At 33.2% G+C, this 144,179-nt stretch overlaps 9 protein-coding genes and 1 long non-coding RNA gene across 16 annotated transcripts; 3 read left to right on the forward strand and 7 right to left on the reverse strand.

Moving 5' to 3' along the window:
• The first annotated feature begins 13,377 nt into the window (after window positions 1-13,377).
• Window positions 13,378-14,751, forward strand: LOC18096820 (NDR1/HIN1-like protein 13). Its single transcript, XM_006385382.3, has one exon. The coding sequence runs from the start codon at window positions 13,693-13,695 to the stop codon at window positions 14,491-14,493; it is 801 nt and encodes a 266-aa protein (XP_006385444.1). The 5' UTR covers window positions 13,378-13,692; the 3' UTR covers window positions 14,494-14,751.
• An 11,681-nt stretch (window positions 14,752-26,432) lies between these two features.
• LOC18096818 (chaperonin CPN60-like 2, mitochondrial) lies at window positions 26,433-46,066 on the forward strand. Its single transcript, XM_052451618.1, has 17 exons — window positions 26,433-26,556; window positions 26,908-27,039; window positions 27,397-27,535; window positions 40,107-40,282; window positions 40,718-40,813; window positions 40,898-41,002; window positions 41,298-41,384; window positions 41,496-41,585; window positions 42,339-42,419; window positions 42,494-42,562; window positions 42,632-42,709; window positions 43,294-43,389; window positions 43,470-43,569; window positions 43,637-43,740; window positions 43,825-43,930; window positions 44,265-44,343; window positions 44,420-46,066. Exons 1-17 carry the CDS (start codon window positions 26,479-26,481, stop codon window positions 44,520-44,522), a joined length of 1,719 nt encoding a protein of 572 aa, XP_052307578.1. The 5' UTR covers window positions 26,433-26,478; the 3' UTR covers window positions 44,523-46,066.
• Window positions 46,067-54,528: 8,462 nt separating this feature from the next.
• Window positions 54,529-56,087, reverse strand: LOC112326949 (LOB domain-containing protein 20). The gene has a single exon (XM_024597604.2). It carries the CDS (start codon window positions 55,695-55,697, stop codon window positions 54,597-54,599), a length of 1,101 nt encoding a protein of 366 aa, XP_024453372.1. The 5' UTR covers window positions 55,698-56,087; the 3' UTR covers window positions 54,529-54,596.
• A 4,777-nt stretch (window positions 56,088-60,864) lies between these two features.
• On the reverse strand, window positions 60,865-63,390 carry LOC18096815 (mediator of RNA polymerase II transcription subunit 9). The gene is made up of 6 exons (XM_024597053.2): window positions 63,015-63,390; window positions 62,859-62,921; window positions 62,628-62,708; window positions 62,225-62,283; window positions 62,061-62,142; window positions 60,865-61,079 (listed from the first exon to the last, which is right to left on the reverse strand). The coding sequence occupies exons 1-5, from the start codon at window positions 63,324-63,326 to the stop codon at window positions 62,085-62,087; spliced, it is 573 nt and encodes a 190-aa protein (XP_024452821.1). The 5' UTR covers window positions 63,327-63,390; the 3' UTR covers window positions 60,865-61,079; window positions 62,061-62,084.
• A 2,890-nt stretch (window positions 63,391-66,280) lies between these two features.
• LOC112323220 (uncharacterized) lies at window positions 66,281-68,994 on the forward strand. 2 transcript variants are annotated; one of them, XM_024597714.2, is made up of 2 exons: window positions 66,281-66,497; window positions 68,463-68,994. In XM_024597714.2, the coding sequence occupies exon 2, from the start codon at window positions 68,475-68,477 to the stop codon at window positions 68,679-68,681; it is 207 nt and encodes a 68-aa protein (XP_024453482.2). In that variant the 5' UTR covers window positions 66,281-66,497; window positions 68,463-68,474; the 3' UTR covers window positions 68,682-68,994. The 2 variants fall into 2 exon arrangements, with proteins under 2 accessions (XP_024453482.2, XP_024453481.2); XM_024597713.2 differs by having other exon boundaries at window positions 66,292-66,467.
• Window positions 68,995-69,043: 49 nt separating this feature from the next.
• LOC18096813 (beta-galactosidase 17) lies at window positions 69,044-83,220 on the reverse strand. Of its 3 annotated transcripts, none has more exons than XM_024597711.2 (19): window positions 82,926-83,218; window positions 82,717-82,821; window positions 82,421-82,616; window positions 82,246-82,334; window positions 81,636-81,716; window positions 76,070-76,164; window positions 74,993-75,063; window positions 74,170-74,260; window positions 73,980-74,097; window positions 73,785-73,880; window positions 73,663-73,711; window positions 72,366-72,553; window positions 72,182-72,253; window positions 71,835-71,984; window positions 71,293-71,343; window positions 70,415-70,583; window positions 70,054-70,199; window positions 69,873-69,938; window positions 69,044-69,483 (listed from the first exon to the last, which is right to left on the reverse strand). In XM_024597711.2, the coding sequence occupies exons 1-19, from the start codon at window positions 83,088-83,090 to the stop codon at window positions 69,379-69,381; spliced, it is 2,103 nt and encodes a 700-aa protein (XP_024453479.2). In that variant the 5' UTR covers window positions 83,091-83,218; the 3' UTR covers window positions 69,044-69,378. The 3 variants fall into 3 exon arrangements, with proteins under 3 accessions (XP_024453479.2, XP_006385437.3, XP_052307304.1); XM_006385375.3 differs by having other exon boundaries at window positions 82,905-83,218; XM_052451344.1 differs by lacking the exon at window positions 69,044-69,483 and having other exon boundaries at window positions 69,867-69,938; window positions 70,054-70,216; window positions 82,905-83,220.
• Window positions 83,221-90,453: 7,233 nt separating this feature from the next.
• On the reverse strand, window positions 90,454-93,617 carry LOC112326821 (protein indeterminate-domain 7). Of its 3 annotated transcripts, none has more exons than XM_024596669.2 (4): window positions 93,293-93,617; window positions 92,775-93,022; window positions 92,243-92,639; window positions 90,454-91,706 (listed from the first exon to the last, which is right to left on the reverse strand). In XM_024596669.2, the coding sequence occupies exons 2-4, from the start codon at window positions 92,986-92,988 to the stop codon at window positions 90,680-90,682; spliced, it is 1,638 nt and encodes a 545-aa protein (XP_024452437.1). In that variant the 5' UTR covers window positions 92,989-93,022; window positions 93,293-93,617; the 3' UTR covers window positions 90,454-90,679. The 3 variants fall into 3 exon arrangements, with proteins under 3 accessions (XP_024452437.1, XP_024452440.1, XP_024452438.1); XM_024596672.2 differs by having other exon boundaries at window positions 92,775-93,038; XM_024596670.2 differs by having other exon boundaries at window positions 92,775-93,019; window positions 93,293-93,616.
• A 12,032-nt stretch (window positions 93,618-105,649) lies between these two features.
• LOC18096810 (putative hydrolase C777.06c) lies at window positions 105,650-111,058 on the reverse strand. 2 transcript variants are annotated; one of them, XM_052451751.1, is made up of 13 exons: window positions 110,783-111,058; window positions 110,608-110,752; window positions 110,085-110,209; window positions 109,888-110,000; window positions 109,697-109,738; window positions 108,671-108,726; window positions 108,490-108,566; window positions 107,874-107,993; window positions 106,726-106,802; window positions 106,567-106,630; window positions 106,399-106,449; window positions 106,269-106,317; window positions 105,650-106,038 (listed from the first exon to the last, which is right to left on the reverse strand). In XM_052451751.1, the coding sequence occupies exons 1-13, from the start codon at window positions 110,912-110,914 to the stop codon at window positions 105,920-105,922; spliced, it is 1,170 nt and encodes a 389-aa protein (XP_052307711.1). In that variant the 5' UTR covers window positions 110,915-111,058; the 3' UTR covers window positions 105,650-105,919. The 2 variants fall into 2 exon arrangements, with proteins under 2 accessions (XP_052307711.1, XP_024452493.1); XM_024596725.2 differs by having other exon boundaries at window positions 110,608-111,058.
• A 1,478-nt stretch (window positions 111,059-112,536) lies between these two features.
• Window positions 112,537-114,624, reverse strand: LOC112326936 (uncharacterized). The gene is made up of 4 exons (XM_024597497.1): window positions 114,504-114,624; window positions 114,143-114,284; window positions 113,278-113,581; window positions 112,537-113,070 (listed from the first exon to the last, which is right to left on the reverse strand). The coding sequence occupies exons 1-4, from the start codon at window positions 114,622-114,624 to the stop codon at window positions 112,537-112,539; spliced, it is 1,101 nt and encodes a 366-aa protein (XP_024453265.1).
• Window positions 114,625-139,783: 25,159 nt separating this feature from the next.
• Window positions 139,784-142,921, reverse strand: LOC112326781 (uncharacterized). The gene is made up of 3 exons (XR_002980672.2): window positions 142,523-142,921; window positions 141,101-141,157; window positions 139,784-139,996 (listed from the first exon to the last, which is right to left on the reverse strand). It is a non-coding gene; the product is annotated as an uncharacterized LOC112326781 (long non-coding RNA).
• Window positions 142,922-144,179: the final 1,258 nt, after the last annotated feature.

A 144,179-nucleotide genomic window follows, 5' to 3' on the forward strand; every position in this document is an offset into this window, starting at 1 on the left:
CAATTTGCTTTTCAATTTAATGTTAAGGGGGTTAAAGCCTAAAATTAAAAGATTAGGGGTTTGAATGCAAAATTTCAAAACTTTAAGGACCAAATTAAAAATGGTCATTCACAGTCCAAAAACAACGCCACTTCAATCAGGTGTTGTTCTTCGTCTTCATCTTCAAACACTGAAAGCCCGCCTGCAAAGAAGGGAAGGAAATTGTGAAACACCAGCATCCTAGTCCTATCAAAACACAGAAAAGCAATCTTTATCTTCATGATGATCACAACCCGGTGAGATAAGGATTGAACATCGCATCCAAGTCTTAGCAGAAACTGACTCCCTCAGCCGTGCTTATTAGGAGGAGAGACGTAGGCTGAGGGAGAGGAAGATTGATCCCTATAAATACCAAACAATCAGCAGAGCAAAGAAAAAAAAAGGGAAGAAAAACAGAGAAAAAAAAAGTAGAAAACAGGGAAAGAAAGCAGAGAAAACGAAAAAGGAGGGAAGAAAAACATAGAAAAAAAGCAAAAAAACAAGGAGAGAAAGCATAGAAAACAAACAGAAGGAGTAAACAGAGAAGAGTAGAGAGAAAAAAGGAAAAAGCAGAGGGATGAAAAAAGAGAAAACAGAGGAGAGAACCCATAACAAAAAACACAAGAACAGAGGGAAGAGAGACTGAAAGGAGGAGGAAGAGGAGAGTATTCTCCGGCTGGTGTTAGGACCGTTACCTTCATCTTCATCTTCGTCTTCGCCAGGTAAAGTCTTCTTCTCCTGCTTTGTTTCAATATAACTCTTACAAAACAGTGCAAAGGTAATTAATTACCTTCGCACTGTGCAATGCACGCATGAGTTGATTCATGCGTGCCTGCTGCCCAGCCGAGTCACTAGCTTGGGCCAGTGACCAAGGTGGGCTGACTGGGTTCAGGCCAGCCCATACTGGTTGGGCTAGACCTAGCCTAAAAACAAAAAAAAAGAGTGGGTCGGGTCTGGGCTTTAGGCCCAGCCAGCCTAAATTGCATTTACCTAGGGTGTGTTGGGCAAAACACACCCTTATGCCTTGACCATAATTTTTATGTCTATTCTAGCTTGATATTTGGTCAAACAAGCCCCTTTTCGATATCAGAAAATTCTAAAAATATTTGAGGACCTTTGTTGATTTATTTATAGGCCCCTCTCACTTTGTTTTATTTTTTTCTTGCGTTTTGTATTTTTTCTACTACGTGCTCAATCCGCGAACTATTATTATTAAATGCAAATCTGTTGTGCAATGCTTTTATTATTTCCATCTAACAAGGGCAAATAGTAATAAAGGATAAAAAAAAGAAAATGACATAGAAAAATTCTTCTTCAAATTCAGTTTTTTTGCAAAATTATTCACTGACGCCAGAGTCAGGAATCAAGGTAGTCAAAAACGCTTTTTTGACACGACACGGAACATCCAATATAAACTCGAATCGTAAACTCAAATCGTAAAATCGTAAAATCACAAATAAAATATTTTAACTAAAATCGTAAAATCACAAGTAAAATATTTTAACTAAATTGCAAGATCTAGTCAAGTAGTAAATAATAATATAACACAATTAAAATAAAAGTGAAATAAACAATACAAATATCCAAACACCTTAAAATACATAATTCAAATAAAAATTCATACATGTCCATAGAATTTCATTAACTAAAAGTTAACAAACCTAAAACAAAAATTCAACTCAAATAAACAACAAATTTATTTCCCTCAAATCTCAACTAACTTTATAGCATTATTGGGATATCATATCATATTCCATTTCAACCAACAGATTGATGATAAAACAAATAAACATATACAACCTGAAAATAAGAAAATTCCAGCCTAGTTGCGAAAACTAAGGAAACAAACCACCACGTACTATATTTCAAATTTCCAAACAGTGCTAGGTGAAGTAGAAACCCAAAAGAGAAGTGCCAAGATACACAAATCCAAGAGAGTATATCAGACAACATTTAGATTCTACAATATAGATCCAAATTCAGAGAGTAAATTTTCTAAATAGGCCACTTCCTTCCCAAAATCAAATGCAATTTTCAATTATGTTAGTGCTAATTCCATCTCATTGAATTATATTCGTTGCAAAAGACTAAGATTTGGAGAACAAAGCAAACCAAAATTGCAATAAGAGGGAGGTAATCAAACATACCTTTTCAGCTGATCTGATGCGAGAAGGCTAAAAGAGTGACTACTGACTAGATCTCAACGGCGAGAGTAGATAACTCCCTATCATACTTTGAAGTTCATACTAAAGTAAATTGCGGGTGCTATGCTGGTAACCAAATTATATTTATGCTACATTTGTAATAGAAGATCAGGCTTGTACTTACAGGAGCTCTAAATGCTGGTTGATGTGCTGCAATTTCAAACATACAGCATCCTGAAACATCAGATAGATGTTATTGCCAGTGTGGAAGTAAATTTGATAAATTCAAAACCATGCTTCCAGATTTCTTACCAAGTGACCATATGTCTGATTTGTAGCCATAAGGTATATCTGCTAGGAGCTCAGGACACATGTAATTAGGAGTGCCAACTACCTAAGTGACATGCAAAGGCATAGAAAACAGAAAGATGAAAAGAAGCATTTTAAGACAAGTAGTTCAAACACCAGCTCTTAGGATTTTGGATCTAAACATACTGGGACCCTAAATGCTGCCCAAACACTATCTGAGTTACAGGTATTAAATACATTAAGAAGCTGAGAAAAAAAGTTGTAACAATTTGAAATCAGGGGTGTAATTTCAATTGACAAGTTAAAACAAAGTAAATTAGTAATTTACTGGAGATGCAATCAAATCCATACTGAAGAAGCAGGGTTTTCTGTGTTGAGTAGCTTTGTAAGTCCAAAGTCAGAGAAGATTTAAAATCCAGACTCGATGAAGAAGAAAATCATTTCGACTAGTATTTCTTTTGGCTTACATACCAAGGCGGATGTCATTTTCCTTTGTAAGGAATATGTTGGAACACTGGAATTCAACGAGTCAATCAGTGAGTTCATGTCATCAGCTGATCTGATGCAAGAAGGCTAAAAGTTAACAAACCTAAAACGATTTGGGGAAAGGGGAAAGGGCAAAGGGGAAAGCCGAAAATGGGAAGGGTGGAGACGTGGACTTGGAGTGTCAGGCGGGGGAGTCAGCAGTTTATTTCACGTGAAATCATGAAATCGGACCCGGTTTCATGTTTTTTACGAGTTGACCCGATTTTGACCGGGTTTGACCGATTTTACTGGTTTTAAAATTTTAAACCCGATTTTACACGTTTTACACCATTTGACTCGTAAAATCGTCCGATTTTACAAGTCAAAACTCGTTTTTAATAACCTTGTCAGGAATATCGCATTTTTTTGGGTTTGTGCAATATTTACCAATGTCAGAGATGGAAATATTCATATGAAATGTTCATTGACGCCAGAATCAGGAATATGAGAGGAAGAATAAAGAAAAAGGAGAACATATTCTTAGCAATTTTAGACAAAACCAGCAATGTAGTCTGCCTCAGGTAGGACGCTTAAGGGGTGATAACATCTTCCATTTCGTGTAACCAATCTCGTACCATTAGAATTTATGTTGACTAGTTAGGGTTCCTAGTGACCATAATACTAGGTGGTGACTCCTTGAACTAGATCGTTTTCCCAAGAACAAGATGTCAGAGATCTATTCTTTTTTCAATGAAATTAAATCTTTAATCGGTCGCCGCGATATCCGGGTGTGACATGCATTTCGAGAAAGTGTGAGGTCGTTAATTATCTACTAAGAAAGGAGAATGAGCTTTGCTCATCGAAGCGCTCCCTGTGGTTCACAAAAAGGAAAAAGAACTCATCATTTTATCGATGAAAAATAGATTAACGGAGCTTGTGGCATTGCTTTATCCTTTACTCTCTTCTTATTAGCGAGTTTAAAATTTCTTTTTTCATATTGAACCACTTGTAGAATCAAATTCTAATATATAAGGTCCTATATTAGCTACAAATCTTTGTTGCATTTATGCCAAAGATTTCATTTCTATGTGACGACGTCCCAAAAAATCCAAGTAACTTATAAACAAGGCTCTTATGTTAGATAATTAGTTAATTACTTGGTTCTAGTAATTTGATCAATTCTCTCTAGCCAAGTTAGTTTATAGGTAATGCCTGGTAAGCCAAGGTGGCTGGTAAGAGGTACCTGCAAAAGATCCCCTTTGATGAATACGGGGACTCTCAGATGCTTAAGTAAGTACCAATATAGAGAGAGAAAGTTCAATAATATTTTAGAGATATAAACCCTGAAAAATATATATACCAACAAATATTAAGAGTGAAAAGATTGTGAACCTAGAGCTTGAAGAATTCATAAGGTAATTATAATTCATGAGTCTTATTGTTTTTTATAGAAGAGGGGTTGGAATGTCATTTTTTCCTAATATCATTTAATAAGGGATAAATATGGTAGGCCCTTAAGAGATTTTTAAACACCTAGGGGTATAAGGAGGTAGGATACAAAAACTAGTTGAGCCCATGGAGGTTGAGCTCTTCCCCTAGGCTAGACCCAACGGGTCCTTCCTTTGGTTGAGCCCAAGAGAGGTGAGTCATTCCTTTGCCTAAGCCCAAGAAAGTTAGGTCCTTTTCTTGGATAAGCTCAAAGGAGTTAGGCTTGTCCTTTAGTCGAGCCCAATGAAGTTAGGCTTGTCCTTTGGATGGACCCAACTATATTAGGTCTAGTAAGTTTTCAAACCCATGTTGCATTGGGCTCAGCACATAGATGAACCCAAGTGCATTGGGTCCTTTCCTTGGCTGAGCCCAATGAAGGTAAGTCATTCCCTTGGCCAAGTCCAATGAGGAAGGGTCATTCCTTTGATAGTGCCCAAGAGAGATGGGTTGTTCCCTTGGCTAAAATGATGGGAGAAGGATCTTTCATTTGACGAAGCCCAAAGAAGTAGGGTCATCCCTTTGGCCTTGCCCAAGGGAGATAGGTTGTTCCTTTACCTGAGCCCAAGAGAGGATGGTCATTTCAATGGCCCGAACACAAGGGAGATGGTGTCATTCCCTTGGTAGAGCCTAAAGTATGAGGGTTATTTCCTTAGTTTTACCTAAAAGAGAAAGATCATTCTATTACACGTGCCAAAAAAAGATGGGTCATTTCATTGCCCAAGCCCAAGCCCAAGTAAGAAGGGTCATTTCTTTGACCGAGCTCAAGGGAGATGGGTCAATGGAGAAAGGTCATTCTATTAGCCGTGTCTAAGGGAGAACGATCATTCCCTTAGCTAAGCTAAAGGAATGAGGGTCATTCATTTAGTCGTGTCTAATGGAGAAGGGTTATTCCCTTGTCCGTGCCCAAAAAAGATGGGTTGTTCCCTTGGTTAAGCTTAAAAGAGAAAGATTATTCCCTTGGTTGAGCCTAATGAAGGAGGGTCGTCCATTTGACCATGTCCAAGGATGATGGGATGTTCTCTTGGCCGATCCTAAAGGAGAATGATCATTCCCTTAGATGATCCTAAAGGAGAAGGATCATTCCCTTGGCTGAGTTCAAAGAAGAATGACCATTCCTTTGGCCATGCCCAAGGGAGAAGAGTCATTCTCATGTAGAGCCCAATAGAGATGTTAGCCGAACCCAATGGAGATGTGTCATTCCCTTGATCGTGCCCAAAAAAGATGGGTTGTTTCCTTTACTAAGCCTAAGAGAGAAGGATCATTCCCTTAGCTTAGCCCAAGGGAGAAGGGTCATTACTTTGGTCATACCCAAATAAGATGACATCATTTCCTTAGCAAAGCCCAAGAGATGTGGGTTATTCTATTGGTCATGCCCAAGAAAGATGGGTTGTTCCCTTGGCCAAGTCTAAATAAGGAGGGGCATTCCCTTAGTCATGCTCAATGAAGAAGGGGCATTTCCTTTGTCATTCTCAGGAAAGAAGGGTCATTCCTTTGGCCATACCCAATGGAGAAGAATTATTCCCTTGGTCGTGCCCAAGAGATGAGCGTCATTCCTTTTATCGTGCTCATGGAAGATGGGTTGTTCCCTTTGTGGATCCTAAAAGATGAGGGTCATTCTCTTGGCTTAGCTTTAAGGAGGAGGGTCATTTTCTTGGCCATGTCCAAAGGAGAAGGGTCATTCCTTTGGTCGTGCCTAAGAGAGAAGGGTCATTCATTTGGTCGTGCCTAAGGTAGATTGGTTGTTCCAATGGCTGAGCCCAAGGGTGAAGGATCATTTCTTTGGTTGTGCTAAGGGAAGAGGGTTATTTCCTTGGTTGTACCCAATAGAGAAGGGTCATTCCCAAGAGAGATGGTGGCATTCCCTTAGCAGAGCCCAATGAAGGAGGTTCATTCTCTTGGTCGTGCCCAAAGGTGTATGATCATTCCCTTAACCGTGCCCAAGGAAGATGGGTTGTCCTTTTAGTCATGTCCAAAAGACATGGGTTGTTCCCTTGGCTGATCATAACGGAGAATGATTATTCCCTTGGCTAAGTCTAAGGGAGAAAGGTCATTCATTTAGCCATGCCCAAGGGAGAAGGGTCATTCCCTTGGCCGTGTTCAAGGGAGATTGGTTGTTCCCTTGGCTGGGCCTAAGGGAGAAGGACCATTCCTTTAGCTCAGCCTAAGGAAAGAGGGTTATTCTTGTGGTCCTGCCTAAAGGAGATGGCGTCATTCCCTTGGAAGAGCCCAAAAAAGATGGGTTATTTCATTGGTCATGTCCAAGGGAGATGGGTTATTCTCTTGGTAGAGTCCAAGGGAGGAAGGTCATTTTATTGGTTGAACCCGAGGGAAGAGGGTCATTCTCTTGGCCATGCCTAAGGGAGAAGGGTCTTTTCTTTGGCCGAGCCCAAGAAAAAAGGGTCATTCTCTTGATCGAGCCCAAGGAAGGAAGGTCATTCCCTTGGTTGTGTCCAAGGAAGAATGGTCATTTTCTTGATCGTGCCTAAGAAAGAAAGGTTATTCCCTTGATCGAGCTCAATAAAGAAGGGTCATTCCCTTAGTCACACTTAAAAAAAGAGGGTCATTCCCTTAACCGTGCTCAAGGGAGATAGGTTGTTCCCTTAACCATGCCCAAGTGAGGAGGGTTGTTCCCTTGGCCTCCAAGGGAGGAGGGTCATTCACTTGGTCATACCCAAGGGAGATGGCGTCATTCCCTTGGCAGAGCCTAAAAGAGAAGGGTTATTCTTTTTGCCGAGCCCAAAAGAGATGGGTTATTCTCTTAGTCATTCCCAAGGGAGAGTGAGATAGAAAAAATATTTAAAAAATAATGGAAATGCAACATAGAAGAAAGACACAAAACAATACAGGTTGCAATATTTACCCGTAGTGTTTTGCTTTGGTTTTTTTTAAAAAAACAAATTATTTGTCAATTTAGTCCTTTCCTATTAGGTTGACTTGTGATTAGGTTTAATGTTTTGTTTTTGTTGGCTTTATATAGGACTCTTACAATGTTAAAAATAATTTTCGACTTTGAGTTAATGCTCGATTTGGTAAAATAAAATTTAGTTTTATTGATTGAAACAAATTAAAAGTTTAGGGGTCCAATTTCAAATTAAAACAAATATTTAATTTTTTAAAAATTAATATATTTATCTCAACTTTTGACTTATTTTTTTATTGGAATCAATAAATTTGTTATCATTTATTATTAAATATAACTCTCGATTTATTTTGTTAAATGCAAATATAAAATCTTTAGTTTATAATTAAAAAAATAATGGTAAAAAAACCATTAACAACTTCTACACCTTTTTGTTGGATTAAAAAAAATAATAATTTCATCCCATAACGTAGCACACGGGAATCAAATTAGCAATAATAAAAAAATAGAACGTGATGCATGCATAAATGAAAGGTAAGACTTCCCTATTATTTACCAAAAAAAAAATATTTTTCTTTCATTGGTTAGGGAATCAATTTGCTGGTGTCTTGACTTCCATTTTGTCAATGATTGAAAGCAAAGACTGTAACGAACAATGCATAGTATTTAAATGCTAATTGTTCTCTTAAATTTCCGATGTCACTAAAGGTATTCCACCACCAACCTGGTGGCCTGAATAAATTTGCAAACTGAAAAGGCTTGGCCACATGATGATTGATCGGCATCCCGGGTAACGTGATGGGTCTTCATTTCTACACGTGCTTAAAACCCAATTGGGAGGGAGATGGGGTCCAAAGTAGGTCACATGGAGGCATCTGTGCGCTGTTATGACTTATGAGATGGTATACGTCCAGTTTTCTTTCAACGAGCCGGTCTTTAGTTTTTTAATATAGATCATTTTAATATTTTAATATATTTTTAAATAAAAATTATTTTAAAAAATAATTATTATTATATTTTTACCGGATTAAACTTATAGCAACTCGAGTTTCCTTTAACCTGGGTTTGGCCTTCATTTCACTCCAATTATTCATGCAATTTTCTCTCGGCCACAAGTGATATTAAAGAAGATTAGTAAATAAATCAAATTACCTATTATAATTAATCAAATTATTAAAGAAGAATAATACCTAATTATTAAACAATGTATGTTTCATTTCTAGAATTCATAGATTCAAACTTTAAAATTAAAATTAATTAAAATTTTCTAAATATACTCCATTAATGTATGTGGAATGTGTGCTTTAAAGATTGCTCGAGAAAAAGATCTAGTTTTTATTTTTGTGCAAGCTAATACGAAAACATATATTTGATCTTTAATGTTGAATTGAAAAAAAAATTAGAAAATTGGTTATTTTCTTTTAATACGTGATTGGAAAATTATCATTATCTTTTTCAAAATATTAGGAAATAAAATATGCTAGTTTGTTAATATGTACAAATAACAAACACATGGATATTTTTCAACTAGAATTTAATTTATATTGCTTCAGCCTTAATGAATTCAAATAAAATAAACAAATATATATATCAAGACAAGAACGAGGAATTCTCTAAAGCTAGCCACAAGTCGGTACTTGCAAAACTCAAGGAATATATTATATGCACTCATTATAAAAAAAATTTGGGACTCCATGCAAATCTTTCGGTATTTTATATTGATTCAATACGTATTATTTTATGTATAATATAACTTAAAATATAACAAATGTGAAATTACACTTCAATCCTTCCTCTCCACAAAAGGACAAGAATTATGGGCTATAAATACACCATGAATCCTTCAAGCCAAAAGTTCATAATCTCTTTATTCTTAACATTTTCAGCATATATATTTTCAGAGTCTATCTCTCTAAAATATCAATGCATTTTCTCTCTCTATAAAGTTATTGACTATACTATCAGAGAGTCCCCACGACCTTTAAATGATACTTTTTGCAGGTACCAGCTATCGGTTATCTGGGTTTACTAGGCACCACCTGCTACTACCACAGATATTGGTCACCTTGGCTTACAACAATCACCAATCACCTAGTTTACCAGACATTACTTGCTATCAGTTACCAATCATTTGAGCTTTTCATATTAAGTCACCAGATACCTTAATTATGGAGAATGGATCGGATTGCTTGAATAGAGAGATCAACCTTATTCTTAAACATCTTGCATTTTGGGACTCATCAATTGGCGCCGTCTATGGGAAACTGATAAAAAAGTCATCAGTTTCTAAAACTTGTTTTTGATATTTTCAGGTCATTATATGCCACACAACCAAGACACTCATGGGTCATGACGCAAAACAAATCTACTCATTACCATGAACACTTCTATCCTAGTTAGACCTTCAACAACTCACCAATCATATGCAACTCTTCACTCAAGTCGTGTTGGCAATCTAATGTCACAATCAGACCTTGACACCCTAACAAGTCTTAGCAATTATGGTAACACACTTGATCTCATCACCATCGTTACCGGTCGCTCCCAGTGTCTATAGCTCGTTGCACTACCTATAAGAGCTTGGGCATAATGATCTCCAAAAGAGTATTTTACCTCCATACTTGCTAAGTCCCTCAAGGGGTCGCTCGCGCCATTATGATGCCATTGCACATAACTGGTGCTCCAAACACGCTCCCTCAGCTACCGCGAGATGGACCTCAGTTACCAATCTCATTGTTTCACACTAAACTCTTCAGGCCCCTTAAAGCCTAACAAATCACCTCATGATGCATAATATTCAATGAGAATGTGAGTTTATTTTTTAAATAATAATAATGTATATTTGACATACATTTTCTAACTACAAATCTTTAGTGAGGGACTTTCAACCACTCTCATTGAAAGGGAATTGACTTGGTCTCCCTAAAGCAATACCCCTATAATCACTAGGGATTGATCTCAGATCCTTCACTATCTAGTGCAGTCTCAGACTAACACATTCTCTAGGTGATGCCAAAGGGTCTCTCACTAATTCGCCAAAGGTTGATCTCAGATCCTTCACTATACAGTACAATCTCAGACTGACACATTATTCAGGTGATATCTAAGGGCCTCTCACTGATTCGCCAAGGTTTGATCTGGGATCTTCCATTCTTCAGGTGATGACTAGAGGCCTCTCACCAATTCACCAGAAGTTATTTAGGATCTCTTATTCTTCAGGTGATGCCTAAGAGCTTTCACCAATTCGTAAGGGGTTGATCTGAAATCCTCCATTCTCTAGGTAATACTTAAAGGCCTCTCACTAATTCACTAGGGGTTGATCTGGGATCCTCTATTCTCTAGGTGATACCTAATAGCCTCTCACCAATTCATCGGGTTGATCTTGGATCTCCTACCTCTCCAATGCAGTCTCGGAATGACACCACTCTTTAGTACGGGCCTCCCAAGCCCACACGCCATTACTAGGGATGCTACCGACCTCCCAAGGGCTCCTAAGCCCCCACGTCATCCTAGGAAGGTCGCATACCTCCCATACTTCAGTGCGACCACTCGTTAAGGGATGAACTTAGTTTTCCTGGTGTAATAGAACCACCTTTCATGGATTCATCCCCTTTACCCTTTAAAATATTTTCTAAGTTTGGACGTTCACATAGGTTCGCTCCCCTCTGCCATTTAGAAATTTTTCTAAGTATGGGCATCACCATTGATCACCCTCATTAAGTTCCCCTCAGTCTTTTAGAATATTTTCTAAGTACAGACTCACCTTTCATGGGTTTTTACCAGGCACTTAGAAAATTTTCTAAATAAAAGTTTCTTCTTTATAAGTTTCTCCTGAGCTCTTAGAAAACTTTTCTAAGTATAAAGTCTTTTACATCTCACCTAACCTTTCTAAGAACCTTTCTAAGTATGGTTTCCTTCATGGTTCCCTTCTACATACTTAGAAATTTTTTCAAATATGGCACACACCCCTACACACGGGCTCTCCAGTTTATTACCTAGGGTTTCAACCTTTTTTCTCATATGAAGAAAATTTAACGAACTTATCATGGTAACTAAGCATTTTTACAAGTCTTTACGAATTAATACCAAAAAGACTTGGGGGGCTACTGATGATTCAAATAAAATGGACAAAAAAAAACCTAAATAGACCCAAAAAAATCTCATGGGCTTAGGCACACATCCCGAGCCCAACACCTCCATTGGCTCGAACACGTGGCCCAAGCCCAACATTTACCAAGAAATTTTTCAAGGACCCACACGGGTCCCTCAATACTTTATATTGATCCAATATATATTGTTTTGTGTATAATTCAACTCAAAATATCACAAAAGTTAAATTATACTTCAGCTCCTCCTCTTCATAAAATGATAAAATTCATAGGTTATAAATACACCATGAATCCTTCAAGCCAAAGGTTCACAATCTCTGCATTCTTAATATTTTTAGCATACATATTTTAAGAGTCTATTTCTATAAAATATCAATGCACTTTCTCTCTCTATAAAATTACTGACTTTACCATCAGAGAGTCCCCGCGTCCATCAAATATGAGTTTTTGCAAGTATCAGCTACCGACCTAGGCTTACTAGGCATTACCTGTTACTACCAAAGTTATCGGTTACCTAGGCTTACCAGGTATTACCTGTTATTACCATAGTTATCGATCACTTCGCTTATCAAACATCACATGCTATCAGTTAATAATCCTTTGAACTTTTCATATTAAATCACCTAATACTTTGATTATGAAAAATGAAGTAAATTAGTTAAATTAAAAAATCAATCAATTATCTAATATATTAATCTTATTGCTAATCATTTTGAATTTTGATATTCATCAGGCTAAAAGTAATTCTCTTTTCTTTCTTAAAAGCTTCAAATTATCATTTTAGAAAGCAATTATTATACCAATCAGAGTACAATACCTAACTAAATGATTAAAAAAAATGATTAAGTTTGTAGGTAGGACATGACACAGCTAGGTAATATATATATATATATATATATATATATATATATATATATATATATAATGTGCAAGCCAACCGATGAAAAAGATAAATCTTTGGTTTTCGATGATTAGGTAGTTATCTACTGAGTAATTAATCTGTTAATATTCGATCCCACTGATTTACACGCGCTCGTAGAAATGCAAAAGCGAAAACGCGTGCACGTTTGGATGCTTTTGGTTTATGGTATGGATAAGAGTTGTTGTCAATGCCGTCCTTTCCTAATTCTTGCAAACTGACCCAACCCTCCCTCTCCTCTCTCCCAAAACAAATACAAAATACCATCTCTTTCTTGATTTTTCCCCACACGCGTCTGTCAACACCAAACATTATATAGACCTGGTCCAAATCTTTGGGTTTTTTTTTAGGTATTTTTATTGATTTTTATAGATTTATTAAGGTGTTTAGAGTATTTTCTAAGTATTTTAAATTAAAAAATAAGTTGAAAATTGATTTCTAAAAAGAAATTTTTTTTTATTTTTTGGCCAAAATTTAAGTAATTTTAGATGATATTCTCGTTTATTTATTTTTTTTCAAAAAACATTAAAGCTTAAAACATATCAATTTTTTTAAAAAAATTAAGGGCTCGCGTGGGCCCTTTCTTTATGGGCCATGCGTCTAGCCTAGCATACTATGCTCAGTAATGCATAACTTGTTTTTTATTTTTTTATTTTTGATTTTTTTAATTAATATTTTTTTATATATCTTTTTTTAAAATAATTTTTAAATTTATATTTTAATTAATACTCCCTTCTCTATTATATTTTTTTAAATAACGATTATTTTTTAATTATATTGTGTGTATTTAAGTTTATAAGAGGTTAATATGATACATATATAACCTCTTTTTTTTCATTTTATATAGTTTAAATTTATTTTTAAAAATAAAATATTATTTTTAAATAATATTCTAATATGTGCAACCTTATATAGTATTATTTTTTATTTTATTTTATTCAATCAATTTTAAGTGTATCGGTTTCTATTATCATTTGATTTAATAAAAAATTAATATTAATAAACAAATTCATTAAACACAACCGGCTAAATAACCCGTGTTCTGAAATCTTGATTTACATTTATCTTTTAATTTTATTTTTAATTATCATTAATAATATTTTTTTCATTTATTTACATATAAAAAAAAATATCAAACACATGGTCAAATTGCTAGTTAAAGACCCAAGCAAAGCAAATACCTAAAAAATATCCGACCACAGGATCAAATTGCTAGTTAAATACGCAAAGCAAATACCTTGATTTTTCTCTACTCTTTCAAGGCCAAGACACCTCCCTCCCTCTTTTAATTAAGACTCCAAGAGACTTTGTTTTTCCTTCTCCTCCTCTCTTTCATTCCTCCCCCTCCCTTCACTTCCCATTCTGGATACATCTATCGCCATGACAGACAGGGTCTACCCTTCTACTAAACCAGCCACAAATGGCACAGCAGCTACCAACCCCTCCTTTCCAGCCACAAATGGCACAGCAGCCACCAACCCCTCCTTTCCAGCCACCAAAGCCCAACTCTATGGTGCCACCCGCCCCACCTACCGCCCCCAACCCAACCGCAAACGCAGCCGCAGTTGCTGCTGTGCCTGTGTTTTATGGACTACAGCGGTCATCTTCATTCTCATAGTCCTTGCTGTCATAGCTGGAGCCATCATCTACGTCCTCTACCGACCCCACCGCCCCTCCTTCGACGTCTCCGGCCTCAGTATCTCCTCTCTCAACCTTACCTCAGCTTCCCATCTCACCACCAACATCAACCTCAACATCACCGCTAGAAACCCTAATAAAAAACTTGTCTACACATATAACCCCATCACCATATCTGTGACTACAGAAAGAGATGATATCGTTGTAGGCAGTGGTTCGCTACCCTCATTTGTGCATGGTACCAAGAACACAACCTTTTTGAGAGCCGCCATCACAAGCAGTGGCGTGCAACTGGATGATGTATCTGCTGGTAAGTTAAAGGCTGATTTGAAGAGCAAGAATGGTGTGGCTTTGAAGTTAGAGCTGGAGACTAAAGTGAAGGTCAAGATGGGAGGGTTAAAGACTCCAAAGGCTAGGATTAGGGTCACTTGTCAAGGGATTAAAGCCACTGTTCCATCTGGGAAAAAAGCAACAACAGCATCTGTGTCAAATGCAAAGTGCAAGGTTGATTTGAGGATCAAGATCTGGAAGTGGACTTTCTAACAAGGAAAGTATTTCAGAGAAGATATTGCTCTGCGGTTCATCAACGTTTTCTGGGTTTTGTTTTTAATTTTTGGCTTTCTTCTTTTCTTTTTAATTTGACATTTACAGATATTTTCTTTTCTTCAACTGTTGGTGAGAATAATTAATCATATATGTTTGTAAATGGAAGGGATAAAGTTTGGTGATTGCCTGTATTAGGAGAAAGAAATTTTATTTAATTTGTTATTATACAGATTTGAAAGATTTTAATTTGTTTGATTCTTGATGTTCATCTTGTTAATTAGTGATTGAAAAATCTAATCTTTCAAGTGGGAAGGAGAGGACCATCATATTTATGATGTAAAGTCATGTTAGGCCGTGTTTTTAGCTAGCTTAGTGGAAGCACAAGAGAATGCAGCTGTCCCTCAAGTCAACGTCGACGGACACCTTGTAGAAATTAAAGCCAACTCTTCTCTTCTTTTCTCTTTTCAACACTTAAAATTAATATAAATTGAATTTACCATTTAATCGTACAATGACATTTATTTATTTATTCATTTATTTTTAATATGAATATTCAGGCCAATTTACATCCACTCAATTAATTCTATGAATTTTAAAATTAAAATTAATAATCATGTAAATTTTCAGTGATTCTGAAATTTGTAAAACTCAAACGAACTAGTAATTTTTAAAAATCAAATCTAAAATCTAATCAAATTAAAATATACCTCTTAAAATTTAAAATTTACAATGTTATTTATTGACTCCACATAATGGATGGCTCTCCCGAAGGTGAATAAATTTTAAAAAAATACCCCATTGATAAACTTATTTATACATCCAATTTATAATCATATTCCGATTACATTTTTATTTATATCATATTATGTTCCGAATTATTTTTTGTCAAAATTTGTATATTATGGTTTTTTTTTCTTTTGAACATATTATCTTTGATTTTCAGTACTATTCTCATTATAATTATTTTACTATGGTATTTACGATTTTTTTGTTTTTGTGGGTGGGTGCATAATAAGAAATTTTGATATTTTGTATTGGCAGTGCACCGACAAAATGCTGCACTCTGTATATTTGATGTCATCATGTTCGGAAGTTTTTGTTTTTAAACCTCGTTTTTTTAAGTATTTTTTATTTAAAAAATAATGTTATTTTTTATATGTTTTTTTTTAATTTTAATAAGTTGGTATTAAAAATAAAATGAATTTTAAAAAAATATTTTAATATGTTTTTAATTAAAAAACTTTTTGAAGATTGGGAAAATGCAAATTCATCTAACCAAACAAATAGCACTGATGGCCCATCTCTCCTTTTCTTTTTCTTTATTTATTTGGCAAGGACCATCCTGTCATTTTCTGACTTCGGATGCATGTAGCTTCCTAGCTTTGATTCCTTAATTAAAATGATTATTCTTTTTTTATTATTCATTAGATATTAAATCCAGAAATTCACTGGCTTTTCTTCTGCTTCCAACCTGTGGTGGGCCCTTTCCAATTGTGTGATTCACACACACACACACACACACACACATATATATATATATATATATATATATATATATATATATATATAATATCTCTAAAATCTTTTATGGAGTGGTTGTCATGTCACTTTTATTTGTGCACAAATAATTGATTCTTAAAGAAAATGAGGCAGTCTACGCAACATGTGAAATTACGGATGTGTCGTGAGTACATGTCACCCTCAAATCTATCATAAGAGAAAATAATGTTGAGGAGGCTTCAGATTTGGTCTTTTTTTTTTAACTTTATAAATTATATTTTTAAATATTATATTTAAAATATTATATTTTTCATCTTGTAATTTAACAGTGGGCAACACTTTACAACCTTGTAAGTTAGCGTTAGAAAAAAATCAACAAAAAAATATATGTTTATTTATAAAAATACTATTATATTTGTGATAAAAATTAAAAAAAAAAAACCCTAAAGTTAAAAATAACTAAAATACTTCTAGAACCGTTGAGTTATTGCTTTGAAAATTAGTTTTTGGCTCTTTTTGAAAAAAGTTGTTAGTAGTTTTCATTTAATTATAAAAATATCATAAATTATTATATTTAACAATAATTTCCAGCTACATTCCAGCATGCATTACCAAGTATGAAATCTAGCATCCTCATCGTCATCTTCCCCAACATATCCTTTCTTATTTTCAGTATAATTTCATCAAATAAACCTACCAAACCTAGCAAAATCCTATATTTTCTTTTCAATCAAAGCAACCTAACCAATTTTTACCATAACTTGTAAATGACATCTCAACAATTCATTTTTCATTTTCACCATAATTATGCAATCAGCACAATCACAATGCAAAATTATTATGAATATGACATCATCTGCATCAAGTGTTAATAACATACAAAGCTGGTACAACTTAGATGGACTAAAATTCAAGAATAAAAAATATATGAAATGTAAGAAGAGAGCTGCAGTCAGAATATCAAAAACATAAACAAATAAAAACAAGCTATTTTACAGATACGATGATAAGTCATGCGAAAATACATTCATTGACTGGTGCGAATCTATTAATGAAATTGAATTAATTACATGAAGGGAAGAAGGTGCTAATGATGTCTACTAAATACTAGATGAAGTAAAGAAATTGAAAGATAAATTATGTAGAGTTTGGATAAAAAATCACAATATAAAAGCTATCTTAGCAAGTGTAAAATTATTTGTAGTAGCTAATTTAGTTGTGCAATGTTAATATTTGAAACAACACAACTATATTATTTCTATTAAAAAAATGAAACATGGTGAATGTATTTTCTAGTATAGTCAAAATGCAAGCAAATTCATATCACTCATATCAAAAGAATGCTACTTAAATAGCATGTACACAACAACAAGCATTCACAAATAGCTTAAATCGTCATGGTACTTAATATAATAAACACAATAATCCACAATATGACATCAATTCATATAAATAATACTAATGTAGCATTCAAAAGTCATTAGTCTTCAACATCTTTAAACCTATATATTAAAAAAAAACAACAATAACATTGAATAGTAATTGTGATATTTTTTTCATTGAATCTATAAAACTACCATGTATATTTAGAAAAATCACTTGTATCTAGGTTGATTGCTTCCTCCTCTTCTTCTTAAAACTCTTGAGCTTCTATTTAAGCCTTTTTCAGGAACATTGAATCTTCTCCTAACAGTGCTATATCCTTTGAATCCCTTACCAAATCTACTAGATCCCCTTCCAATATAATTGGATCCTCTCATAGCACTGCCACCAGTAATTTACGCAATATTATCTTGTTGGCATGTCCTAGAACTATATATATATTGCACGTAAATGTTGCATCGAAGTGTGGAAGACCTCTTCCTAACTGTACCGGGTTGATCTTATCCTTCTTCCATTTGTCTATTCTTTCCTAGTCTACTCATGCTTTTTTTGAGTTTTAGAGGTAGAACAATTATATCTTCTTTTTTTATGATCAAAATCAGCTTCTGGTAATGAGTGCACCACCTCAAAGTATACTTTTCTAAATGTATCCACATTGTAATACTCGTTACCCAGATCTTCTAACTCAATTATTTTGTGATTAACCCAAGGGATAACATGTAAGCATGAAATATTAGTCATTGTCTATTTTTTACATGAACATTATTTTTTCCCAAATCAACACAATACCTTGTTTGACTCTCATAAACTCGGTATCCATCACAACTAGCTGCAATAATTCTTATGTTCCTTTCTTTTTCAACAAATTTATCCAACACTTTCCTAACATAAGATGTGGTTTTTGTTGCTTAATTTTTAGATTGAGCTGACATGAAACCTAGCCATGAGTTTCAATCTAATCTTTTTTAATAATAATAAAAAAAAGAATTGGCATGCTCCTATATTTACCAATCTAGTTGTTGAATGAATCGGCCAAGTTACTAGTCATATTATTAATATTAACTTCAAGGTCAAACATATACCTTGCCTAAGCCTTAGTAAGGATGTTCTTCAACCAATTGACAACTCTAGTATTCATATCCCCAATATCTCTCATATAAGTATTGTAATTAAGATACATGCAAGCTGTTAATGCATCCCAAAAATCTATTTTCAATACCAATCCATGAAAACCTTTCTTTTTGTAGTTGGCATAAATATGCCTTGAACAATGCATATGCATTGCCTCTAAGAATACCTCGCCAACAACTTAAGATAAACTCTGGAAATAAATTATGATTGTTAGATAATACAATTCCAAAATAAATACAAGATTAGAAAAAAGATTAAGTTCATAATAAAATTAAATTATGACAATTAAATTAACAATTTGCCTATCAAAAATTATATAGAATGATCTCTAACGTATTCAATATTTTATGGATCCATATAAAGCATATACAATCCAGCACTGTATTTCGTTGTTTTCACACTCAATAATAGCATAAACAATAAGAAATAATCCATTATTTTCATCCAAACCCACTACACTAAAAAATACCTCTATATAGACCCTTGAGATGACATCCATTAATTCTAATGAAATAACTACATTAAAAAATAAAATCTTCCTTCATTGCTTTCAAACAAAGATACAAGCATTAAAAATTTCATGGTGAATGACTTTATCATGAATTTCTGACTATCAAGAACAAATGGATCTTATATCCACCAATCACAACCATCACCAATACATATAGCACCAACCTTAACTTTCTGATTAATATATCTTTTAACATGATATTCATGTTTGACCTCATACTTGTGCAATAAATCTCTAAAGTGAGTTGTATTTTTAGAAGTTTAACATTCTTCAAACTTTATTGATCTATTAATTGCAAATTTAAACCTTTTACATCTAAAACTTTAGATCTACATTCGTCTTTTTCATTTTCATTTTCCTCTCATTTTCGATCTCATCCTCATTGTCCTTATCAATAGATTATTCTCTAACTTCAACTTCAACATCATCTTTGTCACTACTCATTTTCCGGTCATTATCATAATCAAAAGCACCATTCAATGTTTGACTAGTAAAAAAATCAGCTTATAGGTAATCAATCTACTCATCTTTAACTTTATTATAAAATTTAAAAACATCCTCATTATAAGGGATATAATCATCATCTACTTCATCATTAAAATCATCATCAGTATCCATTTTGACTCTAGCATCACCACAAACATTATTATCAACACTCGTTTCAAAATCCACATTAGGACCACTACCAGAATATCTAATATCACCACCACCAACTTAAGCATCCATCTTAAAACCCATTTCATCCCCATTAGGACTAATATAATCACAATAAACCAAACAAAGCTCAATTACTTTCCCCGTCATGTTTAGAGAAAAAATCACTTTTATTGAGTGACATGATCAAAGAGTTGATGTCTTATTTCAAGTGCAGGAGTGTCAAAGTAATAAAACAAAACCGGCAAGACCGGGGTCGAACCACAAGGAGGTGAACTATATAAATTATTATAATAATAACAACAACAACAACAACAATAATGATGATGATGATGGGTTAAAGAGGACTTTGAGATGTAAGATAAATGTGAAGATTAAACAATGATAAAAACAAATGTCAAGGTTAGAGGATCCACTAATAGTATTAGAAATAAGTAAAGTATAAACTCTTTATAAATTATCAACATGATCATATTAATCATCTTATTTACGTAACACCATACTTATAAATTTTATCAGGTATTCATGATGCTAACTTATATTGACAACAAATCAAATTCCTCTCATAACAATGATGTCAGCCGAAGACTATGAAGGATCAAGTATTTGATATACCAAGTGTTATACAACACAAATTTAGATTAACCATTTAACAAGCAAGGTATTAAGAATTAATAAGATAAAAATGATAAGACATGTTAATACCAAACTTTCTTGGATATAAACATTAAAGTCCATGTTGAGTTTATATTATACATATTCTAACACCATTAGTGAAACCTTTTCACCTTGACATAATTAACTTAGCTAGGCATTATGAAGAAGAAAAACATAAATAAATAATATAAGAACATAAACATGATATAAGTTAACTAAGTATAGTAAAAGAAATGAAAAGCATGAACAAGAGATTAATGAAAGCAAAACTTAAGCATTACAAAAATATAAAGAGAGAGAGCAAGAACATGATCTTGATCTGAAGAACCAAGATTTCTAAATGAATGGAAAATGCCTCCTTTTATAGGCTAAAATTCAGAACTATTCATTTGGTAATTGACTATTGAAATAATGACCAACTATTGATTTAGTGGACTTGGTGGACAGCAGCACTCAAACATTTTGGCTGGATGAAATGACATTGATGCAATTAGAATTTGGCAAAGTGTTCCGCATGACAGTTGTTGGCAATCATCTTATCTTTCCACCCATAAAATGTCAGAGCATTTGGATCACTAGAGCTCGAGATATGGCTAAAATACTAAGTAGTGCTTCTGGTGGACATAGTGAATAGCCCTCAAGCTCTTGTATGGATGAAATGTCATTGCTAACATCAGAAGTTGAGCAGGTTGTCCTCATAAAAGTTGTTGGAAATTGTCTTATCCTTCCACCCACCAAATATGACATCATGTTGCCTTCTAGAACTCCAGCTATGGGTAATATTCTGAGCAGTGTTTGGGCTGGATTGCAGAATAGATTCTGACTTCTCTTTTGTGGCCAAACTTTGAATTTGAAAACGACAGATTTGGGTCTTTCACTATTCATGAACATTGTAGGCCTATTTCTTAGCTTTCTATCCATATAAATCAAACTAAAATCCAAGATCTACAGCTCCAGATATGACCAAATAACTGAACAATGTTCCATTTTGAATTGAATCGGTATCTCCTTTCTAAGCTTAGCCTTTTCTTTGTCCTTTCACTTTCAATAGTTAATCACATCAATCAATCCTTTAAATTGTGAGATATGCCTGCATTTAAAATGAGCATTTACCATAAATTAAAGTTATCTTATATTATCAGACTTGTTATTATAAAACATGCTCTGGTTAAGGAGTTATTGATACTTCAAGTGCAAAATGATGATATAAAACCTTGATAAAAATACACTTTTAAGTACTAATCATTGAGCTCCTCTCAAGAAGACAAACTCACTAATACAAAGATCCTCTTTTTGTGGCTTTAATGTGGCCACCCAAAGCTTTTTCTCTCATTTGCTATTTCCAACGAGTTTCTTTCTTTTCTCTTAAACTCAAGGATTGAAAAATAAACAAAATGAACCTATGGATAAAAATGAAAATTCTAAAAACTTTGATATTGGTCATGAATTTTCTCTATGTTTTACAATGTGGTCCTCTCACTTTAAATTTTATCTTTTTACTATAATTTGAAATTTTATCTCATACAATTAGGCCACAAAAAAATCAAATAAAAAAAATTGTGTGAAATTAAAAAAAAAAGATGAAAAATAAAAAAATGGTGATACTTCACTATTCATATGAACAATGAAATGGTTGAGGAAAAACTCTGGTTCTTTTAGTGTATTTGTTATATAGTCATTTGATTCATTTTCGTCGCGAGTCGCAGAGTTTAACCAATTTTTTTAATGCAGAAAATAAATGTGCAAGTGTTGTCAATGCGTTTTTTAACATCAAGAAAAAAAAATTAATTGTGAATCAAAAAGTTTATGCATATATTTAATAAAATAAATCGAGAATCATATATACCGATAAATACTAAAAAGAATTGTTAATGCTATATTATGGGTAGGATCCTAAGAATGTGCCAATGTTGTGGATGTGTTTTATTGTATATGCTTTTTTTTTTCTAAATTGAGAAACATAAAAATGTTGTTTGCACATAATAAATAAATTTTAAAATATATGAATCGATAAACTGAGAAAGAGGTTTTAATGCCAATTAAATACTAAAATGAAAAGCTAATCTTTTCTATTAAAGCAAAAGACAGATAAGTATGCAAATATTTAACCTCAGCCTTTTCTTTTAATTTTTATGCTTTTTTTAAACTAGAACAAAAAATTATTATTTCTATAAATGGATCATGAAAATACAATTTATTTATTTAGAATATAAAAGGAAAGAAATTAAAAATAAATTACATTAATCTCTTTGAAACATTATAAAAATAAATAATAATTAAAAAAAAGGTGAACATCAATTTAAAAAATTAGAAAGTTATGGAATTAATTTAAATGTGAATAAAAAAATTAATGCAAAATAGAAAAATATATAAAAGTGTATTACTTAAAATAAAAAATAATAATCAAAATTACAAAAAAATACAAAAGAGGCTAAGTGCCATTGGCAAGCCAGGCCTACGAACATAGTTAGTTACCTAAGAGCTAGGCATGCCTGGTTTTTTTTTTTTATGGATTAGATGACACGTTGTTTGCTCTTTTTTTTTTATCTTTTTTTTTTATTAGACAATAGGTTATCTAATGTGGAAAATGACATGTCATCGCCTTCAATCTTTTTTGGTTACAATCGATAACCAAAAAGTTAGGGTTCGAGTTTTGGACCTCAAAAACCTATTTTTAAATCTATTTTCATGTGAAAACATCTAAAAACACTCTCAAAATATAAATAAAGTGTTTTTTCAACTCAAAACACTCCTAAATTGGTCTAAAAATACAAAATTAAACCATTTTTTTTGTTTCTCAACTGCAATCCTTTTTTTGGCAAATGAAGGGTTAAAAACACCTAAATGGAACTCCTCTTATCAAATAGAATTCATTGATTGCAAAATCAACTATTTTAGATGTTGTGTGACTAACCAAAAACTTTCTTTCTCATCTCTTGTTTTTCAGCGAGTCTCTCGCTCTCCTTTCAAATGTTGGGATCAAAATGTGATGAAAACAAAGTTTGGGAACAAACATTAATATGTACATATAAAGGGGCCGAAAATGTATTTAGCAAAATATTCTAGGCAAAAAATTGTTAAAAGAAAAAAAAATCATTGCATTGTTGTTCTTGAATGTAATTTTTTCCGAGCAATAAAAACAATTTTATTTTGCGAAATCGAGCATCAACATAACGAAATGTTATTCTGACATATTATTGATCATATAAAAATTAAATCAAAATAAATCATTAAGCATAATTTCCAGCTATTATAATGAAAAATAATCAAATTAAAACAAAATTGTTTGGTGATCAAATTAAACAAATTGTAAAAGAACAGAAAAAAAAACTCAAGTAATTTGTGTGTGGGTATGCAATGCTTTAACAATATTTTCTCCATACCATTTAGGTAATTTGAATATCTCTAATACTTAATCAATAAAGGAAAGGAGAGACGAGGAAAACCACTCTCCATGAGAATAAAGTAAAAGAGAAGAAAAAAAAGTATCGTGCCAACATTACAAGGAATAGAGGAATAGAAAGAGAAGCATGAGACCAAGGTTGTTAAAATCACGATTCAACTCGTAAAATCATATGTTTTTACGAGTTGATATAGGCTTTACGTGCTAAATCATGTATAAAACTCGGAATCAGGTAAAATCGGGTCAAAATCAGGTAAAATCGTTAAAATCGGGTGAAATCGCGTAAAATCACGATTTCACCACCGATTGAACGAGTTTACCCGCAGGGAATAAGAATGCAATGTTGCTGCCAGGTGTCGACCGCCTATTGGCTTTAACAGATCAAAAGCAAATTCACTGAATCAGTCTTCTCTTTTCTCTTCACATTCACCATTCACGTTCAGAAGAATCAAAACATAAAAAATCCCTAAATTGAAATCCCAAAATTCTAAATCCTCACTGAGGATTCCTAAGTGACCCAGTCTCTTAATCTCTTTCTCTCAGCCAACAATCAACCACCGTCCACCGGTACTCCACAACAGCCCTCGCCCCTCATCCTTTTGATTTTTCCATCATCGACGGCGTCCTTTTCACCAGCCACCGTGAGAACCAGAGTCCACCCAACAACAACGGCGTCTCTCCAGTCTCCACCAGGTAAGTTTCTCTGTTTATCTTGTTTCACCTCCTGCAAAAATTCATTGGTTCTCTCTTCTCTGTTGGTAACTACCAGCGGCTGGGGGTGCTTTTTTTTCCCTGTCTGTTTCTTACTCTAATGCTAATATTAGTTTGATTGGATTCGCAGGCTCCAAGTTTGACTGCAATATTGATCTTCTCAGTGCTCACTGCTCAGAACAGAGGTAAGATTCTTAGTTTCTTACCATGTCCGTTTCTTACCCTGTTTGTAATCTTTCGTGACTATTGTTTAGGACCTTTAGGTGCTTTAATCTTTACAGTTTAATGATGTTAAAGATTGAGATTTTGATTCAAAGTTTCTGTGACTGTCTATTATTGAGATTTTGCCTGTGAATTTTAGATTCAAATTTAACCGTGTGTGTGTGACTCTGTTTTTTCACATAAATCAGTTGTCTCTGTTTCTTGATCTGAACAAGTTGGAGTCAGGTTAGTAACCCATTAAAATTTTTAAGTGGGCTCTATGTGCTGATTTCGTTAGAAACCTGAGTTTCAGGATCTTTTGCTCACCACAAAATTTCCATAACCTCTAAGCATGCAGGTGCTTTTCCCTAGATGTTTTTCTATTTGAGTTGATCTTGATAAGATGATGAATTTTTGAAGGTCTGGTACTGTCAATAGATCTGACTAGGTTCTCCAGAGTGCCTGGGTTTAGTAGTTTTGGTTCAGTTACCAAGCAACTTGTATCTGCTTCCCATTTTTCTCTTGAACTGATTTATGTGGAATTTATTTTGTCTTATTAGTATGATGGAGCAATCTAATAAAGTCTTTCAGAGATTCATCTGAAATGAGCAGTATCTGGATTGATTTAGGCCTGGCTAGTTGTATTCAATGTAGATTTTTTGCATTTACTTGCAATGATCTCTACAAGGACTTTAATTTTCTGAAATTCCCTTGTGGTATGAGTCTAAAAAGGAGGTTTTTCATAGAAGTTTGGTTGTTGAAATAACCTACTAATCTTAGTCATGTTCTTGGGGACTTGATTCATGATGCTCTGCCTCTGCTTGTTTCAGTTTAGTCCTTATTAGTTGTTACCTCATCTGCAATGCCCGTGGTTGACTGGGGAATTGGGCTGTGATTATGTTGAAAATGCATGTTTCTTCTGTGTGCCTGTGCACCGGCACCCAGCATGCATTTATTATCATGTTTTGGGTGTTTCTGTTTCTTGCCTTTTCCTTCTGGTTTTTATTTCTATTTTTTTTTTGGAAGCTTAACGGTTACCTTATATGCATATGTTGTTGTGCTTTCTCACATAATAGGTTGTCAAGGATAAGCGGAGTGGCAAGACCAAGGGCTATGGATTTGTTAACTTTAAGTTTGTTAATTATTTGTTTTAAGTTTGTTAGTTATTAGCTAATGAAAAGTTATTTAAATTATGTATGAATTTTTATTTGAACCGTGTATTTTAAGGTGCTTGAAATATGTATGGATTTTTATTTGAAGCATGAATTTTTTTAATGTATTTTAAAATTCCTTACGATTTTATGATTTTACGATTTTACGATCCGAGTTTGTTTTGCATTTTCCGTGCCGCGTCAAAATCGCAATTTTAACAACCTTGCATGAGACACTCTTACTTACAGGAACATTGCGTAAAATTCCTTACGATTTTACGATTTTACGATCCGAGTTTGTTTTGCATTTTCCGTGCCGCGTCAAAATCGCAATTTTAACAACCTTGCATGAGACACTCTTACTTACAGGAACATTGCTTAAATCAATAGTTGGGGGGCTTAATTGAAAGTTTCATCATAGTTGAGGACCTATTTAAATTTACAATCAATAGTGAGGGTGGGAAATCGAGTTTACCTTTAAACCCTAGATACCCTACAAAATTTCAAAAGCTAAATCCCTCCAAAAGGCCACTTCCCCCCCCCCCCCCCCCCCCCCCCCCCCCCCCCCTGCGTGTGTAATCAACCGCCAACCATGTATAGGATTGCTTCAAGATTAGCTTCATCAATTGGGTATTGATTTCTTTCGTCACGTAACTTCTTGATATATAAAATATGTGTGAATGGAGCAGCTAATAATTCTCTACTGTGCTTCTTTTGTTTTTCTATCTTTTCACAGCTCCTCTGCTTCAAAGAAGCAGGTACTACCACCGGCCTCTCCCTCTTTCTTCAATGGCATATCGACTTTTTATTTATTAATAAGCAATAAATGATCGAGAAATTCGATTTATATGTGAAAAATGAACCTGGGTTAACTAAGCCCAGATAGATACTTGCATCTCTTTGAGTCAAATATTCTTCACTGTGAGCAAATGGAGGGTCATGGTTAGTTTGATTATTTCAAAACTGAGTCTTTTTGGGTCGGTCCATTCCTATGAAATACACTTTGATTTGAGTGGTTTGGCTGTTCTATGTGATTCTTGCTTGAGGTTGTTCATCCGGGCATTTACTCATCTTGACAAGCTTATTGGTTAATGCTGTCAATTGGGTAGTTATCCAGTAGGGTCACATACAGTAGAAGTTATGTGGCTAAGGATATCAATTTTGGAGTTGGGGCTCGTGCAGCTATGCTACAGGGTGTCAATGAGGTTGCAGAAGCCGTGAAAGTCACAATGGGACCAAAGGTATTGAAGTTACACCATCACTTTTTTTCTTATCTATTCTTTCTTCAAGTTCTGTGGATTAGTTTGAGGGTGAGAAACAATGAGCGCCATTACCATGTCTGGCCTGAACTGAATTTCTGTATTTATTTATTTTTGCAAAATAAGGTTTCCAGTGCTTGTTTTGAAATTTGAAAATTGGCTTTCTCTATTGTATCCATGGCTTTTATCATCATCATCATCATCATCAATTCAATTATTAAGAAACTACAATAAAACTGTATGAGGTTGAGCTCCTGCAATGATGATAAAAACACTCAACAAATATACTGGTCACCCTTCCATATAACTGATCTCAACTCCTTTCCTTGATCAATTCAGGGCCGCCATGTTATTATTGAAAAAAGCAAGGATGGAGTCACTGTTGCCAAAAGCATCAAGTTCAAGGAAAAGGCGAAGAGTGTTGGTGCAGACCTTGTGAAGCAGGTCGCAAATGCTACTAATACTGCCACGGGGGATGGTGATCTCTCAACTTCATGTCACAAAAGCACCATTATTATTGTGAATTTCTTAACATAATTTGAATTGAGATTAAAAGTTGGATAGATTTGTATTGTTTTTGTGCCTCAAAACTGCTTTATTCATTTTGAAAACCAAACAATCAAAAAAAGAAGTAATACTTGGTGTTCTGTCAGTACATAACCAAACAAGCAACATGATACATAACACTGGATACAAAACATTAGATCTCTATGTTAAGTTTCTACTTGAAGTAGAAACTTGTCATTGATCAATCTTCAGCTCTATCTACTAAGTTCCCATTTGGGGGTTGGGGGTGTTTGTTATGTATCATGTTGTAGGTACAACTTGTGCAACTGTCCTGACTCAGGCTATACTCGTCGAAGGCTGCAAGTCTGTATCTGCTGGTGTGAATGTGATGGATTTGCGTAGTGGCATCAATATTGCGGTTGGTGGTGTCCTTTCAGACTTGAAAAAGAGAGCATTGATGATAAGCACACCAGAAGAAATTACTCTGGTACACAGCATCTTACGGAAGCTGTTCTTGTCCTTATATTATGTTTGGGGGGAAGCTTTGATCTATTCCAGGATCTAATTGTAATGAATCTGATTTGCAATAAGGATTTAGCTAACATCTAGTAAAAAGAAAGGCATTATAGTTTTCTAACCGCTGAAAGTTACCTCTCTAGTTTGCTAGGGTAGCTTTCTGATCGTAGACTTGCCTTGGCACATTTTCATATTATAGTCCCAGATAAAGTCCCTTAATTGAAATTTGGATCATTTGGACCTCTTTTTGGTTGTTATTTACTTAATTAGAAATATTTTTCATATTTCTAGAACTATTTCTTGTGCTCATTGTTTGTATGCTTATAAGATCTTTGACTCTACTCTATGTACACTACTCTTGTTTTGTCTTTGCTTATCAGCCAGTGTATCCCACAAATCTGAATAGGTTGCCACTATCTCTGCAAATGGTGAACGTGAGATTGGAGAAATGATAGCAAGAGCAATGGGGAAAGCTGGAAAGCATGGAGTGATTACTGTCACTGTGAGTGCACTTCCTCTTTTTGACATGATATGATCACTGGATAAATTTTTTAGTGTAGGTTCTTATTGCTTTTGAATTTGGCAGGATGGGAATACTTTGGATAATGAGTTGGAAGTTGTTGAAGGAATGAAGCTAGCAAGAGGCTATATTTCTCCCTATTTTATTACTGATCAGAAGACCCAGAAATGAGTAAGTTCATATTAGTCTTTCAGCAAGTATCAAAAACCAATCAGCAGATTAGCATATTGATATTAATGCGGGACAATAAATAATAAGAATTAAAACAAAAAAAGAAAGAAGCTTTTAGAGAAGAAGCTAAGAAGTGAAAGCAAAGAAAGAGAAGAATGGGGATTGGAGATATGCAAAGTCTGCAAATTTTTCATTAATCATCAAAACTATCTAACATTTAGAAAAGTAGGATATAAATACTAAAACCCTAACTAGAACAAGCGTTTGGACTTATGGCTCACTAAATAAAATACCCAACAATAATTAAATCAAACCCAACAAATAAAACCAAATTAATAAATCTTAACTAAAAGTTCATATAAATTAAACCAAAAAACATAAGCTAAAGCCTAATTTCTCAATGGTTTGGGCTATCCTCCATCGTCTATGATCATACGTGTGCATAAACAATGTTTCCGGTTCGATTTCCCCATCAATTCTCCCGGGGTTGGAAGAACTCGACCCCGTTGAGTATAGGTCAAGGCAGCTCCGATAATGCTCTCAAAGATAAGGATCAAGTTGTTGTGATGTCTCTCTGATAATCCAAGTATAGTCTGAATCTGGTCTTCGAGCCCATATACTAGGATTTGCTGAAGTTCATCATCCCTGGTAAAAACAACTTGTGCATTCAAAGTAGCATTAATATGTTTCTTTTGTGCCAAAGATATGGATAATGAGGTATGGGTATCAAAAGGAGCATCAATGATAGGTTGTATTTTATAAATAATGAGGTCTTTCATGTTAAAAGTAGAGCTAATATCAAAGTTTAATGACAATTTAATGACATAATTATTTAATTCAATTATTTGCAACACTTTGAATGATCTAGCACTACTTACTTGTAATTTATGATCGGTTTCCAAAGGACACCGTTCAGGTCTAATCTGTATCATGAAATAATCTCCAACATTAAATGCATCATGATACTTAAGTAAATCAGCTTGAAATTTGTATTGTTCATTACTTGCTTGAATTTGTTTCATGATCTCAACATGTAAATTATGAACTCCACATAGTAACGACTCAGTTGACTTAGACATCCTATCCTGAGAAGATATGAGAAGGTGTTTTATAGGCTTCTTAGGTTTGTAACTATGAACATTAAATTATCGAGGGTGTGGAATGAGACAAACATTGTTTGAAACATATGTAGATATGGTATGGACACAATCAAGTAAAGTAGGATTATCTTTATTTTCCTTATCACGTGCATGAGGTAAGGGGTCACAAAGCTCAACATGTTGTTTTAAACTTATGATGTGCTTGACACCAAGCATGTGGGGTAAGGAATCAGGTAGTTTAAGAGGACTAATATCATGACTCTTCTAAGACTATACTTATCTCTATAGGTGATTCCACTGAAGAGTTCCTTAAAACTTTCTCTACCATTAAAGCAGACATATCAAACTCTTCCCTAATGTCATTCTCAAGCTCACGTGGACTTATTGTGTTAAGTCCCTTTTCTTGCACATCCTCGACATCTAGGTCACTAAAATCCTCAAGATTAGGCTCATACACTTCAACACTACAATATTCCTCTTTACCTATATTCTAATATTTTTGGATGACTAAAGGTTTAGAGGTACAATCTAAAGAGATATGACCAAAACCTAGACAATTAGTACACTTAACCATTGAACTCACCTTAGACACTTCATTAATAACTCGTTTGCCTTTATCTTTCTTATAAAGTTGGGAGTTACTAGGATTAGGTCTGTGGGGGTGGAGCACCTAACAAAGAATCACTACTTCTGAATTGGGACCTAATAAGGATACTATAAAAGTCCTGATGATTCTTTCACTGATTCTTTGTGACCAACTTTTAGTCTTTAACTAAGGTATAAGCTTGGTCAAGGGTAGATACACCTTGAAATACAACTTCCCTTCTAAGATCATCTTTCAAGCCTTTATAAAATCTACGTAAAGTCATGACTTCATTCTTTCTTATGGCACATCTCATCATGTAATCGTTAAACTGTGTATATACTCATTGATAGATTTATTCCCTTGTCTTAGATTGTTCCATTGGTCTAAGAGTTTATTCCTATAAGACTGGGGTAGGTACTTCTCCTGAAAGTTTTGTTTCATTTTGATCCAATCAGTTATATGAGGTCTACCTCTCATCTCCAAACAATCTTCAACTTCTCTTCAATATGTTTTGGCTTCACCAATAAGCTTCATCTCAACAAATCTAACTTTCCTATTATCAGACAGGTTATGCCACTCAAAGAATCGATCCATATCACGAATCCACATATCAAATATCCAAGGGTCATGACGACATCAAAAGTGGGGGCTTTTATTTTGTTAGGACTCAAGACTCGCTCATCAAAGTCATCGTGTTTAGAGTAATCTAAATGATAGTCATACTGGTGGCACTTAGAGTGAACTTGTCCATAATTATTATTCTTGTGATATTTATTGGTCTTTGAGTGTCTTATTCGAAAACTCTCTTAGGGCTCAATTCTTTTAAACGTGTTGATCACCTAAGTTTGCAGTTCCCTTTAAATGGTTATAAGAGTATCACTAAAGGTTGAGTCTACAGTAAGTGTAAACTTAAGTTTGAACACTAGATGATCATGACACAAATGCATGCAACACTAACTTATAAATGGAATTGAGATCATAAATGGTTCTTGCACGTAAAATCACAATACAAAAATAAAGCTAATTTTTTTTATCTTTTTTTTTAAATGTGGAGATTAATCAAGAACAAATTACACTAATAAAATTGTAAGCATGTAATGCTAGATTCTTAAGTGTAAATTATTAATCAAACATGATGTCACAAGCAAGAACTCATAATTATCAAATAGAATAAGATACTAGTTATCACTGATGAAAGAGGTTGATGAACAAAAATTAAAAATTAAAAATGCTAGGTGAGATTTTTTTTTATGATTTTTTCTTTTGGACATAAAAGTAATATTAATGATAACTTTAAATGAAAATTGCAAAACCAGAGAAGGTAAAATTCAATAAATCAAAAGCTAGACTGATTCATTAACTATATTTGATGGAGGGAGCTGGAACTTGCTGCCGCTGACGTGGAAGAATTGATGATGTGGTGGAGTCTGCTGACGTGTCAGTAAAAGATTGCGTGACATATGACATGGTAGGATAAGTTGATGACGCAGATGCTGCTTCAACGTGCTGACGTGGTGTTGACGTGGCAGGGTTAATTATTTTGCCAGCTTCTGTTTCCTTCTTCCCTACCTCCTGTGATCTGCTGCCGCTGTTGATGGCGATGGCGCAAGAAACGGGGCTTCGTGATTCTGTTTGGGCTTGGCGGTGCGAGGGAAGGGGCTGTGGGGTCGCTGCTGGACAGCGGCATGTTGATCTGTTGTCGCTGCTGAAGGCGATGGCACTGTGGATGGTGGCGTTGCGGCTGGTGCTGCTGCTGGAGGGTGCGAGTCAGTGGTGGTTGCGGCAGATGGTTTGTAACGCTGATTTGGGTTGCTAAAAACAAAGACCTGCTGTGGCTTCGGCGCTGCGGGTTGTTGAAGGCAGTAAATCGACGTGTACTTGTGTCTTGGTTGTGATAGTTGGTTGTGATCGACGTTGATGTAGAATTGTCGATCACTGGTTGGGACTGATGTGCAGGTCTTTTCGGTGGTGGGTCTGCCGCTGTGATTGGTTGAGGCGCCGCTGCTGAAATCGTTGTCGTTGATGATGAACAATTTTTTTTTTGTATTCAGAACAGTACGGTTTTTTTTAGATCAAACCGGATCTAGGTTAAACATAAACATATGGATAGTTTAATTGTAAGAAGAATTAAAAGCCATGCTCTGATACCAAATTTGATGCTGGACAATAAATAATATGAATTAAAGTAAGAAAAGAAAGAAGCTTTTAGAGAAAAAGCTGGGAAGTGAAAGCAAAGAAAGAGAAGAATGAGGATTGGAGATATGCAAAGTCTGCAAAATTTTCATTAATCATCAAAATTGTCTAACATTTAGAAAAGTAGGATATAAATACTAAAACCCTAACTAGAACAAGCGTTTGGACTTATGGCCCACTAAATAAAATACCCAACAATAATTAAATCAAACCAACAAATAAAACCAAATTAATAAACCTTAACTAAAAGTTCATATAAATTAAACCAAAAAACATAAGCTAAAGCCTAATTTCTCAATGATTTGGGCTATCCTCTATCGTCTATGATCATATGCGTGCGTAAACAATGTTTCCGGTTCGATGTCCCCATCAGATATCAAAGAAATTTCCAACATAAAGCTTTTTTCTGGAGGATACCTTATTTTATCAAGTAGTCGTCTCTCATTAATGGCTTCTTGGTGGGGACACCGAACCCGAAATATTGTTTACGCATGCGTATGATCATAGATGATGGAGGATAGCCCAAATCATTGAGAGATTGGGCTTTAACTTATGTTTTAGTTTAATTAATACGAATTTTTAGTTGAGATTTATTAATTAGGGTATATTTGTTGGGTTTGATTTAATTATTGTTGAGTATTTTATTTAGTGGGCCATAAGCCCAATCACTTGTTCTAGTTAGGGTTTTAGTATTTATATCTTACTTTTTTAAATGCTAAAGAGTATTTGATGATTAATTAAAATATTGCAGATTTTGCATATCTCAAATCCCCATTTTTCTCGTCCTTTGCTTTCTTCTTTCTCTATAGCTTATTTCTTTTTATGCTTCAAGTCTTTTGTTTGTTGTCTCTCATCAAATTTGGTATCAGAGCCAGGGTTTTTAATTGTTTTTACAATTAAACGATCTACATGTTTATGCTCAACCCTAATCCTACATCCGGTTTGATCCTAAAAAAAAAAAATCTCATTTAGCATTTTTATCTGTTAACTCTTGCTTATCAACTCTTTCTTCATTGATATTTAGCAACTAGTTGTTAAGCTTGCTGAAATTATTGAAAAGTTGTGATCATTATTTGATTAATCATTTACATTTAAAAGGTCTAGCATTGCATGCTTATTATTTTCCTAGCATAATCTGTTCTTGATTAATCTTCACATAAAAAATAAATGAGATTAGCTTTATTTTTGTATTGTGACTTCACTTGCAAGAATCATTTGTTATCTCAATTTCATTTCTAAGTGAGTGCTGCATGCTTTTGTGTCATGAGTTCTAACAAAATAGAAGCTCCCACTTTTAACAGTCGTCATGACCCTTGGATATTTGATATGTAGATTCGTGATATGGATCGATTCTTTGAGTGGCATAACTTGTCTGATAATAGAAAATTTAGATTTGCTAAGATGATGCTCATTGGTGAAGCCAAAATTTATTGGAGAGATGTTGATGATTATTTAGAGATGAGAGGTAAACCTCCTATAACTGATTGGATCAAAATGAAACAAAAACTTCAGGAGAAGTACCTACCCTAGTCTTATAGGAATAAACTCTTAGACCAATGGAACAATCTACGACAAGGGAATAAGTCCATCAATGAGTATATAATACAGTTTAACGATTACATGATGAGATATGCCATAAGAGAGAATGAAACCATGCCTTTTCGTAGATTTTGTAAAGGTTTGAATGATGATCTTAGAAGGGAAGTTGTATTTCAAGGTGTATCTACCCTTGACCAAACTTGTACCTTAGTTCAAGACTATTAGTTGGTCACGAAAAATCAGTGGATGAATTATCAGGACCCTTATAATATTCCTATTAGATCCCAATTCAGAAGTAGTGATTCTTTGTTAGGTGCTCCACCCCAAAGACCTAATCCTAGTAGTGCCCAACTTTATAAGAAAGACAAGGGCAAACGAGTTGTCAATGAAGTGTCTAAGGTGAGTTCAAGGGTTAAGTGTACTAATTGTTTAGGTTTTGGTCATATCTTATTAGATTGCACCTCTAAACCCTTAGTCATCCAAAAATATAAGGATATAAGTAAAGAGAAATATTGTAATGTTGAAGTGTATGAGCCTAATCTTAAGGATTTTAGTGATCTAGATAACAAGGATGTGCAAGAAGTGGACTTAACACAATGAGTTCACGTGAGCTTGAGAATGAGGTTAAGAAAGAGCCTAATATGTCTATTTTAATGTCAGAGAAAGTTTTAGGGAACTCTTCAATAGAATCATCTAAAAAGATAAGTACGGTCTTAGAAGAGTTTCATGATATTAGTTCTCCTAAACTACCTGATTTCTCACCCCACATGCTTGGTGTCCAACACATCATAGGTTTAGAGCAACATGTTGAGCTTTCTAGACCCCTCATCTCATGCACGTGATGAGGAAGATGAAGATAATCCTAAGTGAACGACGAGTTGTCTACTACTGCAGGCGATCCATTGCTTTCTTTTTTAAAAAAAAGGAAAAAAAAAAAAAGCATGTCATTCACTCATAAAAAAAAACCCATACCAAAGGCTAGAAGCGTGGGCTTAGGCCATATTTAAAGGGCTAGGCATGCTAGGCTACATAGGTCAGCATGTGTGGCTTGTTTTTTTATTTTGTTCTTTAATTTAAATTTATTTTTTAAAAAAATGATTAATTTAAAATATTATAAAGATATTAGTTTATTAAAAATTTTAAATTAACTAAGAATAAATTTTAAATATTATTTTATTAAATATCATTCAATTTTTATTTTGTTTCAAATAAAAGAATAACAAAAAAATTTAATATTAACAAGTTTTTTTTATGACTCATCATTATTTTTTAAATTTTTTCTTATTTATATTTTAATTATCATATAATTAAATAAAAATTATTTTAAAAAAATAATGTTTTGTAGATAAACTTGGATTGAATCAAGCTGATCAAAGATGTCTGATGAAATTATTACTTTGTATTCATTAAATTTTGAATTTAGGTCCTGTTTGTTTGCTGGAAAGTAGTTTCCTTTTGGAAAGTGAATTTCAGGAAAGTGAATTATTTTCTGATGTTTGGTAGTGTAATAGAAAATAAGTTGGAAAACACTTTCCAGTGTTTGGTTATATCATTGAAAATAAGCTGGAAAATAATTTATTAATGTTTTATTTTTCTCAAGTTTATTAAAATAATGAGCAACAAATCTTACAAATTAAAAAGTTGAATGAGAATGAAATTGAAAAAAAATATAATTTCATAAATTATTTCAAATAAAATAAGTAACAATCAAAAGAATGAGGATCAAATTTAATAGATAAAAAATTTCAATAAAAAAATGATAAGGGAAAAACAAATAATAATTATAGAAATGAGGACCAAAGTTAATATAAAAATTAAATTTTAAGAGATGAAATTGAAAAATAAATATTCAAAATAAAATATATATAGCAATCAAAAGTTTGAGGACCAAATTTGATATAATCAGCAAATAATATGATATTTCTAAATTTTTCACAACTTCCGGAAAATGTTTTCCGCATAAATTTTTCAGGAAAACACTTTTCTGGAAACCAAGCCAAATTTATCTATAACTGGAAAGTGTTTTTCGTTGACTAACTTTTCTAATGACATATAAACACAAAAAAATAATAATTAAAATAATAGAGATCAAATCTAAAAAAAAAGATGAAGAAATTAAAATAATAATAATTAACATGTCATAAATTATTTCAAATAAAATAAGTAACAATCAAAAGAATGAGGATCAAATTTAATAGATAAAAAATTTCAATAAAAAAATGATAAGGGAAAAACAAATAACAATTATAGAAATGAGGACCAAATTTAATATAAAAATTAAATTTTAAGAGATGAAATTGAAAAATAAATATTCAAAATAAAATATATATAGCAATCAAAAGTTTGAGGACCAAATTTGATATAATCAGCAAATAATATGATATTTCTAAATTTTTCACAACTTCCGGAAAATGTTTTCCGCCTAAATTTTTCAGGAAAACACTTTTCTGGAAACCAAGCCAAATTTATCTATAACTGGAAAGTGTTTTTCGTTGACTAACTTTTCTAATGACATATAAACACAAAAAAATTTAAAAAATAGTTTCTCAAAAACTATTTTTCAAAAACAATCGTAGCCTTATATTAAAAAATTTCTTGCAAAGAAAAGACGTGAGCAACTTATGTATATTTTTTTGAAATTTTTTTTGATTAATGGCCAAATACCAGTTTTGTTTTAGCTTAGACGAGATGACTTGCCCGCGTGTTGCCGCGGGCTTATAAAACAAATGCACTTGATAGTGTTATAATTGTGAACCAGCGCTAGATAAGTAATAGAAATTAAAGGTATGATGAAGCAAATATTTCATGACGGAAAAAAAAAGTTGTGTTGGTGATCAAAAACATAGAGACTGAACAAAATGATTTGTAGCAATCTACAATGTTTTGTGAGGAAAGATACAGTGCTTTCGCCACATGATTTAGCTTTTCAGTTAATAAAAAGCAAAAAAAAATACAAAACTAAATTCTCTACCAGCTTAATATAAAAAAAAAACCAACAAAGATAATTTTGGAAGGAAAAAAACCCATGAGAAAAAATATTGCAGCAATTGACAATGTTTTGTGAGGAAAACTATAGCGCTTTTTCCAATAAAATAAACTAAAAAACTATTTAGGGAAATATTGTAGCAATCCACAGTGTTTTGTGAGAAAAACTACAACCCTTTCCTCATATGATTTAGCTTTATTGTAATTATAATTTTTAACCAACTCAATATTAAAAAAAAATCATAAAAAAATCACATGGGAAAACACCGCAACAATTCACAGTGTTTTAAAGAAAAAAAATAACAAAGCTAAATTCTTAATCGGCTCAATATTAAAAAAAAAATCAACATAAATAATCTTAGAAAAAAAAATAACAAAACAAACACCAAAAAAAAGGGAAAAATCATGTTGGAAACACTGTAGCAATTCACAGTGTTTTGTGATGAAAGCTACAGTGTTTCCCCACATGATTTAGCCTTATTTGTAATGACTTATAATTGTAATTTACAAACAACTCAATATTAAAAAAATAAAATTGAAAAAGATAATTTGAAAAAAATTATAACAAAAAAAAAACTATGCGGAGAGACACTGTAGCAATCCACAATGTTTTATGAGCAAAGCTACAATGCTTTCCCCACATGATTAAGCTTTATTACAAAGTTAAATTTTAACCAACTCAATATTTAAAAAAATAAAATCGACGAAAATGATTTTGGAAAAAAATATTACAAAAAAAGAAAACACAAAAGAAACTGGAAAAAAACCATGTGAGGAAAAACTGTATCAATCCATAGTGTTTTTTTGAGGAAAAACTTGTATTTACTTGTAATTACAATTCTTAACCAACTTAATATTTAAAAAATAAAATTGACAAAGATAATTTTAGGGAAAAACATAACGAAAACAGAAAAAAACCACGTGGGAAAAAACATTGTAGCAACCAACAGTAATTTTCGAGGAAAGTTAAAGTGTTTTCCTCACATATTGTAACTGTAATTTTTAACCAGCTCAATATTAAAAAATAAAATAAAAAAGATAATTTTGGAGAAAATCATAAAAAAAACCATGCGGAGAAACACTGTAGCAATAAACAATGTTTTAAAGAAAAAAATTACAAAACTAAATTCTCAATCAGCTCCATATTAAAAAAAATCAAAAAATATAATTTTAAAAAATAAAGAAATAAAATAGAAAAACTATGTGGAAAAACATCGCAGCAATCCACAGTATTTTCAAGAAAAAAATTACAAAGCAAAAATTTTAACCAGGTCAATATTTAAAAAGTAAAATCAACAAAAATAATTTTGAAAAAAACAAAAGAAAAAATAAATGAAAAAAAAATTAGGAAAGTTGAAAAAAAAAGTAATTTTGAAAAAAAAATTTTAAAAAAAAAAAAAAAAAAAAATTAGCAAAAACAAAAAATAAAAGTAAAAATCACTATGAATTACTATCGTAATCCACAGTGATTTAGGTATGGAGAAACAATAATTCCTCCACACCTTTTAGATATTGTTTAACAAAGAGATCTTTTCCTTCTCATCTTTTCGAGTGAGAATTGGAAATTTTGAAAAATGTTCCAGGCAAGGAGCCCGTTTGACTATATTTATGGGCATTCATCTTAGTATTTAATACACAACTAGTTGAATTGACATTGTAAATTTCGATCAATTTTGCTCCCATTTTTTGGAGAATTCAGTCCCAAAGGTGTGTGGGCCTTGTTCAACACCATCTCATTGTTCATCCCATTTCTGTTCATCACATCCAAGCCCTTACCTTGTCCGCCTTCCTTTCTTAGCGTTCAGTCCCAAAGGGACTCATATTGCTGATGCTTTCTTCAACGTGTCAGCACTTCTATCAAATTTTACAGTCCCAAGCAGTACCGAATTTCCAGTGATCAAGGAGTTCTTTCTCACGATTGCGATAGGAAACGTTGAACGTCTACTCCAAACCGGCTGAAGAAACAAGTGAATGCCTTAGAAGTCTTCTTTTTCTCCCACAAAACTTCTTCCCGGATTTTGCAGATGCAGCTCCTCCCTTATGGACTGAAAATGGTTACAGCTGTCATGGTTACCTGAGATCAATTGTATATGGAAGGGGCCCACCAGGCATGTCAGCCTCCAAAGTCTTGTTCTTCTGGATTTGAATTCTCTCGACAAACTGATATTTATCTTCACACCGTCCCTCACTCAAAGTCTGCCAAAGCTGGAAACCCTTGACATAAGTAATTGCAGTGAATTGAAGCGTATTATCAGAGAAGAGGATGGTGAAAGGGAAATAATTCCAGAGTCTCCTGGCTTCCCATCCTCTTCTCTGATAATATGCTTCAATTCACCTACAGATTATCCATTCCTAATAAATAGCTTACGGGATTCCTAACATCACCCTTCCATATAACTGATCTCAACTCCTATCCTTGATGATCAATTCAGGGCCGCCATGTTATTATTGAAAAAAGCCGGGGGCTTCCAAAGGTGACCAAGGATGGAGTCACTGTTGCCAAAAGCATCAAGTTCAAGGAAAAGGCGAAGAGTGTTGGTGCAGACCTTGTGAAGCAGGTCGCAAATGCTACTAATACTGCCACGGGGGATGGTGATCTCTCAACTTCATGTCACAAAAGCACCATTATTATTGTGAATTTCTTAACATAATTTGAATTGAGATTAAAAGTTGGATAGATTTGTATTGTTTTTGTGCCTCAAAACTGCTTTATTCATTTTGAAAACCAAACAATCAAAAAAAGAAGTAATACTTGGTGTTCTGTCAGTACATAACCAAACAAGCAACATGATACATAACACTGGATACAAAACATTAGATCTCTATGTTAAGTTTCTACTTGAAGTAGAAACTTGTCATTGATCAATCTTCAGCTCTATCTACTAAGTTCCCATTTGGGGGTTGGGGGTGTTTGTTATGTATCATGTTGTAGGTACAACTTGTGCAACTGTCCTGACTCAGGCTATACTCGTCGAAGGCTGCAAGTCTGTATCTGCTGGTGTGAATGTGATGGATTTGCGTAGTGGCATCAATATTGCGGTTGGTGGTGTCCTTTCAGACTTGAAAAAGAGAGCATTGATGATAAGCACACCAGAAGAAATTACTCAGGTACACAGCATCTTACGGAAGCTGTTCTTGTCCTTATATTATGTTTGGGGGGAAGCTTTGATCTATTCCAGGATCTAATTGTAATGAATCTGATTTGCAATAAGGATTTAGCTAACATCTAGTAAAAAGAAAGGCATTATAGTTTTCTAACCGCTGAAAGTTACCTCTCTAGTTTGCTAGGGTAGCTTTCTGATCATAGACTCGCCTTGGCACATTTTCATATTATAGTCCCAGATAAAGTCCCTTAATTGAAATTTGGATCATTTGGACCTCTTTTTGGTTGTTATTTACTTAATTAGAAATATTTTTCATATTTCTAGAACTATTTCTTGTGCTCATTGTTTGTATGCTTATAAGATCTTTGACTCTACTCTATGTACACTACTCTTGTTTTGTCTTTGCTTATCAGCCAGTGTATCCCACAAATCTGAATAGGTTGCCACTATCTCTGCAAATGGTGAACGTGAGATTGGAGAAATGATAGCAAGAGCAATGGAGAAAGTTGGAAAGCATGGAGTGATTACTGTCACTGTGAGTGCACTTCCTCTTTTTGACATGATATGATCACTGGATAAATTTTTTAGTGTAGGTTCTTATTGCTTTTGAATTTGGCAGGATGGGAATACTTTGGATAATGAGTTGGAAGTTGTTGAAGGAATGAAGCTAGCTAGAGGCTATATTTCTCCCTATTTTATTACTGATAAGAAGACCCAGAAATGTGCAAGTTCAGATCAGTGTTTTACCAAGTATCAAAAACCAATCAGCAGATTAGCATATTGAAATCCAAGAAATTTCCACCATAAAGCTTTTTTCTGGAGATACCTTATTTTATCAAGTAGTCGTCTCTCATTGATGGCTTCTCTTTAATGTTTAATATTTTAAAGGGCGCTCTGCCTTTAGATATAAGTTATGAATGGCCTCCTTTTGTTTTTGATCTCTCACTCACCATTGTTTTGGGTTCACCAGTGCTCTTGTTTATATGTCTTGATTAAATCACGCTTTGCATTTTTTGCAGGAACTTGAAAATCCATTAATCCTCATTTATGACAAAAAGATTTCAGACATGAACTCACTTCTGAGAGTATTAGAGCTGGCAGTCAAAGTAATTTATGTTTTCTTTGAGGTTTCTAAATTTTTATTAGCTGCATTAAGTGAAAGTTAATTTCAGCTTGCCATTTTCTCATCTGTTGGTTTCTAAATATCCTCTCAACAGAAAAGCAGAGCACTTTTTATCGTAGCTGAGGATGTTGAGAGTGATTCCTTAGCCATGCTTATTCTCAATATGCATCGAGCTGGACTTAAGGTGATTAGTTAACTTTGTTTTGAAGTTTCTTATAAGGTAAATTGTGTTGGATGGCAAAAAAAATTTCACAAGTGTCCATTATACAGTATTGCTATTCTGATACAAAGCAATATACAAGAACATGCTTACACTACATGAGTTACTTATTTATAAACATACCAATACACACACATGCATGTCTTTTGTAAGTGTAATGTTGCTGATTGATTTGTGCAGCTGTCTGTTGCTTGCATGCATAAATAGAAAGCTAAATTATGCTTTTGGCTCTTCTTGACTTATAGATATATGTTGAAAGAGAGTTAAAATGTGTGGATTAGTTTTTCTGAATTATGAGAAGACATAACTTTCCTGTTGTTTGCTAAAACGAAAAGGGAAACTTGAGGCAATTTGAATCTTGCCAAATCAAAAGCAGTAGTATGACATCCTCAGGTGCTTCAATAAAATTAAGGAGTTAATAGTTCCCTACACAGACATCCTCAAATAGAAAGGAGTTTCAGGCTTAATTTTAGCTTTATTTTGACTCTAAAACACATGGTCTGATTTCAAATGGGGATTTTTGCCTTTTAAACAGCAACTGTCCTATATGCTATATTTGATATGTACATAAAATATGCTCTACATAAGGTATGCCTATTTTGATCTTGTACACGTAATACTCAGCTACTTTTGTGTAACAAGACGTCATATTCAATTATTCATTGCTCTTTTGGAATTTACATATACTGTCTCACTGATTGAAATTATTATTTGTAGGTCTGTGCCATTAAAGCTCCTGGTTTTGGGGAAAACAGACAAGCAAATTTGGATGATCTTGCTGTTTTAACTGGTGTAGAGGTAATATGATTTCCTTTGTCTCGTACTCTACTCTTAAATGAATATTGTGGCACGAATAACTTCTTTCTGTACAGGTTATCAGTGAAAATCGTGGTTTAACCCTTGATAAAGTCCAAATTGAAATGCTTGGTACTGCTAAGAAGGTTTGAATGAAACTGTATGTTGTGTTGTTTCGAGATTCTTCGAACCTAAGCTGACAGCATTCATGGCAGGTCACAGTGTCACTTGATGATACAATAGTTCTTCATGGTTGCGGAGAAAAGAAATTGATTGAAGAAAGATGTGAGCAGGTGCCCGATGGTTTAATGTTTCTGTTTCATCTCTTTTCGAGATTTCTTTATAGTTAAGTCTGCTATGAAAATAATTCATATACTATTTTTTATTCCGAGGGAATTTCTTTTGGAATTAAAACGATCCAGATGTGCATTGACAGGTTTTTGTATGAAATGATCTTAAAATTCCAGGATTTTGATTACAGTCATTGTTCCTTTAAATCTACGATGAATTTCCAAGAAAGTGGAGTTTATTGCCATTATATATCTGGTTGTTTAATATTGCAATTGGGAACTATGGATGGTGTAAGTCCATGCGTACTGTATCCTAAATTTGAATTTTACTTGAAAATTGTTTTCATATAGCTCTTTGCAGAATGTACAAATCCTGATTAAGTATTCTTGCACCAATTGGACCTAACTGTGAAGTACAATACTTGGTAGTGCATGTAGTTGCTTTTACCTGTTTGTGATTGGAGAAAAGGGTTTCATGTTTAAAGGAGATACCCATACAGAGACTTTATAAGGGTAATCAAGAGAATACTTTTCTCTACTTTTTGTACAATCTTTCTAATGCTACATATCTGCATAAATTTTCGTAGCTAAGGACAGCCATAGAGAAGAGTACTGCCTTGTTTGACCAGGAGAAAGCTCAGGAACGACTGTCAAAGCTATCTGGTGGTGTTGCTGTCTTCAAGGTCTGTTATTCATCATTCTAAGTTCCTAGATTAGCATGTTCATCTTAAGATGAACCCATCAATAAATTGTCTTCTTGCAGGTTGGTGGTGCCAGTGAGGCAGAAGTTGGAGAGAGGAAAGATAGGGTTACAGATGCATTGAATGCTAGTAGAGCAGCAGTGGAAGAGGGTATTGTGCCAGGTAAATGGAATTTCATCAGTTAAAGGTTAATAACTCTTCAAAATCTGAAGATGATTTGTTGCATTAGGTGGTGGTGTTGCTCTTTTGTATTCCACAAAAGCTCTGGAAAAACTTCAAGCTCAGAATGAAGATGAAAAAAGAGGCATTCAACTAATCCAGAACGCCCTCAAGGTTTGAGATTTGTTGGCCTGCAATTCTTATAAGGGTTTACTTACAGTCAAGAAATACCTAACAATTGAAAATGCACTGCTGTAGGCGCCGGCACATACAATAGTTTCAAACGCTGGATTTGATTCTGCTATGGTTCTTGGCAAATTGTTGGAGCAAGATGATTATAATTTGGGTTACGATGCTGCTAAAGGTTTGTTCTTATATAATTATAATTATAATCATAAGAAACACTAAAAGATTTGGGGGAAGTAACAATGAATGGATTTGAACAGTATTTTTTTTTTTTGAATTATATTTTTTTAGAAAATTAATAACTGATTTGAACACTAAATTTTTTTTTTGGTTAATGGCCATATACCAGTTTTGTTTTGGCTTAGATAAAGAGATTTTTTTTCCTCATCTTTTCGAGTGAGAATGGGAAATTTTGAAAAATGTGGAAATCCCCTTGTCTTTAGGATTCCGGTGCAATTTCCTTTTCCATGGTATAATCTGTTATAGTGATAATTTTGCTTGTGCCATCATAGGTGAATACGTCGAGATGGTGAAAGCTGGAATTATAGATTCCTTCAAAGTCATCAGGACAGCCATGGTAGATGCCGCCAGGTGAAGTTCTCCGTCATTTGGCAAAAGTTTGTGTGTTCCAGTTCCATAACTAAACTACTTGCCTTTTGAATTTCAGTGTTTCTTTGCTATTGACAACAACTGAGGCGACTGTTTTGGAGAATCCACAGGAGAAAAAACCACCCAGTCGAATGCCAAATATGGGTGATATGGGCTGTTAGATCGAGCCGTGAGCAGCGTGCTATTAGAACTGCCACAGTTTTGAGGGCTCGTTCATTCTTTGAAAGACATGGAAGAGTGAGTAAAAAATTATGAATAGTTAATGAAAATGTTGTTCCAGGCGAGCCCAGAACAAAAGTTTGACTATATTTATGGGCATTCATCTTAGTATTTAATACACAACTAGTTGAATTGACATTGTAAATTTCGATCAATTTTGCTCCCATTTTTTGGAGAATTCAGTCCCAAAGGTGTGTGGGACTTTGGATGAGATGGTGATGAACTTTGGAGAATTTTGCTCCCAAAGTTCATCACCATCTCATTGTTCATCCCATTTCTGTTGTTCATCACATCCAAGCTCTTACCTTGTCCGCCTTCCTTTCTTAGCGTTCAGTCCCAAAGGGACTCATATTGCTGATGCTTTCTTCAACGTGTCAGCACTTCTATCAAATTTTACAGTCCCCAGCAGTACCGAATTTCCAGTGATCAAGGAGTTCTTTCTCACGATTGCGATAGGAAACGTTGAACGTCTACTCCAAACCGGCTGAAGAAACAAGTGAATGCCATAGAAGTCTTCCTTTTTCTCCCACAAAACTTCTTCCCGGATTTTGCAGATGCAGCTCCTCCCTTATGGACTGAAAATGGTTACAGCTGTCATGTTTACCTGAGATCAATTGTATATGGAAGGGGCCCACCAGGCATGTCAGCCTCCAAAGTCTTGTTCTTCTGGATTTGAATTCTCTCGACAAACTGATATTTATCTTCACACCGTCCCTCACTCAAAGTCTGCCAAAGCTGGAAACCCTTGACATAAGTAATTGCAGTGAATTGAAGCATATTATCAGAGAAGAGGATGGTGAAAGGGAAATAATTCCAGAGTCTCCTGGCTTCCCATCCTCTTCTCTGATAATATGCTTCAAAGCTGGAATTATTTCCCTTTCACCATCCTCTTCTCTGATAATATGCTTCAATTCATCGCAATTACTTTGGCAGACTTTGAGTGGGACGGTGTGAAGATAAATGTCAGTTTGTCGAGAGAATTCAAATCCAGAAGAACAAGACTTTGGAGGCTGACATGCCTGGTGGGCCCCTTCCATAGACAAAACTTCTTCCCGGATCAAGTTGAACGTCTACAGGATCAATGTTGGAGGTTAACGACTCCGTCTGGAGGAATTGGGTGCCAGATGATGATTATCTAATTTTCGGGGATTCATCAGTTACCAACCTGGTAAACTTACAGTGGCCCGAGGAGGAGTGATGATCGTGGAAGAAATTGCACCTGACTCTGTCTACAGAACTTGCAAAGAAGTGAGTGTAGATAGTAGTGGCCGGAGATTGCATTTTCCATATGTAACTAGGCCAATTTACGTGAGGAAGAAAGCTTAGGCATCTTGTTAGCCTGCACTTTTGTGACATTTCCATTGACTCACAAGGCACTGATCTTAAAAGCGATCTCTCACTGTATATATATCTACTAAGTCCAGACATAACAAGGCTGATCCTAATTCTGATCAGGTTTGTGACATGGCTTCTCCATTTTTCCCAAGATTTTGTTGTTCCTTCTGATGATTCCAGATATGTGACTTTGTTAGAGATATTTAGATATACAGTTGCCATAGTTTAAATTCAAAAGGATTAGGTACTTATGGATAATGATAAATCAATATTATCAATCTAATTGTTCAAAAGTTTACTTTGTAATTTGTATTTATATACATGAATAGAAACAAGGAGTTCTACACTCTAGCCTTTTCTATTCAAACATGGTATCAAAGTAAACAGATATGGTAGTATCATCTCCTTCTGTTTCTACAACTTCTCAGTCTTCTCTTCTTTCTCATTCTACATCGTCCCCTGCCATGCCTAACTCTCGCCAATCTTTTTCCATCAAACTAACTTCATCCAATTATCTCACTTGAAATACCCAACTTACACCAATCTTGAACTGCTACAACCTTAACTATCATGTTGAAGGCACTAAGCCAGCTCCTTCTCCACAAGTTTTTATTGTTGAAACCAATCGAGTAGAACCTAATCTAGAGTTTCAAACCTTGTTTCAAAGGGATTAGATGTTGCTAAGTTGGATTTTTTCTTCTTTGAAAGAAGTTTTTTCCATATATCATTAAAGGAGTTGAACTTAGCTGACAAAATTATGACTCGGTTCTTAGAGGAAGCAAAGTTAATTGTTGATACTCTTGCCTTTGTAGGATTACCAATGTCCAACCAAGAATTCAATGCCAATATTTTTAGACTCTTACCACATGAGTACCATCCTATTATTGCAGCCATTTATACCCACAAGGATCATGTTGCATTTCATGAATTATCAGGTCAATTAATTGTTTATGAAGTTTTGCTGAAAAGTTCTATTCATTGACTTGTTCCTATTGCTAATGCTACTCAATCCACTACCACCAACTTCAAGAATCATACTAACAATAGCAACCGACAAAGTCATGGTTTCATAAATTCTAAGAAGTTCAATAGGGGTTCTTGTTAAATCTGTAGGTGGAGGAATCATTCAGCCAAGTTTTGCAAAAGAAGATATGAAAGAAATGTTGATTCACCTACTGTAAACATGACTGCCTCTACCATTTCTACTGATGGCTCAGGTTGGTTTCCTGACACTGCTGCTAGTCACCATATGACTCTAGATTTTGCCAGTCTGCATATCCTTGACGATTACAAAGGTGTTGATACTATCGTTGTTGGTGATGATAATGGTATTCCCATCAAACATATAGGGCAATCTACTATATTAGGTGCCAATTCAAATCCACTCAAACCCAAACATGTTGTGCATGTTCCTCAGATTCAACGAAACCTTGTTTCTGTTAATAAATTTACAAAAGATAACTTTTGTTTCTTTGAATCCCACTCTAATCATTTCTTTGTGAAGGACCAGAAAACTCGAACAACCTTGCTCAAGGACCTGCTAAAGAAGGATTGTATAGGTTCCCTGGGATTGGAATGTAGAATTCATATTTAGGACCCAGAGCTTTTGTTGTAGAACAGGTAAATATGGAGGATTGACATGTGAGATTAAGACACTTAAATTATTCATCACTTTTATTTGTTATTATGAAGTTTCATTTACCTTATGTTGGTGGCAGTTATGTAGTTCTTGTTGATTAGGGAAGATGAGTAGGTCTACCCTATCTAGTACAGGTTCCATTACAATAAAACTATTATACCTATTGCATTCTGATATTTAGGAATCAACTCCTGTTTATTTTTTTAATAAAGTTTATTTTATGGTTTTTTATTGATGATTTTTTAAGATTTTTATAGCTTTATCCTATTCAGATAAAGAGTGATGTTTATCAGATGTTTGCTTTAATGTTAGAAAGTGGTGAGTTTCTTGAATATCATACACACAACGGAAACAATAAAACAAAATTATTCAAGATTCCTTAGAATCCTATTAGACAGATCTAGAGTTGTTTAAGGATTTATTACCTGAAAATCTGATCTTTTTCGGCTTTGAATAATTCTTTAACAGCAGGATTATCACAAACCATGTGTCGTTCAATTGTTCGGCCTCCAATGATATTTCATAAGAACCACTAGTGAAAAATCTCTTAAGTCTCTATTTAGGAGAGAAGATTGTTATGCTTAAAGTGCTAGCTCTTTATTTTGTGACTTAATTTTTCTGTCTAACAAATAACCACACAAAAAATAAAAGGCATACCTTACTATTTATAGAGAAATATGAAAAACCCTATAAATTAACAAAATATCAATTTTTCCCTTGAAAAATATCCATATATTAATTCAAGAAAAATTTTGAAATTAACTCAATCAAGTCCTTGATTTTTCTAGGTCTAGAAATATAATCCCTGTATTAATTATATTGTGTCCTTAATTTCTAAAATATATTTTAATCAAGTCATAACTTAATTAAATCATCCTAGTTTGATTTCTAACTAATGGTTCTTAATGTATGTGACCTATTAAGTTCCTAATATATTAATCCAAATACAAATTCTAATTCTAATTAAATAATTTAATTTATTAACAATTTAACAATTGATCAATTTATATTTGAACATCAAGTGCATCGTCTATCAACGTGTCATAATCCCCCAAATATTAGAAATGTCATTTGTGGTTTGACTTAGCCTTTCAGTGATCTGTTTCTTAGTGTAATTAATATCCTTTCATCAATAATATTTTGATTTAACATTAAAGTATGAATTATACTACCATGTTAAATCATATTTGTTCTCTACATAATGTCATTGATCATTTGAATAAGAATTGAAACTCTTTTCAAATCTCATTCCACCTTGACCAATGATTTCTCAGTCAATACTATTTGATAATAGATGGAACATTTTCTCTAATTTACCTAGTGTGATGAATCCTCTCTTGATCACTTAAGTACCTTCATATAGTTCATGTTATATCCAATGTTTGCCTCTTCGTTACCTTAATTAAGATAACATGTAACAGGATCAAAGCATAACATTCTTTGTATAAGATAACTTAGTAATCTCAAGTTTAAGGATCACTTACACAGCCGTCACGTGAGCGTTTCCATACACATAGGTTATCTCTCCATATAGAATTCTCATACGGGTCATTTCAGTGTACATGTCTTATAACAAGCACTTATATATTAGTTCTAGGTAACCTTTATACCTCAACTTATAAGAACAATTATTTTCTTTCATAAAGAAAAGAACATAATATATACCAGTCTCTACGACTCTAATAAATATCCAGTATTTAAGAGTGCATCGACTAAGAACATTTTAGGAACAATGCTTTGATGCAATAGAAATTCCATAATTATAACAACTTTATAATTTCCCTTGCAAATTATTTTTTTTCATTGGACTTTATCTTTACTCTAGATTCATAAATCAAATATTAGATTCATTAATCTAATATTATTTAAATATTAATGATAAATTAATCCTTTATTAATAATAAATATGTATTTACATGTATATAATAATATCATGCGTAACCAACCAATTGGCTACAGGGCATATTAAACTAACATAAAGGCAGTTTGGTAGAAAGTTAAAGACCTTACAATCACACTAGGGTAGAGAGTACAAAACTGTACACAAGTATTTATAACATTATGGTATTCAACATTGAATTGCATGCACTTGTACACATGAACAAAATGGAGTCTCGGAAAAAAAAAATAGGCATTTAATTGATACTGATCTCACCTTGTTTGCTCATGCTAATGTTCCTTTTTGGTTTTGGTCATATGCTTTTACAACAATATGTTATTTGATTAATAGAATGACTTCCATTGTGTTGAATAATGCTAGCCCTTTTGAGAAATTATTTAAGAGTTCACTTGATTATAAATCTCTTAAGACTTTTTGATTGTATTGTCTATCCTATGTTAAGACCATATAATACCTACAAGTTTGCTTATAGAAGTAGACATTGTGTTTTGTTAGGCTATTCACTTACTTACCTTATTTATTTGTGTTTAGATTTGGATACAAATAAGATTTATACCTATAGATATTTCAAGTTTGATGAAAGTTGTTTTATGTATAAATTAAAAGATGGTTTACATAACTCAATTCTTGGCCACCCATCCTAAGAATAGATTGCCATCACACTATGACTGACTCTTTTGAATCCAATCTCAAATGCATCCATTTTGTCTTCAAGTATATATTATTCACCTTCACCACCTACACTTACTACCAACATTTAAGCTCTTACAAACCTTGGTCTTCCTGACCATATTCAAGCACCTAATAGTGTAGACAGGTCAGAAATTTTCATTATAGCAGAGACCGACAATCTAGTGATAATTCCTATGGAAGCTCATACAACAACTTCTCCTCAGTCATCATCACAACTTCCTCCTCTAACTGATAAATTGGTGATAACTTACCCCGTGACTTCGAGGCCAAATCCCAAAAAGAAATAAGTTTTTCTTGCTAGCACCAGTGTTAAGTCTCATATGCTAAAAGAACTAAATTGTTATATTAAGGCAATGTAACAACCAAAATGACGTGTTGTTATGACAGCTGAACTGACAACATTGATTTCTCATGGCACGTGAATACCAAAACCACCCAATGCTAATGTTATAGGTAATAAATGAGTGTTCAAACTCAAACATAAGGCAGATGGGTTAATGGAAAGATGCAAAGTGAGATTAGTGGCAAAGGGTTATACATAATAAGAGGGAATCGCCTACTTAGCTACCTTCATCCGAGTTATTAAGGCTATTATGATTAGAAACATTATAGCTCTTGCAGTTTCTAAAGGTTGGGAATTATGATAATTAGACTTCTACAATGACTTTTTTAATGGCAATCTCGAAAAGAGGTATATATGGCACAACTATAAGGCTTTATTGATTATAAATGCCTTTAATATGCATGCAAATTATAAAAGTATATAAATGGCTTGAAATAGGCTCCATGAGCATGGTTCTAATGGCCAAGTTTTTTTTTGCTTATTGCTAGTTTTCAAGGCTCTCACATTGATTCCTCCTTGTTTATTTATAAACATGGTCTAGATGTCTTGTATTCTACTTTCATAACACAAATATCTTCAAGATTTGTTGGCTAAAAGTCAGATGAATGGTGCTAAGCCTGTAAAAACTCCTCTTCCCGATACTTTGCAACTTAAAATCTCGGATGGCGATCCAATGGATGACCCACACTTGTATCGTCAAGTTATTGGTTCTTTACAATATGCTTGCTTGACAAGACCAGACATAGCCTACGTTGTCAACAAGCTATGTAAATATATGTCTAATCCTACCACTACACATTGACAAAGTTATAAGAGAGTCTTACGGTATTTTAAAGAAATTGTTAACCAAGGCCTTTTCTTTTTTCCTTCATCAACAATATAGTTGTAAGCTCTTCTTTTTTATACGGATTGGACAAGTACACATGATGATAGACAAAGTAAAGACGGTTATGCAATGTTTTTAAGCAAGAGCTAGATTTCCTGGCCAGCTAAGAAACAACCAATAATGTCTAGATCATCCATTAAAGCAGAATACAAGGTTGTTGCTAATGTCACTTCTTTCATTTGGCTACGATCATTAATGATAGAACTTGGTCGCCCTATTGATAGCCCTATTAACTTATGGTGTAACAATGTTGGTGCCACTTACTTATCTTGTAATCTAGTTTTTAAGGGAAGGTTTTATTTGAGAGCGGATAGCAAATGACAACATTAAAGTCTAGTATATTTTTAGTAAAGATAAGCTTGTAGATATATTTATAAAGCCATTTGCAAGTGTTAGATGTTTTCTTCTCAAAGACGAGCTTCACATTTTGCCCAACAATGCAAAGCTTGAGAGGAGGTGTTAAAGATATTTAGATATATAGTTAGCATTGTTTAAATTTAAAATGATTAGGTAGTTTCAGATAATGATAAATTGAATTCCATTTGGAATTCAAGTCTTAACACTCAAGAGGGTTTCAAACATGATATTTCATTAAAATCTCTAAATTAAATTAAATTCAGATAATTCTAAACATGCTGTTAGTTTCTAGAGTTGTAAATGATAGAAAACATTGTTTAAGTCCACAGTGATTTCTCTCAACATTTACAATATTTTATCCGCACAATTTAGTTTTTTCTAGAATTTGTAGCATAAAGACATAATTAAAAGAAAAGCACCAAACCAACAACCATAAAGACCTCTATAGCTAATCTCATATTCACGTAATAAAACATGTTTTAGTCCACTTATTTTCCATTAACTTTTTTTTTTTTGCTCCTTTAGATTAGGATTTTAGTTTTCCTTCAGAACTTTATTTTATTCACATTTCAATCCCTAAGTTTGAGGGAGGACAAACAAAGCTCACTTGACCATTTTTTAGCAACAAAAAATTAATCTTGATGTTAATGGATTTCATTTGACAAGAAAAGTTTTATTTATGTGATTTTAATAATTCATCTTGTCCGAAAACATAGATTAGGACTCAAGAGTTTTTTATTCGAGTTAATGTTTTCATTTTTTGATCGATTAAATGTTCTTTTAAGACTAGAAGTGGGTTTTTTAAGGTATGTTGGGTGTTTTCAAGTGTTTTAAGGTGAAAAAAGGTTGAAAATGATTTATTTTTTTGTCAAATAAATCAGAACTAGACTTTCTAGCCACCTGATGTGGTTGGAATCTGTACAAGCATACAACATATTGTTTGCCACTATAGATAATGTGTCATCTGCTTTATTAAAAAATAATAATTGGGTAGATAACACGTTATTTTTCCTATCAAACAAAACAAAAAATGAGAGAAGGCCAAGCACTCGGGCCTCACTTACAAGCCCACATGTGCTCGACCTCTTTTTAACTTGTCAGGTCACGTTGAACCATCCAAACTCAAGTGTCTGACTCTTTTAAAAACTCATTTATTATTTATTTTAATTTTTATTAAATTAATTATAATAAAGTAATTTAAATTATATTTAGGATGTTATTCCATTTAATACAATTTAGTTTTAACTTTTTTTCAAATAAAGCTATATCATTTTCTTATAATATTAGTAAACACTTTTTTAAAGCCCTTCATGATTATTATTTTGGTTCTTAAAGTTCAGTCAAGATTCATTTGCATTAAAAATTAACAATTAATTTTTTTCATGATGTCGTGCTTGGCCATTCTTTTTTTGCATTAAAAATTAACTTATAATCTTACTTGCAGTATAGTGTAATAAGTTGGCTAGTCTAATCCTATTTTATTTAGAATTATAGTTGATATTTGAGCCAATAAAATAGAAACCTAATGAGTTACACACATTAATAATCATTGATAAGAAATTAAACTCGGATAATTAATCAAGTATGACTTGATTGTAAATAAATTTTAGAAATTAAGGATCGGAGTGTAACTAATACAAGGAATTACATTTCTAGATCGAGAAAAATCATATAAGAACTTGATTGCATAAATTTCTAACAACTATCCTAAAATAAAATATGTGACATTTTTCAAGGGGCAAAGTGATATATTTTTCATTGATAGGGATATCAAGTTTTCTCTATAAATAAAATGTTACACCTCATATTCTTATGCACTACAACAATAACTTATAGTGGATTTAAGACTAGAGAAAAGAAAAATGAAAGAGTTAGCACTCAAAGCCTAATAATCTCTCTCTTCTAAAAAGATATAGGAGATTTTTTATTTAGTAATTCATGTGGATTACTTTTAGAAACCGTATAATTGAATGACTTGTATGATTTACAACAATCTAATCTTGAAGAGTTGATCATACTTTCTTCATATAATATTTGCACAAATTAACCCTAAACAATCTTATATTATCTAAAAGGATCCACGCAACTCCCCATAAATCTAAAAAATAATGTTTTTGCTACATTCATGTATTTTAAATAACCCAAGAAAAAGATGCATTGCTTGGTATTCACATCAAGTTTAGACCTTTTATCTTTGAAAAATATGCACAAATACTTTACATGGAAAGACACATAAATATTGATTATAGGATACATCTTTGACGTATAGATCATTCCCACATTGACAATGAATGATGATGTCCTTCTGTTTCCTCGAGCTAGCTAAGTTAATTACTAAATATTGTAGGTAATTAAGGAACAAATTCATATACATTTGAAAGCACGTTAATCTGATTATATCTTCTGTTTACATAATTGATCAAGAATGGCATCCAGGACAACAATTAACTAATGATCTCTAGTCATCTCTTCGTACTTGTACTGAGTAATGTTAAACATCAAGATAATATGTTAAGAAATTAAAAAACTTTAAAAATACACATTAGTCGTTGATCATAGTCTTAGTAAGTGAGACTCACTTGTAGATTTCATTAATTCCATGTTTAATGTGTGTTCTTGGAGTTTTTTTAATATCATATTTTATTATATTAATTAGACCATCCCTGACAGAACAAGATGAACTGTAATAATTCATGCAAAGGTACAAACTCAGAAATCAAAGCATGCATGCATGCAAAATAAAGCACTTAATTAATCTAAATTTCTGCTTGTTGCAGCTGCATGAGTCATCTCTCTAAGCTTAAAAATTAACAAGAATATTTGAATTAATCGTTCATGATATATGGTTACATTATTAATTAATCTACGATGACATAAGTAACTGCGTGGATGGCACAAACCTCATATCTACTACCTGATCTTGATCATCAGGCTCAAAGTTGACGTCGTCGTTTACATCAAGAATCGGCTTCAAATTATCATCTTGCGTACTACAGTGATCATCACCGTTATAAGTTTGCTTAAGCTGATCATCTAAGTAATTAGGCGATGATGATATCGACAAGTTAGAAATATCCTGCACGTTGGCCGCGGTGGCCCATGCATTTGCAGGATCTTGATCTTGTAAATGTAGTTGATTGTTATCTGGATTATGAATAACAAATTCTTGTTGATCTTGATGTTCTTGTGGGTATTGATCATGATATTGCATGACTGGATCGTACATGTCGAAAGTATCTGTAATAATGATACTTTGGCAGTCATGATCGGTCTGATGATCAGGGGCTGCGGCAGCGGCAGCTGCTGCTGCTTGTGCTTGAATCAATTGAGTCTGCTGTTGGGCTGCAGCCTGGGCACGATATATAGCAAGGTGATGAAGAACAAAATCAAGTTCAGCCCTAGTGTATTCAATTTGACGTTGGAGTTCTCGAATCATTCGATAACATCCTCCGACGGGATCATTTGCACGGACATCTGATTGAAAGATGATGGTACGCATGGCTTCGTCCTTCTCGGGAGGGTTAAGGTTCTTGATGATCTTGCTAATGTTGCTAACACCAAACAATTTATGGGCATTGAGGAATTGTCTCTGGCGATTGTGAGGGAAATAAGGGGCGAGAATGCAGTCAGGAGCGCACTTCCTGCGTTGGTATTTGCAAGCTGCACAAGCCTGGGTGGTGCTGTTACCAGTCCTTGAAATATTGCTCATATTTTTGCTGTTTGCTATTGTTGTTTTAGAGATGACGAGAGAATTCGGATGCGTTGCCGGCGGGGCTGGTGCTGTTTTCTTATTTAGAAATGGTTTCTCTCTTCTTTTTCGCTCTGCTGCTGCTTTTAGATCCTTTCTTTTCTCCCTGCCAACAAACCAAGGATCCCTTTCTTGGAGGACGGAGAGAAAAACAAGACGAGAAACAAACACATATGATGATGATGATATATGACAACCCAGAGAGAGACAGATCATTTATTCACTTGATTATGATACATGATCAGGGAGTACAGTAGAGACTATTCTTGGGCAGGGGCGAGAAAATACTAGAGACACAGTCAAATTTAGTTAGGTGTTCAAAATCAATGTGTGGTGTTCAAGCTAAAGCCAAAAATAGAGTTTCTATCTGTATTTAGAATGCTTTACAGGGTCAGAACAATCGCAGTCAAAATGATGATCTTGCTAATTAATACAGATTAAATTAGTTAAGTTTTCCTAAGATTTTAATTAGGACTTTCTAATTACTTCTTTAAACACAGCAGTGCATGCCCCTTAACTTGGATGCCATCAATGCCTGACAGTTTGCAATTGTTTTTACTTTTGGAAGATGTTGCATTTGTTTTTAAAAGGTAAACTTCTGCTTTGTTTGCAGTAACTACTTCAAACCACCAATGCGGCCACTCGAGGCATCGGAAAAAATTCAACAAAAGTTTTTTTTGAATATGCTGTCTTTTTATTTTTTATATAAAAAAATTTCAAGTGTAAATCAAAAATTTATATATATATATATAAATTGGGAATTATTTATGTAAATAAATGAAAAAAAATAGTTAACAACACTACAAAAAAAATAAAAAACAAATATAAATTAAGATATTTAATCTAGTAATACAGGCTATTTACCTAATAGTATTTAATAAATTTATTTATTAAAATTAGTTTTTTATCAACAAAATGATAAAAAAAATAGACTCCAGATAAAATTAATTGAATAAAATAAAAAGGAAAAATATTATACGAGGCTGCACATATTAGAAACATTATCCAAAAATAAATATTTTTTATTTTTAAAAATAAAATTAATCTATATAAAATATAAAAAAATAATAGATAAATCAGAATAATCTCTTCAAAAACTAAATACATATAAATTAATTAAAAAACAATTACTATTTAAAAAAGACTAAATAAGTAAAATAAAAAAATCATAAGGAAATGGACAAATAAATTTAAAAATTATTTAAAAAAAAACATATTTTTTTATCAATAAAAAATGCAAAATAAAAAGAGAAAAACAAAATCAAGCTCTATTGAGCCTAGCAAGCCGAGTCCATACGTGCGGGTCTTTATTTAAAAAAAAAATATGTTCAAATATTTTTTAAAAAAAAACCCAGACAAATACATCATGTGTATTTGACCAAATTAGATTAGAATGGTATCCGGAAAATCAATCCTTATAGTATTTTTACTTAGAAACCAGAATGTTTTAGTCGGTTAAAGTTGCTCTCACTATTTAAAAAAAGCTAAAGTAAAATAAAATAAAAATCATAAGGAAATGGACAAATAAATTTAAAAATTATTAAAAAAAAACATATTTTTTATCAATAAAAATGCAAAATCAGAAGAGATGAAAAAAGATCAGGCTCTGCTAGTGCATTTGACCAGATTAGACTAGAATGTTGCCAGGAAAATCAATCCCTATGGTTCTTTTACCCTTTTTTTTTAGATTAACGTGGGTGTTCGGCCCAGCTTGAGCGTACCTCGACTAATCACACGGGCCCTGAAGTTAACGACCATGTAAACCTCTAGTGGCCATCATATGAGCAACCACAGGGCTCGAACCTGAGACCACAGAGGGAGCAAATCTCTTAGTCCCAAGTTCTTACCACTGGACCACCACCTAGATGGTTCCTATGGTTCTTTTACTTAGAAACCCAGAATGTTTTAGTCGGTTCAAGTGGGTCAATTAGTCGATTTAAGTTGCTGTCATTGTGATGACTTTACCTTCTTCGTGGTTGATAATTTTGTACTCACCTTCTACTTTTCCATGGGGCTATTGGACTCATCAGCAAATTCAAGAGCTGATTTTATTTTTCTTTGGTTTAAAATTTTGATGAACAGCATTTCACCGTCGTCTCATGTTTTCTGGCTTCCTTTTTGGGTCATTTCTGCGTTTTCTAGTCCTTAGTTTGAACCACAGCGCCATAAATTGCAGTTACTTTCAAGCTTGAAGGAGCTGGAAGAGCACCATCCATGCATTCTTTCAATGAGTAACTTCGTTTTTGGTTGTAGAGAATTTCAGTAGAGGATCGATGTTGCTGATGATGCCTTTGACATTAAAATAAAATATCTCAATCACTTTTAAGAGTAAAATATTATTAAAAAAAAAAAAAACCTAGATCATAGCTATTATTAGTTCATTGACATGCGCATGCCATGGATCGAATTATTTTTTTAAGTATAAAAAACAGTTCCAAGATTACTGGATTTTTTTTATATAATATTATTAAACCTGGACCAATAATAATGTGATTTGTATTTTAAAAAAAATTAAAATAAAAAAATTCTATAAAAAACAAATCAAAACCAATTAATTCTATAGAAACCAAAATAAAACATATCATAAAGATCAATTCAAATAAACTAAATGCCTAAAAAAATTCAGTATCACATCTTTTTTTTTAAGAATTTGAGATGATAATATATTTGATTAATTTGGGATTTGCGACCTAACCCGCCAAGTTTACAATTCAGGTCATGAAATCACTTGAGTTTATTTTTAGTTGGTGGATTTAGAATCCAATGTCTAAAAACAAAGTGGAACTCATCTCACCAAATAGAACTTATAGACACTAAAATTGACTATTTTGATTGCCGCAATCAGTGTCAACAATAATTTTTTCTATGTATCACTGAAATCCAACAATTTTCTCTTTCTTCTCTCAAACCATGCACCTCAAAATAATGAAAATAAATTTCCCCTCGCCATGCACTTAAGGGAGAAATAAAAAAAAGTTTTGGGAAGAAGAATAATTCATTATGAAAGCCATAGTGAATTGTGATAAGGGCTACAGTGGCATGAGGGACAATAATTTCCCCACACCTTTTAGTATTTTATAATAGCTTTTTAATTCATACTTTGTTGCAAGTCGTATATTTTTTTTTTCTAAAAATAGAAAATTAGATATGCAGGCTTTTCCGATACATTTTCTTACATGAAAAAATTCTAAGTGTAGATTAATAAGCTTATACAAGTATTTAATTAAATAAATCAAGAACTATTTATGTAAATAAATAAATAAAATAATAATTAACAACAAAACTGGAAAAATCAAGAAACAGATGTGGATCAAAATATTTTATATCACAACATGAGATATTTACTTAGTTGTGTTTACTGATTTTGTTTATTAAAATTAATTTTTTATTCAAGCAAATGATAATCGAGATAGACACATACATGGAATTCATTGAAAATAAGAAAAGAAAGAAAGGTTATGCAAGACTACACATATTAGAAATATTTTTTTTTTCTATTTTAAAAAATATATTTTATCCATATAAAACATAAAAAAAAATTATTGATGAATCGAAACAATATCTTCAAAAATTAAATATATACAAAATTGATTTAAAAAAATTATATTTCAAAAAGGCTAAATAAGAAAAATAAAAAATCATACAGGAAGATATTAATTGAAACATAAATTAAAAAAAAATATTTTTAAAAAAATATTAAAAAAAGGTGTAAAAAAAACCAAAATTACAAGAAAAAAATAATAATAATAAAAAAAGCAATGACAATTGAGGTGTCAGAAGTGCATTTCAAGAAATAAGAAAAAAAAAACGATTCAGGTTGTAGCCCTGATTTAATCAATTGGTTTTATTTTAATTGGACAATAAAAAAATAGACAATGATAGTAAATAAACATTTTTTAAAAACAAATCACGATAATTTGAAGGAAAAAAAAAACTAACAATACAAAAATGAACAAAAAAAAAGAGACAAAAAAACTCAGTCCGAGTAAGGTAGCATGATAGACATGTAACTTAGGTAATAAAAGGCAAGTCAACCCTGGTTAACTCACAAAACTTGTGGCCTAGGTTATGAAATTGAAATAACCCGATAGAAAAAAAAAAGAATTGAAGAAAACCACAAAACCAATCTTTAAAAAAAGGGTTAAATTGAAAAAAAAAATTGTCTAAGAACCATTTTAACCCAATAGTTTAAGTTGTTAGGTGAAGTCTCAGGATATGATTTATATTATTATCTAACATATCTCCTCAAGTTCTGAGCTTGAAACTTGTACAGATTCACATTACCTTGTGCTTAATTTTTATCAAATAAATAAGGATAGTGAGATTCGAACTCGTGACTGCTTGGTCATTAAGGCTCTGATACCATGTCAAAGAACTATCTCAACCCAATAGCTTAAGCTGTTAGGTGAGATCCTAAGATATGATTTATATTATTTTCTAACAAAAATAACTTTAAAAAAAGAAAAAAATTTAAAAGAATGAGTACTAAATAAAAAAAATACACTATAAACTTGGATTGAAAAATGAAATTAAAAATCAATAAAAATTTTACAAAAAAGTCAAGAAAAAAATTATAAATTAAAAGAATAAGAATCGAATTGGAAAAAATAATTTATGAAAAATTAGAATTTAATGAAAAATTTAAAAACAAATAAAAACATCATCAGTTAACAACTTTAAATGTTTTTAACTTTAGAGGTAATTTAGTTATTTTATCATTTCAAAAATTTTAAAAACAAATAATAACAATTATTTTTTGAGCAATGGACATGAAAAAAAAAAACCATATTATCTCGTTTTGTGTTTGGTTGAGAGAGAAAAAAAAAGCGCCTAGGAACCTCATTATAGAAATGATCTTGTATTGGCTGACCACATTAAAATTAATTTTTTTATTTTTTAAAAATCAGTCCAAAAAAAATTAATTTAATTTTTTTTTTTCAAATTTTACCCTTATTCTATTTAGAACGGAATACCAAACAAAACTTTAGATCAATTTGAGAAGACATTCGGTTCACAGCCGCCTTGCTATCGAGACCTGGGTTGTCCTTTTGAGAGAGGGGAGGGGGTAAAAGGTGGATTTTTTCCATTGGCTGACACGTTGACTGTCTTCGAGAAAAAAAAATCTAACCCGACCCGACCCAGGGCCGGACCCCAACCAAAAGGCACTAGACAGAACCCATTATCTCGGTCTAAGGCAGAATATATATATTTTTTCTATAATTAAAATGATAGATTCCCTTCACCAAGTCATGTCCAGCAATCAGCTCTCAGCTCTCATCTCTTGGTGAAGGGCGGGGTTCCTTTCTTGTCTTGCCCAGAAACCTATTTTTGTTCTCATTGGAGAGGAGAGTTTTTGCGAGATTTTGTAATAATTAATGTCATAGTTTGCAATTTCATAGGATGTATAGAAAGTGAAGGTCTCCTCACCCAAATGAAGTAAGATGTCATCGGCAGTAGCTGGCGTCAAGCAGAGGAGAATAGCAATCTACTCGTTGAACAAATAAATACATCTAGAATTTTAAAAAAAAAACCCAGGTCTCGATAGCCAATTTGTTTTGATTCACTTTGTATTCATGGATGAAAAACCGTAGAAACATCCTACAAAAAAACAAAATTGCGAATTCCAAAACTATTCAATTTCAAGTCTCTGAAACATCAAGCACAAAGATATTTCATCCTCTTTGTTATCATTTTGTACTCTTCAATGCTTGGTCCTGCTTTGTTTTTCGTATATAAACGAGCATCAAGGGAGACATACATGGTATGCAGGATACAAAACTAGGCATGCAAAGTTAGTACATTCACCAGCAGCTATGTCCAGTCAAAAAAAAATCTGCCTGGTATCATTCAGTAGAAAAGATTTGTGGATGGTTTGATTTTCACAACACAAACTATTCAAATGATGATCATTTTGTATAGATCTACATAATGCATGGACAGTTCAAATATATGGTCGAGCCTAGTGATGGAATAACAACAAAATCCTAGAGCAAGAGTTACTGAGTTGTTTGCAGTTTGAAACCAGAAATGACATAAAAAGCAATTAAGAGTAATTGAAACGATGATTCATCATCAACTTTTCTTTTGCAACAAGGAACCGTCAAAAACTTTCTTGTTGCAAATCAGCGTGCCAATTTCAGGTGGTGTGCAAATTCACATCTCTAACGAGCTCCAAACTCGGATATATCTTTGCACTATTATGTAGGCTTAAATTGTGAGAAATCGTCTAAAGCTAGCCAGTTTGTTTTGATTCACTTTGTATTCACGGATGAAAAACCAAAGGTAAATTCAAGTCAATACTATTTATCGTATTTTCAAGTAACAAATATGGAGTGAGTGAAAAAATAAGGAAAACAGATAGTTGATAAAAAAAAAAACTATTAAGTAAATTTCGAAAGACATCAACAGCAACATTGTTACCCATATCAGTCACACAGCTCAAGCAAAATCCAAAAAACAATTAAGAGTTCCACTTCCACCCAAAACAACAGGTGGCTTCCTATTTTTGCTTAATAATTTGCTTTCACTTGATTGTTAACAAACACTCGTCGGGTTTGAGTTCTAAAGTAATTTTCTTACCCTGTGCTCGAGGGGGAAAAGCAGTCATGGCTCAGACTTGAGAAGCTCTTCAACAGAATTTCTATACTTGCCAATTAGCTCCCTGATATTGAGATATAAATTAATTTCATGTATCAAGCAAGTCAAGAACAAAAGCAAAGAAATACTCTTTAGAGAATATTTACCTCCTTTGATTTAGCAATTGTTCACTTTCCTCCAGCTTTCGCTTTTGTCCCTCAACTGTCTGCACAAAATATAAAAAAGATTACAAAATCAAAACATTGGAACTTTGACGAACCATTAGGCTTAATATGAACATCCTAAAATGACTGGTTTTGCATTGCAATTTCATGGTAATTTGGTAATATATATACATCATGAATCAGGCCAATGATAATGCGAGCCATGCACTAAGGTTTCTATATTTCTTCTATCATCTCAACTCTAAATCATTGCATTTGTTCCACATTCTAAAGACGATCAAACGCGACATAAACAATCAGATACAACAGTATAAAACCATCAAAACTCTAGAGAAAATAAACCCAAAAAAAGAAGAAAGATTAATGGTTTAGAATAGATAATTACCATGGCTTTAGCATTAATTGAGCTTGAAATGGAATTCAACAGCTGCTGACACTTGTCAAAGTGAGTGTTCAATTCATTGACCTTTCCAATGAAACAAAAAGAACCCATTTTAGATCGAACTTGTAATCTCTTTTCTCAATTCTAAAACACAATAAACAAAAAGAAAATTCCCATGTTAATGATTCTTCTTCTTTTTATTTCTTTTTTGAAAAAGAAAAGAAACAAACCAACCAAAGCATCAGAATGCTGATCCCGAGTTCCATTCTCAATAGCATCAGCTAAGTTCTCCGCCAACTGCAAACAAACAAACAATCAAAACAAAACCCTTAATTTTGTATAGCACAATATATGTGTGTATGTATAGATTAAGAGGGTTGAGTTGGTAACCTGTAAGAGATGAAAGTGTGAAGCCAATGATTGGTGGTGATGGTTCTGTTGCTGCACTTGCGGTTGTTGCTGTTGCTGTTGTTGAATAAAACGTTGTTGCTGGGACTGTTGTTGCTGATATTGCTGCTGCTGTTGAAATTGTTGTTGCTGTTGGTTAAACTGCTGCTGCTGCTGAAACTGAGTAAATTGTGGTTGTTGCTGCTGTGGAGACAGGTAAAACTGGTCTTGATTTGAGTGTGCAGGCGAGCCACTGTGTGTCGGAACGCTTGGGATCACTGTCCAGCTCCCTCCTCCACTGAATGATTGATCCATTGCTCTCTCTCTGGCTCTCTAAAACGCTGAACCCTTCTAATTCTACTTTCCTTTAAAGAAGAGGAGGCAGCCAAGCTCACGAAACTACTCGTCGATTCGTATTGGTGGAACGTCAACTCCCCATAAACGACACGTAGTTTCGTCATAGGCGGGGGTAACTCCATCTAGAGATGACAATTAATATCATCATTAATACATTCAAAATACCTTAAAAATGCATAGTTTTGTTATTAAATAATAAATAACATCTTTATATTCAAAACTTAATTTTTAATTAATATAATAATTATAATTATAAAAAAAAATTAAAAGAGATAATGGTTTTACTATAACACATTTATTGTGTACATGCTCATGATTCATTGTGAATTTTAATTAAAACAATAATAATAATCAAAATTTTCTTTAGAATTAAAGGTTGTGATTAAATTACAGAATTTGATTAAAGGTTAATTTAATAAAATATAGTTTAAATTTATATCCTAATAAGCTTTGGATCTAAGTTGAAAATCAAATATTTAATTACGTCCAAACATGAAAAAAATAATAAAAATAATAAATCTAATATATAAATTAAAATTATTACACCTAATTAACAAAATAATCTACAATAAATAAAATTTCTAGTTTAAAAAATATCATAAATAAAATTTACATCCTTTGTTGTCACATTTAGATATTCAAAATAAATTAGTGCAACTTTCTATAATAATCGATAGTGTTTTGTTGGATAAATTGGGATTTTTGCAGAGAGGACGACAAAAGGTGAGAATTCAAGTCGGGAAGTGGTTTAATTAAGATAAAGCAAAAGGATGTGCTATGAAGAACTGGTCGGAAATATCATTTAGAGAGCGACAATTTGCGGTCCAAAAGGGTGGAATTTCTTGGCAAGATTGAGAGGATAACGCCACTGTGGTGGTTATTCTTGCCACTCTCGCTCAGGTATATGAAGTCAAAAGTTCACCATAGAGGCTAGTGATTTTTTGGGTGGAATTTGGTGGTGGCTTGCTAGACAGATTGAACAAGAAGAAGAAGAAGAAGAATAGGCATGGTGTTCTTAGAGATGAGAGAAAAAATCAATTAGATTTTCATTGATTCAGTTTTTTTTTTTTTCCCGTGAATAGCCAATTTTATACGTTTATTTGATATATATATATATATATATATATATATATATATATATATATATATATATATGAGAATAAATTTGTTTTTTTATTTAAATTTAAAACTTGAGTTGATCTGTAAAATGTAAAATTGACTAAGTTTAACAATATTAAGAGTAATTTTTTTTAATTTAACACTTTAATAACTTATTTTTTTTTATTTTATTATTTTATTATTTAGTGTTAAGTTGTATTTTAAACTATGCTATAATGTAAAATTATGCTTTTAAACTTTTTTTTAATTTTTTTTGGGTTATATATTTGTTTCATGGATTTTGTTTTTCAATTCCAACCTTCAATACTAAATTTGTTGGAAATAAAACTTTATATTTTTTTAAATTGCTTTTTATAAATTTATCTTGATCTTATGACTCAGACAACAAGTTTAATAGATTAATCTAAGTTGACTCGCATCTTTTTTTTATCATTTTTTCTAATTGATCTTTTTATAACTTCATCTTTCAACATTGAATTAGTTGAAAATTAAAATTTATGATTTTTTTCAATTTATTTTCTATGAGATTATCCTGATCTCATGAATTAGATCACATATTTGACAGGTTGACTTGGGTTGACTCTATTTATTTTTTTGATCATTTTTAAATTGCGTATTTTTTTAACTGCCTTTGTATTTTTTTTTATTTGCTTTACATGGAGTTATTCTAATTTTATAATCCGGGTTACGGGTTTGGAAGGTTAACTAAGGTTGTCAATATTTATTTTTTTAGGGTTTATTTTTAGTTGAATATATATATCACCCTCCAACAACTAAATTTTTTTCTTTTATTTAGTTTTTTTTTCAATTTTATCTTTAGGTATTAGGTTATTTGGGGATATTTTTTTTTTAATTTGTTTTCTATATAGTTATCTTAGTTTTATGAATTTAGTTTTTTTTTTTTTCAATTTCAACCTTTAACATTAGATCTGTTGGAAATGAAGTTTTATAATTTTTGTAATTTAATTTTTATAAAGTTATTTTAGTCTCATGATCCAGGTCGCGGGTTTAACTTGTTAGCCTAGGTCGACTTAAGTTTTTTTTAATTGATTTTTTTTATTTCATCCCTCAATAATAGATTGGTTGGAAACTGAGCTTCATATTTTTTTTTATTTTCTTTCTATGGAGTTATCCTAATCTTATGATCCAGGTTGATTAGAAACTGAGTTTCATATTTTTTTTTTTTATGGAGTTAACCTGATCTCATGATCCAGGTGCAGATTCAATAGGTTAACCCGAGTTGACTCAATAGCTTTTTTTGTTCTTTTTTAATTTAATATTTTTTTTAATTTTATCTTTTAATATTGGTTTGAGATTAATAATTGACTTTTATAATTTATTTTGATTTATTTATTACCAGGATCTAATCACCCATGTAATAGATTTGATAGGTCAATGCAATTTGATTTAATATATTAATCTCAATATCTAAAAAAAATATCATTTAATACGTTGTCCTATATATATTTAAAAATAATATCATCCAATATACATCATATTTTAAGTTTATGATTAAAAATATTTTTTTATTAAAAAATATATTATCAATACTTGAATAATGTTTTTATATTAAAAACCCACATCAACATGCACCAACAATCTAGTCTCTACTATTTGGTGGTATATATTTAATTGTATTTTTGAATTTTTATTTTGTTTTTATATTTTTAAATTATTTTGATACGAAGATGTTAAAAATAAAATTTTAAAAATAAAAAATATTTTATTTTTAAAAACAATTTTTACTGCAATTCTAAGCAAACCGTGTTTTTGTCAAGAGAAGACTCGTCGTTGGGTGGTAGTAGAACCAGACAACTGCCAAGAAACGGCATGTTGTTTTGAAGTGGGCACGTAGCTTCTCTCATCTCCCATCTCCCATCTCCCTTCTAAGACAACACAGGAGAGAACAAGACAAGAAAGACAACATTTGTAGCTACAACAAGATACGAGGATAAAGGAAACTAAGAAAGAACAAGAAAGGTTGCTTGCTCTGCCTACTTTCATTATCATGTGTGTCTGTTTGTCTTTCTCTCTCATTTTCTTTTTCTCACCCTAATAAACCATCTCTTACTTCTGATTTAATAATTACTTTCCTGCTTGCCTTTGTTTTGTGCTTGTGTTTTTCTTTTCTTTTCTATGTATGGGGAAATCATGTATTGGATATTGAGGGTGAATATGTTATGGGTTTTTGTGATCTTATTGTAATTTGTTCAAACTTTTTTATTTTGATCAGCACCCTTTTGGATAATGCTTGGTAGCACAAAGTGTAAAGGATTTTGTGATAGGAAAAGTGTATTAAGATTCATATGATTGATGTGGTTGGCATATGTAAGAGATAAGAGTGTTGTGAATATTTTTAAATTGTTGTTTGTTTCATTGAAGCTTTTGCAAATAATTGTTTCAGTCACAACCTCTTTAATGTTTTGTGTCTTATGGTCTGTGTCTGTATTGTTTAATACTAGTCTTAGTCGTTTGTGCTGGCTACTTCTGTCATGTAAATGGACAGTCTGCTATTTTCGTTGAGGTCTGAATTATTAGGGTTCTTTGTCAATGGGTAGATGCCTGAATGAAATGTGTGATAGCAGCGATTGTATTTCCAAAATTGCTGTAATTCTTATAGAAGAAATGAGAACGGGCACAAAGAGTTGGGTTGTTTATTTTAGTATTCAGGAAGGATATGTTTATGCTTGCTTACTGAAATGAGTGATAGCAGCGATTGTATTTCCAAAATTGCTTTACTTCTTATAGAAGAAATGAGAACGGGCACAAAGAGTTGGGTTGTTTATTTTAGTATTCAGGAAGGACATGTTTATGCTTGCTTACTGATGAGGTAATTTGAAGGAGACTGCCTGCTTTGTGAGAATAAAATGGAATTGCAGAGAAATTTATCAATCTTTGATAGTTTTTCCTTTGATCAGGTAGTTGTTATATTTCAACATCATGATGGGATAGAAAGAAATCTTCATTTTTGTTTGCTATCCCACGAAATCTCCAGCATTAGTTATGTAAAAGATTCTAAGTTTATTACAATGAAAATTTTTGTTCTCTTATCCTTCCTTTTCTTCTTGCCTTTCTTCAGAACTTTTTGGTGACAATTTATGTGATTAGCCTAGTGTGCCTTGTCTTTTCAAAGTCAAGGGGCAGGGGAACTAAGAATGGTGTTTAGACTGGGATTTGTGTTGTGTCAGTTACTGGACACATCACTTCCATTTCTGTGAAGGAAATAGAAAGAAGCTGCTGAAAAATATTTCTCAGACAAATTTCTCATCTTCTCCACAAGAACATATAAAGGGATGCATTGATTTTTCCTTTTTATTTTTGCCCTCTATTTAACTAATTCTGCAAAGGCAGTCACGCATGCTGATAATATGAGTGTTCTCATTTTGAGGTTTTCTTTGTAACTTTTGAAACCTGTACTTAAAGTTCGAGGAAGAAACTCTGTTCACATTCAAAAAAGGATATGAAGAAAGAAAGAACTGGGGCCTCCACATGTTATGAATTGGGGCAGCAAAATCATGCATTAGAACAGCTTTAGTGGGGTCAAGATGTTCTTGTTATTTATAGCCTAAGGTTCATTTATTTTGATAAGTTGTTATTGGTTATTTTGGTTGATATGCTAGGTATTTCATTTGGCATTTTGATACAAGCAGGCTTGTGGAAAATTGAAGGTTCTGAGCATTCATGAGGATCTGACACAACTATATCCAACGGTCCGATAAATGATGGATTGACTTGCTAAAGGAAAACTATTTGTAGAATTATTTGGAAAAATTTGAGTCTGATTTAATGGTCAGATCTCTTGTTATCTTTGTTTTAAGATGCTAAACTAGTTTGACGCAAGCAGATCTCTATATGATTGTGTTAGATCCTCGCTCGAATACTCACAACCTTCAATTTCCACAAGCTGCTGCATTTGCTTGTTATTTTTATGGATGGGACAACCTTTTGATTATTTCACATAAATGTGTTTTGCAGTTCCCATAAGAAATGGCAGTAAAACCAACAGTTGCCTTGAGGGCTGTACTTGTAGGGGGTGTAGCAATATTTGCGAAAGTAGCAAGTGTAATGAAGGCTGCTGGTGGTGTGAAGCTAGGGGCTGCTGCAGCAGCTGTCACAGCAGCTGCAACTGCTGCTATTTCTGGACCAAAAAAAGATTCAAATGATACCTCACCTTCACCTTCACCTTCACAGTGATTAATCTTCAGTTTTGGGTTCATTTGTTCTCAGGTAATTTTAGTATGTAGCAAGTTGAGAGGAGTTTGGCTCGTGTTTGAACTTGATCTAGAGAGAATGTTCAAGCCAAGGAAATAAAAGAAAAGACATTGTGGATTTACATCGAAAGCTTCCGGTACTGCGGATAACATTGATTATTTTGCTGATTTTCCTTCAAGTTTTAGGGATAAATTGTTGTATAAAAGCAAGGCACTGTCCCACTCAAATGATGGCTTGTTGTTTTCTTGATAAAATTATGACCGCACTGCTTGATAGAGGCAGTGTTTGGTACTTAGCGATTCTCGTCCTTGTCTCTGAATAATAGAATCAGAAGGGAAAGAATATCACAGAAAACGAAGAGCATTTCTTAAATAGCTGGGAGAGTTTTCAAGAAAACCCAATCCTTGTTCAGGTGTCAAATGACAAGGCAATAATATTAGTTTTTTCAACTTAATCCAGTGTAAATGATGCTGTTTAAACAGAACCATCTCTGGGATTCTCATTGATATGCGCATCAATTCTCTAAAATTCACTTCTGCTCAAGCGGGGCAACATTTTGCTGATCAGTCTGCCATCCTTGTGCCAAGTGCAAAATGCATCATGTGTGCTCTTGATCTTCAGAGTTTCAGCATTGGCGAGTCAACTAATCTCCCTGATGTAGCAAATGTATAAGGTGTAACTAAAGCTGATGCACGCTTGATTTACTTGAACCACATGTGAAGTCTGGGTGATCAACTGAATGTATGACAAGCTCAGGGTTGGGAGATTCTAACTCCAGTATGACCTATAAAGTCGGAAACAAGACAAGAAGTCAAGGCAACAACACCTTTTGAAGGAAAAAACAAGTTTGATACATCCCAAATAATGTAGTATCAGTCGTGTGCATGGGTGGCATGGAGTGCATAGACACGAGGAAGATTGTGTTGATTCTTGATATCAACTAAGCAACCCCTGGGAAAGAATCTGAAAGCTTGATATTTTAAATTGTCATCTTAACCATGGGTTCCAACATGGATCACAACTATGATATCAATAGACAAAGTTTGTGGCTTAGATGACAAGATGATTCCATAACTAGTGAGTAAACTGAAAAATGGTGATCAAAGAAACTAATACGGGTATTATAGCGTATAAACCCACAAATGTGCGAGTGCATGTATGCACATTCCATACCAGAACATTTTCTCCATGACGAAGGATCGGAGCAGGGACATAAAGATTGCATTGCGGACCAAATGACTGCAACCTCGGAGGAAAATTGTACAAAAAAGTAGGAAAATAAAAACAAATTTAATGGCATAAAAAAGTAGAGGACTGAGAGCAAGGCGGGAAAATCAAAATTAAGTTCTTTTACCGGCCAATATCTTCCTATGTTAAAATCATTAACAACTGCAATCCCTTTACCCCAACCACTGAATGATATGAAAGTATCATGAATCTGGTTCGCATTCTCGATAAAGAAATGGCCAGTGAAGAATGCTGGTACTTCAGAAACATTCCCTGAAAATAGAAGCAAACTACTGTTGATTCATTGCGATGTCCTGTTTATTCATATTGTGCTTTAATAAATAACATGAACTTGCAACATGAGATGGAAAAAGGAGTCATGCCTGACCATAAAACCAAAAGTGACCAGGAATTGGCACCACAAAAAAATGTGGCAACAGCTATCATAGAGGATCGCTAATGCATTTTTTTATGAATTTGAGACTCACCAGGTTTATCTTTTAACTCTCTCTGAGTAGATACTGTAATGAATCTTGAATGTGCAACTTCAATGATGAGATTGATTTTTGGAACTTCGTTCAGGTTGTGGAAAGGGATGGGAATCATTTTCCATCCATGCAAAATACTCCCATCCAGAAAAACAGAAGACAAAATTCCCTGTAAAAGAAAGAAAAATCCAGTTGAATAGCATCTGTTAGACTATGAGGAAAGTGCAATATCATCTACGATGCAAAATGTAAGAAAATTTTGATTTCTGAATTTATTATCATCTGATATGTAGTATTCCCTCTATTTAAATATCTAAAGTCCCATTAATTACAATGCTAAAATTCATAACACATTTCTTTTGTGTTATACTTTAAGCGAGGAAACAATGACTATATTACTACACAGCTTTATAAAAAGACAACGGGGGTATGACTGAGATTTTGAAGGATCCTCTTTTAATTTACACAACAAACAATACAATGTGATTTTTTCCAGAATAATAGTTGTAAACTTGGCGTGTAATTATCGTGTCTTGAAACGAACAAGACAACCAAGAAGTGTTGACTGTCCAGCTGCTTGAGAAATTGGATAGTCTTCTACTATTTTCTCAACTTTCCATTCCTTTCCAGCATTCTTCCTAAACTGTAAATAGTCTTTAGCTGGAAAAGTTTCCTTTATATGTTCAGATTTTAGCAGGCAGACCATGAAAGCTAGAAATTCACCAACAAGAGAGATAGAAAGTGCAGGAGACATTTTATAGAGCTGAAGAAAAGAATTTGAATTCTTGAATTCCAACCACGCAGATAAAGAAACTGTAATACAATCATACTAAGAAATCATGAAGCAGCTTTAACGGATAAAAAAGGAGCAAGTTTACCTTCTTGTCAAATATGTATGGTCCATAATTCACATGACCCTGATTTTCAACCTATCAGAATGAAAAATAAACTGATTCAATAAAGAATGTAATAATTTTCAACATAAAAATCCCACACATGCAAATTATGAGGACCTATCACAATAAAGGGAAAAGGATAGTTCTCGAGAATCCGTTCGTTATTGGCAATACACTGGAAACAAAATCCATTGAGATTAAAGCTGTTGCTCAAGCATCTTTCTTATAATTGCTTTCAAGCCAGTTTATTGCAAGAATTTAAGTCATGTTACTGTATTTCAATGAGTAAACGGAACAAAAATGTAAAAATAGATAAAACTTCCCTTGTTAGCCAAAGTAAAACTCAACTCACGCAAAAACTTTAGCAAGAAAATGAACTCAGAAGCGCAGTAATAAAATACCAATGGCTCTGTACAGCAACAATATTTCCATTAAACTACTTTAACTTCAATGTAGAGCTTGCATAACTAGCTAAAGTAAAACCATCAGTAATTTTTTTCACGAGAAACAGGATAGTCAGGTACCAAAACAAATAAGCTGATGTTCGAAGCACATTTGGCATTAGGAAGGCCAAGTTTTTTACTTGACAACCTATCAATTGAACCAACATGTGTTGGTCTTCTGTTATTGTCCTCGGAATGGCATAAAGTAAACACTTGAGCTCTATCATGCACCTGCAGCATAGAATGTTGGGAAAAAAAGAAATTGTTTCGTGTTATCAAACCAATAACAGAACAAGTGAAAAATGCAACTCGGACACAATTAAAATGACATGCACTAGCATTGCATGCCTTATCATAAATTGAAAACACAATAAGAAACAACTATTTTACAAAGGATCAAATTACGAAATCTATGCATGGTTTTATACCTTTGGTATGAGAAGAACGCTTTTATCATCCTTTGGAGTGTACTCAGAAACATATAACAGAAATCCAAACATCTGAATCGAAGAAGTTTCAGGTAGCAACCAATTTTTGTTCAATAAGGATAGCTACAAAACATAAACTTAAAAAAAAATACACATATATAGATAAGATAATAAAGTTGAACACCTGTCCCACAGACTCCATTGAGAGTGGATTTTCAGATTCAACTACATCAGCTGGATTAATATTGTCAAGTAAATCAAACAAGAATGCTGTTTTCTGTAACTGAATAGGTCCATATCCCATCTTTCCATTATCAGAAGGAACAGACGGAAGAGATGCTGCAGTATGAAGCTCAATAACCCTGCGCAGTGCTGAAGTAAGGAGTGATCTATCTATATATTATCTTGCTAGATAAGCACTGCTTAGAATAGAAATTTGAGTCAATGGTCATTAACAAATAAATCTGAAAACAGTTTCAGAGACATGCTAGGCAGCTCTGAAAAACTGCAAGCACATTTGGACATACTTATCATGAGTGAAATTTCCTTTTATGTAAAGAAATCCGTAACAGTGAGACATTAATCTAGGAGGATAAGAGTGAGTCAAACACCATATCGTTAATAGTGCAGGACAGAAAATACTGAAACAGCTAAAGATGTCAACTCCCGTCTTATATGACCAATCTAACACCAAAATTACTATTTTAAATCATCCCAACATCTAAAGTAACCACTCATAGAGTCACTTTCTCAGGAGCTAAAGAAAAAATAAATCAATGATAAAAGGTATAATGTAAATGTAGGCACGCATCCTATCAGCAATTATTCTTGCATTTTTCTGTGTTCAATTCCAAGTACAAGGCTTTATATGGAAATGCTCTGGAAATGTACTAGCTAAACATGTCACAGCTACCAGTGGTTAGGCCATGCCTCTCCATACAAGAAAGAGAGATGCTCAGAGATGGATCACTTTTTAACCACTACCAGTTGAATGAAACTTTCTATTGGCATTATTAACAGATGCGTTTGCTGCAAGAGTCTTGAGATATGCTTATGTATGATATTTATTCCTTTAAACTCAAGTGACATCATTAAGCACAATCAAGAGTCAGGCATTCTACACTTTTATCTGTGCAATCTACCCACTAAAATCACTTCTCCTCCATTGGCCTTCCAACATAGTGGAAAGAGAAAAAAAGAAAAAGAAAAAGTCTTGGTCACAACAGAGCTGGCCATATTTATTAGAAAGTTTTTGTCCTCCCACAAAAGTAGCCAGCAACAAAAGCATGCCGCAGCAAGAAAATTCCAATGCTTTTGAAAAATGCAAGTTGTGTTCTGTTTTATCAATCCTTAATACACTTGGTTATTGTCATTCAGGAAGCAAGTTGCCAAACAAACCAGATTAAAACTAGTCCAAAGTAATCACAATCATTACAGAAAAAAAAATTATCCCTCCACCCACGCCAAAAAAGAAATCATACCATTGAATTTTGCGTTCTCCACATCTCCAGATTCGCTGATTGGTGCATCCTGGAAAATTATCATTTTAGTCCAGTATACATTCTATTTCATAAAATCTGTAATCCCGCAAGTCAGTCCTCACATAATCATACGAAGTGATGTCTGGCTTGTAATCAGACTCATCTACACCAGTATTTGCTCCATTGTAGAATCCAAAGTTTGTTCCACCATGCACCATCTGGGAATTTTAAAAAATCATAAAAAGAAAAAAGGTAATGCAATTACTTGCACACAAATACTTCAGCAGCAGGAAAAAGGTTTGAACTAGAGGACATACATAAAGCACAGCAGAGCCATTCTGTGACAATATCTTTTCCAGGGCTGATGCAGTAAAATCAGCACCAGTCTTTGCATTCTTCTCACCCCAATGTGTCAGCCAACCTGTATAAAACTCCCTGGAAACACCAAGCACTAAAAATGTAGAACCACTGACCATTCAACATCAAACTATTTAATGAAATACTTACGAAGAAAGTGGTGGTGATTTTCCAGGGGCATTGAACTCCTTTTGTAACTTGAATATAGGCCAAGGATCATCACCAGTAGTGAAGTCTACAGCTGCATATTGCATATAAAACATGTGATGCAAGCTTAAGATATTTATACCATTCCAATAGAAAATCTGAATTTTGTATATATGGAACTTCTAGATTTTCAAGGTTTAAGAAGCTTCACTCAAAGCACAAGTCATATACAAAAAGTAAATGGCCATGTGTTCTTTCCTTGAGACAGACTTCATGGCCTTGTGGTCATATGCTAAGCTCTCTCCCTCTCCCTCTCCCTCCCACCCCCTCTCTCTCTGATTATTTGCTATTCTTGACTGTTTTTCATGTAATCTAAGTGAAAAAAAAAAGAAAAATAGAAAAAAATGAGAACAAATGAAATTGTAAGCCATAGGCATCCAGAAAATAACATGGTCAATTTCCCATAATTCACAGAAACAGGGTTGAACTCGATCACACTTTCTCCATAGCTATTCAAATGAATGTGCTGCCAATAAGAGAACCTTTGACACATGCTCTGTAATATGTCTATGTTACTTGGACTCTTCACTTTACCCTAGATAACAAAAACCAGATACTCAAGCATGAATATTGACACTTATACACTTGAAATTCATGGAAAATATGTGTTTACACATAATACCAATAATAGCATTTGTACGTGGAATATGTTACGGTTAGAATCTAATAGACAAATATAAACATAATATTAACTTAAGATATCTTAGCAGCTTGGGTAATAATCAAGTACACATATAAGATTTGAAAAGAAACTTCATAATTTTACTTGAAAAGACAGCATCTCCTCGAATGGTTCCTTTCTCAAGATTTTCCCTAGAACCTCCATCCGTGGTATACCTAGAAATAATTAGTCAAGATAGGGACACTAATTAAACAATTGAAATAATCTATGCAAAATTTAGTTAAATAAGTTAAACTGAAGCTAACGCTGTGGTTGGAATACATTTTGGATAAATGCAATAGGAAACAGAAACTTTTTTCTACCATACAACATCTTAAGGACATGACACAATGATGTTTTAATTGATGAAATCATGAATACACAGATGCAAAGCACAGAGAATTCACAACATCTAATCAAATCAAATGTATCCAGATATATATCTAAAAGGGGGAAAGGTAGGGGTACAAATACACAGCACTCTGTTTTATATTTACAGAAAATCAAAAGGAGATGGTACCATAACCAAGAGAATTAATATGCATTTAATCAAATGTAGTAATGATCTTAGGTTGGTGGTGATAGACGTCCAATTGGATGGGTAGAAAACTGCCAGAAAGATCAACGTGCAACTTCAAGTAGGAGGCACCAAGGAAATTGCATTCCTTCACTATTGGATTAAATGGTTTCTTAAGCATCCTAAAGGGATGGTAATGGTATCAAAGTGATCCAAATCCATACAGTCCTAGCTGATGATATTGCCATGACCAAAACTGTAAAGTTCCGTGTTAAATTCCAGATCGATGCCAGAAATTTCAAGCAAATAATATCACATAAACTCTGAAGCTCTCTCACTGCCAAGTCAGCAGTTCCCCAAGTAACTGAACTGAATATAACAATTACAAACTATATGTTATGTGTACATTCTTTAATGAACAAGAAGGATACAATTACTGAGTCACGATCCTATTTCTACCCTCAAGAGTTCATGAAGTGAAAATGAGTTATGGGTGCACTTTGAGAGTAATCATCTTATGCATGAAACAAAGACACCAAAAACTAAGCCACAGACATACAACCACGTTGTGTAGTAAGAACATACTGACACATACATGAAAGAAACAACTGAATGAGCTTTACATGAAACCATGAATAGAAGATTGAAGATACAGAAACTCTTACAAAATGATACCATCACCAAGATGTCCTCGGGCCAATTTGACCAGGTGATGAAGATAAGCTTTGTCATCTCCATATGAACCAAACTCATTCTCGATCTGCAAGATAATCACTTTCATTGAAAACTACTAGTTTACAAATACTGAAAGTATGCAAAAAACACTGAAAGTATGCAAACAATTTGGCATTGAGATAAAGAAATATGATCCTATAAAGGATTAAGACATTTTGTGAGATGATTCTGAATCTTTGATACTTTTTGGAGAATCTTAGAGGACAATATATTTCCAAATGGCTATCAAAACCTTCTCCTATCTTACATAGTGTTCACTGCAATTTCTTGATGTGGAAAGATTAATTGATATGCAATTACTTGATTTAGGGAGCTTGATCTAGAGAGATTGATTGATAGGCAATTACTTTTTAGAGAGATTGTAATTATGGTCAATGAGTGATTGTAGAATGTAATTATGTTAAGAGACATTCAGACCATTTTTATATGGTATCGAGCCAAAATTATAAATTTTGTACTTAACTCTTTAGGTTAGTATTTTTTCTTGGTCGTTTTGTGGGATATTTTTCTTGGGTTTCTCTCTTGAGACTCCTTGTTTTGGGACTATAGGCAATTTTTTGGGGTAAAGAGATTTTGTTTTGGCTGGACATTATAGCGACATAGTTGGGTATTTTAGGAGTTCCCATTCTCGGCAGTTTGAAGGTTTTTTTTCTTTTTCTTTTTCTTTTTTTGACATCAAGGTCTACTTTTTCACTAGTTAATTTCTTTTGTTTTTTCTGATTTATAATGAAAGATAAATATTTTATTGTTTGTTCAAATGGAAAGAATTACTCCATTTGGGAGTTTGAATTCAAAATACTTGTGAAGGGAAAAGAGTTATAGGGTCACTTAGATGGGTCATCTAAGGCTCTGACTAATCCCAAGGTGATTGATCCTTGGGAGTGCAAGGATGGTTGCATTATCTCTTGGCTATTTGGTTCTATTGAACCAATTAGGTGAATGATCTTCGATATTGCTATGGAGATGTGGGTTTATCTTCAGAGCATTTATTCTCAAAATAACATTGCTCGAAAGTTTCAATTGTAGTTAGAAATTGGTAACTATCACCAAGGTAATTTTTTTATTGAACAATTCTATTATGAATTTCTTAATTTATAGAGTGAATATATTAGGATAGTTCATCCTACCATTCAAAAAGAGGTCATTGCGACACTACAAGTTGTCCATCATAAGAGCCATAGGGATCAGTTTCTGATGAAACTAAAATCAAAATTTGAGACTGCATGCGCTAGTTTAAGCAACTGTAATCTTGTTTCATCTTTGGAGGTTTGTTTGGAGGAATTATGTGAAGAACAACACCAAGTCACTCAATTTGGCCTTAATTTAGAAACCATGATGTCAACGATATTTTAGATGGCATATGTTGTTAATGGCAAAGGAAGATCCAAGTCACAAAATCAGTGCTACAATTGTAAGGAGTTTGGGCATGTTGCAAAGCACTACAGCAAGAAATTTCGCAATTATTGTAAAAAAAAAAGGCACAACATTAAAGATTGTCGAGTGTGATTTCAAAATCGACATGCTTTAGCCCCTCTTAATTTTATCCAGTCCAATTTGGCGGTTGCCTCTTTGGTTCCTTCTTTGGATTTGCGATTTATAGGTAGTTCTACATCTTATCTCACACTCGAGATGGTCTAATATATGATTGTTTCTACCTTCTCTGTCTTCAGCGTACAAGGTAAGGGGAATCTACTTCTTCTTGGTTGACTGACTTTGCAGCTTCCAATCACATGACTAATAGTACTTATGCTTTACATAAAGTTTGTAAGTATAAAGGTATGAGGGTAGGCAGCATATTCAGATAACCAATGATACTGCTCTTCATATCACTATGATTGGAACTTTGGAGTCTTTCTTTAATAATGTTTTTATGTCTCCAAATTTATCTGCTAATTTAAATTTTGTTGGCCAATTGGTAGATAATAATTGTAAAATTCACTTTGATTATGATAATTGTCATGTGCAGAATCAAGAATCAAGCGTCGGGGAAAGTGATAGAAAAGGGCCTAAAACGGGACATCTATTTCCTCTCCAGTTTTCCATTAATGTCTATTTCTTTCGGTTGTACTGCGGTTGTTAATAATAGTCATGTATGGCATAAGAAATTGGGACATTCCAATTCTATTGTTTTGACTTATCTTATGAAACATAGTTATTTGGGCAATAAAGATTTGTTTTGACCTTCTACTGTGTCTTCTGATTGCAGTTCATGTAAACTTGGTAAAAGCAAGTCCTTACCCTTTCCTTCACATGGCAGTCAGGCCTCTGCTTGTTTTGAGATCATTCATACTACCATATGGGGCATTAGTCCCGTTATTTCACATGCTTAGTACAAATATTTCATGATATTTATTGATGATTATAGTCATTTTGTTTGGGTATTTTTATTTTTTTGTTCTAAAGCTGATGTGTTTTTTGTCTTTCAGAATTTTATTGTTTATGCTGAAAATCAATTTTCTAATTGTATGAAGACTCTAAGATAATTTTGGGAGGAATATATGTCCAATGGCTTTATCTATAAATGAAGGGTATTCTCCCCCAACATTATTGTCCACACTCCTCAATAGAATAGGGTTGCGGAGCGTAAGAATCTTCACCTTTTAGATGTTCGTACCTTGTTAACTGACTCTTCAGTACCACCTATATCTTGGGTAGAAACATTATCTATGGTTGTTTATTTGATTAATCATCTACCCTCCCAAATTCTCAATTTCAATTCCCTGTTTTATCACTTATTTGGCATGACTCTTGAGTATTAACCTCTTCATATATTTGATTGTGTGTGTTTTGTTTACTTACCATTAATTAAACGAAACAAGTTTGTTGCTCAATCTGTTCGGAGTGCTCTTCTAGGATATAATAATGTTCATAAAGGGTTTGTGCGTTATGATTTGACAGCTAATAAACTTTGTATTTCTTAAAATGTGGTATTATTTAAAAATCAATATTTCTTTCAAGTCTTTTATTTCTCATGATTCTCTTCGGTTTTGCTTTCTAATTTTGATAATGCATCAAGTTTTGTTGAACGTTTTAAGTCAGAAATTGTGTATCAGAGACGTCATCCATCAATCCCATTGCCTTACCTAGCCATGACACCAGATCTCGTCCTAGTTGAACTTCATTGATCATCTCAAATTTCACGTCCTCCAAATAGATGGTATGGGTTCAACTCTTCAAGCTACTCTTAATACTACTATTGCACCTAAGTCTTACTCTCAAGTTTCTACTCAAGCATGTTGGAAGTCGTCTATGCAAGAAGAGCTTCAAGCTCTTCAGGACAAGCACTTGGGATATTGTTTCTTATCTTGATGGCGTCGAACTTCTTGGTTCTAAATAGATTTATATCATAAAGCTATGACCTGATGGTTTTATTGCAATATATAAAGTCTATCTGGTGACTCTTGGGAAACGACAAGAGTATGGACTTGATTATGAGATGACATTTGCAACTCTGTCCAAGATGACTATTGTTCGCACTGTTATGGTCATTATTGCCTTGAAAGGGCGGTCAATCTAACAAATGGATGTGAAAAATGCAGTTTTGTATGGAGACCTCAAAGGAATATATATGACTCCTCCACCTCGCATGTTCACTCACTCCCACTATGAGGTTTGTTGTTAAAACAGTCTCTTTATGGATTGAAGCAAGCACCACGTGCCTGATTTGAGAAATTTCGTTCTACCCTTCTTGATTTAATTTTATTAAGAGTCAATTTGACTCCTCTCTCATTCTTCGAATGAATGCTACTAGGATTGTTGTATTTCTTGTATATGTGAATGATTTTGTTATTAAAGAGTGTGATTATCAGTTGATTGAGCAACTAATTTATGGATTGAAGCAAGCACCACGTGCTTGGTTTGAGAAATTCCGTTCTACCTTTCTTGATTTAATTTTATTCAGAGTCAATTTGACTCCTCTCTCTTTCTCCGAATGAATGCTACTAGGATTGTTGTATTTCTTGTATATATGAATGATTTTGTTATTAAAGAGTGTGATTATCAGTTGATTGAGCAACTAAAAAAGCATATTAACACTTCATTTCATATGAAAGATTTTGGTATCCTACAGTATTTTCTTAGTCTTGAGGTACGCTGTTGTTCACCTTAGCTATTTTTAAATCTAGTAACTTGGATCTTACACCAATAGAGGTCAACTTGAAGTTACAACAGAAGTATCAACAGTTGATAAGGAGTTTGAATTATTTTACAATTACTTGGCCACATATTTCTTTTATTATATAGCAAGTTAGTCAGTTTATCTAGGCTCCTCGCCATTCTCACCCAGTCATTGTACGACATATCCTTCGTTATCTCAAAGGTACTTCCGGTCACAGGTTATTCTTTTCTACTAGAACTTCTTTATAATTGATGGGTTTTAGTGATACGGATTCGGCTGGTTGTCTTGTTACTCGTCGTTCAATTACTGGTTGGTGCATGTTTCTTAATGATTCTCTTATTTCTTGTCCTGAATATTGTGTTATGTCATCTGCATGCTTTGAGATAGTTTGGCTTCAGGGTCTGTAGGGTCAACTTGGTATTCCTCAGCTTATTCCTACTCTTCTTCATACTGATAACACCATTGCTATTCAAATTGTTGTCAATCTGGTCTTTCATGAGCACACCAAGCACATTGAAGTAGATTGTTATTCTATTGTTTTTTTTACCAACATGCGATTGCTATCCCTTACATTTTCACTAAGTTCCAGACAATTGATGTGTTTACCAAGGCTCTATCCAGTCATCAAAATAAACTCATGGTTAACAATTGATGCTTCGTGAAATTTGAGGGGATGTTGGTTTTAATATCTTGATTTTAAAAGATTGATTGATATACAATTACTTGATTTAGGGAGCTTGATCAAAGGAGATTGATTGATATACAGTTTCTTGATTTAGGGAGCTTGATCTAGGAAGATTGATTAATAGAAAATTAGTTGTTCATAGTTACCTTTTCAGATAGAATGTAATTATGGTACAGTAGTAATTATAGAATGTAATTCTATTAATACTTGACTATTTAAAAAGATGCAATCCTCCATTGAGAGGCATTCAGCTAATATCTTCATCAGGTAGACCAGAAATGATACAAGAAAAAACCATACTAGTTTGACCCAATTTTATTCAGAAATATCCGTCATCTTTCATTCTCCTTATGACAATGTATAACTAATAGACAAAGGGAATTGGACACAAAGAATGAAAGATATATTTTAAAAAGATCAACTAATGTTGTGAATTTTTTATTTTTCTATACAAGAGTATAATTGATTATCAAAGCAAACTTCTTTCTCCAAAGAAATTTAAGGGTTGAAAAATTATTAGCAGTGAGATCTATAGCTTTCTTCAACTTGTTAAAGAGAAACTATCTTCTAAATGGAAATATTTTTCACGTTTTGGATGTTGTTGATCAACAATAAGATCCACATCATTTTTTACATTTATACTCTGTTATAAATCATAGAAGATATATTAATAAGAAGTAACAAATTCACTTACCTGAACCATTATGATTGGGCCTCCATTATTATAAAGAAACGGAGCTACCTTGGGAAGTAAGATTCCCCACCAGTTATCAACCTACAAAATTTAAGTCCCTATTGAATAAAAAAGACGGATTCAAAATTACAACATTTAGAGATCATGGGATACAGAACTAAAAGAATTCATACAATCACTCCATCATTATTAACCCCAAACAAATTTGCATTACCTCGATAAGCCATCATCAATCTAAGAAATTAGTAAAACAGAGCCTTCCATTTCAAGGCCGTATAGATAGTCAAATGAAACATCGTCATGAATCATGATAGCATAAAAAGACCAAACCATCTTGTAATTGTCTTCTTATATAAGAACTTAATAGGTAAACACATGTAACTTCAAAGAAATAAAACAAACCAAAGTAGGGTGAAACAGAATGATCAATCCAAGCTGTGATGAAGGATTTATATATATATATAAAGAACAAAACAATGAATACCACAGAAATCACCAACAATACAAAATGCAACTCCCTTGTCCACCATTTGAAATCCCCGCCATAAATGTCACATGTATAATATATGAACAATATCATCATTACCAACAAAGTCATTGCGAAACATACCAATCGAAGGTAAGCAGGATCAGACGATCTCAATTTGAGAGGCGGTTCGATGGCTAGTAACCAAGCTGGAAAGCCCCCCAAATCCCACTCTAACAAACAAACACAACTAATTAGGCTGACGTTTAATGTGAGGCCTCTCATAGAACAGCAAGTAACAAAGGGTAGATAAAACAACCTCCACAGATATATGGGCCGGGTCGGAGCATGACAAGAATATCAAGCTTGTGGCAGAGTTTGAGAAAAGAGACAAGATCAGCAATCCCCTCAAACACTAGTTTACCAGGCTGTGGCTCATGAAGATTCCAAGGCACATAAGTTTGAATAGTATTCAATCCCAGTGCCTTTACTCTCACCAACCTATCTTCCCAGTACTTTTTTTTTTTTTTTTTGCAAAAAGTAAATAAGTAAACACATCAAAATAAATCCAGAAATTAATTCATAAAAACAGAAAACAAATAAATAGAGAGATGCCTGAGGAAGAATGCGAAAGTAATGCAAGTCGCCGCCGATGATCCTGAAAAACTCGCCGTCTTTCCAGAACTTGTCGTCGTCGATCTCGAATGATCGAGGCTTAACCTGATTAGAGTAAATTTAATTGAAGTTGATTAATGCTTGCTTTGATTATGAGTGTTGAACTTGTAGAAAGAGAGAATGATTACCGCGACGGTGCTGGTCACTACCTTTCGGTGGTGGTGGTGGCGGTGGCGAGGAGAGAGAGAGTAGTGGGAGGAGAAAGAAGGGAGAGGAGCGAAGACGGGAGCGAAAGCGAGAAAAGAAATAAGAGAGATGAGTAGGAAAAACAGTGTCGTCTTGGTTCCGCTCTTTCTCCCCATTGTTTTCCTCATACCAGTAGTAATAGTAGTTTCCGTGAGCTGAGAAGGTCCGATCAAAGCTTTTTGCCGCTCCAGCCAAGTTCGAGGGAGAGAGAGAGCTGTTGAGTCATCGTTTCATTTGACCCACTCATCAGCCAGATGATTGGAGTCAAAGAGTTTATTATAAACTTAGCCCCTTTAGTTTAGCAAAACCAGGTGACCAGTCCTTATATTCTTATAAATTACATATTTAATCCATACATTTTTAAACTCAAGGGAATAACTGAAAATAAATATTGGTGGAGAAGATATTTTATTTTTTTCTCTGAAATGTCTTGAAAAGTAATGTAGTAGTGGTTAATTTTTTAAATATTTTTTATTTATAAATATATTAAAATAATATTTTATTTATTTTTAAAAAATTATTTTTAATATTAAAATTTCAAAATAATTCAATCAATTTTTATTTTATAGACAAGAACGAGAGCAGAACCCTCTTTTTCACATGCCAGCTCACCCATTTGGTTTTTTTTTCCTTATTTTTTTTTTTAGCCTGACCTCTTTTTAATTTGTTTTCCTTCCACAACTCGAGTTAAAAGCATATACAATTAATCTTATCAGTTGTCAATTGTAAGAATTTCTCATTAGATGCTAAAGTTATATAAAATTCTCTCTGTAGATACTTTTACCGCAACATTAATTAATAAAAAAACTAGAATATGGGTACATATTTTGCAGTAGATCAATAACAGAAAAAAATGAAGGATATAGAAAATATTTTAAATGTCTTGAGTTTGATAATCATGTCAAATTCATGAGTCTTGGGTCTAACAGTTAATCCAAACCCAAGTTTTTTAGGTCTACCACTTATTACAGACCCAAGTCTCTTGTGTCTGTTGAGTTCGATGCTATTATAAACCCGAGAGACTAGGATCTGACGCTTATACAGACCGAGAGCATTGGGTCTAGTAGTCATGTTTAATTATTTTTTTTATTTTTATAAAAAAATATTTAAAATATTATTGAAATATCGTAAACAAAAATGTTAATTAATTTTTTTATAATCATTTTTATTTTTATAAAAAAATAATTAAAATATCCTTGAATTATACTAAACAAAAATCTTAATTAATTTTTTTTTATAATTTTTTTATTTGTTATAAAAAAATATTTAAACTGCCCTTGAAATATCCTAAATCGAAATGCTAATTAATTGTTTTTATAATTTTTTTTTATTTTTATAAAAAAAACATTTAAACTACCCTTACCCTTGAAATATCCTAAACAGAAATCCTAATTAATTTTTTATTTTTTTTATAAAAAACATTATCAATTTTTTTATTTTTTCTAAAAAAATTAAAATACCCTTAAAGTATCCTAAATAGAAATTCTAATTAATTTTTTTAAAAAAAAAACATTTAAACTATCATGGAAAAACATTGGGTCCGACAGCCATGCCAAACCTAAAAGCATTGGGTCTGCTGGCTACGCCAGACCCAAGGACATTGGAACTGACGTGGTATCCAAACTTAAAGAGCTTGAGTTTAGCGGATTTGTCATATCTAAGTAAACAACAGACAAACAAATGACAATGGTGTATTTTAGTTGTTAGAAAAGAGAAAAGAAAAAAAAACATAAATAACCAAAAATATCTCATGAAAAAATAAGATAAAAAAATAAAAAGTAAAATTGTTATTACAATCAATTAATAGTGAAATATCTCTTAATCTGTAATTATTTTTTAATATTATTTATCTTTTGTTATAATTAAATGATTTTGGATTGATTTCATGTTAATATAACTAATAAATATATATTTTTTCAATAATTACATAACAATTTGGTTTTATAATTCAGTTGGTTAACATGTTGGTGTTACGAGAGGTTACGGGTTTGTCTTAGGTTTGATTTATGTCATTGGTGCTTTTTCATTATTTTTGGTTTTTAGGTGAACTTTATGTTTCTTTTTACGATTCATTTTCTTTTTTTTGGTAAACTTTACATCGACCCTATCTCTTTTTATTTTTTTCAATATTAAGTCAAGAGTGCACAAAGTTTCCATATAATTCCAAATTCATACCTTGGCTCACTTTTTAATTTCCTTTATTTTTTTGTTTTATCTTTTAAGAATACGTGGTAATGTGTTAGATGCAATTTGCTAATAAAAAAAATTACAATCACTAAAAAAATAATAAAAAAGCTAAAGTGCATTGATTTTTTTTCTTTGGTTGTTTTTATTTTTATTTTAAATTTTTATATTAATTGTTTGTTTATTTTCTCAACTTCAGCTGTTAATATTTGATTTATATTGAATCATCCTTTATATTTTGCTTCAATTTTTTTTTTATTATTATGGTTTTAAATAAACATCTTAATATTTGATTGATATTCAATTTTTTTTTCTTTTTCTTTACTATGAAAATATTATTATTTAATTTTATTATATTTTTCAAATAATATTTTGGTTTACTTTCTTCGGTGATTTTTCATTTTTTTCTTCATGCCTCATTTTTTGTTTTGGTAAACTTTACGTAGACCTATGTCTCTTTTATTATTTTTTTAATTTTAAGTCAAGTGTAATTCCAAATTCGTACCTTGGCTCATGTTTTAATTTCCTTTTTTTACGTTTTTTTTTAAGAGTGTTTGAAATTATTATGTTACCATATAATTTTTTAATAAAAAAAAGTTTATAATTACTCAAAAAAATAAAATAGGCTCAGGTACAAGGATTGTTTTTTTTTCCTTAATTAATTTTTTTTTTAATTTTATCCTTCAATATCAAATTTTTATTTAATTTTTGATTATTTTTTTCTTCTTAGTTTTAACCTTTAATATTTGATTGATTTTGAATTTCTCTTCAAATTTTGTTTCAGTTTACTTTCCGTGGGGCTATCGTGGTCTCAAACTGTTGGTTTAGATACACACCAATCATTTATGATTTTGATAATAACAAAATATGTGATTAATGATGTCTACATATATATATATATATATATATATATATATATATATATATATATATATATATATATATATATGTCTATGTTTTACGTTAATGACTAAGTATCAAACAAGCATAAAAGATTAAGTTTATGACTTTATTTGTTGCATTGATATGCTGGAAAAATGTTATAGTTAAACAATGTTTTTATTTAAGGAATGATTTTACATGAATAAGTAAATTTTGTGATTATGGATATATTTCTTGGTGTTACTAATATTAGTTTATGCATGGAATTTAAAATATGAACAAAGATTTTAAAATGAGCATGTTAGATTATATCAAGTATGATGAAGCAATCAAATCGAGTTTCTTTAAGCGATTGTCAAAGATCATTGGAAATGATCTTTATTAAAAGAGAAACAATGAAAGAAAAAATAATATTCAATTTATTTAGAAATTCGTCTTCACACCTATAAAACTCAAATAAACTCAAAAAAACATAAAAAAACTAAGAAAAGAATGAAACACATTAAACAAGAGAAAAATTCTAGCAAGCAAATCAGTCTAACTAATTTAGAGAAATGATTTTCATTTCTCAAAATTGACTGATTGTTTTGGTAAAACAATCTAGCTAATTTCTAGAAATTCAATTTATTTAGACTATTGGTTGTCAGATGGGCAATGATTCTACGACCTTTTACTTTTTAGGGTGTCAACATCTACTAGGCTTCCCTGAGATGTCAACTTATCTGGAACTTGGCTCATTTCCACCATAAGAGTGCCTTATCAAACCATTATATCTAGAAAGATCATTCTACATGGAGGTTTTATATTGACCTTGCATGAGAGGTTCTTAAAGATTTCAGACCCATAGACTCTATGCATCATCTTCTCTGGTTCCCAGGAATCATCCCCAAGCACTCTTTTATCATTTTGCTTGCTTTTATGGGTCTTCTTCATACCATAGACATATTGCATACTTTTCAGATTATTCTCTCTTTGATATGTACCCTTTATAGGTTGCAAGTTAAGATACATGACCATTTGTTCTTTTAATGCCCTTTTTTCTATAGCAATTTAGGGTGTTGTCATGAGCATGACCCTTTTAAGTTGGCCTTCTCTGACTTGACAACCTTTGCTTTAGTAGGCATACACACACTTGAAAAAAAAAAAGCATATTCATCTACTTGCTTGGTTGGTCTTCTCAACCATAGTTTACTTCATTTGGTATAAGAGGAATAACCGAGTTTTTCATCAATTTTACTGATCTCATTAGGATATTTGCGAGGAGATTTTTTTTATCTTGTTAGATCTTGTTTGGTTGAGTTTGAACTAAGGTATCAGATTTTAGCTTCTCTCAGGTCCATCTAGTACCTCTCAGAGTCATCAGGTATTTCTGCTCTTGCTGTTTTTTTTGTTCTGCTTACCACCTATACTGTTTTACAGAATTGGTCAACTGGTTTTGTGGTTTTCAGGAATCGGTTGATCGATTTATAGGTATTTAAATTCCTAGGTTTCAATATAAACAATAGATCAACTGGTTATCCAACTATTTTGTCTAAGGAGTCTGCTTTTGCAACTTTGAGCTTTTTTTAGCTTTTGCTTCTTTCTCTTATTGCTTGTGGTCAGGTTAACCTGAGTAACAGGTTTTTGTATTTCTTGGTGTATGTCCCTCGTACTTTTGTATATTTTTTTTTCCTTTAATACAATTACACTTATTCAAAAAAAAAAACTTCAAAACAATTTAACTAGTTTCAACGATGGCATGTAAGATTCTCTAACAAACATAAATATTTTTAGTGTTATTGTCACAATTTATCTAAATGCTTTATTTGTATTCTATTAAACTTTATTGAGAGAGTAATATTGTAAAAAGTGTAAGTAAAAGCACTTAAAACACTTGGGAAAGCCTCCTAAAAGTTATTCAAGTGGTTTGATACTTGTCCATGTACGAGTATTGGTGAATAAGGGTTTGCTAATCTTGTACCCATAAAAAATATTAAGTTGTAGATTTGATCCTTGTGGAAAATTATTGGGTTAGTCCTAAACCAACAAAATGATTGTGAAATGTTTCAATTTTTGACATGTTAAAAATATTGTGTAAATGTTTTATCTCACCTGTGAAGTAGACTATATAAGTGTTAGTGAAACTCTTGAAAGGTAGTTAAAAGGGAGGAGTAGATGGTTGTCTAAATCTCTATAACAATTTCAGTAGAACTCTTAAATTTATCTCTTTATTATTGTAATTGTCTTGAAGTATTAATTGATTTGATGCATATTTAAGTTTGTCTATATTATTATTTGAGTTGATCATAACGTTGAGTTATATATTGTTTAAAGTTAAAAATAAATTCTTAATTAACAAGCTAATTCACTTCTTAGATTCACCTCACACTTTTATTTAATATCAAAGATTAAACTCTAGAATAAGATTTAATAATCTTAGAGTTAAAGATTATCACTTTCTGTGTACTTAGAATATCTGAAAATAATGTTTTAGACTTTTAATTTTATCAAAGCAGTGTTGTTTTTTACTCTCTTTTTTTTCCAATAAAAATCATAATACGAGATTAACCTAGGATGAACCTGAACAGCAACTCAAGTCAGAGGTATTTGGAAGTGTCGTTGCAGTTGATTTTCAAAGTGCTTTTAACTCGGAAAAATATTAAAATAATATTTTTTTTATTTTTAAAAAATTATTTTTCACACCAGCACATCAAAATAATCTGAAAACACAAAAAAATAATTTAAAATAAAAATAAAATAAAATTTTTAAAAATTTTTCCAAAAATATTTTTAAAATACGGGTAAAGAGGAGTTACTGAATCACTTCAGTAGGGTTCTATCGTCAACTGGTTTTGTGGCCTTGCTACGACAAAAACATGCAAGAAAGAAAGAAAAAAAACCAATATTCTTATCTGGCCAGTTAGACACAGAACACAGAATATAATCACCATCATCATCTACTTTTAATAGAATCTGCCAGACAACGAAAAGCACCGATTAATTATAGCATCAAAATTCAAAAACTCTAGCTGGGTTTTGGGACCCGTGCCTCTAGAGTAGAGTCTAGCCCACAGCTCTAATCATATATAGCTTTCTCAGATTACCTGCAACTGCAAGCTAGCCACCAGCACAACATTACTATGTATGGTATTTAAGTTTTTGGCGTATGTATTTCTTTTGTCATCCTCCATGGCGAAGAGAGAGTAGCTTGTACAAAATGACAAACATGAGTAATGTTTTTACAAGATTGTTATTTTTACATTCTGGTTATTACAATTAAGAAAGTGCTCACGAAAACTACTTTTTTTTTTTTTTGTTCTGATGATTGCCTAATCATACCTTATTTTCATAAAATCACATTTGATGATGACTCTCTCTCTCTCTCTCTCTCTCTCTCTCAGCAAGCAAACAGTATACACACGAAATCTTCAAAATAAAATCCATCAATAGATGTGAAAGGCTTGACAAAACCGAGCTGGTCTTCAAAATAGAAAGAAAAGTTTGATGGAAATGATCTTGATGTAGAAGCAATGTCGTGAAAACTACCTGAGGCATTAATTTAACCACCAACTTGCATTCATTTTGGTGATTTTTCTCGTTACAGTGTCACTTTCAAAAAGCACTAAACGCTATTATATGAACAGCATCTGCTTTACAACATTCTGTTCAAGGTCATTTGATTGTGATATTTGGATCCTAGCTAGCTAGCTAGCTATCGTATGAGACGCAATGGCCTGCCTTTTTTCAGAAAGTCTTACAGGATTGATTAACACTCCTAAAAGAAAAGGAAATATCGATGATTTGGAATAATTAAACGCGTAACGTGGTTAATATTTTCTCGAATGCAAATACAATTAAGAGAAAGAAAATGGGATCGATCTCGAATAGAAAATCTATATCTCATCGTAGCCCAGTTGGTAGCAAGGTGAATGGATTTTAAACTCATGCAATGAAAATGATTCTGGCGCAGAGTTCTAGCTAGTCAATATAAAATAATGAAGTGGGATTTGGCCTCCCCTTTAAGTGTCCATAGCCCACGTTGCAAGAACATCACGAGATGATAGATGGAGCAGTAATCAATGATATTTGTGTCCTTAGGTCTGCAAATTCAACCTAATCCATATATATATATATGTACAGTCCATGCTATGTTCTTATTATTATTATGATTAGGCTAATGAGCATTCAGTGATCCTCCATCGGGATTGAATCCCGCTAGCACCCACATAAGGGGTCAAACAGCTCCTCTCTGTCTCTTTTTATTGGCGAGGAAAAAGTATATCTAGACCAAGCTAACTTCCCAGTCTCTCTCTTTCTTTACAGAATCCAATGTCTTAATTCCCCCCATCAACAGTGTGTATATATCCCTTTACTTTATAAAGCTTAATTACAATATTTTGTGTATAATTCATATATTCAACATTTCCTGTTTCGAAGAGAGATATGTAACTGCAGGTCCATTGGTGAAAATCAATGGCAAAAGCTATTAATAAGTGAAAAGACGAGCAAAAATCCTGAAAATATAAGACATTGAAGTACTGTACTGGTAACTTCAGGAGATATGTCCTTCCCTTTGGGACAATTTTAAAGGAAAAAAATGTGACAAAAAGAGAGGGAGAGGGGACATCATCGTTTAAAACTATAGAGAGCTAAAGGAAATTCCACATAAGAGCTAACCTTTCCATGGTTTGTGAATCTGTTGCTCATGTGAGGTATTAACACAATTACTAAGACCTGCCATACTGAGTATATCACTGTGAGATAGGGGTCTGAGGCCCAAGAAATCTCTAGTCATGCCTTCATTTCCACCACTACTGCCACCCCCATTGTCATTTCTTGTTGTTTTAGATAGCGAGTAGCTGAAATTAACATCCTTCTTTGAATTCAGAACTCCACTAGCTAATGCATCTTCAAGGGAAGTCCCTTCAAACCCAGAAGCAGAAGATAAAGAACTCATCATGTCTTCAATAAGAGCACCTGAGGGCAGTGCACCAGTACTGCTAGCACCAGAGGGAACTGTAGGTCCAGCTTTATTCCCAAAAGGAGCCAAGCCACTGAAAAACAAGCCACCACTTGCCAGCTCTTCACGTGAGGACAAATTCAGACCAAAAACAGCTGTGTTTGTATTTGAAACGTTATCAGCATTAGCAGACACGTGAGCTTGTTCTTGTTGCTGTTGGTGGTGGTGGGGTCTCATCAAGCCAGTAGTTTTGCTGCTCACGGTTGCACCCATCTGGGCTGCTTTCTGCAGCAATGCAGTGGCTGACATGTGTGGGGATGGTCCTGAAGGGAACTGTGGTAGAGTGGGGCCAAGACTAGGGTTAGGGTTTGGACTCATATCTTGATGGGTTGGCGTGAACTCTTGACCTAGCCTTGTTGAGAGGATTGATGGCGAGGATGAGGAAGACAGAAGATCAATAGGTGTTTGTTGATGTGGTGGGCCAGGACCCCCTAGTCCTGGTGGGCATGCTAGCCATGGTGGGAAATCTGGCCTTGAACGAAAACTACTTTGCTGCTCTTTTTTAAGTGAAAACGCATGAAGGTCTTGACCACTGAATTGGGGCACTTGGAGATTGATACGGGGAGTTGAAGAACCAGGTTGTGTGGAAAGAAATTGGCCTGGTGCTCCTGTTATAGCCCTTGCACTCTCCTCCGCTAAAGCTTCACAGAAAGCTCTGTGAGTAATGAAACTGTCCCTCCTGAAACACCAAGCACATGAATAGTGAAAACAAAACCTTTCAGGCTAGAAAACAAAACCAAATCATCATAAAACTATAAAAGTGCCTTATGTCAATAATGCTAGCAGTATTTGACTTTCTCTCTCTCCCGGCTCCTCTCCTTTTCTCTGCGTCTGTTTTATTTTTTAATTTTTTTTTTCACTCTGGTAACCAAGGACAGGTTGTTTCAGCCAAAAAAACCGAGGGCAGATTGTCCACCAAAGCTATAACAATCAATATTTGCCAAACTTAGCATCTCTCTCTGCTGTCAAAGTAGGACTCTGATACTTGCATTGCATTTAATGAATTCCTAAGAAAATCAGATATAAAATAATTCAAAGTCCATGGATGTATATCAACTGCATGGGACTATTAGAGAAAACATTTAATGAAAATTCTTTTTGTCTGGTCATTCCTATTTCTTCACTCATGAGTTAATAAGAACTTATTACTACAGTCCTAAAACTGGCTTCATGTTCATGTATAGATTTGCTAAATAATGATTTAGGGTTTGTTACCTTGAGAAAAGAGTTCCACAGTCACATCTGTACTCCCTAGTGCCACAGGTCTTGGCGTGAGCTTTCCAATCTGATTGAACTGCATACCTCTTTGAGCACTTGACACATTTCCACTTCTTCTCACCATGTTTTCTGCAAAAATGCTTCTTGATTCCTGTCAGGTCCCCAAGAGCCCTTGATGGATCATGGTGTACACAATTTGGTTCCGGGCACACATACACCTTCTTCCTTACCTCCTTGCTTGTTCTTTGCTTCAGCTTCCATGGCAGGTTGTGCCCTCTTCTATGAAGCTGAAGATTCTGATCTCTCTGAAACCCCTTGTTGCAGATCTCACACAGAAATCTATTTGTCGCCATCAAAGTCGTGGGTGACAAAGCTATCACTTCTGCATCTGGGTCTAAAATCGTCAAGAATCCATGCACCCAAAAAAGAAAGAAGACGAAAATATATTAGTAAAACTGAAAACAACTAGCAACGTGTACACGAAATAATCACCTCTAAAGCTAGTATCTTTAAAGATGGATTTAAGAACCTGGATTTCCTGGTAGGTTTCTCTTCTTTTTGACTGGAGGCTGGGTTTGAGCTGGAGGAGCAAAGTATTGCTGAACTCCGTAGTTGGTGCCAGTTTCATTTCTGTTGCCTGAAGAAACACTTGCTTGATCACCAGAAGCAGAAGTCAAATTAGACATATTTTCCTCTTGTAGTATTTGTTGCTGTTGCTGATGAAACATCAAACTTTTCATCATCTTTCTTCTCTTACTTCGATAAGCCAGCTAGCTGCTTTAGAAATCATAAGCTTGCATATCATGGGACCATAGATCTTTGGTTCTCATACATAAATGTAACAAACAAATAAAGAAAGAAAGAAAGAAAGAAAGGGTTCTGAAAGTTGATCCAAAAGAGAAAAAAAAAAAAAAAACACAAAAAACAAAAAAGAAGAAAGAAAAAACAAGGGAAAAACTTACAAAGAGAAAGAGACCAAAAATAAAAGACGTTAAAACTGATTTTTCTCAAATATTTAGACTTTGGATCAGATAGTTAGCCACTTACTTAGCATCATTCCCCTTGATGGTTTCTTCTTTGTTTGGCTTCAACCAAAGGGACAAGCTTTTTTTGATAGCTCAACAGAAACAAGGAGAAAGAAAAGGAGAGACAAAGAAACTAGCTAGCTAGAACCGAACCCAGATCATCAACCCACTTTCCCCCTTCATTTTCCTTTCCTAATACCAAGAAAGTTCACTGTAACCACACAAAACATGAACAAAAAAGATCCAGCAGATAAATAAAACTTCGTGTGTGTGTGTGTGTGAGAGAGAGAGAGAGAGAGAGGAGAGAGAGAGAGGAGCTGTGGATGAGAAGGGATAGCCTGTGTGATCCTGAAGGAGTCCAAAAACAAAATACCACAAAACAAAGAGGAAAAAAGAAAAAAGAAAAAAAAAGGGATCCCTACGGGCTGAACCCTGACGTTGCACTTTCTGTCTTTTCTGTTGTTCTCTTCCCAAACCCCAGAGAAATCTCCTTTCTTTACTGTCTATTTGCTTCCCTTTTTTTTGTATTCTTTTTTAACAAAGTTTTAATAATCTTCTGTTAAAAATTAACTTTACGATAGTTTTTTCTTTCCCATCACTCCCCCACCTTTTGCCATCGTTCTTCCACAAAGCAAATAAGAGCTGCTGAATAAATAATTTAAAAGGCATGCGGTAATTCACGTAAAAGCTACCATCATTTGTATATCAATATCGAGAAAGACAGTGGGATTTCTTTAATTCACTTGCATGATTGGTTGTTGCAAGCAGACCTTGACATTTTCACAGCTTTCCACAAAGAAAAAACTTGCAGTGGCATGATTGATTCCTTGATTAAGTTTCCAACGGGCATGGCCAAAAGCCATCCTGCTAACTATATATATATATATATATATATATATATATATATATATAGCTTGACCGCCTGCTACTTCATGATAGTTTTGAAATGGTAATTAGACATTAGTCAATGCAAGATTCATAACTTAATCATGGCTTAGTTAATTAACTGCTTGACTGCTTATTGACTCGACGAGCTAGCTCGAGTGTGGCGATGGTAAGAAATAATTATAATACATGACAGAAAGTGGGATTTTGGTAGAACTTTGAGAACATCATGCCTCTACTTTGGAGTGTAGCACTTGGACTATTAAGGGACAAAGGACGTCACACATATGCTGTGTAAAACCATGCTAGCTAGACAAACCTCACAAGGATCATCATCAACAATGGCAGAAACCATTTTAAAATAGTTTTTGATGAAATTAGAAGTAGCTAGCTAGTGGCTACCTTGCAAGTTATGCGCCACACACACGTGTCTGTGTCATCTGTACTCTAAAATAATGTGAGAACTCGTGGAGCTACACTGTCGTTCTGCTAGTTGATGTTTCCGATGAGAGTTCAAGTTCCCTCTTACATAATAGGAATAAAAAGTTGGGAATTTATAAATATTTTTCTTTTGTCATCTTCTTGTTTTGTTCATCAATGGTTTAGTTTTTGAAAGGGGATCTTGCTCCCGACTAAAGTCTCAATATGCTTCCCCCCCAGCTCATTTCTGCTGTAAATAATTAAGCGGGTTTTTTTTTTTTTAAAATGTAATGAATGTTAATTTAAACTTGCCTGCGATAACGGGAGAAAACAAAATATAGGAAAAAAGGGGAGAATTTTCAATGTGTTCTGCACTTCCAAGTAAGAAATAAAAATCCTTAATGTTATGCATGTGGGCTTGTAAAGAAAAATCTACATATAAAATGTGGATTAGTTTCAAAGTTAATTTTTAGCACAAGAAAACATTCATGTAATGGATGCATTTAAGATAGTTATAGACAAATTATAATAATCTCTCTAAAGAATTATAAAATTTTAAAAAAATTAATTACCATTTTAAAAAAAAGTTAAGCAAAACAATTTAAAAACTAAAAGATGAAGTTTGAATATGAAAATAATGAAGTTTGAATATCATAGATATTATGCTTTATATTTGATTGTTAATGTTTACAATTAAAAAATTACTTACAAGTAACACATATATTTGCTATAAATACGGTTAGATGCGATGCGATGTTAAAAGAAATATATTATAATTAACATATATATTTAGAAAAATATTAAATATAAAAGTTTTCAACACTTTTTTTTATAATCATCGATTTTATTAAAAATATAGCTATTTAAATAGTAACCATAAAAAAAAGAGAAAACTTACATTGTGATATGAAAAAGAAAAACAGATAAAACAAATCAAAACATCAATAAATTATATGTTAGTTTGCCTAAAATTTAATGCCATCTGATTAGAAGATCACATCTCAAATATGTAAACTGATGATTATAAAAATTCAACCAATAAAAAAGACACTGAAGGATTAAGTTAAAGTAGAAATCAAGATCTGCAATACTCTCTTGAAAGACAATATTATTCCGAATTAGCCATCTATTCCAGGTTGTGCAGAAAGATAAAAACTTCCTAGCTATTTTTTTTTTTAAATTTACATTACCCAGCACAAACCTTTAATATAACATAAAAGTTTTCAACACTAAACCATGTTAAATGGTAAACCAAGTCATAGTTGGGATATTGGTCGTCTCAAAATAAAAAAGCGCAACAATCTTAGTTAAAAATATTTTTTGATTTTCAATATTTTCAAGAATGAAGAATCCAAGTTTTATATATATATATATATATATATATATATATATATATATATATATATATATATATATATCACCTGAATGTGAGAAACAATTTCTTATTTTTCGCATCCATTACAATTATATCATAGCTTAACTTATTATTTTTCCTTGTGTTAATTTGTTTTAATTATTTATAATAATTCATATATTTATAGTTTTTCCATATTAGTAAAATTGGCTCAATTAGAATCAGTAGTTAACTTTAATCCAATTATTCTATTAATTGAAATAAACCCTAATTTAGTAATTTACAAATACATGATGTTATGGAATAAATTATTAACTCAAAATTAATTTTGAACACTTGAGAAAAATTAATATATATAAGGCCAAAATAATAGAATATGCCCTTATCTTTGATATAATTAATGATTGGTCTCACAACTATGGACCAAAAGAAAGCAATTATTTTTTCCTCTTGCCATTGAGATTGAGTTGTTGAAGGAAAAAATTGTATTTCAGTCCCAAATCTTTGATATAATTTAAATACAATTTCAGACACAAGTATTTTTACATATGGTTAGTTTAGTCATTTAACTTTAAATATTGTAATGATTTAGTCATTAAAAACAATTTTCAATATGATTCTAAAATTTTATCCATATGCATTTAAAAACATTAAAAATAGAATAAAAATATTGATTATGTGCTCCTAAAGCTAAATATTCTGAAAACGTAGTTTAGTATCATGATGATATCTTAATTTGAACCCAAGAGTAGGGTATGTCAATGAGATTTTGTTCTATTTATTAACTTCTTTGGTTAAAATATTGGGATATCTTGTTTTTTAGAATGCAATTTATCAATATGGACAATGTGTTCTTAAAATCTCTCATATTGATAAACAAGTTTATACAAAGATATCCCTAATAGTTGAACCAACGAAGAAAATTCTCAAAAAAAATTAAATTTAAATTTCTGTCCAATGTATATTAAAATAAAAAGTTAAAAGTTAAAAAAATGATAATTACTTATTCTACTACATGATAAAAAAAACTTTGCCTCAAATCTATTTCTTAATCATAATGCAATGAAAAAAGATAAAAAAAAAATCGAATAGTATAGAAGTATACAAAAATCTTAATTTTAAAATTTAAAATTTCTAAATAAAAATAAAAACATAAAAATTTAATTTAATTTATTCATCTAATTAATTACACACACACATATAAATTACTCTAAAAAAAAAACTGAATTCAATTGACCAATCTAATAATGATTAGGTCAATTTTGTAATTGTTTGGTGTTCAACAATCATCCAAACCAAATGATTGTATATTCTAATCACATATTACAAGGAAATATAGAACTCATGGGATTAAACTAAATGAATACCTAACTAAAGTTATTTAAAACTATTTGAAATAAACCATCCAAAAAACAATAACAATAAAAAAAATTGTTTAATGATTTATTGGTCATTAAGTGTCTCGATATGTTTTTGCAAGTACTAGCATGACCTCTTTATAGGCCTCGTTTCCTAAGAAACTAGATAACAATTGTTTGGACAAATAATTGTCCATCCTTATTGCTATCTGTTAGATGTTAATATACCTCTTGCACTTAATATATTATACTATACCTTAAAGCAAAAATTACTATGCTAATACTGTATATATAATGTGTTTATACTGTAGATCATACTGTAGACATACATTATTTTTTATTTTTTTATGATGTTTTATTGTTTGTTCTGCCACATGTTAGAAGTAGATTCATTGTTGTTATGAGCACCTTTTGCTTTGTTCACAAAGCATTTCATATTCTCACATTGCATTGCCTTTTGGGCAAAGTTATTTCTCCAGGAAGACACAAAATTGTTTCCTTACAAGGGTTCTCAATGGAAAAAGGTCAATTCCATGGTTTTAATAATTGCCTTTATGTTCCTATAATTTGACAAATAATTGGAAACATGTCCTTGTGATCATTCAATTGATGTATGTGACCCTTCACATATCATGACTTCTCGAAATTATAAGAATTATTATTACTCTTTTTAAATTTCAAATTTTATACTCAACAATCTCTAAGGATGCTTTGGTTTCTATGCAACTCTATTCATCTTTTAGGAAATGAAACATAAAACGATCATGTGGAAGTTTCAGGAAATGAAACAAAAAACGTTGTTTTTGACACTTTTTCATCTTTTAGGAATTTCAGAATAATCTAAAATAAAACAATTTATGAATTCATGAAGGAGGAGTATCAACTTACCTTTTCATTTTCTTTGAGCAACGAATAATGTATATTAGGCTTTGTCAAAGATTATTTACTCTTTTATACTTTTATGGTTGTCTTCTTTAGGGATGCTATCCGCCGAACTTGTATCTCTCCAAGATGCCCCCAACTTTAAACATCATACTATTCATTAAAGTATGGTTGTAACAATGATTATGTGGAAAGATTTCTTATTAGGTGGTATATGAAGGAAGTTTTGGCGATTTGACGTAGCCATATTTAATCAAAATTATCATGTTAGCTTTAGAACATCCTCTAAGTCTAGCAAATTTATGAACTAAAACAGTCATTATAGAGGGAAGTTTCAGAGAAATTGGTCATCACTTGAAAAAGGTTATTAAGTGATCATGAATCATTTTATCCTTTTTCTTCATCAGTCCAAAATACTAGTAGTTAATGAAGGGATGATGGGATATTCTGGTTTGTGTGGATCCAATCTTGCCCTAGCAAAGCAATATCATTCCCTTGCACCATAAAAAAACATTTTGGTACTTATAACTCTCTTAATGATTAGTTCCAATGTCAAGATTCCTCAGGTTGCTTCAATATCCCTAATGAAACTTATGACTACTTTTTTTTTAGGGTATCATATATATATATATATATCTTCCTTGTTTTTTCTCAATTTATGAACATCCTTATTAGCAAAATGTTAACAATAACATCAATTATCAACCAAACCATCCATTTATAAAAGGATATATTAAGAGCAAAGATGTGTATGAACTTCATCTAGTGGTTTGGCAAATACCTCCTTTCTTAAGCTAGGCTTCTCATCATCACTTGAATCATCATATTGGTTATAAGTGGTTTGCAAGATTTGTAGTCAACTAAAAATCATAAGCTATTGTATAATATGATGATGTACTCTCCTCATTATCCTCATTGGGTGAATAAACAACCATAACTTGTGGGTCTGAGGGATAGTTTTGATCATCTACTATAAAAATTGATTTGCTAGGGTCACTCACAACCTCTACAAGGCCCTAAATTGCAAAAGAGAATTTAATTTATGGTAACAACTAAACAAGGACCTCAATTGCAAAGAGAGAATTGCTATTTGTCTATCTCGTTGGATCCAAAATCATTGTTTTTGTTATTGTGCTTTTTAAATCATGGATTTTTCTTACCATGATCTGTTGAATTAATAGCTTTAACCTTCACAAAATCTTTCCATGTTAGTAAGTGTAGTCCTTGTCTCATTGGGGAGATTCTTCAACAAACTTAGGAGGAGGGATATATACTTTTGCATGATGCTTAACTATCATTCTTGCCACTTCATTGCGAGCTGCTATCGTTTCTCCTTTTAAGGCCATCACCTTTTTCTTCCACCGGTAGTATTATTTATGTATTATGATAATTATTCTCATTGGTTTCTAGTTTTAAGTGATGCTGTTCATCATCATTCACTGATGGGGGTTTTATGATGCATGTGGCTCTTGTAGTTCACTTAGTTTTAGTTTGATTTTGGTCATTATCCCTTATTGAAGATGATACATTATCTCTCTAAGTATTAGAGTAATTGTTAATAATAAAACAATCCAATTTAAGTCTTCCTCTATCCCTCATTCATCATGGATGAGTTCGTTGTTGCCTATTAAGGTTCATAAGAAGCATCTTTTTTGCAATACTAATAATTTACTATTGGTACTAGAATGTTAATTTTTCATGTGGAAGCATCCATGTTGGAGATCAAGCTTTACTTTCACTTCTGCAATCACTATTTCTATCGCTTTTGAGCTGGTTGTTGTATCTTGATATTTAGATTTAACTTTGTTTATCATGAACTCTCCTCTAACATACGTGTGTGTGTGTATGTGTGTGTGTGTGTGTGTGTAGGAAGCATCACTGATATTTCTTGGTGTTTCATTTCAGTCATGTTTTTCTCTAGTGGTTTAGAAAGGGAGTTATCTTTGATGGTCATGTCTTTATAATTAGTGAATTTGAGCTTCTTAGCCTATATTAGTACTTCATTTTTAAAGATCACACATTGATTAGTGTAGTGAGAATAAGTATTATGTCATCTGCACTATTTCTTTCCCGTGATTTGTTTATCAAATAGAACAACATGACCCACTAATAATTTAACATGTATATCCTTAACTAAGATATCAAATATCTGCTAGAATTTTTCCTTTTATCAATGAATTTAGAAGTGGATTTGTCATTATTCTGGATAATTTTTTTTAGAATTCTTACAAATATATGACCCAATAATGGTAAGTCTCGTTGTGCTTCTTTTATCAGTATCCTTTGCAAAGCCAACCTTGTGCTGATTCACATTATAGTTTGGGTTTTGATAATAAGAATCCCTATATAAATTTCCATCTGATCTTTTTCGATTAACAAACATTCATAGTGAATGGCACAATTCGTGAGTTGATTCAAATCAATGACTTTATAGTCTTTAAGTTTCTTTCTTATCTTAGTGTTCATTCCACTCTTCACTAGGTGAATTAACTCTTTATCAGGGAAAAGAGTGTGACTCTTACTCTTTACTTGATTGCTTGAAGTAATTAATGAACTGCTGGATAAGTTCATCAGAAAGTTATGTTAACAACGCAAGTTCGAAAGTACTCATTTTTTTCTTTAATTTGAAAAAAATATGAATGGAATAAATACTCTAGTTGACGCCAATCTTGTATAGAATTTGAAGGCAACTTCATATACCAAGCATGGGCCATTCGAGTTAACGAATTACCAAGCAAATAAAGCTTGTTATGATCATCTATATTGCCATATTTAACCATGAATTTACAGAAATGTTCTATAATAGATTGACCATTATCGCTAGGGGATGCAACAAATTTTGGATAGAGAAAACTATGAGGGAATGGGTATGCTTGGTCAATCCAATCTCGATACAACTTTCTATGATATACTCTCATGAAAGGGTAATCCAGGCCTAATTATTCTTGTAAATTCATTAAAAATTGGTTCTTTAATTGATAATATATGAAGGTTAAAGTCATGACAATAATTACAAAGTTTGTTTTTAGAGAACCTTTGATTCATTTGAGTATTGGTTAGGGATTGAGACGAAATTCCCTTTAAGATTTGCTAAGTAAGAGATTCACTTTTCCTTGTTTTTACAAGATGCACTCACCATATTACATATGGTAAAATGAAGGACATTATGAAATGTTAAAATTAACTTTATTGATTTTATAAATAAAAATACAGATGTAGATTATGATGATTATAACTTTGCATCCATAAATAATAGAGATCGATTTGGGCAGAATGAAATCTAAAATAATGTTAGTTTTGGTCAAAGTGGAACATCTAGCCTGAAGGAGAATACCCGTGATTTTGGGCTTTGTGAAGATTCAGGTGGAGAATTAGGGTCAATTAAGATGAAAATACCATCTTTCTAAGGAAATAATGATTTGGAGGTGTATCTAGAATGGAAAAAGAAGGTTGAATGGATCTTTAATTGTCATTGCTACACAGAAAAAAGGTAAAACTCGTTGTCATTAAGTTTATAAATCATGCATTAATATGGTGGTATTAGTTTGTTTTTAGCAGGAAAAGGAGTGATGAAAGGTATATTGATTCATGGGAGACATGAAAGCCATAATGAGAAAATGATTTGTTCCTAACTTCTACTATAGGGAACTCTTGCATAAATTACAGAGTTTACATCAGTTGATATCAAAGTTAGACTCTGGAATCAGGTTATATCTTTCTTGTTATCATTATCTATTTGTTTTCGCGTCAGTTTTTTTCCTTCTTTATTCTTTGTTTTGGTATGAATTGCTTAAGCTAGTTTTGGTCTGTTTTATTTTCCTTTTTACATTTGTCCTTGTTTATCTATTTTAATTGTGTTTTTTCTTGGAGTAAAAAAAAATGTTACACATCATAAAATTTATTTTAGGTTAAAAGGGGTTGTTTCACATCTGTTTCAGTTCTATATATATAAAAACAAACCTTGGAATTAACTCAAAATTGATATTATAGTTATTTGGGGTGAAATCACACTATATATCAAATTATGGATTCTTTTAATATTGCTTGAGTGGTGTTTCAATTCTAAGTTAAATTCTACCGCAAACTGATCACACACAGGTGTTCGATATCTAAGCATTAGAGAACAACCTATAAACTAAAATATGTTGTTTATTGGGTATAAAGGTACTACATATCAAATTTAAAGTTGTTTCGATATCGTTTGATCTGATTTTTAATTATGGTGTTTAAAATTGCATAACAAGTCAAATTTAAGGTTGTTCCGATATCGTTTTTTATTATTTTTTTAGCTATTCGGTTTATTTATGTTATATTTGGGTTATTTAGGATTCAAATAAGTGTTTTCATTTATTCTTGCTTCTATTTTGTTTCAAGTCTTTATATCATCCATATTTTGTACGAATTCGCTTTGCTATTTGTGAAATCATAATCATAGTTTTGTTTTGCTTGTTTTCAATATCTTATTGATTCTTGAGTCACTTTATATATGTTTGGATTGCGTTACAATAGCCATTGACTTTGGTTCATTGATTTTCAGTTCGAAAGAACTACAAGAAAATGACCTGAAAGGTAAAAGGCGTAATAAGAACAATTGAGTGAAAAGCCTTGAATTGTATGAAACATAAGAGTTATGAGGTTTAATTTTCTTGCTGCTAATTGATTTTTGTAGATTAAAAAAATGTCTAAAAATAATGAGTCTACGACACAAAAAATGAATAACACTTTTCAAATACAAGTTTTCACCAAACAACTTGAGCTACTAACTAGGGTGACGAAGGATCTAAAATATGAGATGGCTTTGATGAGACAATAAAATGGCGAGGTTTGACATAAAGCTGATAAGAGGAAGTTCAATATGAGTAAGGAAGATAAACTGAGGTTACACGTTTCAAATATTTATTAACATAATGCTTTTATGATGTTAGATAAAGAGCGCGAGGTTGAACGAATTGCAAAGGTTTATAAAAAAACAAATAAAGAACGTGAAGAATGGAGAGATTCAGTTTAACATTGAAAAGGTGAAAGATGAAAGAGAGAAGCATGGTTATCATTAAAAAAATATGTACGCAAGTAGATGGCAATGCATGTTTATTTAAAAATATTATCAGCTACTATTTTCATACAATGTTGTTGGAGACAAAAAAAGAACTCTAAAGGCTTCAATAAGTGGCTAAAGAATTTTCCATCATACCTATTAGTGATTCGAGGATGAATCATATTGAAGAGAGAGGGAATGACACGATCCAAACAAGGTTAAATTTAGATTTTTGCGTAAATTTTCCTATTATCCTGTTTTACTCTATTGAACATAACTTTTAATTTAACCGTTGGATCAGACTGATAATTTTATAGGAGTTCTTAGACATGCTATTAGACATTGGTTTAAACTTTCAGGTAAATCAAAATTTTTAAAGGATTATCTCAGACATGATCGAAGTTACTAGACGAATCGTGTTAAATCTATCTATTTGGACCTTTGTCTATTATTGGACTATATCTAGAGTTACATAAGGAATTTTGCTAAGATTTTAATTGGGTTGGAAAGTAGAAATTCATACCTTTTTTAATATATATATATATGGTAGGCCTCCTAATTCATCTAGAAAAGAAAGAACGACGTGTTTGAAGTCATGAGTGAAATCTACTATGAATGTGTGAAAATTAGAGAAACATTGTTTCGTTGTATATTATGGATTCCAGACAATACAAAGATTCCTTAATGCTCTCTTGAAAGCACATGTGACAGCTGTTGGCTTACCTACTTTACAAGAATTTCATGTCAAACAAGGAGATATTTCATAGTTTGCAAGAATTCCATATCCATTATGGAATGTATATGGAATATGGTGGCAAGGAGGCTTGAGATTCTTTTGTTGTTCTTTTCCTTATTTTACGGGATTTTCTTACTCAAAAGGAAGATTATGAGAGGCTATTTAAATGAAATATTTCTACCACTTTCCTTTCTATTTTATAGAGCATACTTTTGGCTAAATAAGGAAAGAAACTTCAGCACTTTATACAAAAAGCTTGTGCTTTGCTAAATTTTAGTTAAGGCTCATTGGTTTGTAACCTAATAAAATGACTTATTATCTTAGAACTATATTATGTTTTGTTTTGCTGCAAATTTGGGGCAACCATTAGATATTAATGAAACTCAATTTTGCTTGAGCAAACTTCTTCTTCTTTGTTGGGACTTATCAAGGTATAACTGACCTTATAACGTCATTCGTTATTCAATACCTATATTTCTTAGTTACATGTTTATTCTGGGTCAAGGTTCAACCAAACCTAATTATTCAACTTTTTTGGAGAAGTTATTATTTTCGTTGTGGGTTGCATGACCATGTGATCATGAAGTTCACGTCATCAATATATATATATATATATATATTCTTAGATTTGTTTGAGAAAAAAAATTTAATCTTAATTTATATACAAATTTTTCTCAAGATAGTGCTTGCCTACCATTGAAATAAAAAAATAAAATAAAACATGTCATATGCAAGAAGACTAGTTTAGGTAAAACACATATACCTTTCTTTTATTTTGTAGTTATAACATTCAACTCAAAGATCAATCATCACAAGTTAGACAAATGAAGGTGAACTCAAATGTTATTTAGATAAAAAGTCGAAGTAAAACTCAATTCAAATTAAATTTTAAATTAATGGATGCCATTTAGATAAAAAAAATCGAAGTAAAACTCAATTCAAATTAGATTTTAAATTGATGGATAACTCACCAGGTCAAGAAAGTTTTATATCTATGCTTTCATTCATTTGCAAATGAAACAAAAACGCTGCGAGATTTTTGTAATAGCTCAACTAGATATCTGCAATATCCGATTGAAGCAAAGAAAACAGGATATTTGCAACGTACAAAGTTGTTGTGCTTAGAAGGAGGTTTCATTCTCAATCCTATGAGACAAAGGAGTATTCATCCCATGTTCTAAGCTTTAATTGAAAATGTGGGCAAGTTTACTTTGTAGTGATGCATATTACCTCTAAAGATGAATTAAGGTTAATTCTTCTGACCCAGCAATGCCAACTTGAGGTTTATGCCTATCTTTCTGGATTATATCATTATATTATATATGAACAAGAACAACCATGTGAACCACCGGGCCTCTGTTAAATGCCAACTTTGAATTCAGATGTTTAGTTGCCTGTTTGCCTGGTTTAGATAACCTGCTCTCATGATTGGCCTAAATCTTGGTCAGAAAAACAACAGCCAAAGAACTATCTTAATCACTTCATCTCAACCAACGATTTTATCGTTTAATAAATCCTCCCAGAAACGCTTAGAAGTGAGAGCTAAATATGTGAAACGCTTAGATTTGTTTCAGCACAAGGCAAAAAAGTCAAGCATTTCTTGTATGCCAGTGCTGAAAAGTCTAGGATATCAAGCATCGATAGGTAGTCATTTCAACTGACCAACACAACATTTTGAATTAACCCAATTCTAAATCATGTGCCGAAAATTCTAGTCCATCAAATGTATGCAATCGCATCCTTGTTGATGAAAGAAGTTACATTGTAATTGTAAACAGAAAAGTAACACTGTAAGCACAAACTTAAAATATGCAAGGAGTAAAAAGGGCAAATATCAGTCCCTGAATTGACTGAATCTGAGGAGCTCACAAAAATGACTAAGTAGTATGTTAGACGAGCTCCTGAGAAACCAATTGACATTTGAGGTATGCTATAGAATGCCTTTACTGAGAACAAAGAATGGGAAGACGTGACAAAATCTAGAGTGTTACGGGCACACACAACCCATCATAGCTTAGCTCCACATTGAGACCTTCTGTCTCCATCAATTTTGCAAGATATTCATTCACATTATCATGATCCATCAGGTGCATCATACCTTCAATATGGTTAATTAGGAAAAGAACCAAGTTAGCTTTTGCAATTTCACTGAATGACAAAAGACTTGAATATGGTTATTAATGTAAATTAAGGAATGGCATGATCTAGATCATTTTTTTGCAAAACCATATGTAAAGAAAGGAATGGAAACTTGTATAGAAGTTCTGTTCTTCCAGAAAAGGCACAAGGCAGCGCTTCTAAAATATATAAAAGGAGGCTTACACATACCAGTGAAAAGTGTTCTCCTTGGTTGAATTTTCCGTACTTCTTCTATGGCCTAAAAGAAAGTGAAAATAAGCATAGTTCTGAATCTCCTGATAATATAATCTTGTTACAAGAAAAGGCAAATAAAATATACCCTTGGAAGTCCAAAGTGTGTCGACGAAGACCGATCAGGCCGCAAAGCATCCTGGAGATATTTTCATATCATAAGCTAAAAGGGGAGTATTTGCAATGAACTAGAAGAAATGTGAAAGCAAACATGTGTGTGTGTGTGTGTGAGAGAGAAAGAGAGAGAGAGAGAGACCATAATCAGAAGTTCACAGTCCTTAAGGAGTGGATACGTTTCTTCAGGTATTTCACTAACATCACTGCATGAGAAAAATTAGCTCTGGGATCTAGATAAAAATATTACAGACAGCATAACAGTTTCCAAAAGAACATCTGTGATACATATAAGCCATACCTGATGTAACATATGTTACCAAAACGAAAACCAAGAGAACGATAACCATGACCATGCCACACTGGTAAAGGGGTAAACTGAAAGGAAGTTAAAGAAAGATGTGTGAGGAGTTGTCATACTCAGACAACGAAACATCTCATGATCTCATCTGCAGAAGGGTGGGTACTCGAACTTTAGTTATATTGCCCTTGTAAATGTGTTGCAGTTTACCTCAAATGGGGAATAATATATTGAATTGGGTGTGTTTGTGTTTAACATTAAAGTAGAAAATTCAAAGAATTATTAAGACCAGGTCACCACACCCTCACAAGCAGGGTCACGTTATTTCTTAAATAAGCACACAATAAAAGAAATAAATTTGATTTAAAATCATATTTTTGTATACATAGGATCCCAACTATAAAAAGCACATAGTAAGCAGGTAAGATCTAAAACAAGTGAGCCACTAGCCCCTTCTATGAAACAATAAAAAATGATACTCTGAGTCTCAGATCGTGTCCGATAAGCCATTTAATCACCAAACAGTTTATAACATGATGCAAATTTCTGCAAGTGAAGTTTGAACCAGTTAAGACAAAATACCATCTGTTCAGCAAAATCAACATTGTACACACATCCTTTTATTCTGACATGGTTTTGCAAGATTCATAAATTCCAACTTCCAAACAGCAATTAAATAATTTAACCCTTAACTAAATCCTGGAAAATAGAGTTTTAAGAGAAACTCTGCCATCATTCCTCATTCAGCTATGCTACTTGATGCTGGATTAGTGAATAAGATGAAAATTGGCCTTGATTGCTGAAGAATTCAAATATCATAGGAACATAATGACTGTAAAATTCCTAACCAAGCTCCAACTGAGGAGCCTTCCAATATTTCCGTTTGCAGTTAACCTTCCCCAAATTTAGAGTTTGGCATGTACACAATCAAAAAGACATAAATATAAGTGTTTTTGACAGCAATAACTTAAATTACTTGATGACTAAATAGTCACAAGAACAGCTGGCCACAAAAGGAGAATCCTAGCTGGTAGGAGAACAGTTTATCAGTCAAAATAGAAATTCAAACTTCATCACAGGCCCAAAAAACCCAAAACTTCAGCTAAAAAAGACCTCAATTTGATACTAACTGGCAAATTGATGAATACCTTCAAATCATTCACAACAAAGGGCTCTTCATGTATTAGGTTAAATTGCAGCTCTGAGACAGCAGCACCTGGTGTAACCACACTTGTATCCACCAAATAATAATGAGTCTTCTTCATCACCTGAAATGATTTGAACATCATACAATCAGTTCTGAAATGTGCCCATAAAATAAAAAAGGTACATTGCTGTTTTGATATCAACAATTTCAGTATAGGTGTTCTAAGTATCAATTCACCCATCAATTTGGATAAATGTACGTGTTTTCTACTAGAACAGAACAGGATTTCATGCTCTAATGAACTATAAGGCACAGTACAAGGGTATGAAAAGAAATAGATGAAAAATACCTTATTGTAATAATTGTTATGCAGCTGAGAGAAACCATGATTTTCTGATATGGTTAATGGTGAGTCTAAGAAATATTGAGAATTAAAGTAAAACTTTGACCAGTATATCATAAATTTCTAACCAATGATTTGGTCCAGGAATTATCATTTACATTACAAGCACTTTTAATGTACTTATAAAAATACTACCAGTTACTGAACATGTTAAGATCCAGAAAAAACAGAATTTGTAAAAAGAAATGCATAATTGGAAATTTGGAATTTACACCTCAAAATCACGCTCTGCAACATAAATTGGAATGTAAGGCTGCACATTGTTTGTCCAATCACGGAGATCATCCAGACCTGCAAGAGTGTGTATTTTAATGAAGAAGAAGAAGAAACTTGACACTTCATCTCAATTATCCTTATCTAGAACAAATAACATTAGAAAGCTTTAAGTTAGAGACCTCCAATTGCATCAGCATGAGAATGAGTAATAATAACCGCATCAATTGTTCTTAGCCTGACAGGAATGCAGATAGTTACATAATGGCAAATACCTGAATAGACACATGCAATATAAGATAATCTGTTAAAGAACTACCGATTTAGTTAAGCACTCCCAACCCACCATTTTGAACTGGTACTCTGTCGGGATCTTAAAAGACAATATCAACATAACAAAAACCTAATAGAAAAATCAAAATGTACATTGGTGCCATGTAGAACCAACTCATAGTTATTAAAGAGGAAAAGTCATTAATATAACATGCTATACATCACCATTGACAACAGTTCATATTTTTATATTCCAATGTACAAGTTATTTCAGTTTATGACTTAAGACTAGCCATCGTTCAGTTGCTCTCATACTTCCATGACCTATGGTTATGCATACAATAAAAAACAAAATTCTCAACAAATACAGTTTCCTCTATATATGATGAAGTGGCTGTTTATGTCTCCATAAGAATGGGGAAAAAAACTTGTGACTGTGGAATAATGAAACTAGAATAGAAGAAAACTAAAGTAAATCAAGGAAAAAGTAGCAATTCATTACCTTATATACTTAAAGACTACGCCATGATCAGCAAGTATAATTACCACCTTATTTGTGCATGCACATGTGTGTCTTCAAATTTATGAATTCAAGTAGAAATTCAATCATGTATCATTTATACAAGGAACATTGATGGTTCCTATACATTGCCACCTTAAATATATAAACGTATACCATCCCTCTCTATTTCATGCATAAAACCTAAAGATTCCTCTGCCTCATTCTGATTTATTCTTGCAACCGGACAACTTTCCACGCACACATTTAAGATTCCTTGGGTCAATGCTAACATGATGCTTTATCTGAATGTTATCCTAGCAGAGTTATCTTATCTAAAGAAAAAGGCCACTGATCAAATTTGACTGGCTATTATTGATATCATCTGAATTAAAAGCCTTAAGTATTTCTAAAGTATGAAGAGCTAAAAACTAACCCAAATGCAGGAAACCATCGAAGAGCACTATGGTAGAAAAACCTGAAGAATAGAAGTTGAAAGAAAGTCTGATCAAATAAGTAATTAGATATTTAGTAAAACCATGAAAATTATGCTAACTAAAAAGTCATGATTAATCAAACCAGTAAACAATACAATGACACAAAAACATAAAGCAGTCTGTCACATACTTGCCGACATCTATAAGAATGTTGCGCCTTCCAGAGGGTCCATGATAGCATATAAGGAGGCCTGTGTTAAGCCTCCTGTTCTTGTTACCTGGTTCCACAGCTTTCGAGCACACCTACGAAACCAGGAGTCACAAGTCTTGAAACAATCATGAAAACATAAACAGTTGGTGCCAAATGTGGATGTTTTGCAGCAGTACCGGACATTTATTTGAAGGATTGGTAAGGCAGCTGAGACGTGGAATCCCTTCACTAGTCCCCGTCCCCATAAAAATAATTTCAGATTGGCCAGCCTGTAACTGTGCATCAGCATTTCTACTAGCATCTGTAAGAACTCAATGCAGTAGCAGGTCAAAACTTATTGAAAAGCACAAAAATATGCAAACAGCATGATATTATTATTGATAAAAATACAGCACGTCAAAATCTCTAGTCAGGAAACAGAATCAATAATCTCAAAAACAAATGACACCTACTTGATTTGATTTCAAAACATCAAGAAAAGAAAACTCAAAAAAGGCACACGAGCCGTTGAATCATAATCTCAAAGTGAGCTCATTAGTAGGCCCCAGTAATCCAACGGTTCATATATATATATATATGTGGTTTTATCTTGTCATGTTTTCTTAATATAAGCATTTTTCGATATAAAAAACATATGTAACACAACTAAGACAGAGATATCTGAAACTAGTTAGTTCAGTTGGATGGTTGGCTAGTTACTTGATTGAAGACAAGCTTGAAGAATCCTTCTGAAGGGAGAGAACCCGTTTCTAGGAAGTGAAAATGAGGAGAACCCATTTCCTGAGAGTGAAGATGAGGAGAGCCCATTTCCTGAAAGTGAAGATGAGGGAACCCCATTTCCTGGAAGTGAAGATAAGAAGAACCCATTTCTTGAAAGTGAAGAGGAGAAGAACCCATTTCTTGAAAGTGAAAATGGAGGACAGGAGTTGAGATTGATGAGATTGATTTGGCGTCTGAAACTGGGCAGGGAAGGAGTAACGCGTACTGTGCCCAGATATTGAACCATCGTGTTCTTTTAATTAAAATTAAATAAATTGTGGAGAGGAATAAAGGAGATTTATGGGTTCGTTGAAAAGGAAGGTCCCCACTGACGTCCCCAGAGACTCAGAGAGGGACGAAGATTCAGACGGAAAGTGGAGAGGAGAGTTAACGACAGATCGTTTTATTCATTACTGTTTAATGCACTTCTCCAAACAACTTGTCGGTTTCCTTTTTATCCTGTTAATTAATGATGCTCAAAAAAAGAATATTGTTAATCAAGATGTTATATATATATATATATATATATATATATATATATATATATATATATATATATATATATATATATATATTCTGATTAAAAACTTGTTTGTCTCCTCTCTAAAAGAATGATTAAGGACATAATAATAATAATAATAATAATAATAATAATAAAGGATTGTTACAATGCCTATGTTTTAGATAAAATACACCAGAAAATTCAATGATTCAAAGTAAACCAAAATGAAAATTAGAGAAAAAGAATATTTGGTTTTATTGATTTATTTTATTTTTAAATTGAATAAAAAATATATAATTATAAAACCAAATAAATCAATGAATCAAACAAATGGAACTCAATTAATCCAATTTTATTGTATTTAGTTTTATTCATTTCTAAAGTTCTAATTTTATTTTTCACATTGTTAATTAATATATTAATTAGCAATTTTTCTTTAAAGAAAATACTTGAAAGTTGCATGATGTCAACTCCATTATGGATTAACGTTTTTACCTATATATCTTCTAGATTTTCATGGGTATATAAATTCTTTTCTTGTTTCATTATTAACTTACATTGAAATTTCAAGATATTTTTTTTAAGGTGGCACGTAAAGAAAAAAAGAAAGAAATAATATAGTGTAGAATTTATTTAAAAAAATAATACAGTTTTATATAATATTTATGACTCGAGTTACATGTAATATATGTGACTCTAGTCGATTAAAACTTCAACCAGGGACGGAGCTAAGATTATTTGATAAGGGGGGCAAAAACTAGTATAGCAAGATATATTTTTTTTAATTTACTGTACATAAATTGTAAAAAAAAAAAACTGCATGATTTAGTTTTATTTAAAGAACTTATTACAAACATATGATGATTTTTGTATAAGGTAAGAGGTTTAAAGCAATACCAAATAAAATCAAAGCTATGAAATTAATTTCATCTTCATATTATATTCATCACTTTAATTTTGTTGGTCTTTGTAACTATCAAATATAAACATACAAAATATATAAGAAACATTAGCTAAAGCGATGCATTATTTATGTTTGATAAAACTTTGAAATAAAGTAAAAAATAATAAAGAATGATTCTTACATATTTATTTTAATTGTGTTTGTCGTTCTTTCATAGAATAGAAATCATCGATTATCATATCAATTGTGAATCTTTCAGCAATTTCTTTTTCTATATAGACAATCAAATAATTTGCAAGAAAATCATCCTCCATCTGATTGCGAAGTCTTATTTTAATAATCTTCATGGCTGAAAAAGCTCGCTCAGTAGTTGCTGTCGAAACAAGAAGAGTCAAAATAAGCCAACCTGTCAATGAATGGATAAATTATTGATTTTTCTGTTTCTACCAATCCTTGACATAAATCAGCAATCGATGACATTCTTTAACTTCAGATGATTGGGTACATCAAGCTTATAATGCTGCAACTGAAATCTCAAATGAGTTTTTTCTTGGTCAGAAAAGTCTTCAGGATAGAACTTGTCAACAAGTAAGCATATATCTTCAACACATAATAATTTATAATTATTTTTAGGATCTAAAGTTGTGCTCAACTTAAGAAGCTCGATTGTCTGCTCATTGAATCTAGTATTTAGCTCTTGCAATTGTTGATCAATGATAGCTGTAAATATATCAACTCGGTAGTAATGCTCAACTGTTATTGATTTTGTTTTACGGCGAGATCGTCTTACACTAGAAAAACAAGCATCCATATCAGGAACTTCAATGTCTTGATGCTTACAAAATGATGTCACTTCTTCTAAAAGAGTTTCCCAATCATCATCCCTTAACTTCTGAATTAAAGTCTTTGTGGTAGTCACCAAATGCATAACATTTAAAATGTCTTGAGATTTCTGTTGCAAAGCTTGACAAAGCACATAAGTAATTCCCATAACATTCTTCATTATATGCAAGATAAATGCAAAATCAAATGATATTAGCAACTTAAATGAAAAGGCCACATCACCACGTTGAGAATAAGTAGATCTATCTAAAGCGATGTTTTCAAGAACCAAGCAAGTTGCCCCATATATTTCTATCAAACTGCAAATTGATTTGAAGTGCGAACTCTATCTGCTATCTCCAGGTCATTGCAAACCACCTACTTGATTAACTCCTTTACCCGTTTCAATCTCACCAATATCAACTAAATGTTCAATTGTAGCTGCTTGAAAAGCTCGTAATTCATCATTACGCTTGCAAGAAACACTAACAATGTTAACAACAAAAATCAAATTCTGAAAGAAAGTGTGAACATCAGATATTTCTCTAGCTGCAACAATAAGAGCCAATTGTAATTGATGAGCTAAACAGTGTACATAATATGCATAAGGGCAATCATTAATGAATAAAGCTTGCAATCCATTCCACTCCCAACGCATATTACTAGCACCATCGTACCCTTGACCCCTAATATTTTGAACATCAAGATTGTGATGAGATAAAACAAAGAAAATCTTTTTCTTAAGAGTTGAAGCAATTGCATCTTTGACATGAACTATATCCAAAAATCGTTCTCGTATAAATCCACTTCTATCAACAAACCTAATAACAAGGGCCATTTGCTCTCTTCTGGATTCATCTCGAGCTTCATCAACAATTAAACAAAATCTTGCATCACCAATCTCATGATGAATTAAAGACTAGACATTTCTAGCAAAGACATGCAAAATTTCTTTTTGAATTCGATGTGAGGTGTATTTAGCATTTTGTGGAGCATTATCCAAAACAAGAGCACATACTTGTTCATTGTATGATGCTAAAAGTTCCAACATTTCAAGAAAATTACCTCGGTTTTTTTATTCTAGACGTTCATCATGCCCTCTAAAAGCATATGATTGAAATGTAAGCCAATGAACAATATTTATTAAAGCTTTAATACGCAATCGATTATTTAGAATTTCTTAAGTAGTTTGCCTTTTAACTACCTTCTTAATATGACATGACTAATTTTTTAAAATTTCCAAGCACCTGGTAGCAAATCTATGAGCTGAATTTGGACCTTTTTCCATATGAGTCAAAAAAGCACATCGTTCCCCGTCATTAACTTTCTTCCAACAATTGAATCCTTTAACAGTAAATGTGTCTGATCCTGACTTTCCAGATGGCTTACCTGAAAATAGATAGCAAGGGAAACAAAATGCAGTATTTTTCTCTAAATATTCAAGCCATGGATAACTTTTGAACTAATGAGACTAAAATCGACGAGGATGTTTTTCACCAGTCAGCGGATATTTAGACATCAAAGGTTGATATGACCCCAAATTAATGTATGCCCTTCAAATTTCATCTTGTTGATTAACCGGGTATTCCTAAATTTAAGGACGATTGCTTTGATCTCTAATTGAATGAGCAATGTCGATTCTAGTAGGAGGCTGCTCACTAATCAATGCAGGTTCTTCATAAACTGAAGCACATTGGGGCTGCTCAACCATAACTTCAACATTACACATTGGAGTTGGTTCACTAGGCTGTGAGTTATCAATATTTTTTCTCTTTTTCTCAAAAAAAGAATCAATTCTTCTTATTTTGTTCATGTTTCAACCTAAAATCAAAACATCTAAATTTTTATTGTTTTCTATTTTAAAAATTAATACAAATAACGATGTGTTGAAACAATAATCAGAACCAAAAATAAATTTTTACATGTAATCCACACTGACATATAAAAGCAAAATTAACATATTAAAAAAAGAAATTGATATATAAAAGCAAATCTAACATAAAATAAATATGAGATTATTGGTTCCTAAATAAGAAAACTTACATTGAATCAAAGCTGGATATGTGTTCTTCAAAGAACTCAATTTGGCTAGAAAGATTGTGTCTAATTGTATATTGGACCTGGTGATAGTAAGGTACACATGAGAAAAAAATGATAATTTTGGTGGCTCTGCTAAAAACAAAACATAAAAAAATCCAAGCGTAATTGAAACAAACCCATAAAAAATATCCAATTAATTAGAAAAAGAAACAGTCACTATAACAAGAATTAAAAAAAGGGTAAAACTAGCAGATCTGGAAAAAAAGTAAATATAGTAGAATTATATAAAATAAACCTCATCAAATTCCTAACAAATATATATAAAGAAAAGATTTTAAATTTGGGTCACTGCTAACTAATTACCTGGTAACTTTGCTTTAGCCTTTCCATGTCGCTTTATATTCTTATAGTTTTGGGTTAGGGCTCCAGAGAAAAAAACAGAAAGAATTTATTATTAGAAGGGTTCATCTCTTTAACAAATTACACTATCCATGCATTTAAACACTAAATAAAAAAAAATTAAAATGTTTTGCAGCGGCTCGGCCCCTGCCTGCTCCCCTTTAATTCCGCCCCTGACTTCAACCCTCCCCTCCAACAACTCCCTAGCCCATCTTATTTAAAAGATCCATCTAACAACCTTCTCTCCCTCTCTCTCCATCGCGAGATGACATACTCTTTCCTCTCACTCACATGTTGTTGTTGATTCTAACTACCATCCCCAGTTTCCACCACCACTATTACTCACTTTCAACTATTTAAGATTTAAGATATATTACACATTCTCCTTTATTAACTTGATAGCATTTTTATTGATTTTTAATTTTGATTGTTTTATGGTTAAGTTTAAGGTTTTTTTAGGTTTTGGTGAATTGCATTTAAATTTTATTAATCAACTATAAAATACTTATAGAGAAAAATGATGAATTTAGGTTGTTGTCAATTATGTTATGGTTAGGGTTTTTCTAGTTAATTTAGGATTTTGTTTTTCAAATTAGATATAAATTATGTTAACTAGCTATGAAATATATCAATTGAGTTGATGAATTATGTTATTTATGGAGAAAATTGATGCTGGGTTGTTGTTGATTACATTAGGTTTAGGTTTTCATTGAATAAAGTTTTGTTGAAATTATATACATTGATTAATTTGCAATATTGATAAATTAGGCTTAGGTTTGGTTGTGTTGTTTGACAAATATCTCATAGTATTAGATTACTAAGCTTTTATGGTGGTGCTATGATGTGAAACCTCATGATTACGTGGTTATGTAGTCCACAACAAAGATGATAACTTCCCACAAGAAAGTTGAATAATCAAGTTTGGTTGAACCTTGACCTAGAGTTAACTTGTAACTAAGAACTAGAGGTATTGGGTGATTGCGAATGACCCATAAGGTCAACTATACCTTGATCAGTCAGATTTAAAAAGAAGTTTGTTCAAGCAAATCTAAATTTCATTAATGTCTAAAGACTCTTCAAATTTGCAGCAAAACAAAACATGATATAGTTCTAAGATAATAACTATAATGGTCCTATATTGGGTTGCAAACCAATAGGTCTTAATGAAAACTCAGCTAAGCACAAGCCTAATGCCTGAAATAAACCTAAACATTGATTTTAGGCCAAAACAAGCTTAACAAAAATAAAATTCCAAAAACTAAAATATAATTATCCCAAATATTAATTAAAACAATAAATAAACCTTAAAAATATTTAGATTAATATGGAAGTGGTGTGTTCTGCCGTCCAATCTTCGTAGAAAGTTTTCAATTGATGCCCATTAACCTTGAGCACTTTGTTTGTTTCTAAACTTGTAATTTCAACTGCACCATAAGAAAAAACATTAGAAACAACAAAGGGTCCAATCCAACGAGAGCGCAACTTTCCAAGAAAAAGTTTCAATGATAGAGAAGGACTTTGTCTTTAATATGAAACTCCTTTCTTGTAATCATTTGGTCATCAAGACTCTTGGTCTTTTCTTTGTAAATCATTACATTCTCATAGGCATCATTCTGTATCTCTTCCAATTCTTGCAATCCCAACAACATCATATTTCAAGTTACATTGTTTAATGGCCCAAAAAGCTTTGTGCTCAAGCTCCACTGGTAAATGACATGCTTTTCCATAAATCATCCTATAAGGTGACATTCTTATAGAGGATGATTTATAAGCAGTTCGATAAGCCTAAAGTGCATCGCCAAGTCACAGACTCTAATCTTACCGGTTAGGTTGCACTGTTTTCTCCAAAATCAACTTGATTTCTCGATTTGAAATTTCAGCTTGGCCATTCGTTTGAGGATGGTAAGCTATGGAAGTCCGATGAGTCACATGATATTTACGTAATAATGCTTCCATTGAACGATTGCAGAAATGAGTGCCATGATAGCTAATGATAGCTTTGGGGATTCCAAACCTGTTAAATATGTGAGTCCTGACAAAATCTAAAACAACCTTAGCATCATTAGTTCTTGTGACTTTCACCTCACTCCATTTAGACATAGAATCAACAACAAGAAAGATATAAAGATTACCAAAAAAAAGAAGCAAATGAACCCATAAAATCAATACCCCAAACATAAAAAAATTTACTTACAAGAATATTCGTTAAAGACATTTTATTTTTATAAGTGATATTACCTGTTCTTTGGCATTTTTCAAATGATTTTCAAAAGTGATATGCATCCTTAAAAATAGAAAGCCAATAAAGACCACTTTCAAGTACCTCATGGGTTGTTCTTTTTTATCCAAAATGCCCACCACAAGAATGTGAATGACAAAAAGTGAAAATGGAATGAAATTCACCTTATGGTACACATCTCCTAACTACTTGATCCGCACAAAATTTCCACAGATAATGAGTGTCCTAAAATTAATATTCAGCATTAGCTCGTAACTTGTCTTTTTGGGATTTAGACAAACCTGGAGAATTTTTTAGTGTCTAAATAGTTCACCAAATTAGTATACCATGGTCTTGTAGAGGAATGTAACACATACAATTGCTCGTCGGGGAATGTCTACAATTTACCTATTTTTGAATCTTTCATTCAAAAGTGCCTTCAAAACATAAAATAAAGAATATCAAGGCATTTTATATATAAAACATAGGTAAAACACTAGGTAAACATGGGTAAGAGTATCGAATAATATGATTGTATCATCATATTAGACCACCAATAGAGGTGTTTCAGGTCCCGATACATCTTAGTGCTGCTAGGATGTATGGAGAACTTGGACTCATGTGCCTCTTGTAAAACCATCCATTTGACTGTCTCATCATTAGGCACGTACAACTGTTGTCCCATCATCTGCTACCCAGAATTGTGTTTCTACCCCAGCCTTATTGTCATGGAATTGGGTTTGTAGTATCTGTTCCCGATACGTTAGTCATACCAACAGTTGGGCTAATAATTCACCTCCTGAATTAATGCTCAATTTTGCACCCATCTCTTTCAATTCCGCCAATTATCGTTCCTTCCACACTATTGGCTTACTCAGGACGATTTTATTTTTGCGATTGAGAGCATCTACCACCACGTTTGCCTTCCTCGGGTGGTATTTTATGGTGCAGTCATAATCCTTAATGAGTTTTATCCACCTTCTTTGTCGTATATTCAACTCTTTTTGCGACATCAGATACTTCAGACTTTTATGATCAGTAAAGATTTGGGTTCGAGACCCATACAAATAGTGTCTCCATATCCTCAGAGCAAATACTACAGGTAGTTCATCTCATGGGTCTTTAACTGTCTCGATGTATAGGCGATCACCTTCCCATGTTGCATTAAGACACACCCCAATCCCTTCCTCGAGACATCATTATGAACTACAAAATAATGTCTCCATATCCTCAGAGCAAATACTATAGCGGCCAACTCCAGATCGTGCACCGGGTAGTTCACCTCATAGGTCTTTAACTGTCTCGATGCATAGGCGATCACCTTCCCATGTTGCATTAAGACACACCCCAATCCCTTCCCCGAGACATCACTATAAACTACAAAACCTTCGGTCCCTAAGGGAAGTGTTAACACTGGAGTGGTGGTGAGCCTCCTCTTCAATTCTTGGAAGCTTTCCTCACATTCTTCCGACCATACCCACTTCTTATTCTTCCTAGTTAGCTGGGTCAAAGGGGTTGCAATCAGGGAAAACCCCTCAATAAATCTCTGGTAGTATCCTGCAAGTCCTAGGAAACTATGTATTTCGGTGACCGAAGTCGGTCTTTCCCATTTCAAGACTACTTTAACTTTCTGGGGGTCTACGAAAACACCTTCGGTCGAAATGACGTGTCCCAGAAATGCCACCCTTTCTAGAATTCACATTTACTTAGTTTTGCATATAGGTGTTGTTTTCTCAAGGTCTGCAAGCATAGTTATTAAACCCGGCCCGGGGGTTGACCCGGCCAAGGGGCCGGGTCCCGGGTTTCATGGGTCAACCCGGGTCAACCCGGATTAACCCGGAAAAATTAAAAAAAATTAAAGTTTTAATATTTCATATGAAAAAATCTATGTAAATATAGATTATACATATTATGAAGTTTAAAATAATATTTTAAAAAGTTTTTTATCCCACATTGAAAAAACATAACTTTTTTCTTGGAAACATAGAGTATATATACTAATGAGTTTCAAATCCCACATTGAAAAGATAATATATTATCCTTTTAAGTTGAAGTATTTAAACCAAAAGATTTTTTTATCCCACATTGAAAAAACATGATTTTTTTCTTGGGAACATAGAGTATATATATTAATGGGTTTCAAATCCCACATTGAAAAAACATGGTTTTTTTCATGGGAATATAGAGTATATATATGAAAGGGCTTCAAATCCCACATTGGAAAGATACCATGTTATCCTTTTAAGTTGAAGTATTTAAACCAAAAGGTTTTTTATCCCACATTGAAAAAACATGGTTTTTTTCATGGGAACATAGTGTATATATATAAAAGGGTTTCAAACCTCACATTGGAAAGATACTATGTTATTCTTTTAAGTTGAAGTATTTAAACCAAAAGGTTTTTTATCCCACATTGAAAAAACATGATTTTTTTCATGGGAACATAGTGTATATATATGAAAGGGTTTCAAATCCCACATTGAAAAGATACTGATGTAACCATATTATTCGATAGTTTCACTCACATTTAACTAGTGTTTTGCCTATTGTTTTATGTATAAAATGCCTTGATATTCTTTGTTTTATGTTTTGAAGGCACCTTTAGATGAAAGATGCAAAAAGGAGTAAATTGGAGATAATTGGCAGATTTGATGTTCAGTCGATGTTTTGTGCAGAGCGTGAGTTCTAAAAATCGAAACGAAGTGATTCCAGTGGCATTAGAAAGATAACATCCATACCTTTCTGGAAATCTAAGTGAAGAAAAATAAAATGACAAAGAGTATGGAAATCACATCCTTCAAAGTCAAAACTCGCATTCTGCCAGTGTTGACCTTTGTCCATTCAAAATTCAATATCTGGAGATGTTGATATCCAATTGATGCAAACTCAATTGTTTTGGATTCCTGACTCAAATTTGTATAAACGCTCCAAATTTCAGCCAAAAACGATGTCATATGAGGGTGATATGATTTTTCAAAGATGACAGCTGAATTCTGCCAGCAAACAGGTTTCGTGAAGAAACGAATCCAAATTACATCCCGAAGCATCAAAACCGACATCCAAGTTTTAATTTCAGCAATTTAGCTCCTCAAGAACATCAATCCAGAAGGTCAAGGAAGGCAGCCACCAACCTCAAGCCACCAACCTCAAACCACCAACCAGCTGCCAGCCACCAGCCGCCAGCCGCCAGCCGCCTTCACACTACCACCATCTCTTGATGTTCACACTTGAACTTTGATTTTTCTTACTTGCAATTTGTGTATAAATAGGCAGCTAAGTTCATGATATTAGGAGAGCCAAGAGAGAGGGAGAGGGAGTGCAGTAGAATCAAAGAAAGAAGGGTGGCAGCCATAAGAGAAGAAACACAAACTCTCCCCTCTACAAATCAGAAATCATGTATTCTTTCATCTTTAGGAGTAGTTTTTCAATAGATATGCAAGGCTAAGCTCGTTTTCTTGGTTGTAAGGACGCAAACACCTTCAGATTTCAAGAACTGTGAGATTTATTCTTCCATTTATTTTTGGTTTGTATTATGAATGAGTATGTTTGTTTTCCTATGCATATTTCGTATGATTGTTTATCTTAATTGCTAGAGCGGACTCTAAGTTATTATTGTGAACAATCTATTGCTAAGTTTGATATCAAAACCGGAGTTGTGATATATAAACTTGTGAAGCAACTAAGCTTGGTAATTGTAGCGGAACTACGTTATTAAACTTAGGGAGAACATTCGATCAAAGCAACACAAGCTGACAACTTGGTTGTTAAGATTAATGAATTTATCTAGATCTTAAGGCTGCCATTGGATTAAATCATTAGTGCGGACACTGTGATTATTTGTTGGTTAGGGTTAGTTATACGGCGGATCCGTTAATTAACCAATGTTAAGAAAAGATAAAAAATTCAGAATATAAGCTGAAGTTTCGTTTCAAGGATCGGTTCTGATTTCTGTAGGTGGATGTGTGCTTGCAACCAAGGTTTGTTTTCTTGATATATTTCAGTTTTAATTGATTTTGTTTGTTAGTTTAATTTCTACCATAGTTTAAGATCATTGCAAATCAAACCCCCCCAATTACATAACGTATAGCATAAAAATCTGAACTAAACCTTCCTCGTGGGATCGACCCCTTGCTTGCTCTATACTATCTTGTGTGTTTTAAGCTAGGGTAATTAATTTGTGCGACCGCGACATCGCAACAAATTTTGGCGCCGTTGCCGGGGAAGTAATTTTAGTTAATTCTTGTGCTATTATTTTTATTTGCTGTGATTGTTATTTATTTTTTCTAAAAAAAAAAAAAGAGATAGAATTTTTGCTTGCGGCGGTATTGTTCACTTGCGGCAGCGGTACTGTTCAAAACAGAGTTTTTGGTGGAATTAGGTATCGTTCTTTTGTTTCCTGAAGGGAAACGATGTTCTGAACAAGACTAGTGGCAAACCACTAGCCTCACCTTATCGAGGCCAAATTCCACTGTTTTTCTAGGGTTTTTAGGCAGTTTTAGTTTTCTACCGTAGGATTTTCGTACAATTTGCATTGTTTTCAATCTCTTGTGTGATTGGTTTATTTTGAGTTTTCTTGAAGATTTATGCCTGTAACCCGTTCTACTAATCAAATTCAAGTGCAGTTGGATCTTGAAATAGAAAGCACTTTACGCAGGTTACGAAAGGAAGCTCGCCTCAACACCATGGCGGTTGCACGACAACAAACACTCAAGGAGCTTGCTGCTCCTAACGTGGAAAATCAGCCATTGTGCATAAACATTGACAATAATGTAAACTTTGAGCTCAAATCTGGTTTTATACATTTGTTACCAACATTCAATGGTCTTGCAGGAGAAGATCCTCATACTCATCTCAAGGAGTTCCATATGGTTTGTGTTGGCATGAAACCGAATGGAGTTGACGAAGAACAGGTTAAGTTGAAAGCTTTCCCTTTCTCTTTAAAAGGGGCAGCAAAGACATGGCTTTTCTCTATTCTCCCAGGATCTATTGAAACTTGGAATGCCATGAAGAAGATTTTTCTTGAGAAGTATTTCCCAGCATCTCGAGTTGCCAACATAAGGAAAGAAATATGTGGGATTCGGCAATCTCATGGAGAGACACTCTCCGAATATTGGGAAAGATTTGAGCAACTCTGCATTCAATGTCCTCATCATCAAATACCCGATCAGCTGCTCATTCAATACTTTTATGAAGGATTGATGCCTACTGACCGTAGTATCATTGATGCTGCAAGTGGAGGGGCATTGGTAGATAAAACACCCGAGGCTGCACGCCAATTGATCTCAAACATGGCAGCCAACTCGAAACAATTTGGCACTCGTGGAGACTTCTCAAACAAACGAGTAAATGAGGTAAGTGTTTCTAACCTTGAAAATAAAGTTAATGATCTTACTTCTCTTGTGCGTTCTTTGGCTTGTGGAAATGTGCAGCAGGTGAAAGTTTGTAGCATATGCTCCTTACAAGGACATGCCTCAGATATGTGCCCAACAATGCAAGAAGATTACATTGAACAGGCTAATACAGTTGATGGAGCATTCAATGGACAACCCCAACGTAAATATGATCCCTTTTCCACCACATACAATCCTGGATGGAGAGATCATCCCAACTTACGCTATGGGAACCCACCTCAACAAAGCAATCAAGGCCGACAATTCCATCCCCATGGATTTCAATCCCAACAGAATTATCAAGCAAGACAACCCCCTCCTCCATTCACAAACTCCAATGTTATGGGGTCGTCATCCAATGATGATCTTCGTGAGATGATGAAAACTTTGGCTTCTAACACTGTGACCTTACAACAAAATGTCATGTCTTTTCAACAGGAAACAAGGTCAAGTATTCACAACTTGGAAAAGCAAATGGGGCAAGTAGCTTCAACTGTAGGGAAATTGGAGGCACAAATGAATAGAAAATTGCCCTCCCAAGCATTAAATCCAAAAGAGAATGTTAGTGCAATCATGCTACGAAGTGGGAAAGAACTTGAAGAGAAAAGGTTGAAACAAATTGAGATGGAGGAAGAAGAAGAGATAGAAACCGAATTGAGTACAAAGAAGAAACATCCTCCTCCTCCACAAACTGAAACAATGACCATTACTCCGAAGGTAAGTCCTAACTCAATGAATTCCAGTTTTCAACTAATTCCACCCTTTCCTGTGAGTTCTTCTAGGTCAAATAAAGAAGACAAAGAAAAAGAGATTTTAGAGGTTTTCAAGAAAGTGGAACTCAACATTCCTTTGCTTGATGCTATCAAGCAAATTCCGAAGTATGCCAAATTCTTGAAGGAGTTGTGTACTACCAAGAGAGCTTTCAAACTAAAAGGTCACGAAACGGTAAGTATGGGTGAAGTTGTATCTGCTGTTGTTCTAAAGAATATGCCTTTGAAACAAAAAGACCCAGGTGCGTTTACTATCCCATGTGTTATTGGTAATGCTAGTTTTAAAAGAGCTTTATGCGATTTAGGTGCATCCATTAGTGTTATGCCTAAACATGTTTATGATTCTCTTAGTCTAGAGCCTTTGAATGAAACTAGCATTGTCATACAACTTGCGGATCGTAGTTTTGTTTACCCACTTGGTGTGATAGAAGATGTCCTAGTCAAGATTGATAGTTTGGTTATTCCATGTGATTTTTATATTCTTGATATGGAACATGATTCTTGTGATTCATCAAACAACACTCCTATATTGTTTGGGAGACCATTCTTGAAAACTGCCAATACAAAGATTGATTGTGGTAAGGATACTTTGTCTATGGAGGTAGGAGATAAAAAAATTGAATTTAATTTTCATGATGCAATGACATATCCTTATAGCAATGTTTATTCTATCACATGCTATGACCAAGTTGATAAGTGTGTACAACAATTTTGTGATTTTGATAGTAAGGATGGATTAAGCGTAGCTTTGAGCTATGGCTATGATTTTATGAAGATAAAACAGATGGAGAGGCATATATGTGTTCCCCAAAACGTGCACCAATCAACATTAGCTTTGCAAGCTTTGCAAACTATCCTCCATGATGTAGGAGTCATTCCCCCCATCACGGACAGTGAATGGGTGGCGTCTATCCTTTTGGTACCCAAAAAGACCGGAACCACGTTGGAAGAAATTCGAAATGATGCTTACGAGAATGCAAGGATTTACAAAGAAAAGACTAAGAATCTTCATGACCGAATGCTTACAAGAAAGGAGTTTCATGTTGGAGACAAAGTCCTTCTTTATCATTCGCGTTTGAAACTTTTTCCTGGAAAATTGCGCTCTCGTTGGATTGGACCCTTTGTTGTTTCTAATGTTTTTCCTTATGGTGCAGTTGAAATTACAAGTTTAGAAACCAACAAAGTACTCAAGGTCAATGGGCATCGTTTGAAACCTTTCTATGAAGGTTGGACGGCAGAACTCACCGCTTCTGTAGAGTTAGCTGAACCAATCTATGAAGAATGAGCATGCCACATGTCAAGCCAATGACATAAAACAAAAGCGCTTACTGGGAGGCAACCCAGCACAAAAAAAGAAAAAAAAATCAGATTTGCTTTCCTTTTCCTTATCTTTTTTTTTTTTTTTTTTTTTTCGCATTTTAATTTATTTCTGTCATTCTCTTATATTCCTTTGCTTTTATTTCAACATTGAGGACAATGTTGTGTTTTAAGTGTGGGGGTGTTGGAAGAATTTTAGTTTTCTTTGTTGTTCTTTAAAAAAAAAAAAAAAAAAAATGTGTTTGATCTTTTTAACTCCCATTGGTTTTTGAGAATATGAGTATTATGTATGAGAATTAATTGAGCTAGATGAAGATATAAATCAAATGAAGGAGTATGCATGCAAATTTTTAGGTTTAATTGGTTTAGGGATTGACTTTGAGAATATGCCATGTTGACTTTATAGTGTTATACCAATGCAAGCTTTTGAGCCTTCAACATTTTTTTTTTTTATTGTGCATTCTTTCAATGATATGTATCTCTAGAACTTGCTTCATATCTTGTTGAGATTACATTCGCATTACATATATACATGAAGATGATAAAGGCATTAGAAATTTTAACCACTTGAGCCAAAAAGCCAACCTAAAGCAAATTGTCCTTAGTAAGTCTCTTTTGAGCTTGTTTATCTTTTCTTTGCTTTATCCATGTATAAGCCTTAACTTTTTATATGTTTTCCTTTTCCCCTGGCCAAGGATTAGTAGAGCATATACTTGTGATATCTCATGGAATTATAGTTGGAAATTATGTGAAAAGAAAGAAGAAGTGATGCTTGATGAAAAGATGGGCAAAGTTGCCAAAGGAGAAAAAAAAAAAAAAAAAAAAAAAAAACAACAAAAAAAAAACAAAGTATTCCTTTATGTTCTTAAGGTTTTATGTTGAAAGAGCTTGAAATCAAAAGAAGTTAAGCATTGGTGCTTAAAGATGGAAAATTTATGTGTTTTGATGGAATATCTTGTTTGAAATATCATTTTTCAGAATGCTCTACTTTCTTTGGTTTGAACCCTTCCTTTTACTTTCTTTTACCTCACCTTACCCCTAGCCCCATTACAACCGAAAAATAAGACCTTTTGATTCATGCATTGCTTGTAATATGTTAGTAATGGAGATAAGATTGAAGAGCAAGCTTATGGTAGATTATATTCATTGATTGAATTTGAGAGATTTAAACACATAAGCCCTAAACACGTGAGTGTTGGAGTGTATATCAATGAGAGGACCTATCACTTTGGCATGGCATAGATTTCATTTAAATCCTGACAATTAATTGAGCTTTGAAGTTTGCATGTAAATGAATTCAAGAAAATTTATACTCTGTATCCTTCTTGATTGTATTCTTGTTTATAATGCATATATTCTTGGACATTGATGGGAAATTAAGAGATTGATCATAGTTATTTTCAATTTGATTTTATCTATCCTTTCTCGAGGACGAGCAAGAGCTAAGTGTGGGGGTATTTGATGTAACCATATTATTCGATAGTTTCACTCACATTTAACTAGTGTTTTGCCTATTGTTTTATGTATAAAATGCCTTGATATTCTTTGTTTTATGTTTTGAAGGCACCTTTAGATGAAAGATGCAAAAAGGAGTAAATTGGAGATAATTGGCAGATTTGATGTTCAGTCGATGTTTTGTGCAGAGCGTGAGTTCTAAAAATCGAAACGAAGTGATTCCAGTGGCATTAGAAAGATAACATCCATACCTTTCTGGAAATCTAAGTGAAGAAAAATAAAATGACAAAGAGTATGGAAATCACATCCTTCAAAGTCAAAACTCGCATTCTGCCAGTGTTGACCTTTGTCCATTCAAAATTCAATATCTGGAGATGTTGATATCCAATTGATGCAAACTCAATTGTTTTGGATTCCTGACTCAAATTTGTATAAACGCTCCAAATTTCAGCCAAAAACGATGTCATATGAGGGTGATATGATTTTTCAAAGATGACAGCTGAATTCTGCCAGCAAACAGGTTTCGTGAAGAAACGAATCCAAATTACATCCCGAAGCATCAAAACCGACATCCAAGTTTTAATTTCAGCAATTTAGCTCCTCAAGAACATCAATCCAGAAGGTCAAGGAAGGCAGCCACCAACCTCAAGCCACCAACCTCAAACCACCAACCAGCTGCCAGCCACCAGCCGCCAGCCGCCAGCCGCCTTCACACTACCACCATCTCTTGATGTTCACACTTGAACTTTGATTTTTCTTACTTGCAATTTGTGTATAAATAGGCAGCTAAGTTCATGATATTAGGAGAGCCAAGAGAGAGGGAGAGGGAGTGCAGTAGAATCAAAGAAAGAAGGGTGGCAGCCATAAGAGAAGAAACACAAACTCTCCCCTCTACAAATCAGAAATCATGTATTCTTTCATCTTTAGGAGTAGTTTTTCAATAGATATGCAAGGCTAAGCTCGTTTTCTTGGTTGTAAGGACGCAAACACCTTCAGATTTCAAGAACTGTGAGATTTATTCTTCCATTTATTTTTGGTTTGTATTATGAATGAGTATGTTTGTTTTCCTATGCATATTTCGTATGATTGTTTATCTTAATTGCTAGAGCGGACTCTAAGTTATTATTGTGAACAATCTATTGCTAAGTTTGATATCAAAACCGGAGTTGTGATATATAAACTTGTGAAGCAACTAAGCTTGGTAATTGTAGCGGAACTACGTTATTAAACTTAGGGAGAACATTCGATCAAAGCAACACAAGCTGACAACTTGGTTGTTAAGATTAATGAATTTATCTAGATCTTAAGGCTGCCATTGGATTAAATCATTAGTGCGGACACTGTGATTATTTGTTGGTTAGGGTTAGTTATACGGCGGATCCGTTAATTAACCAATGTTAAGAAAAGATAAAAAATTCAGAATATAAGCTGAAGTTTCGTTTCAAGGATCGGTTCTGATTTCTGTAGGTGGATGTGTGCTTGCAACCAAGGTTTGTTTTCTTGATATATTTCAGTTTTAATTGATTTTGTTTGTTAGTTTAATTTCTACCATAGTTTAAGATCATTGCAAATCAAACCCCCCCAATTACATAACGTATAGCATAAAAATCTGAACTAAACCTTCCTCGTGGGATCGACCCCTTGCTTGCTCTATACTATCTTGTGTGTTTTAAGCTAGGGTAATTAATTTGTGCGACCGCGACATCGCAACAGATACTATGTTATTCTTTTAAGTTGAAGTATTTAAACCAAAAGGTTTTTTATCCCACATTGAAAAAACATGATTTTTTTCATGGGAACATAGTGTATATATATGAAAGGGTTTCAAATCCCACATTGGAAAGATACTATGTTATCCTTTTAAGTTGAAATATTTAAATCAAAAGATTTTTATCCCACATTGAAAAAACAAGGTTTTTTTCATGGAAACATAGAGTATATATACTAATGGGTTTCAAATCCCACATTTGAAAAAAAAAAAAAAAACTGGGTCTCGTCCGGGTTCGCCCGGGTCACCCGGGTTCCGGGTCGACCAGCCGGGTCGGCCGGGCTGTTGCCACAGCCGGTCTTTTATTAAACCCGGACCGGTCCAGCCACCGGGTCGACCGGGTCCCGGGTCGACCCGCCGGGCCGGGCCGGGTTTAATAACTATGTCTGCAAGGCCTACCATAAGTGTCCCTCATGCTCCTCGAAGGAGTTTAAGTAAACTAGTATATCATCGATGCATACTACCATAAATTTATCAAGGTATGGTTGGAAAACCCGATTCATTAAGTCTATGAAGAGAGCTGGGGCATTTGTTAACCCGAACGGTAGCACCAAAAATTCATAGTGTCCGTAACGGGTCTTGAATGCGATATTTGGTACATCTGCCTCTTTAATCTTCATCTGATAGTATCTTGACCTTAAATCTATTTTAAAAAATGCTCTCGCTCCTTTTAGTTGATCAAATATATCATCTATCCGCGGTAATGGGTATTTATTTTTTATCGTTATTTTGTTCAGCTGGCGGTAGTCAATACAAAGTCCATGGGTTCTATCTTTCTTTTTTACGAATAGAACCAATGCTACCCAAGGAGAATTACTAGGTCGTATAAACCCCTTGTCTAGCAACTCTTGTAGTTGAGTCTTTAGCTCATTCAATTCTGTTGGAGCCATCCAACACGGTTGTTAGGCTATGGGTGGCACTTTAGGGAAAATGTTTATAGACACTTCTACCTCTCGCTTTAGGGGTAGTCCTGATAGTTCTTCAGGAAATACATCTGGGAATTCCTTCACCACAGGAAAATCCTTTAGTTATGGACCACCACCATCTGAGTTTAAGATGTATGCGAGGTATCCCATGCATCCCTTTCTCAAAAGTTTCTAAGCTGTTACAACTGATATTAAAGCGATCGGTTTGGGAATCCTCTCTTCGAAAACCATCCTCCTACCCTTAAGTGTTTGGAATGTAACAATTTTAGTATAACAATCTATTAGGGCCTTGTATTTACCCAGTCAATCCATGTCTAGGATTATGTTGAAATCATGCAATTCCAAGGGAATCAAGTTTACTTATGTTTCATACCCAGCTAGACTAACCCCCACTTCCACATACATGTTATTTATTTCAACCATGTTCCCTATCGGAGTTCCAATTATGAATCCCTTTTTTACAACTTCTACTCCTTTTTCCACTTTGGTGATAATTTTCCTAGTAATGAATGAGTGGGTGGTGATTGGTACTTAAAAGTGCATTTTTATCAAGGTTTTATATCATCATTTTGAACGTGAAGTATGAATAACTTCTTAACTAAAGCATGTCTTATAATAACATGTCTGATACCATAAGATACCTTTAATTTATGGTAAATGTTCATATCAAATGCAGGCCTATCATATAAATGAAAGGATTGATTGATGAGTATAAGTACTGAAATTGAAAGGACAAAGAGAGGGCCAAACTTAGAAAAGAGATGATGGTTCAGTCCAAATTGGAACACTGTTTGGTCATCGGGTCATATCTAGAGCTATAGATCTTGGATTTAGGTCTACTTTATATGGATGGAAAGCTAAGACATAGGCCTAAAAATTTCATGGGAGTCCAAGATTTAAAAAGGCCGTTTTCAAGTCCAAATTGTAGCAACAACAAAGAAGTATGAATCTGTCCTGCAGCCCAGACATTGTTCAGTGTTCAGCCCATATCTCGAGTTCTAGAAGTCCAAATGACCTCAATTGTTTTTCCTGGAAAGCTGAGACAATTTCCTAGAACTTTCATGATTCAAGTCTGTTCGAATTCTGACGTTAGCAATGACGTTTTGTTCAAACAAGAAGATAAGGATTGTAACCAAGTCAATAGTTGGCCACCCACTCAACAATTAGTCATCAAATCAATAGTTCCAAATTTTGGCCTATAAAAGGAGGCATTTGCCATGCATTTAGGGGCTGGGTTGTTCAGATCAAGATCTTGCTCTTGCTCTCTCTCTCTCTCTCTTTATAATTTTGTAATGCTTAAATTTTGCTTTCATTAATATCATATTTATGCTTTTCATTTCCTTTCCTTTACTTAGTCAACTTGTATCTTATTTATGTTCTTATCTTGTTTATTTATGTTTCTCTTCTTTATTATGTTTAGCTAAGTTTATTATGTCAAGGTGAAAAGGTTACACTAATGGTGTAAAAATAAGTATAATATAAACTCAATGGAGTACCTAGATTTGCTAGCTGAAAATGCTCAAACTTGGGACACTACGAGCACTTATGAGGCACCGGGTAAAACTCAACCTCATACATCTAGTATGTACAACCTTAGGGAAGATCATGACCTCTAAGCCAAATTTGCATCTTTAGCTAGAAAAGTCGAGGCAGTTGAATGTAAAAAGAGTGGTCAATTAAAATTTGTTCAAGACATTGTGTGTCAAATTTGTGAAACAAATGAACATTCAACCAATGACTGTCCAACTTTACCTTCTTTCAAGGAATGCCTCTATGAACAAGCCCATGCTTTAAACAGTTTTCAAAGGTCCAATCATAACCCATACTCGCAAACATACAACCCTGGTTGGAGAAATCACCCAAATTTTAGTTGGAAGAGTGGTAACAATAATGCACAAACTTCACAGCCACCGTTTCAAGCACACCACACTTCCCAAAATTCTCATGGATATGCACCTCCTTATGCTCCACCTCCTATAAGAAATCTTGAGGAAACATTGCATGCATTCATTGAAAAGCAGGAGACAATCAACACTTAAAATGCTCAAACCATGGCAGATCTTAAAGATACTCTTGCAAAGTTCACATCTGCTCTCAGTTTTCAAGAGAAAGGTAAGTTTCCATCTCAACCACAGCAAAATCCCAGGGGGCAATACAATGCAAATGCAAGTAGTTCTGGAAGCCAACACATGGATCAAGTCAAATCAGTCACTACTCTTCGTAGTGGTAAGGTTATTGAAAAACCCACTCTTGAACCTTGTGAGAAAGATGATGAGTCAATCTCTGAGGGTAAGGAAGGGGTTGAATCTGAACATTGCAAAGAAAAGACTGATTCTCCACCAGCACTTCCATTTCCTCATGCCATGACCAAACAAAAGAAAGTCAATCACAACTCTGAAATCTTTGAAACTTTCAAACAGGTAAGGATCAATATACCTTTGCTGGATGCTATTAAACAAGTACCTTCCTATGCTAAATTTTTGAAAGATCTGTGCACTGTGAAGAGAAAACTGAATGTGAAAAAGAAAGCATTTTTAGCCGAACAAGTAAGTGCTATACTGTTATTCTTCAGAACAATAATGCTTTGAAATATAAAGACCCTGATTGTCCTACAATTTCTTGCTTTATTGGAGAACATAAAATTGAAAGAGCTTTACTTGATCTTGGAGCTAGTGTGAATTTACTTCTATATTCAGTTTTTCAAAGCCTCAATCTAGGTGAGTTAAAACCAACTTTTGTAACTCTTTTACTTGCTGATAGATCTGTAAAAGTGCCTGGAGGAATAGTTGAGGATGTGTTAGTACAAGTTGATAAATTCATTTACCTTGTCGATTTTGTTGTCTTGGATACACAACCTGTTGAAGCATGTAATTCAATTCCTGTCATTTTAGGACGTCCATTTCTTGCAACTTTTAATGCATTGATTAATTGTAGGAATGGACTGATGAAGCTATCATTTGGAAACATGACATTGGAGATGAATATTTTCAACATTTGCAAGCAACCTAGATATGACAATGATTTACAGGAAGTGGACTTTATTGAAAAATTAGTTCATGATCAATTTCAAACCACTTCCAGTGAAACTGAGATTGATGAATCTGACGATGTGCAAATGATTTATTTTCAGGAAGAATCAAAGGCAAATAGTTGGGGACCAAAAATTAAAGAATTGCCACCACGATCAATTGAGTCCATACCTTCAAGTGTTCAACTACCAAAACCTGATTTGAAGCCGTTACCATTCAATCTCAAATACTCATTTTTGGGAGAAAATGAAACTTTTCCGATAATAATCTCTTTAAAACTTAATGCACATCAAGAAGGTAAGTTATTACAAACTCTGAAAATGCACAAAAATGCATTAGGATGGACCATAACTGACATAAAAGGAATTAGTCCTTTGATTTGCACACACATGATTTATTTGGAGGAACATGCTAAACCCTCTAGAGAAATGCAACGAAGGCTTAATCCTAATATGAAAGAAGTAGTGAAAAATGAAGTCATTAAGCTTCTAGATAATGGAATCATTTATCCTATTTCTGACAGCAAATGGGTAAGTCCTACCCAAGTTGTACCCAATAAGTCTGGAGTCATTGTGATAACAAATGAGAAAAATGAGTTAATTCCAACTAGGACTATTATTGGTTGGCGCATGTGCATTGACTATAGGAAACTTAATTCAATGACTAGAAAAGATCATTTTCCTTTACCATTCATGGATCAAATCCTAGAAAGAGTTGTAGGTCATGAATTTTATTGTTTCCTAGATGGCTATTCAGGTTACAACCAAATGGAAATTGCATTGAAAGATCAAGAGAAGACTACTTTCACATGTCCATTTGGTACTTTTGCATATCGAAGAATGCCTTTTGGATTATGTAATGCACCAACCACGTTTCAAAGATGCATGCTTAGCATATTCAGTGATATGGTTGAACATTTTCTTGAGATTTTTATGGATGATTTTTCTGTTTTTGGTGATTCATTTGATGATTTTTTAATTAACTTGTAAAAGGTTTTGGACAGGTGTAAAGAGAAGAATCTTATACTGAATTGGGAAAAATGTCATTTTATGGTAACAAACGACATTGTATTTGGTCTTATTGTTTCATCAAAAGGAATTGAGGTTGACAAATCTAAAATCGAGTTAATTGCTAACTTGCCAATACCAAAATCTATTAAAGATGTTAGATCATTCTTAGGACATGCTGGTTTTTACAGAAGGTTCATCAAAGATTTTAGTGTAATATCTAAACCATTGCGTAACCTTCTAACAAAGAAAAATGTTTTGAATGGACTGAACAATATGAAAAAGCCTTTGTTAAACTTAAAAGCTTGCTTACTTCTGCTCCTATCATTCAACCTCCTAATTGGTCATTACCTTTTAAAATAATGTGTGACGCTAGTGATTATGTCGTGGGTGCTGTTTTGGGACAAAGAAAAGATAGGAAACCTTATGTAATTTACTATGCAAATAAAACTTTAAATAGTGCTCAAATGAATTACACCACCACTGAAAAATAATTACTTGCAGTAGTATTTGCACGTGAAAAATTTAGGTCTTATCTTGTTGACTCACCTGTTGTTGTTTTTAGTGATCATGCAACATTGAAATATCTTTTTTCTAAGAAAGATTCTAAGGCTAGATTGGTGCGGTGAATTTTGTTACTTCAAGAATTTGATATCACAATAAAAGACAAGAAAGGCACCGAAAATGTTGTCGCAGATCATTTGTCAAGATTGACAACAGATTCAAGATCTGACATCACACCAATCGATGACTACTTTCCTGATCAATCTTTATTTTCTGTCTCTACAATGCCTTGGTTTGCTAATATTGTTAATTTTCTTGTTTCAAGACAATTGCCAGCTCATTGGAGTACCTAAGACAAAAGAAAGTTCTTGAACGAAGTGAAGAATTTTTATTGGGATGACCCTTATTTATTCAAATATTGTCTTGATCAAATATTTCGAAGATGCATTCTTGACAATGAGGTAAGTAGTGTCATTAAATTTTGTTATTCTGAGGCATGTGGGGGTCATTTCTTATCAAGAAAGACAACTGCAAAAATCTTACAAAGTGGATTTTACTGGCCCACCATGTTCAAGGACTCACATGCATTCTGCAAGACTTGTGAAAATTGTCAAAAGTTGGGATCTATTTTAAAATGTCACATGATGCATTTAAATCCTATTCTTGTCATTGAAATCTTTGACTGTTGGGGTATAGATTTCATGGGTCCATTTCCTCCATCATTTGGTTTCTTATACATATTAGTCGCAGTAGATTATGTTTCAAAATGGATAGAGGCAATTCCAAGTCGAAACAATGATCACCAAACAATGATAAAGTTTTTAAAAGAAAATATTTTGAGTCGATTTGGAATCCCTCGAGCCATGATAAGTGATGGTGGAACACATTTCTGCAACAAGCCATTTGAGTCTTTAATGAAGAAATATGGAATCACACACAAAGTTGTCACCCCTTATCACCCTCAGACGAATGGACAGGTAGAACTTGCTAATAGGGAGATCAAACAGATCTTGGAGAAAACAGTGAACCCTAATTGGAAAGATTGGTCTTTAAGACTTAATGATGCACTTTGGGCTTATCGAACTGCTTATAAAACATCATTATGTATGTCACCTTATAGACTAGTCTATGGAAAACCTTGTCACTTGCCTGTAGAACTTGAACATAAAGCTTATTGGGCTATTAAAGCTTTCAATTCAAACCTTGATGATGCTAGTCAGCTGCGACAATTACAAATAAATGAGCTTAAGGAAATAAGAAATGATGCATATGAAAATTCAAGAATTCATAAAGCAAGAATCAAATAGTTTCATGACAAGAAAATACTGAGAAAAACATTCAATGTTGGTCAAAAAGTCTTGCTTTATAATTCTCGACTTCATTTATTTCCTGGAAAACTAAGATTAAGATGGAGCGGTCCTTTTATTATGAAACATGTGTATCCATATGGAGCCTGTGATATCGAGAATCCAAAGAATGGCAACGTTTTCAAGGTAAATGGACATCGTTTAAAAGTTTACTTTGACAATTTTTCAGTTGAAAATGACTCTATTGAATTGAGTGATCCTGTATATAAAGATTGATTCTTTTTCTCACATTGATTTGTGTTTCTTTTTGGTTTGAATTTTGTGTTGCTAATCTCTCTCACCCCGGTCAAATGGTGGATAACGGTACTCCGTGACTCTTAAGTCGGTTCTTTCAGTTTCCCATGATAACTGATATCTGTGTATATATATGTGCAATTCTTAGCTCTTTCTTCCTTTTTTGAATCTCTTCTCCAATTCTCATTTGAAAATGGCCACTCTTGAAAAATTAAAAAAGTATTTTCCCGCTCTGCCTCAGAATGCGATTACAAAAATTTACCATGCTAGATGTGCAAGATTCAAGTTGTTAATGAATCATGGAATTCCTGAAGATGTTCGCTGGCTAATTGAAGCAAAGGTCCAATTATCAGGTGAGTCCTCCAATTCTTTCATTTCATATATGTTTGGAATATGTAAAAGCACTTTTGCAAAGAAACGTCGTGCAAAACAACTGAAAGTCTATCACAGATGTGCTAGATGGACTTGTAATGCAACATGTCATTCTTTAGAAATGATATCTGTAAATCGTGAAGATAAAATACAATTCATTAAGGATGGCCTGAGTAAGGGGTCTTTAGATAATCTTCTATTTACTCTTGAGATGCATCCTAGTGGAGATGTGCATCGTGCAATTCATGATTTATGGCCACAATTCCATAAAGAACATGCTCGACATAGTCTTGGGAATCTGACTAAAAAAGACCCTGTTTGCCAGTTTTTAAGAGAACTGGATGGGAAGCCTATCCCCGACCCATAGAGGGCGTTTAAGCCGTTTTTTGACGTAAAACCAAGGGAAGATGTGAGCCATAATCACAACTACCTGAACATACACATGCTTTTTCAAAATAAATAAATAAATAAAGAGAAAGAGAGAGTGAGACTCCAGCTGACCTATATATAGGTGGTATGATTGCATTTTCAATTTCTCATCTATAAAATCTTCTTTTCCTTCCCTTCATTTCTACTCAACCCATATATTCAACAAATATAGAAGTGTGTAGAAATGGCAGGTTCCTCAAGTCATCACATAAGAAATATTTGTGTTTTCGGTGGATCCAGTCCTGGGAAAGAAAAAGAGTTTTTAGAATCAGTAAATCATCTTGGTCAGGTACTAGCTGAGAGAAAGATTCATTTAGTGTATGGAGGAGGCAGCCTTGGGTTAATGGGGGGTGTGTTGATAGCTGCATTTTTAGAAGGTAGTCAGGTTTTGGGGGTCGTCCCCACAGCTTTAGCAAAAGGGGACATCATTGGCAAAATAATTGGAGAGGAACTACAGGTCCCCACAATGTCTGATCGACTGAATGCAATGTTTAACCATGTTGATGCCTTCATTGCTTTACCAGGTGGTCTGGGCACATTGGAAGGGATCTTTCATATTTCCTCTTGGGCCCAATTACACATTCACTATAAACCTATAGGTCTGTTAAATGTTAATGGTTTTTATGATAAGTTGTTGTCTTTTCTTGATCATGCTGTGGAACATGAATTTCTAACATCTTCAGCACGATAAATCATAATCTCTGTTGCTACTGATGAACAATTGATTGACCAACTATAATTTTTCACCCCTGTAATTGATCCCTCCATGAGTCGCATAAATTGGTCAACTAAGGAAAGCCATAAAAAGCTTAGATTGGATTTGAGCCTTCGTTTGTAAATACTTTGTGTCTTTTGGTTTTATTATTGTGTTTTGTTGTTTCTTATATTTGTTTAAGTGTGTTTCAGGTTTGTTAGTGTTCGTTATTTCAGGTGATGTCTTCTATACTCTATCTTTCTACCTTACAACATTGAGGACAATGTCTCGTTTTGGTTGGGGGGAAAGGGTAGTAGTTGATATTTTTTTAAAAAAATATTTAACTAACTGTGTTTTCTATTTCATAAACCATTTGCAAAACTGTTGTTACTAGGATGGCAGAGTAAAGGAGTTCTTTTACTCTTGAGACGCATCTTAGTAAAAATTCTTAACAAGGTCTATCAGAATACTTCTTGAAATATTTAGGTTTACAAACTCTCGCATTGTTATCACTTAATTCCGCTCATATACTCATTTAACAAGTATTCTTAAACCTTCATTCACACACACACTTTAACATATGATTGTGGGTTGCACATTGGATTATTATATTATTTATGTTCTTTTGTTAAAGGTAACAACTAAGGGAAAGGGATAGTATATAAAAAAACAAAAAAAAAACAAAAAAACAATGATGACAATAAAAACGTAGAGAAGTTTGGTTTCGTAGCCTCCCTAACCTAAGCAATTAAGCCCGAAGGGGTGTTTTAACACCTAATACCCTAAAGTCAACTGACTTGGGAGCTATTGGCCCAACGCTTGTTACATAGGTTGAGGAGAAAAGCTGAAGGGAATCAAACATTGCACTATCTACGTATCAGCATCTGCAACCTGAGTTACTAAGCTCGTAGGGGTGTCTCAACACCTAATGCCCTAAGACTAACTGGTTTGGGAGTCATTAGCCGAAAGCTCATTACATGGGTTAAAGATGCATTATGTTTTAAGTTATATATATATATATTAAAAAAAAAAGAAAAAAAGAAGAAGAAAAATATAATAATCCTAACCCAAGGAAGTTAACCTTAAACATTAGAACAAAAATTTTATTTTTTTCCAAGTAAAGCCCCATAACTATGTGTTGATATATTGAGCATAAAAAAAAGGTTTATTAATATCTTGTTTAAGAGGTATTGAGCATATATATAAATTTAATGAGAGTTTGTTTATTTGGATAGATTAATGGAAGTTGAATGATGAATATCTTGCTTTGTGGAATTTGCAAATTGTTTTTCTATTTTAACGCTTTGATTACTAGGGACTAGTAATAAGCTGGTTGGGGGGGGTATGATTAGTACTTAAAAGTATATTTTATCAAGGTTTTATATCATCATTTTGCACGTGAAGTATCAATAACTCCTTAACTAAAGCATGTCTTATAATAACAAGTCTGATACCATAAGATACCTTTAATTTATGGTAAATGTTCATCTGAAATGCAGGTCTATCAGATAAATGAAAGGATTGATTGATGAGTTTAAGTACTGAAATTGAAAGGACAAAGAGAGGGCCAAACTTAGAAAAAAGATGATGGTTTAGTCCAAACTAGAACACTATTCGGTCATCGGGTCATATCTGGAGCTATAGATCTTGGATTTAGGTTTGCTTTATATGGATGGAAAGCTAAGACATAGGCCTAAAACTTTCATGAGGAGTCCAAGATATAAAAAGGCCATTTTCAAGTCCAAATTGTAGCAACAACAGAGAAGTCCGAATCTGTCCTGCAGCCTAGACACTGTTCAGTGTTTAGCCCATATCTTGAGTTCTAGAAGTCCAAATGACCTCAATTTTTTTTTTCATGAAAAGCTGAGACAATTTCCTAGAACTTTCATGATTCAAGTCTGTTTGAATTCTGACGTTAGCAATACTGTTTTGTTTAGACAAGAAGATAAAGATTGTCACCAAGTCAAGAGTTGGTCACCCACTCAACAATTAGTCATCAAATCAATAGTTCTAAATTTTGGCCTATAAAAGGAGGCATTTGCCATGCATTTAGGGGCTGGGTTGTTCAGATCAAGATCTTGCTCTTGCTCTCTCTCTCTCTTTATATTTTTGTAATGCTTAAATTTTGCTTTCATTAATATCATATTTATGCTTTTCATTTCCTTTCCTTTACTTAGTTAACTTGTATCTTATTTATGTTCTTATCTTGTTTATTTATATTTCTCTTCTTCATTATGTTTAGCTAAGTTTATTATGTCAAGGTGAAAAGGTTACACTAATGGTGTAAAAATAAGTATAATATAAACTCAATATGGACTTCAATGCTTATATCCTAAACAACTTGCTATTAACATGTCTTATCATTTCTATCTTATTAACTCTTAATACCTTGCTTGTTAAATGGTTAATCTAGATTTGCGTTGTATAACACTTGGTATAACAAATGCTTGGCACTTTCATAGCCCAACCGTATGGTATAACCTACACCTGTGCTATGAAAGGAACTTGATTTGTTGTTAACATAAGTTAGCATCATGAATTCCTGACAATATTTAAAAGTTTGGTGTTACTTAAATAAGATAATTAATATGATCATGTTAATAATTTATAATGAGCTATTAATGACAAATCATCCGATTGGAACCTCCTTTGTGTGTGGTTTCCAGTTGATTAATAAAAAGAGTTTATACTATACTTGTAACAACCCCGATTTCCCACGTCCTTTTTCGCGATACATTGCATATTTTCAGGTATTTTTTTTTTATATATATATATATATATACCGGTTCCACCAAATTTCTACCAAAATTTCGACAGAGTCTCCCCTATAATAGGAGGTCCCAAGTTATCGACAAAACCATATTACACTTCTAATTTTAATTCACATCCTGATCCAATCATCCTGGATCTCATCCCAACTCAACATCATCAACACAACACATGTTATTCAATAACATCGTATAATGTAATTCAAGTTAAAGATTCGATTTCCAACTCTAAACATGCATGGTTAAATAGGTACTTAAAGTTACAAACATTAAATTAAAGTCATACATTCAAATTTACAAATTAATATTACATTTCAAGTTTTAGGATATAAGACTCTTAATTTACAAATGATTGCATGGTCAAAAGCAAAAGGTAACTAAACCAATATCATTCCAGACGCGGCCTTGATGGACCTGAATATAGAAATTAACGTGTACACATAAATATAAAAAGGTAGTAACAAACAATAACAATGATAGGTAATAATCTTCATAGAATTTCTTTTGAGACATAAAATTAGGTATAAACCTCATTTACAACATGGATTTTCAATCTATTACCAATATCCATCTAATATCCTTTCCAATTTGTTGAGAATAATTTCATCTTGGAAATCTCAACACAACTCAATGATTTTCGAACACCATCTCCTTATAAATCAAATCTCTCTTTATACCAAGACATTTCTCTCTTGATATCATTAGCTTATCTCATTCCTTTGGAATAACTAATTAATATTTTCCCTTTTATTTTCTAGAAAGTAATCGCCGACACTAATAAATCTCATTAGTATCATTAGTCTTTTAATATTGGGATAGACTAATCACTTACATTCACGTACCGATATTAACACAACCGATTAGTATCATTAACTATTCTTATCTGGAGTATCAAATCTTATTCATATCTGATTTACCATCAAAGTTGCCGATGTCAAGAACCCTTGACACTATCAACCTCCTTACCTGGAGTAGCTAATCACACCAGAAATGGTTGCCGATACCAATGTGACCCATTGATATCATTAACTATTCTCGACCCATAATAGTAAATAAACCTATCTTTTTCATTGAACCAGGAGTAACCATGCCGATGTTAGTAATCTTTACTAACATCATTAGTCACCCAATTGCTCGGGATCGACTAATCAATTTAAAAAAATGCCAGCACCAATGAAACCTCATTGATACCATTAGCTATCCAAACCCGGATAGCTAATCAATGTCACCCTAAATGCCGGTACCAATGAAACCTCATTGATACCATTAGCTATCCAAACCCGGATAGCTAATCAATGTCACCCTAAATGCCGGTACACTTCATTTTTGTTATTATACATCTAACTCGACAGTCAGTACAGTAGCGCCACTAACTCTATTCAAATCAGCTAGTCCACTATATTTTCCTCGACATAAACATTCACAATTACACAAGCACAAGTACATTTATAGACAATACCATTTATTTAACTCTAACAAGTATTGTAAAAACAAAAGTTTGAGGTGTAAGACACCTACCTAATGCTTGAACTCGCGCAAAAGTCCCATGCTACTGAACAGATTCTGCAATCTCTCCTGTATTATTAAAGATACATATCAAATGTGGCTCCACCATAATTGAAAATTCTATTCTAAAATTCATTTAAATTTAGAATCGCATGACACATGCATTCACATATTTATTTATTTATTTCCTTTCTTTTCATGACTTGTTTTTCCAGACTGAATATCTTTAAACATGACGTAACAATCTTAATTTATTTTATTTTATTTTTGTCTACTCAATCCATCATGTACAGACTTAGTAACATCACATCCTTGCATTTATTCATACCATTGAAACTAATTCAGTTTCCTTATCAAACCAACTCTTGGCCGAATGACCTTATTTTTTATTTATTTATTTTCATGACGAGTTTTTCAATTCTTTTTCATAAGTCCACTTTACTTCATCTTAAGTAAATTTAACAACATATTTTCATCATAATTCCATGTACGCCTTAATTTAACCTTTTCCTCCCCTTTTATTATCCATTTGGACAGCGTTAAAATTCCATAAAATGAAATTTTCCTCACATTAATCTATTATTTCAAACATAACACAATTCATTTGGCATTCAACAAACCACAATCCCATAAAAATCCCCTTAACATTAGGTCGAATAAACTCAGGTTCAAGATTTCCATTTTTGGTTGGATTCCATATTATGATGAGAATTTGGATCTTTTTAAAATTCTTCCAATTGACACTCTACCTAATTTTCTTTATACAAATATATGCATCCATACCTAATTTTCATAGAAAATGAATCAAAGTCTTATCTCCTTATTTCTTCTTCATTTGGCCGAATGCCTTCATTCATGGTGAGGGATGATTCCCTTTTTAATTATTCCAGATAAACCTTTACCAATTCATTTCATATCTATTCTAACATCATTCAACTCAAATTCCATAGCAATTAAAACAATTAAGCTCATCCTCTCATTTATATGTCTAGGCCGAATCTTTGCATTAAATGGAGGATAAAGTTTTCTTTCAATTACCACTAGACCCAATCCTTTTTAATGCCTAAAAACATATATCCATTAAATCAACAAACTCAATGTCCCTTCATCCAAATTTCAAAACTTCCCTAACAAATTTTACGACACAATTAATCTATAACAACACTAATAACAAGAACACATTTTACCATTACATCTTACATAAACCCTACACCCACACAATTTTAATTTCATCAAAACATGTAATTAAATCAAGCTTCCTAAATGTTTTACTAAGACTAGCAATAGATTCAAATAGCAACAACTCATCCACCTTTGATTATTTCCTTGAACCCAACGGTCAGAATATATATCATTGTGTTGTATACAATATATCTCAAACTCATAATAATCCAACGGTTGGATCTCCATAGATCTGAATAAAACCGAACTAACCTGAAAATGGACGAGCTACTGTTCAACATGAACAAAACCTTGCCGGAGAGTGCGTTTCCGATCTCCACCGTCCAGAATGCAGGCCACATCTAGGCGCACCACATATCCAAAAATAGGCACGATCCAACGGTGGAAGAGAGAGAAATCGGCCGGCGACCAAAACTGCCCTGCAGGTATATTTCCTTATGTTTTCCAGTACACTTCCGATGATGATTTCTGTTCAATGGATTATGTTCCTTCAAATCCCTCCGGTCCGTTAATAGAAGAGTGGAAGAAGAACAATATATCCAAAACTCCACATGATCCAACGGTGGATTCCAAAGATATGGCCATTGAAGTATTATCGGTTCATCCAAATCCTGCACCTCTCTGTAACCGAATTCTCTAGTCTCTCACCCCTTTTCGTTTTTCTTTATTTATTCTAGTGGCCTTGTTTTTAAAGGTACCATTTTTTCCTAATTACATTTATGTCCCTCATTTATGTATTTATATATTATTTATTTATTTATTTATTTTTTCATGTAAACCATCCGGTTTGTTTTTGCTTAAATCGTTAGTCTTTACCAAACTCCTATTGGGATGATATCTTTCACCAATGTAGGAAAACATATTAATAGACTTCATGCAAAATTTCATCCCAATCCGACGATTGGATTGAAAGCTCTGCTTTCTAATGTAAATTTGGTCAGTTTATGACTTTTCGTCAACTATCCAAATTTTCTTGTTCAATCTTCACATAAAATAATATCAATTATCCTTCTAAACCTTTAAGGTCATTTTATTATTTTAGAATATATTCATTTTGTCATTTCTCTCATTATTTTATTCATCAAAACACGTTACCAGTTTCTGTCTTTATGAATTCTAAAACAAAATTCACTTTATAGAGGTCATCCCCTCCATTATATATCACTTTCAGTCTTACGTTTACATGGTAGGTTATACATCCGCATATTTAAATCATAAATTTTCTAGGGTTTCACAATACTTGTTTGAAATACCATTAGTGAATCCTCTAACCTTGATATTTGTTTTTATCAGTGTTTAATCCTCACATTAATCTTACATCTCAAAGTCCTCTTTAACTTATTGTTGTTGTTGTTGTTGTTGTTGTTGTTGTTATTGTTGTTGTTGTTGTTGACCTCTCTGTGGTTTAACCCCAGTCTTGCCGGGTTATTTATTACTTCGATACTCCTACACTTGAGAGAAGACATCAATCTTTTGGTCGTGTCAAGTGGCACTCGGGTCAAACAACACATGCATATTAAGGTTATTCATTAGTAGCGTACCTGCCACCACATCCGATGCAGCCCTGACCTCCTCTTGTTTCAGATGAATTAAGAAGGAATTTAACAAGTTTTTCTCCCTCCTCTGCTCATGTTTTTCTGCTTCTTCTTCCTCTCTGGTTTCGGTTTTCCTTCCCTCATTCTCTAGCTGTACCAGCTGGCCTGTTACACACCCTTTTTTTTTGTCATGGTTTCATCATTTTCGGCACTCTTTAACTCTCTTTTCCTCTCTAGGGTTCAAGAGGGATGCATGCAGCTGGATTGAGGGTCTTTTCTTTGGGAAAGAGGGAGAGTGTCTGCTGCATGCAACTGGTCAGATTTTGGGGAAGAGCATGGGTCACCCTCTCTCTCTCTCTCTCCTTGCATTTATA

This window comes from Populus trichocarpa, chromosome 3, assembly GCF_000002775.5.
Source record: "Populus trichocarpa isolate Nisqually-1 chromosome 3, P.trichocarpa_v4.1, whole genome shotgun sequence".
Lineage (NCBI taxonomy): Eukaryota > Viridiplantae > Streptophyta > Magnoliopsida > Malpighiales > Salicaceae > Populus > Populus trichocarpa.

Coding starts and splice junctions, on each gene's coding strand:
- LOC112326821 (XM_024596669.2), bottom strand. CDS start 92,988: ATGATGAAAAGTTTGATGTTTCATCAGCAACAGCAACAAATACTACAA. Junction 92,640..92,774: donor AAACCTACCAGGAAATCCAG/GTTCTTAAATCC, acceptor TGACGATTTTAG/ACCCAGATGCAGAAGTGATA. Junction 91,707..92,242: donor TGTGGAACTCTTTTCTCAAG/GTAACAAACCCT, acceptor TTGGTGTTTCAG/GAGGGACAGTTTCATTACTC.
- LOC112323220 (XM_024597714.2), top strand. CDS start 68,475: ATGGCAGTAAAACCAACAGTTGCCTTGAGGGCTGTACTTGTAGGGGGT.
- LOC112326936 (XM_024597497.1), bottom strand. CDS start 114,624: ATGTGTAATGTTGAAGTTATGGTTGAGCAGCCCCAATGTGCTTCAGTT. Junction 114,285..114,503: donor TCATTCAATTAGAGATCAAA/GCAATCGTCCTT, acceptor ATCTATTTTCAG/GTAAGCCATCTGGAAAGTCA. Junction 113,071..113,277: donor CGGGTAAAGGAGTTAATCAA/GTAGGTGGTTTG, acceptor CATATAATGAAG/AATGTTATGGGAATTACTTA.
- LOC18096810 (XM_024596725.2), bottom strand. CDS start 110,914: ATGGTTCAATATCTGGGCACAGTACGCGTTACTCCTTCCCTGCCCAGT. Junction 108,567..108,670: donor TCATGCTGATGCAATTGGAG/GTCTCTAACTTA, acceptor ACACTCTTGCAG/GTCTGGATGATCTCCGTGAT. Junction 106,450..106,566: donor ACTGTGAACTTCTGATTATG/GTCTCTCTCTCT, acceptor AAATATCTCCAG/GATGCTTTGCGGCCTGATCG.
- LOC18096815 (XM_024597053.2), bottom strand. CDS start 63,326: ATGGATCAATCATTCAGTGGAGGAGGGAGCTGGACAGTGATCCCAAGC. Junction 62,709..62,858: donor ATCAGCATTCTGATGCTTTG/GTTGGTTTGTTT, acceptor TTCATTGGAAAG/GTCAATGAATTGAACACTCA. Junction 62,284..62,627: donor CAATTAATGCTAAAGCCATG/GTAATTATCTAT, acceptor TATTTTGTGCAG/ACAGTTGAGGGACAAAAGCG.
- LOC18096813 (XM_006385375.3), bottom strand. CDS start 83,090: ATGAGGAAAACAATGGGGAGAAAGAGCGGAACCAAGACGACACTGTTT. Junction 82,822..82,904: donor TAGTGACCAGCACCGTCGCG/GTAATCATTCTC, acceptor TACTCTAATCAG/GTTAAGCCTCGATCATTCGA. Junction 71,985..72,181: donor GCGTTCTTCTCATACCAAAG/GTATAAAACCAT, acceptor TCTATGCTGCAG/GTGCATGATAGAGCTCAAGT.
- LOC18096818 (XM_052451618.1), top strand. CDS start 26,479: ATGGAGCAGCTAATAATTCTCTACTGTGCTTCTTTTGTTTTTCTATCT. Junction 26,557..26,907: donor CCTCTGCTTCAAAGAAGCAG/GTACTACCACCG, acceptor TCAATTGGGTAG/TTATCCAGTAGGGTCACATA. Junction 43,390..43,469: donor GTGGTGTTGCTGTCTTCAAG/GTCTGTTATTCA, acceptor GTCTTCTTGCAG/GTTGGTGGTGCCAGTGAGGC.
- LOC112326949 (XM_024597604.2), bottom strand. CDS start 55,697: ATGATCTGTCTCTCTCTGGGTTGTCATATATCATCATCATCATATGTG.
- LOC18096820 (XM_006385382.3), top strand. CDS start 13,693: ATGACAGACAGGGTCTACCCTTCTACTAAACCAGCCACAAATGGCACA.